The sequence below is a fragment of the Balaenoptera physalus genome (genome assembly GCF_965194825.1).
Source record: "Balaenoptera physalus genome assembly, chromosome: 3".
Taxonomy (NCBI): domain Eukaryota; kingdom Metazoa; phylum Chordata; class Mammalia; order Artiodactyla; family Balaenopteridae; genus Balaenoptera; species Balaenoptera physalus.
In genome coordinates this window covers 6,053,332-6,184,568 of record NC_138890.1, presented here as the reverse complement: position 1 = coordinate 6,184,568, position 131,237 = coordinate 6,053,332, and the positions used below count along the sequence as shown (strand labels likewise).

General features: G+C 50.3%; 2 protein-coding genes and 1 pseudogene across 4 annotated transcripts; 2 read left to right on the top strand and 1 right to left on the bottom strand.

Moving 5' to 3' along the window:
- Positions 1-8,714: 8,714 nt before the first annotated feature.
- LOC309658365 (large ribosomal subunit protein eL14 pseudogene) lies at positions 8,715-9,496 on the top strand (annotated as a pseudogene). The gene has a single exon. The product of its transcript is annotated as a large ribosomal subunit protein eL14 pseudogene (transcript).
- Positions 9,497-54,759: 45,263 nt separating this feature from the next.
- Positions 54,760-116,057, top strand: FBN3 (fibrillin 3). Its single transcript, XM_082456286.1, has 63 exons — positions 54,760-56,154; positions 56,289-56,371; positions 56,962-57,060; positions 57,414-57,851; positions 59,651-59,848; positions 59,959-60,084; positions 60,222-60,347; positions 63,048-63,200; positions 63,312-63,497; positions 63,885-64,028; positions 64,111-64,230; positions 64,351-64,476; positions 67,340-67,462; positions 67,584-67,859; positions 68,135-68,188; positions 69,729-69,854; positions 69,943-70,068; positions 71,255-71,374; positions 71,489-71,626; positions 71,736-71,786; positions 72,057-72,182; positions 73,986-74,210; positions 74,389-74,514; positions 74,869-74,997; positions 76,037-76,162; positions 77,120-77,245; positions 77,796-77,918; positions 78,088-78,213; positions 79,200-79,325; positions 80,677-80,799; positions 80,995-81,117; positions 81,593-81,718; positions 81,835-81,957; positions 82,696-82,818; positions 83,187-83,348; positions 84,319-84,387; positions 85,598-85,723; positions 89,595-89,720; positions 90,100-90,249; positions 92,609-92,680; positions 94,575-94,700; positions 94,986-95,111; positions 95,562-95,687; positions 96,041-96,157; positions 97,476-97,604; positions 98,103-98,222; positions 98,943-99,068; positions 99,736-99,888; positions 100,033-100,098; positions 100,317-100,442; positions 100,851-100,970; positions 101,093-101,215; positions 102,040-102,174; positions 102,338-102,463; positions 103,401-103,607; positions 104,452-104,577; positions 105,135-105,257; positions 105,434-105,550; positions 110,251-110,379; positions 110,468-110,587; positions 112,022-112,256; positions 113,019-113,169; positions 115,645-116,057. The coding sequence occupies exons 1-63, from the start codon at positions 55,958-55,960 to the stop codon at positions 115,975-115,977; spliced, it is 8,826 nt and encodes a 2,941-aa protein (XP_082312412.1). The 5' UTR covers positions 54,760-55,957; the 3' UTR covers positions 115,978-116,057.
- Positions 116,058-116,306: 249 nt separating this feature from the next.
- Positions 116,307-121,216, bottom strand: CCL25 (C-C motif chemokine ligand 25). 2 transcript variants are annotated; one of them, XM_082456284.1, is made up of 5 exons: positions 121,114-121,216; positions 119,396-119,513; positions 119,184-119,320; positions 118,731-118,850; positions 116,307-117,350 (listed from the first exon to the last, which is right to left on the bottom strand). In XM_082456284.1, the coding sequence occupies exons 1-5, from the start codon at positions 121,184-121,186 to the stop codon at positions 117,316-117,318; spliced, it is 483 nt and encodes a 160-aa protein (XP_082312410.1). In that variant the 5' UTR covers positions 121,187-121,216; the 3' UTR covers positions 116,307-117,315. The 2 variants fall into 2 exon arrangements, with proteins under 2 accessions (XP_082312410.1, XP_082312411.1); XM_082456285.1 differs by lacking the exon at positions 116,307-117,350 and having other exon boundaries at positions 118,044-118,850.
- Positions 121,217-131,237: the final 10,021 nt, after the last annotated feature.

The following is a 131,237-nucleotide window of genomic DNA, read 5'->3' as shown; positions in this document are numbered from 1 at the left end:
CTAGGTGTGTGTGTGTCCATCTGTGTGTCAGTCCATCTTTGGGGGTGTCTGTGTGTCCGTTGTCTGTCTAGGTTTCTGGGGGTGCCTGTGTACATGCATCTGAGCGAGGACAGACCGCAGCCTTAGCTTCCCCTGCCCAGCAGGTGCTGGATCTCACCCTCTTCCCCCGCCCCGTCCAGCTCCTCTCTAATCCTGCTGCTTCCCCTCTACCCCCACCGCAGTGCCCTCCTGGCTGCACGCCTGTGTCCTCACCTGCCCAGAGTAGGTGCTCAGAGCACCCAGCTTACCTCTGCCACCGGTCTGGCCCTCTCAGCTCCCGGAGCCCCAGGCTAAGCGGTTTGAGTTCCACGGCCAGCTTGATGCCAGGCGCTGTGCTGAGAGGTTTACAGAAATGAACCTATGCAGCCCTGTCTGTGAAACAAGTGCAGTGAATATTCCCATTTCACAGATGAGGACTCAAGCCCAGAGGGGTACAGGAAGCTGCCCAAGGCCACACAGCCGCGGGGAGGAGTTGTCTTGGAAGCCAGCTCCTTCAGATCTCTTATTCCCTATCAGCTTTCTTTCCCTTTGCTGGGTGGGTGAGGGCACAGAGGACCCTCATCTTCCTTCACTCAGACTCTCCACGCACCCATTCCTCCAGGGCTGGTTCTCTCCTTCCCCCTTCATCTCTGTCCCCGGGGAGGTCAGGGCTGGCCTGGCCCGCTGTCGGTGAGACAAGGGAAAGGACCCCCGTACCTACTGTGTGTGCACCACTCACCACTCACCCTTACCTTCCCGCTCACAGGAAGCCCTGGTTACTGACTCCTGCCTGGTCCTCCAACACCCTGAGAGCATCTGAGAAGCTTGCCATTTCCCCTCATCCTCACCTGCATGCCCGCAAGGTCTGTGCGATTCAGCAGATAAAAACCCCTGAGCCCTGAGGTACTGGGACCAACCACCTGGTGCCTGGACTCAAATCAGGATGGTCCCGAGCAAAACGTGATGGTTGATCATCTTCCTGCGAGGGGAGATGATTTGCCCGCGGTGACATAGCCAGGACGGGAGCCCTCATGCCGATACCCACCGATCGAAGACACCATCCCCTCTCTTGGATTTGATTAGGAGGAACTTGGGAGTCCTATTTTATTTCATTTCATTTATTTTTTGGCTGCGCCTCTCGGCTTGCGGGATCCCGAGCAGGGATCGAACTCGGGCCCTCGGCAGTCAGAGCATGGAGCGCTAACCACTGGACCGCCAGGGCATTCCCAGGAGTACTATTTTAAAAGCGTTTTTCAAATAGGAGATGACAATCTCTGATTAAAACGTTTTCCCTTTGGAACTGTAAGTATCTACCATTCAAAAGCTGCCCAAGGCTTTCCTATGACAGTCACATTTCTCCCACCATGTCTGTCTCCCAGGCCCCCAGCGGCTCAATTCATGGGTTCAGCTTCCTGAAAGAGTCTCTGTGTAGAAACGAACATCTTCTTTTCTTTTCTTTCTTTATTTTGAAAGAATAACTTGCACCTTATTCATTCTTTTGCATCTTGATATTTTAAAATGGAGGTTAAAATAGACGTAACATAAAATTTACCATTTTAACCACTTTGAGTGTCCAGTTCAGTGGCATTAAGCGCATTTACTTTGTTGTGCAACCATCCCCACCATCCATCTCCAGAACTTTCTCATCTTCCCAAACTGAAACTCTGTCCCCATTAAACACTCTCCCCCTCCCCCTCCCCCAGCCCCTGACACCCACCATGTACTTCCTGTCTCTGTGGATCTGACTCCTCTAGGGACCTCCTAGAGGTGGAATCAGACAGTATTTGTCCTTTGGTGTCTGGCTTACTTCACTGAGCATGATGTTGTCAAGGTTCTTCCGGGCTGTTCCATTGCATGGATGGACCACATTTTGTTTATCCATTCATCTGTTGATGGACACTGGGGTTGCTTCCACCTTTTGGCTGTTGTAAAGTATGCTGCTATGAACATGGGTGTACAACTATCTGACTGAGTTCCTGCTTTCAATTCCTTTGGGTATAGACCCAGAAGAGGAATTGCTGGCTCACATGGTAATTCTACGTGAACTTTTTGAGGCACCTGAATCTTGTTTTTTAATTTAATACTTTTAGGAGTTCTTTGATATCAATACATAAAGAAGTCTCTTTTTTGTTGTTGTTGTTTTTGTTTTTTGGAAAGGGGGAGTGAGTGTTTTGTTTTTATTATTATTATGGAACAGCTTTAGAGGTATAATTCACATGCTATCCAATTCCTCAATTTGCACTCTTCAAGTCGAGGGTTTTTACTGTAGCCACAGAGTTGGGCAGCTATCACCACCATCTTTTTTTTAAGGGAACAAGTCCCCTATCCATGGACAAGAGGTTTGCTTCTAATCGAAGTAACGGTGTAATGAGTAACCTGGCGCAGAGGTGATGATGAGTCAGGGTGAGTAGATCATCATAAGTTCCTAGAAGTAGAATTGCTAGTCAGGGCATGTGGGAGGGTAGAATTTTGACAGCTGTTGCAGCAAGGCTCCCACCCTCCACAATGGCAGCACTATCTGACTTTGCTAATCTGAGAGGTTAAAAATCTTGTAGTTCTAATTTGCATTTTTATTATTTGGGGTGAGGCTGAGCATCTTCTCAGTCTTTTTCTTTTTTATAACGTTTATTTATTTATTTTAATTTTATTTTTTTTTAATTTTGGCTGCATTGGGTCTTCGTTGCTGCACGCGGGCTTTCTCTAGTTGCAGCGAGCAGGGGCTACTCTTCCTTGCGGTGCGTGGGCTTCTCATTGCGGTGGCTCCTCTTGTTGCGGAGCACGGGCTCTAGGCACGCGGGCTTCAGTAGTTGTGGCTCGCGGGCTCAGTAGTTGTGGCTCGCGGGCTCTAGAGCGCAGACTCAGTAGTTGTGGCACATGGGCTTAGTTGCTCCGCGGCATGTGGGATCTTCCCGGACTAGGGCTCGAACCCGTGTCCCCTGCATCGGCAGGCGGATTCTTAACCATCGTGCCACCAGGGAAGTCCATCAGTCTTTAAAAGGTGGATCTCTATATTCTTTTCCTGGAAAAAATTTTTTTCTTTAGTTTTGTTTTGTTTTAGTTAGAGAGGCTTTAAAACTTATGATAAAATACACCTAGAAACTCTTTTTAATATTAAGGAAATTACTTATTCTCTGATATGAGCTGTAATATCCACACTCACCCCAGTTGCATTTTTTAAAATTTACTTTATTGAAATATAGTTGATTTACAATGTTGTATTAATTTCTGCTTTACAGCAAAGCGATTCAGTTATACGTATATGTACATTCTTTTTTATATTCTTTTCCATTATGGTGTATCACAGGATATTGAATATAGTTCCCTGTGCTATACAGTAGGACCTTGTTGTTTATCCAGTCTCTATGTATTAGTTTGCATCTGCTAATCCCAAACTCCCAATCCATCCCTCCCCACCGCCTTGGAAATCACAAGTCTATTCTCTATGTCTGTGAGTCTGTTTCTGCCTCTTAGGTAAGTTCATTTGAGTCATATTTTAGATTCCACATATAAGTGATATCATATAATATTTGTCTTTCTCTGTCTGACTTCCTTCACTTAGTATGAGAATCTCTAGGTCCATCCGTGTTGCGGCAAATGGCATTATTTCATTCTCTTTTATGGCTGAGTAGCATTCTGTTATAAATATATCTGTACCCCCCCAGTTGTATTTTTACCTTGTTTATAATGTTTTCTCCCCACAAGTCTATTTAGATTTTAGGAAGTTGGGCTTATCCACCTTTTTCTTTTGCGGTTTTTATGTTTAATTTATTTTTCTTAGAAAGGCCTTACAGGGAATTCCCTGCAGTCCAGTGGTTAGGACTCGGCACTTTTACTGCCAAGGACCCGGGTTCAATCCCTGGTCGGGGAACTAAGATCCCACATGCCTTGCAGCACAGCCAAAAAAAAAAAAAAAAGGCCTTACCTACTCTCAAATTATTATTTTTTAAAAAGTCCCCATGTGTTTTCATCGTAGTGCTTTTTTTTTTTCTTAATTAATTAATTTATTTATTTTTGGTGGTGTTGGGTCTTCGTTGCTGCGTGTGGGCTTTCTCTGGTTGCGGCGAGCGGGGGCTACTCTTCGTTGCGGTGTGCGGGCTTCTCATTGCGGTGGCTTCTCTTGTTGCAGAGCATGGGCTCTAGGCACGCAGGCTTCAGTAGTTGTGGCACGTGGGCTCAGTAGTTGTGGCTCGCCGGCTCTAGAGCGCAGGCTCAGTAGTTGTGGCACACGGGCTTAGTTGCTCCACGGCATGTGGGATCTTCCCAGACCAGGGCTCGAACCCGTGTCCCCTGCATTGGCAGGCGGATTCTTAACCACTGCGCCACCAGGGAAGCCCCGTAGTGCTTTTATGATCTGATTTTCCCCATGTTAAACTTTGATCCGTCAGGAATTTATGTTGAGGTGTGGTGTGAAGTAGGGATCCACGTTTGTGTTCCCAGTCGTCCCAAGAGCACTTGCATCATCCGTCTCTTTAGATGCAGTTTTGGGGAGATCCCTAGAGCTGTCACATCTTCAAGGAGGGTAGTTTTGAAATGTGGAGAGGCATTAGAATTGTCACAATATGGAAACTGTTTCCTACTCAATTGATGATTTAGGAAATTGGTCCCCACTCAAACCTCCAAGTTTTTTCCCAGAACTGAGCCACACCCATGGAACATGACTTTTTGGGGGGATGGGGTGGGAATCAGTCATTCTCTGGTTGTGGGATATTATAAACATTCCACAAAAACACAATGCAAGTCGATTGCAAAATGATATGACAAATCTTGCAGCCTGGTGAGATTGCAATCGGTAGACGGAAGAGGCCGTAGAGAGGGACCAAAAATGCTGATAAGTCATTGACAGAGAAAGACTTGGTGCTCAGTCCAAGACATAATTAAACACGGAGAAGGGGGCCATTGGCAAAGACAGGATTGGCTTGCTCCAGGGAGAATGACTCAAACGCCAAATGAATCAGACCCTGAGACCTGTGTGTGGTTTTCCTGGGGCTGCGGTAACACACTATCATGAACTGGTTGGCTTAAAGACAGAAACATATTCTCTCATCGTTCTGAAAGTTCAAAATCCAAAAATCAAGGGACTTCCCTGGCGGTCCAGTGGTTAGGACTCTGTGCTTCCACTGCGGGGGGCACGGGTTCAATCCCCGGTCAGGGAACTAAGATCCTGCAAGCCTCACAGTGCGGCCAAAACAAACAAACAGACAAACAAAATCAAGGTGTTGGCAGGGACACGCTACCTCCGAAGGCTCTAGGGAAGAATCTTTCCTGCCTCTGCCAGGTTTCTGGTGGCTGCCGGCACTCCTAGGCTTGCAGCAGTATCGCTCCAGTTTCTGCCTGTCTTCACTTCTCTGTGTGTGTGTTTTGCTGTATCCAAATTTCTCTTATAAGGACACCAGTCATTGGATTCAGGGCCCACTCTACCCCAGGATGACCTCATCGTACCTTGATTACATCTGCAAAGACTCTTATTTCCAGGGACTTCCCTGGTGGTGCAGTAGTCAGGACTCCGTGCTCCTGATGCGGGGGGCCCAGGTTTGATCCCTGGTCAGAGAACTAGACCTCACATGCATGCCACAACTAAGAGTTTGCATGCCACAACTAAGGAGCCCACAAGCTGCAACTAAGGAGCCCACGAGCCGCAACTAAGACCCGGAGCAACCAAATAAATAAATAAATATTTTTTTAAAAGACCCTATTTCCAAATCAGGTCACGTTCACAGGTACTGGAGGTTAGGATTTCAACCTATCTTTTGGGGGGGGGTGGACACAATTCAACTCACCATACCCTCCAAGTGTTTTTTTGTTTTGTTTTCTTTGTATGTGTGTGTGTGTCTGTTTCCCCCAAAATGACTCTTTCCATAATGCTATTGGAAGATTACATGTGAATTATTAAATACAAATTCATGGGGGGGAATGCCCCACCCTCCAAAAAAAAGCACCCAATGAATTTGTTTCAAGAATTAGCTGTAGTTTCAGTTATAACCCACATCTTGTTCACTATAAAGTGAATGAATTCCTTGTCATAATTTGGACTCTGTTTTGAAAGTTATGGTTCGTTCCAATCAACCCTTTTATTTCCTCGCTCTGGGGTTTTGGTGCCAGTGTTAATTGCAGGGGCTTTTCTCTGGGACCTGTGAGCTGAAGCTAATGAGGCCCCTTGGTAATTCCAGGTCAACGTGGTGTGTGTGTGTGTGGGGTGTGGGTGAGAACAGGATGTCCAGGACGTGGCTAGGAGGTCAGGATAAACTTCTCAAGGACTGAATGTCCCTCAGCTGAAGGGGCAGGTGGGCAGGGATGCAGAGGGCTGGGCAAGAGGGGGTTCCACTGAAAACAAAAGCCCAGTGTGACCCAAGGGGACAGCCTGGGGGAGGCTGTCCACTCAGACCCGGGGGCCCTGGGGCTCAGACGTCCTGGAACCACAGTCGGTTTTCACAGGAGGGCATCATGCTCTGATTAGCAATCTGGAGGGTCACGGGGCTCAGCATGGGCAGTGCACGGAGAGAACAGAGTGAAAGGGGCCTGTTTTCTGAGATGAGGGTATCTGGATGCTGGAGGGACTGGGGAAAGGAAAGAGAGAGGGGTGGGAGGGAGATTGCAGGACAGGCCTTGACGGTGCACCTAGCACGATGTCCCTCTGTGGCCTGGTAGCCAGCTGGGTGTCCCTGAGTGGGGAGCGCAGGGCACCAGCAGGTTGGGAGGGAAGCGGCTGGATTGGACAGGAGATGCCCAGGTGTCCGTGGGAGGCATGCACTGGAGATTCCTTGTGTCTGTCTGCGTGTCCCTGGTGTCAGCCCAGGGTAGAGGTGTGGGGTGGTAGGAGGCCCCGTGGCTGCCTGCCTCTGTGCGCGAGGGCAAGGGGAGGGGGGATGGGCCCCCAAACGGCAGGGACCACCCTCAGCACCCAGGCAAGGGAGGCCGCTGAGCACCTTTGCTGGACAGACGGGGCTGAAGGTCAGCAGGTGAAGGATCAATTCAGACCTTGAGCTTGGCCTCCAGAGCTTCCTGGGGCAGGAGCAGCGAGAGGAAAGAGAGGAGGACTGGGGAGGGGAAAATGGCATTTACTGATTACTTCTCAAATGCCGGGCTTGTCCTCCGTTTCTCGCTTATTCAAAATAATAACATTAGGGCTTCCCTGGTGGCGCAGTGGTTGAGAATCTGCCTGCCAATGCAGGGGACACGGGTTCGAGCCCTGGTCGGGGAAGATCCCACATGCCGCGGAGCGACTAGGCCCGTGAGCCACAACTACTGAGCCTGCGCGTCTGGAGCCTGTGCTCCGCAACAAGAGAGGCCGCGATAGTGAGAGGCCCGCGCACCGCGATGAAGAGTGGCCCCCGCTTGCCACAACTAGAGAAAGCCCTCGCACAGAAACGAAGACCCAACACAGCCATAAATAAATAAAAATTAAAAAAATAATAATAATAACATTAGCCAGAAACCATCACGGGGCATTTACATGCCAGACATTATTTTATTTTTTAAAATAAATTTATTTATTTATTTTTGGCTGTGTTGCGGTGCGCGGGCTTCTCATTGCGGTGGCTTCTCTTGTTGCGGAGCACGGGCTCTAGGCACACAGGCTCAGTAGTTGTGGCTCGCCGGCTCTAGAGCGCAGGCTCAGTAGTTGCGGTGCACGGGCTTAGTTGCTCTGCGGCATGTGGGATCTTCCCGGACCAGGGTTCGAACCCGTGTCCCCTGCATTGGCAGATGGATTCTTAACCACTGCGCCACCAGGGAAGCCCCAGTCATTATCTTAAATGAACTCATCTGATCCCTCAACAGCCCTGTCAGATGGGTACTCCTATGCTTTTGCAAGTGAGGAACCTGAGGCACAGAGAGGTTAGGGCACTTGCCCAAGGTCACACAGCCTGTGAATGGCTGAGCTGGGGCTGGAACCTGGGTGATGTGCTTCCGCTCTGCTGGCAGTGAGCCTGCCTGCTGTCTCTTCCGGTGAGGCTATGGGCTGAGAGGCAGGGGTAGCAGGAGACAGGCTGGGTTGAGTCTCCCAGGGGTCTGTGGGAGCACTGGTGGTGTGACCTGCTGGTGGGACTGACCTAAATTTACCTCCCTGGAAACTTCCCCACCCAACCCCACTTCCCCTTTTGCTGCGCTACAGAGTGGAAGTGGGGAATCCTCCGGAAATGGTGATGGGAGGAGGGAGCTGAGGGCTGGCCGGGCAGAGGAGGGGAGGGGACTGGGGCTGCAGGTAAAGAAGAGGGGCAGGGTTCAAGCTCAGGACCTTTGGGGTCCCTGCCTCACCCTCCCCCACTGGGGGAGGGGCAGTCTTTGTTCAAAGCCCAGGATTACTCAGTTCTTCCCAGTCCAGGAGTGCCCTGGGTTGTCCCAGAGGGTAGGGACCTCCCTGGAGAAAAAGGTCCTGGGGTGAGCGGCCAAGCTTTTGTGTAGTACTCAATGCCTTCTCTTGTATTTTACAAATCGTGTGTGTGTGTGTGTGTGTGTGTGTGTGTGTGTGTGTGTGTGTGTGTGTGTATGTGTGTGTGTGTGTGTGTGTGTGTGTGTGTGTGTGTGTGTGTTGACTAGAAGAAAATCATCTCTGGGGACTTCCCTGGTTGTCCAGTGGTTAGGATTCCGTGCTTACACTTCAGGAGGCACGGGTTCGATCCCTGGTCAGGGAAGTAGGATCCTGAAAACCTGGCAAAAAAGCGCGGCCAAAAAAAACAAAACAAACAAACAAACAAAACAAAAATATGGGGTGGTCCTTCCTTTTCGCCGTGTGCCGCCAGTATGGTGTTCAGGCGCTTCGTGGAGGTTGGCCGGGTGGCCTACGTCTCCTTTGGGCCTCATGCCGGGAGGCTGGTCGCGATTATAGATGTTATTGATCAGAACAGGGCTTTGGTGGATGGACCTTGCACTCAAGTAAGGAGACAGGCTATGCCTTTCAAATGCATGCAGCTCACTGACTTCATCCTCAAGTTCCCACACAGTGCCCGCCAGAAGTATGTCCGAGAAGCCTGGGAGAAGGCAGATATCAAGGCAAAGTGCGCAACCACAAGGTGGGCCAAGAAGATTGAAGCCGGAGAAAAGAAAGCCAAGATGACAGATTTTGATCGTTATAAAGTCATGAAGGCAAGGAAAATGAGGAACAGACTAATCAAGCTTGAAGTTAAGAAACTTCAAAAGGCAGCTCTCCTGAAGGCTTCTCCCAAGAAAGCACTTGCTGCTAAGGGGGCAGCTACGGCAGCTGCTGCAAAAGTTCCAGCAAAAATAGATGACCGCTACGGGTAAGAAGGCTCCAGCCCAGAAGGTTCCTGCCCAGAAAGCTGTAGGCCAGAAGGCAGCACCTCCTCCAAAATCTCAGAAGGGTCAGAAAGCTCCAGCCCATGGAGCTTCCCCGGTGGCGCAGTGGTTGGGAATCTGCCTGCCAATGCAGGGGACACGGGTTCGAGCCCTGGTCTGGGAGGATCCCACATGCCGCAGAGCAACTGGGCCCGTGAGCCACAACCACTGAGCCTGCGCATCTGGAGCCTGTGCTCCGCAACGGGAGAGGCCGCGACAGTGAGAGCCCCGCGCACCGCGATGAAGAGTGGTCCCCACTCGCCGGAAATGGAGAAAGCCCTTGCACAGAAACGAAGACCCAACACAGCCAAAAATAAATAAATTAAAAAAAAAAATCCTTTAAAAAAAAAAAAGAAAGCTCCAGCCCAGAAAGCACCTGCTCCAAAGGCATCTGGCAAGAAAGCATGAGAGCATAAGAGGCTGTTATAAAGAGAATAAAGGTTCTTTTTGAAGGAAAAAAAAAAAAATAGGGGTGGAATAGGGAGGGTGGGAGGGAGACGCAAGAGGAAGGAGATATGGGGACATATGTATATGTATAGCTGATTCACTTTGTTATAAAGCAGAAACTAACACACCATTGTAAAGCAATTATACTCCAATAAAGATGTTAAAAAAAAAAATCCGAAAATCATCTCTGATCCAAAAGCCTCCTGACCCCTAGTTATGAGCAGGGGGAGGCTTCTGGAGCAGCGGCATCAGAGCTGAACCTTGGAGGGCAAGAGTGTGTCGGGGCAGTCAGCCTGTCAGGCAGAGCACAGTGCGTGCAAACACCTGGAGGTTCGAAGCAGCATGCTCTGAGATGCTCGTTACTGGTGCAAGGAGCAGAGAGGGCAGGTAGATATGAGACTGCAAAAGAAGCAGAGCTGGTGCCAAGAAAGTCCTTAGAGGCTTGGATCTAGTCTTGTGAGCAATAGGGAGTCATGGAAGGGTTTAAAGCAGGGAGGGACATGGTCTTATAAGTGTGTCCTAGGAACTCCCCTGGCTGCTGTCTGGAGGACGGGCTGGGGAAGAGGGGAGAGGTAGGGGTAATCACCCAGGACAAAGTTGATAAGACCTGAATAGGGCAGAGGGGTGGAAGGAAAGAGGGGATTTTTAACTTTTAGAACCTTTTATTCAAATATAGCACACACGCCAAAAAGAAATGCGCAGGTCACAAATGTACGTTGCAAAGTTTTCACAACATGAACATGTTTGTATAGCACCCTGATCGAGGACAGAACATTACCAGCCTTCTGAAGTCTCTGCTGTGTCTTCTTCTGTCACTCCCTCTGCCCGCTGCCCTCCCCCCACCCCTAGGGGAACCCCTAACTTGACTTTGAATAGCATAGAATCACTTTGCTTGTCATTTGGACTTTTTTTTTTTTTTTTTGAGGTTGGGTGTTCAATTTTCTTTTATTTATTTATTTAAAAAATTTTTTACGGGAGTATAGTTGAATTACAATGTTGTGTTAGTTTCAGGTGTAAGGCAAAGTGAATCAGTTATACATACACATATATCCACTCTTTTTTTAGATTCTTTTCCCATAGAGGCTGGACTTTATGGCTTCTTTCAGGCAGCACTGGGTTGGTGAGTTTTCTCTCCCTTGTTCTGGGTGATAATTCTTGTGCATTGTTGTAGAGTTTCTCAACCACTACTAACATTTGAGTCTGACTGCTTCTTGTTGTGTCCCATGCATTGTAGGAGGTTGACCAGCATCCCTGGCCTCTACACACGAGATGACTGTAACACGTGCCCCTCCCCCCAAGTTCTGACTACCAAAAATGTCTCTAGATGTGGCCAAATGTCCCATGAGGGGTAAAAATCACCCCGGGTTGAGAATCACTGCGATAGAGTATTCCATTTTGTGAAATCATCACAATTAATTGACATATCCTTTTGTTGGGCATTTAGATGGTTTCCAGTTTGGGATTATTACAAGCAGAGGTGTTAGGAATATTCTCGTAGGTTTTTCAGTGAAAGTAAGTCCACATTTCCTTTGACTTTATCCCTAGAAGCCATAGAGTAGATGTTGATTCAGCTTTGTGGATCCTGTCAAACATTTTTCCAAAGTGGTTGTGTCGTTTTACTCTCCCACCAGCAGTGTAGAAGCGTCACTTGGTATGGTCTTTCTCTACTTAGCCATTCTAGTAGGTGTCATGACATTTTGGTTTTAACTTGCATTTCCCTGATGACTCATGATGTCAAGCATCTTTTTATTTATTGGCCATTTGGAGATTACCTTTTGTGAAAGGTCCATTTTTCCTATGACATTTCTGCCTTTTTCTTGTTGATTTGTAAGAGCTCTTTATATATGCTGGACATATAGTGGCATCAAGGCCATCTTCACTCTAGTCCCTCTGGTCCCTTTGGCCACCTCCATCACACTGATGTGCCTGGCTGCATTGATCATCAGGTTACATTCTACTCTGGATCTACAGTGACATGATCTCTCTGACCACTGTGGGGGAGACACACTTGAAAGACACAAGTACCTAGAATAAAAGCACTGCACTCCCAGCAGGGACAACCACTTCCATAATCTGTATTTACTTCCACAGACAGAGATGTATCCGGAAACAACACACGTGTGTGTTTAATTTATATAAATAGTATCACACTGTACTATCATCACACAACTTATATTTTGTTTTTCACTCAGGAGTATTTTCTTTTAATTTTAAATTAATTAATTAATTAATTAGGCTGTGTTGGGTCTTTGTTGCTGTATGCAGGCTTTCTCTAGTTGTGGCGAGCGAGGGTTACTCTTCGTTGCAGTGCGTGGGCTTCTCATTGCAGTGGCTTCTCTTGTTGCAGAGCATGGGCTCTAGGCATGTGGGCTTCAGTAGTTGTGGCACACAGGCTCAGTAGTTGTGGAGCATGGGCTTAGTTGCTCCGCAGCATGTGGGATCTTCCCGGACCAGGGCTCGAACCCATGTCCCCTGCATTGGCAGGTGGATTCTTAACCACTGTGCCACCAGGGAAGTCTCTCAGCAGTATCTTTTTGAGATCCATTTATGTAGAGACAGAGATGAGAGGAGATATTTTTCCCTTTTCACTTGTGCATAATATTCCATCACGGGACTATTTTCCTTTCCATTTCTCTACTCCCGCACAGACGGACATTCCAGTGGCTTCTAACTTTTCACTCTTATGAACTTCAACAAAGTTCTTATAGCTGGTTCCTTGGTACTTCTCAGAAAGTTATTTCCTTTTAAAACCCACTCTCCACTTTTCCTGCTACCTCCACAAGAAATGGTTCCATTGATTGGCCATTTGGAAATGACCTTTTGTGAGGGGCCCATTTCCCCCTTGGGGTTTCTGCCATTTTCTTGTTGATTTGTAGGAGCTCTTTATATACGCTGGACCATGGGTCCTTTGTCAGCTATATTTCTGGGGCAGATATTTTGGAAGAAGTTTTGGGAGGCATTCAGGAGGTAAGGTCAACAGATCTAGGTGACTGATTGGAGGAAGGGAGAGGAAGGAGTAGAGAAAGATGTGCCAATTTCTGGCTAAGTGTCAGGGTGACTGAGGGGGCCGTTGCTGAGGTGGAATCATGGGAAGAGCCACAGGTGAATAAGGTGCTGGTGGATCTGAAGAGTCACTAGATTTTGACCTGGGGTCCCATGGACAAAGTGGGGCTCCAAAAGGAAGGGCCCCTGGGTGGGCTGCAGACCTCAGAAATCATTTGCAAGATATGCAGCCTTGTGCATTTTTCTGAGAATCTCTAGCTTGGAGCAGGTCCAGACATAACACCTTGATTCAGAGCCCCAAACACAACAGGGTCTTATGGGCCAACTGAGGACAGCTGAGGATCTGGCAACAGGATTTTCTTTTTTTGCATTAAAAATTTTTTAATTATTGTAAAGCAGAATTGACTTTTTCCTTTGTTATGTAGCTCTGTGCATATTAACATGTGTATAACCATCACCACAGTCAGGATATAGAACAGTTCCATCACTTGACAAAATTCCCTTGCACTGCCCCCTTTTATAAAAAATTAATTAATTAATTAATTTTTGGCTGCATTGGGTCTTCGTTGCTGCACACGGGCTTTCTCTAGTTGTGGCAAGCCGGGGCCACTCTTCATTGCGGTGTGCAGGCTTCTCATTGCAGTGGCTTCTCTTGTTGTGGAGCATGGGCTCTAGGGGCGCAGGCTTCAGTAGTTGTGACTCAAGGGCTCTAGACGCAGACTCAGTAGTTGTGGCGCACAGGCTCAGTTGCTCTGTGGCACGCAAGATCTTTCCAGACCAGAGCTCGAACCCATGTCCCCTGCATTGGCAGGCAGATTCTTAACCACTGTGCCACCAGGGAAGTCCTGCACTGTCCCCTTTGTAACCTCACCCTTCCTCTCTCCCCTGTTTCCCTGGCAACCTCTAATCTGTTCTCTGGCACTAGAGCTTAGTCTTTCTGAGACTGTTGTATAAATGGAATCGCACAGTGTGTAGCTTTTCAAGACTGGTATAAGGGCGACAGGATTTTATTTTATTTTATTTATACATATTTTATTGAAGCATAATTGATTTACAGTGTCATGTTAGTTTCAGGTGTACAGCAAAGTGATTCAGTCATACATATATATACATATATATATTCTTTTTCAGGTTCTTTTCCCTTATAGTTTATTACAAGTTACTGAATATAGTTTCCAGGATTTTATTTATTTATTTATTTGTTTGTTTATTTTTGGCTGCGTTGGGTCTTCGTTGCTGCACGGGCTTTCTTTAGTTGCGGTGAGTGGGGGCTGCTCTTCGTTGTGGTGCGCAGGCTTCTCATTGTGGTGGCTTCTCTTGTTGCGGAGCACGGGCTCTAGGTGCATGGGCTTCAGTAGTTGTGGCATGCAGGCTCAGTAGTTGTGGCTCGTGGGCCTAGTTGCTCAGGGGCATGTGGGATCTTCCTGGACCAGGGCTCGAACCTGTGTCCCCTGCATTGGCAGGTGGATTCTTAACCACTGCGCCACCAGGGAAGCCCCCTAGGATTTTATTTTTTTTTAATAGACTTTATTTATTAGAGCAATCGTAGGTTCACAGCAAAACTGAGTAGGAAGTACAGGTAGTTCCCATATACTCCCTGTACCCAGCCCCACACGACCAGCCTCCCCCACTATCAACATGGCACTGAAGAAGTGCCTTTGCTACGATCAATGAACCTACATTGATACATCATAACCATCCCAAGTCCCTAGTTGACTTTAGGGTTCACTCTTGGCATTGTTCATTCTATGGGTACAAATGTATAATGACATGCACCCACCATTATAGCATCATACAGAATAGTTCCACTGCCCTAAAAATCCCCTGCACTCCGCTTATTCATCCCTCCTTACCCCTCAACCTCTGGTAACCACTGATCTTTTCACTCTTTCTATAGTTTTGCCTTTTCCATGTCATAGAGTTAGAATCGTGCAGAATGTAGCCTTTTCAGATTGGCTTCTTTTACTTTTAAGATTCCTCCATGTCTTGTCTTTTTTTTTTTTCCCATGGTATGTCTCTTCTTTAATTTTTTCAACAATATTTTGCAGTTTTCAGAATGTAAGTTTTGTACTTCTTTTGTTAAATTTACTCCTAAATATTTTATTTTTTCCATTATATTGTAAATAGAATTAGTTTAAAAATTTCTTTCTCCTATAAATATAATTAATCCTTCCATGTCTTTTCATAGCTTGGTAGTTCATTTCTTTTTCACGATGAACAATATTTCCTTGTCCGGATATACCACGGTTTATTTATCCACTCAACTACTGAAGGACATCTTGGTTGCTTCTACATTTTGGCAATTATGAATAAACCTGCAAACATCCGTGTGCAGGTTTTGTGTGGACAGAGCTTTCAACTCACTTGGGTAAATATCAAGGATGGTGACTGTTGGATCATATAGTAAGAGTATGTTTAGTTTTATAAAGACCTGCCAAACCATCTTCCAAAGTGGCTGGACCATTTTGCCTTCCCACCAGCACTGAGTGAGAATTCCTGGTGCTTCACAGGGATTGGGATTATTTTTTTTCTTTTTGGCCGTGCTGTTCGGCACGTGGGATCTTAGTTCCCCGACCAGGGATCCAACCCGTGCCGCCTTGCAGTGGAAGCACAGTCTTAACCACTGGACTGCCAGGAAAGTCCTGGCAAGGGGATTTTTAATCACAGAAAAATCTAGAAAAAAATATTGGGTTCCACCTGCATGCATCGTTTTTTCTTAGAATACTGTATGAAAACACTTTCCATATTGTTAAAAAAAATCTGTCATTAGAATAATCTTTCCGTATACTTAAAAGCATTAAACACATTTTTAATGACTGCCTAGCTGATTTGATCACGTTATTATACTGCAGTTTACTTAACTGTGCTCTGTAAGCTTTGTGCTAAGTGAATATTAAAATAATGCTACCAGGGGGTGGGGGAGGAATGAATTGGGAGTTTGGGATTAGCAGATGCAAGCTAATACATAGAGAATGGATAAACAACAAGATTGTACTGTATAGCACAGGGAACTACATTCAGTATCCTGTAATAAACCATAATGGAAAAGAATATGAAAAAGAATATATATTTTTATATATATATATATATATATATATATCTGAATCACTTTGCTGTATAGCACAAATTAACACAACATTGTAAATCAACTGTACTTCAATAAAATAAATTAAAAAAAAACGCTACCATGAGTATGGTTATGTGTAAATATTTGCCTACTTCTCGTATTTCTTCAGGATGAATTCTCAGAAGTGGAAACACTGGCTTGAAAAAGACAAACACTTTATGATTCTTGGTTCATGTTGCCAAATGCTCTCCAGAAGGCTGTCATTTATACTGAAAGCTGCAAGCCAAAGCAATATTCTGCAATTTTTTTTAAAAAGTCACAGTTTAAACAGACAAAAAGATGTTGCATTTTTAATCAACAATGAGTATCTTTGAGAATTCCCAAAGTTGACTGTCTTTTCCCTGGTGTATCAGCACTGCTGGTTGGCTTGTTTCACCAGGATACTTGTGATTTCTCTGTTCATCTTCTCCATCTCTTGGTTGGACGATTCATCAAAATCGATTCGTATAAGCTCTTTACATTTTATTTTATTTTATTTTTTAATATGTTTGGTTATATACTAAATATTTTTTTCTTTTATTTATTTATTTGGCTGTGTCGGGTCTTAGTTGCGGCATGTGGGATCTTTTGTTGTGGCGCGGGCTCTTCTTTGTGGCGTGTGGGCCTCTCTCTAGTTGTGGCGTGCAGGCTCAGTAGTTGTGGTGCGCAGGCTCTCTAGTTGTGGCACACAGGCTCCAGAGTGCGTGGGCTCAGTAGTTGCGGCGTGGGGGCTTAGTTGCCCTGTGGCATGTGGGATCTTAGTTCCCCGACCAGGGATCAAACCCGTGTCCCCTGCACTGGAAGGCAAATCCTCTCTTTTCTTTTTTTATAAATGTATTTATTTATTTAATTTTGGCTGCGTTGGGTCTTCGTTGCTGTGCACGGGCTTTCTCTAGTTGCAGTGAGCAGGGGCTAGTCTTTGTTGCGGTGTGTGGGCTTCTCATTGCAGTGGCTTCTCTTGCTGCGGAGCACAGGCTCTAGGCACATGGGCTTCAGTAGTTGTGGCATGCGGGCTCAGTAGTTGCGGCACACAGGCTTAGTTGCTCTGAGGCATGTGGGATCTTTCCGGACCAGGGATCGAACCCGTGTCCCCTGCATTGGCAGGCACATTCTTAACCACTGTACCACCAGGGAAGTCCCTGGAAGGCAAATTCTTAACCACTGGACCAGCAGGGAAGTCCCAAGCTCTTTACATTTTAAAGAGAGATAACCCAGTACATTCCTTTCCCATTTCTCGCACTACTCTGTTTCTGCCTTGCAAAACAGTTCATCTGTACCACTTTGCTAGATTCCACATATATGGGTCAATATATGATATTTGTTTTTCTCTTTCTGACTTACTTCACTCTGTATGACAGTCTCTAGGTCCATTCACGTCTCTACAAATGACCCAATTTCATTCTCTTTTTATGGCTGAGTAATATTCCGTTGTGTATATGTACCACATCTTCTTCATCCATTTTTCTGTCAGTGGGCATTTAGGTTGCTTCCATGACCTGGCTATTGTAAATAGTGCTGCAATGAACACTGGGGTGCATGTGTCTTTTGGAATTATAGTTTGCTCTGGGTATATACCCAGTAGTGGGATTGCTGGGTCATATGATAATTCTATTTTTAGTTTTTTAAGGAACCTCTATACTGTTCTCCATAGTGGCTGTATCAATTTACATTCCCACCAACAGTGCAAGAGGGTTCCCTTTCCTCCATACCCTCTCCAGCATTTGTTTTTGTAGATTTTCTGATGATGCCCATTCTAACTGGTATGAGGTGATACCTCATTGTAGTTTTGATTTGCATTTCTCTAATAATTAGTGATGTTGAGCAGCTTTTCATGTGTTTGTTGACCATCTGTTTGTCTTCTTTGGAGAAATGTCTATTTAGGTCTTCTGCCCATTTTTTGATTGGGTTGTTTGTTTTTTTAATATTGAGCTGCATGAGCTGTTTATATATTTTGGATATTAATCCTTTGTCCGTTGATTTGTTTGCAAATATTTTCTACCATTCTGTGGGTTTTCTTTTCATCTTGTTTATAGTTTCCTTTGCTGTACAAAAGCTTTTAAGTTTCATTAGGTCCATTTGTTTCTTTTTGTTTTTATTTCCATTACTCTAGTATGAGGTGGGTCAGAAAAGATCTTGCTGTGATTTATGTCAAAGAGTGTTCTTCCTATGTTTTCCTCTAAGAGTTTTTTTTAAAATAAATTTATTTATTTATCTATGTGTTTATTTATTTATTTATGTATTTTTGGCTGCATTGGGTCTCTGCTGCTGCATGTGGGCTTTCTTTAGTTGCGTGGAGCGATGGCTTCACTTGTTGTGGAGCATGGGCTCTAGGCATGTGGGCTTCAGTAGTTGTGGCACGCAGGTTCCATAGTTGTGGCTCACAGGCCCTAGAGCACAGGCTCAGTAGTCGTGGCACACGGGCTTAATTGCTCCACGGCATGTGGGATCTTCCTGGACCAGGGCTCAAACCCATGTCCCCTGCATTGGCAGGTGGTTTCTTAACCACTGTGCCACCAGGGAAGCCCTCCTCTAAGAGTTTTATAGGGTCTGGCCCTACATTTAGGTCATTAACCCATTTTGAGTTTATCTTTGTGTGGTGTTAGGGAGTGTTCTAATTTCATTCTTTTACATGTAGCTGTCCAGTTTTCCCAGCACCACTTATTGAAGAGGCTGTCTTTTCTCCATTGTATATTCTTGCCTCCTTTATAAAAAAAAGGTGACCATATGTGCGTGGGTTTATCTCTGGGCTTTCTATCCTGTTCCATTGATCTATATTTCTGTTTTTGTGCCAGTACCATACTGTCTTGATTACTGTAGCTTTGTAGTATAGTCTGAAGTCAGGGAGCCTGATTCCTCCAGCTCCGGTTTTCTTTCTCAAGATTGCTTTGGCTATTTGGGGTCTTTTGCGTTTCCATACAAATTGTGAAATTTTTTGTTCTAGTTCTGTGAAAAATGCCATTGGTAATTGGATAGGGATTGAATTGAATCTGTAGATTGCTTTGGGTAGTATAGTCATTTTCACAATATTGACTTCCAATCCAAGAACATGGTATATCTCTCCATCTGCTTGTGTCATCTTTGATTTCTTTCATCAGTGCCTTATAGTTTTCTGAGTACAGGTCTTCTACCTCCTTAGGTAGATTTATTCCTAGGTATTTTATTCTTTTTGTTGCACTGGTGAATGGGATTGTTTCCTTAATTTCTCTTTCTGATCTTTCATTGTTAGTGTATAGGAATGCAGGAGATTTCTGTGCATTAATTTTGTATCCTGCAACTCTACCAAATTCATTGATTAGCTCTCGTAGTTTTCTGGTGGCATCTTTAGGATTATCTACGTATAGTATCATGTCATCTGCAAACAGTGACAGTTTTATTTCTTCTTTTCCAATTTGTATTCCTTTTATTTCTTTTTCTTCTCTGATTGCCATGGCTAGGACTTCCAAAACTATGTTGAATAATAGTGGTGAGAGTGGACATCCTTGTCTTGTTCCTGATCTTAGAGGAAATGCTTTCAGTTTTTCACCATTGAGAATGATGTTTGCTGTAGGTTTCTCATATATGGCCTTTATCATGTTGAGGTAGTTTCCCTCTATGCCCACTTTCTGGAGAGTTTTTATCATAAATGGGTGTTGAATTTTGTCAAAAGCTTTTTCTGCATCTATTGAGATGATCATATGGTTTTTATTCTTCAATTTGTTAATATGGTGTATCACATTTATTGATTTGCATATATTGAAGAATCTTTGCATCCCTGGGATAAATCCCACTTGACCACGGTGTATGATCCTTTTAATGTGTTGTTGGATTCTGTTTGCTAGTATTTTGTTGGGGATCTTTACATCTATATTCATCAGTGATATTGGTCTGTAATTTTCTTTTTTGTAGTATCTTTGTCTGGTTTTGGTATCAGGGTGATGGTGGCCTCATAGAATGAGTTTGAGAGTGTTCCTTCCTCTGCAATTTTTTGGAAGAGTTTGAGAATGATGGGTGTTAGCTCTTCTCTAAATGTTTGATAGAATTCACCTGTGAAGCCATCTGGTCCTGGACTTTTGTTTGTTGGAAGATTTTTAATCACAGTTTCAATTTCATTACTTGTGATTGGTCTGCTCATATTTTCTATTTCTTCCTGGTTCAGTCTTGGAAGGGTATATCTTTCTAAGAATTTTTCCATTTCTTCCAGGTTGTCCATTTTATTGGCATAGAGTTGCTTGTAGTAGTCTCTTAGGATGCTTTGTATTTCTGTGGTATCCACTGTAACTTCTCCTTTATCATTTCTAATTTTATTGTTTTGAGTCCTCTCTCTCTTTTTCTTGATGAGTCTGGCTAAAGGTTTATCAATTTTGTTTATCTTCTCAAAGAACCAGCTTTTAGTTTTATTGATCTTTGCTATTGTTTTCTTTGTTTCTATTTCATTTATTTCTGCTCTGATATTTATGATTTCTTTCCTTCTACTAACTTCGGGTTTTGTTTGTTCTTCTTTCTCTAGTTCCTTTAGGTGTAAGGTTAGATTGTTTATTTGAGATTTTTCTTGTTTCTTGAGGTAGGCTCGTATTGCTATAAACTTCCCTCTTAGAACTGCTTTTGCTGCATCCCATAGGTTTTGGATCATCGTGTTTTCGTTGTCATTTGTCTCTAGGTATTTTTTGATTTCCTCTTTGATTTCTTCAGTGATCTCTTGGTTATTTAGTAATGTACTGTTTAGCCTCCATGTGTTTGGTTTTTTTAAACTTTTTTTCTCCTGTAATTGATTTCTAATTTCATAACGTTGTGGTCGGAACAGATGCTTGATATGATTTCACTTTTCTTAAATTTACTGAGGCTTGATTTGTGACCCAAGATGTGATCTATCCTGGAGAATGTTCCATGTGCACTTGAGAAGAAAGTGTAATCTGCTGTTTTTGGATGGAATGTCCTATAAATATCAGTTAAATCTACCTGGTCTATTGTGTCATTTAAAGCTCGTGTTTCCTTATTAATTTTCTGTCTGGATGATCTGTCCATTGGTGTAAGTGAGGTGTTAAAGTCCCCCACTATTATTGTGTTACTATCGAGTTCCTCTATTTTTAATAAATTTATTTATTTATTTAATTTTTGGCTGTGTTGAGTCTTTGTTGCTGTGCATGGGCTTTCTCCAGGTGCAGCGAGTGGGGCTACTCTTTGTTGTGGTGAATGGGCTTCTTATTGCAGTGGCTTCTCTTGTTGCAGAGCATGGGCTTTAGGTGTGCGAGCTTCAGTAGTTGTGGCATGTGGGCTCAGTAGTTGTGGCTCATAGGCTTAGTTGCTCTGTGGCATGTGGGATCTTCCTGGACCAGGGCTTGAACCCATGTCCCCTGCATTGGCAGGTGGATTCTTAACCACTGTGCCACCAGGGAAGCCCTCGATTTCCTCTTTTATAGCTGTTAGCATTTGCCTTATGTATTGAGGTGCTCCTATGTTGGGTGCACATATATTTATAATTGTTATATCTTCTTCTTGGACTGATCCCTTGATCATTATGTGGTGTCCTTCCTTGTCTCTTGTAACAGTCTTTGTTTTAAAGTCTATTTTATCTGATATGAGTATTGCTACTCCAGCTTTCTTTTGATTTCCATTTGCATGGAATATCTTTTTCCATCCCCTCACTTTCAGTCTCTATGCGTCCTTAGGTATGAAGTGGGTCTCTTGTAGACAGCATATATATGGGTCTTGTTTTTGTATCCATTCAGCCAGCCTGTGTCTTTTGGTTGGAGCATTTAATCCATTCACATTTAAGGTAATTATCGATATGTATGTTCCTATTATCATTTTCTTAATTGTTCTGGTTTGTTTTTGTAGGTCCTTTTCTTCTCTCGTGTTTCCCACTTAAGGATTTCCTTTATTATTTGTTGTAGAGCTGGTTTGGTGGTGCTGAATTCTCTTAGCTTTTGCTTGTCTGTAAAGCTTTTGATTTCTCCATCGAATCTGAATGAGATCCTTGCTGGGTAGAGTAATCTTGGTTGTAGGTTCTTCCCTTTCATCACTTTAAATATATCATGCCACTCCCTTCTGGCTTGTAGAGTTTCTGCTGAGAAATCAGCTGTTAACCTTATGGGAGTTCCCTTGTATGTTATTTGTCGTTTTTCCCTTGTTGCTTTTAATAATTTTTCTTTAATTTTTGTCAGTTTGATTACTATGTGTCTTGGCATGTTTCTCCTTGGGTTTATCCTGCCTGGGACTCTCTGAGCTTCCTGGACTTGGGTGGTTATTTCTTTTCCCACGTTAGGGAAGTTTCCAACTATAATCCCTTCAAATATTTTCTCAGGTCCTTTCTCTCTCTCTTCTCCTTCTGGGACCCCTATATTGTGAATGTTGGTGTGCTTAATGTTGTCCCAGAGGTCTCTTAAGCTGTCTTCATTTCTTTTCATTCTTTTTTCTTTATTCTGTTCCATGGCAGTGAATTCCACCATTCTGTCTTCCAGGTCACTTACCCGTTCTTCAGCCTCAGTTATTCTGCTATTGATTCCTTCTAGTGTATTTTTCATTTCAGTTATTGTATTGTTCATCTCTTTGTTTGTTCTTTAATTCTTCTAGGTGTTCGTTCTTTAATTCTTCTAGGTCATTGTTAAACATTTCTGTTATCTTCTCGATCTTTGCCTCCATTCTTTTTCCGAGGTGCTGGATTGTCTTCACTATCATTATTCTGAATTCTTTCTCTGGAAGGTTGCCTATCTCTACTTCATTTGGTTGTTTTTCTGTGGTTTTATCTTGTTCCTTCATCTGGTACATAGTCCTCTGCCTTTTTATTTTCTCTGTCTTTCTGTGAATGTGGTTTTCATTCCACAAGCTGCAGGATTGTAGTTCTTCTTCCTTCTGCTGTCTGCCCTCTGGTGGGTGAGGCTATCTAAGAGGCTTGTGGGAGTTTCCTGATGGGAGGGAATGGTGGTGGGTAGAGCTGGGTGTTGCTCTGGTGGGCAGAGCTCAGTAAAACTTTAATCCTCTTGTCTGCTGATGTGTGGAGTTTTTGTTTGGCCTGAGGCGACCCAGCACTGGCACCTACAGGCTCTTTGGTGGGACTAATGGCAGATTGCAGGAGGGATCACGCCAAGGAGTACTTTCCAGAACTTCTGCTGCCAGTGTCCCTGTTCCCATGGTGAGCGACAGCTGCCCCCCACCTCTGCAGGAGACCCTCCAACACTAGCAGGTAGGTCTGGTTCAGTCTCCTGTGGGGCCACTGCTCCTTCCCCCGTGTCCTGATGCACACACTACTTTGTGTGTGCCCTCTAAGAGTAGAGTCTCTGTTTCCCCCAGTCCTGTCGAAGTCCTGCAATCAAATCCCACTAGCCTTCAAAATCTGATTCCCTGGGAGTTCCTCCTCCCATTGCCGGACCCCCAGGTTGGGAAGCCTGACGTGGGGCTCAGAACCTTCACTCCAGTGGGTGGACTTCTGTGGTATAATTCTTCTCCAGTTTGTGAGTCACCCACCCAGCAGTTATGGGATTTGATTTTATTGTGATTGCGCCCCTCCTACCATCTCACTGTGGCTTCTCCTTTGTCTTTGGATGTGGGGTATCTTTTCTGGTGAGTTCCAGTGTCTTCCTGTCGATGATTGTTCAAGCCGGCTGGTTGTTGCTCAAGGTCTCTCAGTGGGTCACAGGCAGTCTGGGATTGGGGTCACTTCCAGGTTCCTGGCTCTCCTGTCTGGTGATTGATGCTGGCTGCTGGCTGGGAGCTCAGCTGGGGTTGTCAACTGCAACACCTACCCATGGCCTCTCCATGTGGCTTGGGCTTCCTCACATGATGGAGGCTGGTTCCAAAAGGGGGCGTCCCAGGAAGGAGCCGCGTTGCCATGTATGACCTAGCCTTGTGGTGTAGTGTCACTTCCACCATTCTCTATTGGTTAAGATGGACACAGAGTTCTGCCCAGGGTCAAGAGGAGGAGACCTGGACCCCACTTCTTGTCCAGGGGTGTCAAGTTTACACTAAAGAAGAGCAAGTGGCATGGGAGAGATTGTTACTTCTGTTTTTGGAGAATGCAATCTGTCCCATCCCCCTGGAGTGTCACATCCAGGAGGGCAGGGTCCTTGTGCCTAGAAAGTGCCTGACACACAGTAGGTTCTCACACATCAGGAATTTTTTTCTGAAAAATCCCATGTTCTGAAAAATCACACCTTCAAAATAACAGGGTATTATTTATATATTTAGGTATTAAAATATATAAATAATGTATTGTTTATCTTAGGATATTAATTATAATAATATATTAAGTATAAGTTAAATATTATATTTAATAATAAAATATTTGGGGAAAAATAGGGTTGAGGGCAGGACACCAAAACCTACAGCACTTTGTACCCAGAGTGCTAATAAAGCCAGTAGTCAGGACTTCCCTGGTGGCGCAGTGGTTGAGAATCCGCCTGCCAAAGCAGGGGACACAGGTTCGAGCCCTGGTCCAGGAAGATCCCACATGCCACGGAGCAACTTAGCCTGTGCGCCACAACTACCGAGCCTGTGCTCTAGAGCCGTGAGCCACAACTACTGCACCCGTGAGCCACAACTACTGAAGCCTGCATGCCTAGAGCCTGTGCTCCACTGCAATGAGAAGCCCGCGCACCGCAACAAAGAATAGCCCCCGCTCACCGCAACTAGAGAAAGCCCACGTGCAGCAACAAAGACCCAATGCAGCCAAATAAATTGATTAATTAATTAAAAAAAAAAAGCCAGTAGTCATCCTGGTCCAATCCCTACCCCAGGTAAACCTCTCCTGGCTTCTGTGTCCAGTCTCTGGCCTCAAACTCAGGGTACCTGCCTTCTCCTTTGAGATGAAAGCGTTTGCTCCTAAGAGAGGTCACTTTTAACCTAGTTCAAATCTGATTCAGCCTGTGGATGTCTTCATTAATTTATTTCTTCAAACTAGGGGAAAAACGTCTTTGCAGTGTCTTCACCTGAACTTGAAACTTTCCCAGGTAAGAGAGCAGAAGCTGTAGAGGTTCTTGAGGCCCTAAATCAGCCACAGAGCCCAGCAACAAAACACAACCATGAATAAAAATAAAAGAGGAGGGCTTCCCTGGTGGCACAGTGGTTGAGAATCTGCCTGCCAATGCAGGGGACACGGGTTCGAGCCCTGGTCTGGGAAGATCCCACATGCCGCGCAGCGACTAGGCCCGTGAGCCACAACTACTGAGCCTGCGCGTCTGGAGCCTGTGCCCCGCAACAAGAGAGGCCGCGATGGTGAGAGGCCTGCGCACCGCAATGAAGAGTGGCCCTCAATTGCCGCAACTAGAGAAAGCCCTCGCACAGAAACGAAGACCCAACACAGCCATAAATAAATAAATAAATAAATAAAATTTAAAGAAAATAAAAGAGGAATAAACAAATGTAAGATTAAAAAAAAAACCACACACACACCCACACAACACAACCATGAAATGCAATCATGGAACTCAACATAAAAGCCAGCCGTAAAACCTGGCTATAGAACCCAACACAAAACCCAGCCACGGAATCCAGCCACAAAGCTCAAACGTGGAACCCAGCCACAGAATCCAATACAAAACTCGGCCACAGAATTCAACCATGCCAGTCACAAACCCCACTATAGAATGAAGCCACAGAACCCAACATAAAACCAGCCACAGAACCCAGCCACAAACTCAACAATGGAACCCAGCCACAGAATCCAACAGAAAACTCAGTCACAGAATTCAACCGCAGAACCCAATCACAAACCCCCACTATAGAATGAAGCCACAGGACCCAGCCATGAAAACCAGCCACAGAACCCAACATGAAACCGAGCCACAAAACTCAGGCACGGAACCCAGCAACTACTCACCCTGAAGGGAGACATTTTTGTAGCTCTTCAGTTTTTTCTTTTTAAATAAGATTTTTCTTATTTATGTCGTTAAGACTTTCTCTTTACAAAAAGTGCTAGGAAAGAAACCACGCGTGAACAAACGCTTCTGGGTTACCCTAACATCCAGCGTCTCTTTATCAATTCCGACCAGGTGACTTACAAAAAAGAAGTCCAAGTTGTAGCACAGCAAGCTGTAATTATGGAATTTGTCAGTGGAGACCCGGATGCCCAGGACCAAACTGCAGAACCTCATTCAAGCCTCTACGATGCAGCCCAATTCTGTGTCGAGAGGGAGGTGTTGGTGATTCTGCTGCTTCCCAGCTGGGCACGCTCAAGCCAAATTGCTTCCTTGTTTTGCCGTGTGTAAAATACAGCTCCAAGACCAGCTCTGTCTGTGCAGTTGCCCAGAGACCCATGCTCAGAAGAAACTTGCACTTCATTTTATGCTCTGCAGCTGCCCTCTGGGAACTTTTTTCCTCCCCAGCTTTATTGAGATCCAACTGGCACGTAACCGTGTACATTTAAGGTATATGATATGTTGATTCAATACACTTGTAAACTGCAAAACCATTACCACCGTAGCCATCCTGTCACATAGTTACCATTTCTTTTTTGTGATGAGAACATTTAAGATCTACTCTCCTAGCAACTTTCAAGTATGTGATACGGTATTATTAGCTATAATCACCATGCCAGATGTTAGATCCCAAACCTGTTAATCTTATAACTAGAAGTTTGTACCCTTTGACCAACATCTTCCCATTCCCCTCCCCACCCCTCTTATTTTGGTTTCTAAGGGAAAGGCAAGGCAGAGCAAGGTAAGATTCAGGATTGACTTATCTGAATAATTTGAGCCAACTCTGTGGCGTAGGGGCTCTCCCTAGTCGCCTGGTACTAAGCCTCAGGGTGACTGGAGCAGGGGAATGCTGGCTCAGAGTGGAGAGCCCAGTAAGGAGGTGGCTGTGTTTGTGAGTTTTGCAGTGGCTGGTTTGCAAAGGAAAGAAAGGTGTGCTCTCCGAGGCAGCTGTTCTCTATCTCTAGGAATTAGCTAATCTTGGTAGGAGCCTGTCTCCAGGATCAGCAGGGCCCCCGGATGTCAAAGCATCAAAAAATACAGAACATGCAAACGCATGATTAATATACTCTTTCACATTGTGACTCTGCTCACCTTTACCCCTTTATCGCTACACCTGTTCCCTGGGTCCTGAGCTAGCACGTGTGTCCTGTACCTTCTGTTTCCCTCCTATCTCCATAGCAGCACAAGTCTCTCAGGGAGCCTGAGACCCACACGTCCATCGCCTTCCCAGATATGTCCCCAGAACTCATCTCAACGTTGCCCACCCACCCAGGTAAGGGCCCAAGCATCCTCCTGAATGGCAACTTCTCCCTCATCCCCTGCCGCCGGTTGACCATCCAGCTCTATTGGAGATGTCCCCTCTTCACTCCACCAGTGATGCATGCCTTCATTCCATCAACAGATGCGTATCAGCCCCTTCATGCAACAGGCCCTAGGTTCCTGGAGCCACTGCAATGGCCAGGACAGACAGGGTCCCTGCCCCAGGGAGCTCATTCATTGTCCCCAGGGATCCAGACACTTGACCTCTGTTTCTACTTTTGAACCAGCTTCCTGCCTGGTGCTCCTGACTCAGCCCAGCCCCATGCCCACCAGCCACCAGCAGCTCGAGAGATGGCTTTGAAAGAGACAGGATGGCATCCCTCATCCCCACTTAGAATCCCCCAGAGGTGTCCTAGAGCCCTGAAAAGAGCTCACGCTTCTTAGCTGGGGACATAGAGCGCTTTGCAAGCTGAACTCGCTGGCCTTCAGGGTGATTCACTCATTCCTTCCTTTTGGTCTTAGGCACCGATCACCACACACACACACACACACACACACACACACACACACACACACACACACACACGTGGCTCCTGCTCCCCCAGGACATCAGAGCCTCACTTGTCCCCAGGCCAGAGCCTCTTCCTCTGTGTTCCTCCCTCTTAGGCCTCTCTGGTATCAGATGGTCAAAGAGCAAAGTTTGAGATGACAGGGTGTGGGCTGAACTGTGGGGACCCAGCCCTGCCGTCATTGCAGGTGTGACCCAGCCCCGGGCACAGCCTCAGAGGAGGGCAATTAGAGGCCAGCTATAAAACTGTGAAAGGCACATGCCCTTCGGCTCAGCCATCCCATTTCTGGGAATGCATCCTGCAAATAAACTTGCGTGAGCAAGGAAATTCAAGAAGAGATTCCTTGCTACGTAATTTGTGGTAGGAAAACATGAATGTCTGCCCACTGTGGTCCAGTTAAATAAAAACAGGGGCGCCTCCACGATACGGGACCCTGTGTAGCTGCTACGTGGGAGGAAGCAGGTCAGGACACGCTAATAGAAGCGGCTTAGATGCATGCACTGTGATGGGTGCTTTACCTGTGTTTACGTCTTTTCTTTGCATCTACTGAAACACCACATTTAGATCTGGAAACCAGGTGTTGTAATTCTCCCCCATTTTACGGATGAGGAGGGAAGCTGAGGTGGCATTGAAGGGTTAAATGATCTGTCTGGAGTCACAGAAGAAGTGACAGAACCAGGAGCTGAATCCGGGCAGTCCACAATGCTAATCTCTGAGTTAGCACACCTCGGTGAATTTGTAAAGGTGTCCAACGTCCACCGTTCATTTCAAAAGCACGGAACGGTTTTGTAAAATGTTAGTATTTAGGAGAACAATTAAAAGGAAACACGCCTCCAAGAGATCTTTGTACACCCATGTTGATAGCAGCATTATCCACAGTAGCCGAAAAGGTGGAAGCAACCCAAGTGTCCATCGGCAGACAAATGGATCAACAGAATGTGGTCCGTCCATACAATGGAATATTATTCAAGCCTTTAAAAGGAGGAACATTCTGACACCTGCTGCAACATGGCTGAACCTTGAGGACATGACGCTCAGTGAAAGAAGCCAGACACAAAAGGACAAATTCTGTGTGGTTCCACTTACAGGAGGTCCCAAGAGGAGCCAGATTCATAGAGAGAGAAAGCAGAACGGTGGGTGCAGGGGCTGGGGGAGGGGATGAGGGAGTTAGCATTTCATGGGGACGGAGTTTCAGTTTTACAAGATGAAAACAGTTTGGACGATGGATGGTGACGGTTGCACAACAGTGTGAATGTACTTAATGCTGTTGAAATGTACACTTTAAAAGTGCCCTTGTTTATGTGTTAGTGCCAGCTCTGTCCACGGGAGCATCTGTTAGTATTTGCCAATGACAGTATGTAGCGAGGAATGAGTGTGGGCGTTGTTGCCTGAGGCTGCAGGGGGCTGGGCATGGCTGGGGCTGATTTCCAAGATACCTGAGTTTATGCAACTCGGCTGGCACCCAGATCGCAGAGGCTCTCCACGTCAGAGAAACCTCAGTATCTGGCCCGCTGGGAACAGAGTAAAGAGGAGGAAGAGAGTTTTTCCCAGAAGAGGGTGTAAGGTTACCTGGTCAGAGAACGGATTCAGGACAGGGGACCTGGGAAGGGAGGGAAGGGAGGAGTTTTGCCTGCAAGGGCCCCTCTCCCATCCTCGCCCTCCCCTCATCTTTTCCCAGGCAGATTAAAGAGCACTTAAAAACATTTTTTTTTTATTGAAGTACAGTTGATTTACAATATTGTGTTAATTTCTGCTGTACAGCAAAGTGATTCAGTTACACATATATGTATACATTCTTTTTAAATATTCTTTTCCATTATGGTTTATCACAGGATATTGAATATAGTTCCCTGTGCTGTACAGTAGGACCTTGTTTATCCATTCTATATATGAAAACTTACATCTGCTAACTCCAACCTCCCACTCCATCCCTCCCCCATCCCCTCCCCCTTGGCAACCACAAGTCTGTTCTCTATGTCTGTGGGTCTGTTTCTGTTTCATAGATAGGTTCATTTGTGTTGTATTTTACAGTCCACATGTTAGTAATACCATATGGTATTTGTCTTTCTCTTTCTGACTTACTTCACTTAGTATGATAATCTCTAGTTGCATCCACGCTGCTGCAAATGGCATTATTTCGTTCTTTTTAATGGCTGAGTAGTATTCCATTGTATATATGTACCACATCTTTAAACAGCACTTTTAGTGGGAAATCAATGCCGAACCACAAACTGCAGGCACAGGTGAGCAGGTGGGCAGGGCAGGGGCTTCAGTGTGGAAAGACCAACCTCCTAGAGGTTCCTAGATATCAGGAAAGGCATCAGCTTTGCACGACCACAAGCTGGATCTTCTCAGGGCCCACTGAAGTTTAGACATAGTAGCGGTTGATGATCATGATTATAATTAGTTACAATGTGTCTAAGCTTCCCCACCGAAGGGGCGGGAAGCCCCAGCCAGGGCACAGGCTGTCTCTGTGTAGATTGCAAAAAAAAAACTGTGCCCTCTAAGAGGCAAGAGCACACAGGAATCAGAGTGTGGGCTGTGGAGTTGCAGGACAGAGTTCAAATTCCAGCTCTGCCAGTGAATTATTCAACCTCTTTGAAACGCAAAGTTTACTCTTGTGCAAAATGGGCATGACAGCAACACCAGTTGTGCGGGGCTGTCGCGTGAGTTGGATAATATACATAAACAAGAAAGGCAGTGCCTGGCACAGGAAAAGTACATTCTGACTCTTAAGTATTACTTCATGATTGTTATTGTTGATGTATGATGTTCGACACTCAAATGTAACCTCGAATCCCCATGGGGACCCTAGAAGGCAGGGATTATTATTATTTGCATCTTCCAGATGGGAGATCAAGAGTCATGAAGATTGAACCTGAGAGCCTAGAGCTATAGAGTAATGAGTGGGGATTTCATCCAGCCTGCCCGTTGCCCCAGACTCAGAGGCCTTCTCCTTGTCCCGGATCAAAGCCCCAGACATGCAAGGGAAGCCAGGCATCCGGTCTGTGAATTGCACAAGAAGGGCAGAGTTCACCAGAGCGGATTCTCCGGCCATGGCTAAGCCCCCTAATTCCAGCTACAGTTCTTTTCTCTTTTACTGTGTTCTAGGAAGATGCTTTCTTGTGTCCCTTACCCGGCAGAGCACAAACGTTTTCCAATCCCACCAGCCCCATCCTTCCTGCCTGGAGCTGCAGACAGTGTCTCCAGGGCCTGGGCTGTTCTCATGGCCATTCTGGCCACTGCACATGAATTTTCCATTAATTTATCTCCCCAGAATGGTGCTTGTTTTCCAGGAATCTGGCGGGGGGGGGGTTCATTCACTGGAGCCCCTACTTTGCCCATTTGGCGGACGGACGTTTCTGGAAGGTGAGTGACCACACGTATCCAAAAGTTGAATAAATGGCCTTTGACCCAGAAATTCAACGTTTAGGATTCAATCTTAAGAAAATTATTACAGACTTAATAAAAGTTATATATATATAATATATGTATATTACATAAACATATAGTTATATATATAATATATATTATATACATATACAATTATATTTATACATTATATATTACATATAGTTATATAATATAGATGTATGTAATATATATCTATATATAATGTATACTTATGCAATATAGTTATATGTATATAAGTATATATGTTATCATAAGAGTAAGTAATTAGAAGCAACCTAAATGTCCAATAATATCGATAGAATATTGGTTAAGTATATAATGCTATGGCCACATAATAGAATACTATACGATCAATAAAAAAAAATTAGAAAAATTTAAAAATGAGGTCTAAATTTAGGGACATGGAAAAATGTCAATTATCATGAAACAAAACAGATGGTTAGAAAAATAACCAATTATAGATAAGGCTAGTTAATGAGAAATGGGAACCACAGGAAAAAATTTTAAGGGGCATGGAGGATAAACTCAGGTATTCCAATAGAGAAGGTTCCACAAGGAACTAGAACGGGCAAGCTCCAAGTGGTATAAATTGTCTGATTTGCTCAGTGTTATATTGCCAGGACCTAGAATGGTGCTCAACAAATAGCTGTTATCAATAAGAACAATATTTGAAGACATAATGGTAGGAATTTCCTGAGGGGTAGGAAATTGATTCTCTTGTGAAATTAGCTCCCAAATGGGAGGTACCAGGTGTGAGGAGGGAAGAAAAGGAACCATGTTTAAGCAAGGGATCGGGTGAAAGCTTTGTGAAAATTAATAATGGGAAACTTCACTAAAATAGAGGTGGGAGGCCAGAAGGGGGAGCTCCCATGCACATGTATCAATACAAATTCCAGCAGGAAGAGATACTTTGCATCTCTGGCAGGATGTGACACTACTTTACTACCCAACAGGGAGAAGAAAGATTTCTCCTTGCCTGACAACAGCTCAGCCTATGAAAAGCCGGTACACTTCTAATCCCAGTTTCCTCCAATGGCCTTTTTATTTACAACATCCCCTCCCAACTTCCCCTTCTCCTCTATAAAAGAGTGTCCTTTGTTTTACTGGATTTGCATGTGGTTCATCATAGTTGCATGTCCCGAATTGCAATTCTTTGCTGCTCTTGAATAAACCCATTTTGCTTGTAAAATAACTGGCTGTTTTATTGTTTTAGGTTAACAGCTTCCATACTGGAGAAGATCACCAGTGCTTCCCTGCTGGGCCCCAAGAAAGCCAAGGGTACTCCCTCCCACCTCCTACCCCCACACACAAGAGACTGGAAGTCTTCTCTGGAGAAACCAAATGGCTTCAGAGAAAAGACCTATAGCGACTGACGTTTGCGGGGGGACCTCTGGGAAAGTTTGCCTTCAATGAAGCTCCCCACTGACATGAACCCCCCACCATTTCAGCTGCTGGACCTCACGTTCAAATATAAGATTTAAGGAAACCTCCAAAATGAAAGGTAGAGACCAGAATAAACAGGAAAAATAAACAAACAAACTCAGGAAAATAAAACAATTGAAGGAGAAAAAAAAGCACAACATAACCCCACTGAATTATTATCTTCAGAGAAATAGCAGAAGATATACTGATTAGACCAATAACACAGCAGATTGCTGTTTTAAAAATAAAAAAGAGGACTAATCAAGTTCATCACATAATTGTTTTGCTTGGTAGAGATTTGAAGGGGTCTGGGGTCCATTGCTGGGGGAGTAGATGGATGGTGAAACTGGGAGATGTACAGCCAGAAGTCCCGAGGGTAGCTGGAGTTAACAGACACGCCTCACGTGAAGCAACGTGGATAAACCTTCCTAACAAAGTGCCTCATAATAGCCAAAAAGTGGGAACGACCCAAAAGTCTATCAAATATGAAAGGGTAATAAAACGTGATCCATCCTTCCATACAATGGCACATTAGCCAGCCATGAAGTGTTGATACACAGTACAATATGGACGAACCTGAGGACATTATGGTGAGTAAAAGAAGCCAGATACGAAATGCATATGTTGTGTGATTCCATTTATATGACATGTCCACACAGGCAAATCCACAGAGACAGAAGATAGATTCGTGGTTGCCCTAGGCAATGGGAAGAGGGGATGAGGGGTGACTGCCAAGGGGTATGAGGTTTCTTTTTGGGGTGATGAAAATGTTCTAGAGTTAGATTGTGGTGATGGTTGCACAACCTTGCAAATATAATAAAAAACCACTGAATTGTACACTTTAAAAGGGGTGAATTTTATGGTATGTGAAAGATATCTCAAGGAAAAAAAATGCAGATTCTGATTTAATCAGAAAATAAAATGCCAGTAGAGAAGGGAAGAAATGAGAGAGAGAGGGAGAAAGAGAGAGAGTGAGTGAGAGAGCACAGCGTCATTTGGGCAAATGTAAAACACAGGCACATAGCTCAGTATACATCTTGCAGAATCAGAAACAAAGAAAAAAACACACACTAAACTCTCTAGGATGGATAACATTCTAGAATGGAAGGGAAAAGGGAATAAAAGAAAGAAGTGGGCAAAGATCCCCCCATAACCTCTCTCATAAGCCCACCCTTCCACCCCATACCCTCCTGTCACCCTCCTTGCCCCAAACAGATCAGCAGTGACAAAGGGCAATGACTTGAATGACAAAGGAAGCCAAAAGGGAACTGGTAAACTATGCAGAAAACAGTGAAAGTAACATTTTATATCAAAATCCCTGAAACAGATAAAACTGATCTTGGAGAAATGCTCAGAGCCTTAATTATCCTATTGTTAAAGAAAACAAAGATGTGGGAATTCCCTGGCGGTCCAGTGGTTAGGACTCGGCGCTTTCACTACTTTGGCCCGGGGTTCGATCCCTGGTCGGGGAACTAAGATCAGCCAAAAAAAATAAAAAAAGAGAGAGAGAGGAAAAGAAAACAAAAATGACGGAACTGTGTTAACAAATTAGACTAAGAACAAAAAGAAACTAGGAAGATGGAATAAATAGAGAGGGAAAACAGAAATGAATCAAATGGGGAGGAAGGTCAAACAGGGTGAGAAAGGAAGTGGATTCTTTAAAAACCAATGAAATAGATAACCTTTCACAAGCCTGATTAATTTGTAAAAATCAGAGCTGGGGGTGGGGGGAGGTAATAAACACGATTAGGGACCTCTAAGGAGATAAGGTGTCAACATAGATGCAAACAGTTAAATAAGAGAATTCTATATGCCGCTCAGAGAACTTTCTGGAAAACCTAGAGGAAATCAATGATTTCTGAGAAAAATGCACATTCTGATCACTGACCCAAGTGGAACATGTGATTAGGTCAATGAACATAAGAGATATTAGAAAGGTGATTAAAGAACTATATTAAGAAAATTTCTCTAAACTAAATAATCATAATCATAATCCAAATTATTCAAACTATTCCATAGAAAAATACAGAAAACTCACCCAGTAAATCTATGACCTCATTTTATGAATTCATTTCACAGCTTCAGTGCCAAAACAATAATGACAGGATGGAAAAATACAGATCAATCTCACCTAAGAACATAGAAAAATTCTACATGTTATCAAACATTGTCATTTGTCCAAAAGAGAAGCTACAGTCTGATATAGTCAGCTTTATCTCCAGAATTCCAGAGAGTTCCAATAAAAAGCACTCTATCAAATTAAACAAGAAAAACCACAAGATCCTATTAATATGTACTAAGAAACATTTGATAAAATTCAGCAGTCTTTTTTAGTGAAAGTGACGTAAAATTTTTAAAAAAGAAATTGCTTAAATATAATAAAAGCAATTACCCTAAAATCAACCGTACATATTGTACTATATTTAGTGTATATGATACTGTATAAAAAAAATCATAAAATCTCATTAAAGGAGATAAAGCAAGATCTGAAGTAATGGAAAGACATAGCATTTCTTTGATGGGTCAATATCGATAAAATATGTTATCCAAAAATTATAAATTTAATGCGATTACATTCAGCATCCCAGTGTGGAAAGCATAGTTATTTTTCCTGAATTGGATAAAAATAATACGGAAGACCAGCCAACACAAATGTAAATAAGAATAGGGGGATACTTCAATTGAAATAGTTAAAATGGAACTAATTAAATAGATGAGTAGGAAAAAAATCACAAAAATCCAGGAAGATGTCCCAACATACATGAAAAAGGTGGCATTTTAATTCCCAGGGAATAGCGTGATTTATTTTTTAAATGGTATTGGTCCAATCTTGAATACACTTTGGTACACTGCTATCAAACCATCTGAAAAAAACAGGTAGACCCTCAGCTGATACAATAAACAAAAATATGTTCCAGACAGATTCAGTACTCAAATACAAAAAATAAGAACATGGTTAGGAAATCTAAGTAGCTATATATACAATCTGAGGACAAAAGAGACTTCCCTAGGCAAGACTGGAAACTCTGGATGACAAAAGATACCACAAAATTTTGAAATCAATAATTCAGCTGACAAAGAGCATGTACAGGCTTCCCTAGTGGTGCAGTGGTTGAGAATCTGCCTGCCAATGCAGGGGACACGGGTTCGAGCCCTGGTCTGGGAGGATCCCACATGCCGCGGAGCAACTGGGCCCGTGAGCCACAACTACTGAGCCTGCGCGTCTGGAGCCGGTGCTCCGCAACAAGAGAGGCCGCGATAGTGAGAGGCCGCGATAGTGAGAGGCCCACGCACCGTGATGAAGAGTGGCCCCCACTTGCCGCAACTAGAGAAAGCCCTCGCACAGAAACGAAGACCCAACACAGCCAAAAATAAATTAATAAATTAAAAAAAAAAAGAGCATGTACAAATTGAGAAGAAGACAATCCAAAAGGAAATAAAGGTTAAACAATATGAATAAGCAGTACACAAAAAAGCAAATCCAGGTCACCAAAATCAGATGAAAAGATGCTCAGATGGGCCGGGGGTCAGGACATGCAAATTGAGACAATGGTGAGATGTTACTTTCTCAAACTGGCAAAAATTTTAAAAAGTGATAACACTCATTTCTGGTGAGGCTGTGGCGAAAAGTGTTCTCGGGCATGGCTGGCAGGAATGTGCTCTCCAAAAGGGTTTAAACACTTTGCCCTGGCAACAGCTATTTTGGATACAAATCCTTTTTCAGATGTGTTTTGTAATATTTTCTTCTAGTCTACGACTTGTCTTTTCATTCTCTTAATAGCATCTTTTGCAGAGCAAAAGTTTTTAATTTTACTAAAGTTCAACATTAATTTTTTTCCCCATGGATTATGCTTTTGATGTTGTATCTAAAAACCCATTGCCAAACCCAAGATCACCTAGATTTTTTCCTATGTTTCCTTCTAGAAGTTTTATAGTTTTGTGTTTTACATCCAGGTCTATGATTCTATGTGTGTGGGCCGGGGGTAAAATATACATAATACACAGTGTACCATTTTAACCATTTTTAAGTGTACGATTTGGTGGCATTAACTACAGTCGCAATGTTGTGCAGTCATACCACTATCTATTTCAGGAACTTTTCATCATCCCAAATGGAAATGGTACCCATTAAATGATAACTTCCTATACCACATTCCCCAAGCTTCTAGTAACCACTATTCGACTTTTTGTCTCTGTGAATTTGTCTATTCATTGTAACTCACTACGATGCATTTTGAGTTCATTTTTGTGAAAGGTGTAAGGTCTGTGTCTAGATTCTCTCTCTCTTTTTTTTTTTTGGCATATGGACATCCAATTATTCCAGCACCATCTATTGAAGACTGTCCTTTCTCCATTAGATTGCCTGTGTTCCCTTGTCAAAGATCTATTGACTATATTTGTGTGGGTCTATTTCTGGGCTCTCTATTCTGTTTTATTGATCTATGTGTTTATTCTTTTGCCAATTCCATGCTGTCTTGATTACTGTAGCTTTATAGAAAGTCCTGACATTGGGTAATGTCAGTCCTCCAACTTTGTTCTTCAGTATTGTGTTGGCTCTTCTAGGTCTTTGCCTTTCCATAGAAATTTTAGAATCAGTTCATTGATATCTACAGCCCGACAAAATCTATTAAAATTAAAAATACATAAGCCTGGGACTTCCCTGGTGGTGCAGTGGTTAAGAATCCGCCTGCCAATGCAGGGGACACGGGTTTGAGCCCTGGTCCGGGAAGATCCCACATGCCGCAGAGTTACTAAGCCCATGTGCCACAACTACTGAGCCTGCGCTCTAGAGGCTGTGCTCTGCAACAAGAGAAGCCACCACAATGAAAAGCCCACACACCACAACAAAGAGTAGCCCACTCTCGCCACAACTAGAGAAAGCCCGCGTGCAACAATGAAGACCCAATGCAGCCAAAAATAAATAAATAAATTTATAAAAAAAAAAAATAATCCGCCTGCCAATGCAGGGGACACAGTTTCGAGCCCTGGTCTGGGAAGATCCCACATGCCACGGAGCAACTAAGCCTGTGAGCCACAACTACTGAGCCTGCGAGCCACAACTACTGAAGTCTGCATGTCTAGAGCCCGTGCTCTGCAACAAAGAGAAACCACTGCAATGAGAAGCCCGCACATCGCAACGAAGAGTACCCCTGCTCTTGCAACTAGTGAAAGCCCATGCGCAGCAACAAAGACCCAACGCAGCCAAAAATAAATAAATAAATAAATTTACTAAAAAAAAAATACATAAGCCTTTCACCCAGCAATCTCATTCCTAGAACTCTTTCCTTTAGAAATAAAATAATCAGCACATATGGACATAGGTATAAAAATATTTATTGCAGTGCTTTTTTTTTTTTCTTTCAGGTAGCAGAGGGAATAAAACCTATAAAGCAAGTGAAAACCAGTTAATGGGAATGTGGTTGAACACATTATGGTTCATCCACACCATGGGAGATTATCAAACAATTACAAAGAGTGAATTAGCACCTTAGCAGGTGGTCTGAGCAGTTTCCATAAGATACCCTGGGTAAAAAAATAGTGTATCCAATATGATTCCAATTTATAAAACAATAACACTCACTCTCTATTTTTGGTCTATTTATTATGTACTATTATATTATTATTTTATTATTATTATTATTATTTTGTGGTCATGCCATGCAGCATGTGGGATCTTAGCTCCCCAGCCAGGGATGGAACTCATGCCCCCTGCAGTGGAAGCAAAGAGTCTTAACCACTGGACCGCCAGGGAAGTCCCTGTATTATGTACTTTTAGTCAATGAGCAAGAAGAATAACCTGGTAGAAAACACTGTAGGATGGTTACCTTGAAAGATGACCAATATAAGAGAAAATAAGAGAAAAAGAGAGGGTAGTTTGCCCCCTGGCAACTGTTGAAAACAGTAACTGTTTTCTCTAAACCAGTTCCGTTCAATAGAAATATAAATGCGACCCATGTGCACAATCTTAACCACATTACAAAAAAGTAAAAAAGAAACAGATGAAATTTAATAATTTTTTTAGCCCAATGTGCCCCAAATATCACCAACATCATTGATATTTTTAAAAGCATCAGTGAGGCATGTGACATTCTTTTTCTCTTACGAAGTCTTCAGAATCCTGTGTGTATTTTAAACTTAAATCTCCATACGGACTGGCCATGTTTCAAGTACACAACCACTCCCTGTGGCCAGTGGCCACCATCTGGACAGTACAGCTCTGAAGACAATCTATAGGAAGACTTGACTGCCCCCTAGTGGCAGGCTCCATTAACTCCACCCTTCTTGGCAATCTGGTCCAACTCAAACATCAATCAGATTGTGTGGCTCCCTGCCTAGAACCCTCTAAGGCTCCCTGCTGCCACCAGGTCACGTCCACACTCCCAGGTTTAGCTTTCAAGGCCCCTCTCAATCTGAGTCCAACTCACCTCTCTCCAAAGGAGAGGATGTTTTCCACTCCTTCCCCCCAGCCACAGTGGACTTGCCCACCATTCATTCATTCACTCATCCATTGATTGATTCAGTGAATGTTCACTGAGGACCTAGGGGCTACCCTGGATCATGGGTGTCTTCCGAGAGTGAGTGGTGCTTGAGCCTCTGGGACCAACAGTCTGCACTTAACCAACTGCCTCCTTGGGCCTCGGTCTTCGCGTTTGATCTTGGACTTCACACCTTCCTGGTAGGATTATTGGTGGAACTCAATGTGATAACAAATGTAAACACACACCTGGCACACAGTGGGTGTTTAATAGATGTTGACTGAACCAGTGGTATCCTTGAGGCTTGGGGGCAGGGCAGGAAGCTGCAAGTAGAGACTCTGACAGCAGCTGGGGGATGGATGGGTCCATCGGGAGACAGGCTAGGCTGGAGCCCCAGAGAGATGGGTGCAGATGGCGGGCCTGGGGGTGGGTACCCAGGTCCTCCCTCTCCCAGCAGGACTAATCCACACCTGGCCCAGTGGCCCCAATCTTTGCAGAACCCACTTGTAATCACCTCCCTGCATGAAAGCCCTCGATGGCTCCCTGTTGATTTTAAAATAGCAAGAAAATCCCCGTAGATTGTCCCAGCCTCACCTCTCATTCCCCTCTCCCTTAGTTCCTGGTGCTCCAGCCACGCAATTCACACAGGGCCTTTGCACATGCCGTTCCCTCTCCTTGGGATGCTCTTCCCTTCCTTTCCCTCAGTATTTTTTCAAAATTTATTTTATTTTTATTTATTTTTGGCTGCATTGGGTCCTTGTTGCTGTGCACGTGGGTTTTTTCTAGTTGAGGCCAGCAGGGGCTATTCTTCGTTGAAGTGCGTTGGCTTCTCACTGCGGTGGCTTCTCTTGTTACAGAGCACAGGCTCTAGGCACATGGGATTCAGTAGCTGTGGCGCATAGGCTCAGTAGCTGTGGCGCATTGGCTTAGTTATTCCGTGGCATGTGGGATCTTCCCGGAGCAGGGCTCGAACCCATGTCCCCTGCATTGGCAGGTGGATTCTTAACCACTGTGCCACCAGGGAAGCCCTCCCTGACTTTTAACTCCTCCTTACCTGGCCAATCTCAGAGCAAGTGTTACCACCTTGGAGAAGCCTCCCCTGATCCTTGGCCAAAGTCAGGCCCTGGGGCACCAGTACCTCCCTTCCATGGCACTTACTACCACTAGAATGTGAGTTCCAGGGATCTTTGCTTTGTTTGCTACTATGTCCCCCCAGCACCTAGAACAATGCCTGGTATACAGCAGGCACTCAATAAATGGTTGAGTGAACATTCCCCAGCCTCTGATAAACTGCAGGACGGCAGGGCCTGAAGCTGTTTCTGCTTCCTTCCTGTCCCCCGTGCCTGGTATGCAGTAGGTGATCAATAAATGGTTGTTACAGACATGGAGGATGCCCTCAGGCCTAGGTCACTGGGCGCCTGGGTCTTGGGCCACCACGTGGCCACTGCACATTTCTATCAGCTTGATCCCACTTGATTTTCCCCAGAAAATCACCGAAAGAGAGATTTTCTTTCCTATTTGGAAGATGAAGAAAACAAGATCTGGAGGTTGAGAGCTCAGACTCCATATCTTGTTTATTCCTCTGGAGCTGATGAGGTTTCTTCTCCATCAGGAAAACTCTCTGTGGCAGGCTACATAGAGCATCCCAAAGATGTCCACATCCTAATCCCCAAGACCTGTGAAAGATGATACCCAACATGGAAACATATTTGCAGACAGGGTTAAGTTATGGATATGCAGATGGGGAGATGCTCCTGGGTTACATGGGTACGCCCACTGGAATCACAGGGGTCCTTAAAAGAGGGAGGCAGGAGGGTCAGAGAGAGATAAGGGGATGCTACACTGTTGCCTTTGAAGATGGAGGAAGGGGCCACGGTCCAAGGAATGCAGGTGGCTCCCAGGAGCTGGAAAAGGCCAGGAAACAGACTCTCCCCAGAGCCTCTGGAAGGACTGCAGCCCTGAGGGCACCTTGATGTTAGCCCAGTGAAAGCCATTTCAGATTCTGACCTCCAGAACTGTAGAAAGATAGAAGATAGGAAATTGGCATTTAAAAAAATATGTATTTATTTATTTATTTTTGGCTGCATGGGTCTTTGTTGCTGAGCGAGCTTTCTCTAGTTGCAGCAAGCAGGGGCTACTGTTCGTTGCAATGCACAGGCTTCTCACTGTGTGGCTTCTGTTTTTGCAGAGCACGGGTTCTAGGCTTGTGGGCTTCAGTAGTTGTGGTGCACGGGCTTAGTTGCTCCGGGGCATGTGGGATCCTCTCAGCCTAGGGCTCGAACCCGAGTCCTCTGCATTGGCAGGCAGATTCTTAACCACTGCGCCACCAGGGAGGTCCAAAAATTGGCGCTTTTTAAACCACCAAGTTTGTGGTAATTTGTTACAGCAGCCATAGGAAGCTCATACACCCTCCAACCTGGGAGGAAGTTTCCAGCCGATCAGAGGGCAGAAGGCATCTGACAGATGCCGCATGACCATTACCTCAAGTTCAAAGCCCCGTGTTTTGGACACAACCAGCACATCTGCCCTAATTGTCTCCCAGAAACCAGTGGCCAGGTCTGCCCTCCCTAGTGACAGAGAGAGGATTGTGACTTTAGAAATGTGACAGAACCGTCAGAGGTACAGGAAATGCATGACTTGTGAAATGAAATGGCCGCCAGCAATTGTTCATCCTACAGCTGCTTAAACATCCAGACTTCTCTCCAGCAAGAGAGAAAACAAAAACCAAGAAAAACTCTGAGCTCTCAATGAAACTAACATGATATCATGTTTCTGGAGCTGCCCTGGGGAACAATGATGGCAGAGGAATCAGACTCACCCAGCCTCATCCCTTCAGAGACAGAGGGCGAAGGTAGAGAAGGAATTCTGCCAAAAGGCCGGGCTTGGATGAGCTCAGCAGTGAGACTGTGGCCTCCATATTTTTTTCAAAAATTGTGTAAAATACACATAACATAAAAGTTACCATCCTATTAGCAGATGCAAACTATCATATATAGAACAATAAACAACAAGGTCCTACTGTACAGCACAGGGAACTCTACTCAATATCCTGTGATAAATCACAATGGAAAAGAAAATGAAAAAGAATATATATATATGCATAACTGGGTCACTTTGTTGTACAGCATAAATTAACACAACATTGTAAATCAACTATACTTCAATAAAATAAATTTAATATATTTTACCATCCTAATCACTATTTAAATTATTTAAAAAAATTTTCCCACTTTATTGAGGAATAATTGACAAATATAATTGTATTGATTATAAGTGGACTGTGTGATGATTTGATATACATATACATTGTGGAATGATTTTTAAGTGTGCAGTTTAGGGCTATTAAGTACATTCACATTGTTGGGCAACCATCCTCACCATCCATTTCCAGAACTTTCTCATCTTCCCAAACTGAAACTCTGTCGCCATGAAACACTGACTCCCCAGCCCCTCCCCCAGCCCCTGGCCCCCACCATCTACTTCCTGTCTCTACGGATTTGACTCCTCTAGGGACCTCCTGTGAGTGGGACCATACAGTATTTGTCCTTCTGTGTCTGGCTTATTTCACTGCGCATCATGTCCTCGTGGTTCATCATGGTGCAGCAGGTGTCAGAATTCCCTCCCTTTTTTTTAAAAAAATTATTTATTTTATTTATTTATTTTTGCTTGCATTGGGTCTTTGTTGCTGCACGTGGGCTTTCTCTAGTTGTGGCAAGCGGGGGCTACTCTTCGTTGTGGTGCGCGGGCTTCTCAATGCAGTGGCTTCTCTGTTGTGGAGCACAGGCTCTAGGCACGCAGGCTCAGTAGTTGTGGCGCACGGGCTTAGCTGCTCCGCGGCATGTGGGATCTTCCCGGAGCAGGGCTTGAACCTGTGTCCCCTGCACTGGCAGGCGGATTCTTAACCACTGTGCCACCAGGGAAGCCCTCCCTTCCTTTTTAAGGCTGAATAATATTCCATCATATGGAGCTGGAGTGGGTGGGAGAAAAAGGAACCCTCCTACACTGTGGGTGGGAATGTAAATTGGTACAGCCACTATGGAGAACAGTGTGGAGGTTCCTTAAAAAACTAAAAATAGGGACTTCCCTGGTGGTCCAGTGGTTAAGACTCCATGCTTCCACAGCAGGGGGTGCAGGTTCCACCCATGGTTGGGCAACTAAGATCCTGCATGCCCCATGGTGCTGCCAAAAAACAAAACAAAACAAAACAAACCTAAAAATAGAGCTACCATATGATCCAGCCATCCCATTCCTGGGCATATATCGAGGGAAAACTCTAATTCAAAAAGATACATGCACCCCAATGTTCATTGCAGCACTATTTACAATAGCCAAGACATGGAAGCAACCTAAATGTCCATTGACAGATGATTGGATAAAGAAGATGTGGCACATATGTATGTACAATGAAATACTACTCAGCCATCAAAAAGAATGAAATAAAGCCATCAGCAGCAACATGGATGGACCTAGAGATTATCATACTAAGTGAAGTAAGTCAGACAGAGAAAGACAAATATCATATGATATCATTTATATGCAGAATCTAAAAAAAAAAATAAGATACAGATGAACTTATTTACAAACCAGAAATAGACTCACAGACTTAGAAAACAGACTTATGGTTACCAAAGGGGAAAGGGGGGGAAGGAGTTTGGGATTAGCATATACACACTACTATATGTAAGGACCTACTGTATAGCACAGAGAACTATACTCAATATTTTGTAATAACCTATAAGGGAAAAGAATCTGAAAAAGACTATATCTATATATGTATATACATACATATATAGATATATATATGATTCACTTTGCTGTACACCTGAAACTAACACAACATTGTAAATCAACTATAGTTCAATTAAAAAATTTTAAAAATATTCCATCATATGGATACCACATTTAGTTTATCCATTCATCTGTCAATGGACACTGGTGTTGCTTCTACATCTTAGCTGTTGTGAATCATGCTGTTTTCAACATGGGTGTGCAAATATCTCTTCAAATGTGGCCTCCACACTTTGACCTGGAATGGTTGACCCACCTCCCCCACTGGACTTCCCTGAGCCCATGCCTTGTGTCTGACTCTGTCCTCAGGTGAGGTCCCTGAGAGTGTGGTCCTAGGGTCCCCTGAGAAGGGGGTCACCTTCTCAGCCTCCTCCAGATGAAATGAAACAGGTCCTCAGCAGGCACAAGCTGCTTATACACTTTGGTGACCTCAACTCTGCAAGCCCACGTGGGCTCTGCTGGTGTGCGGCCCCAGATTGGAATCTAGAGGGTTCAGGACACACTGGATGCAGAGGGATTGAAAACACTCTTGGGCTTCCCTGGTGGCGCAGTGGTTGAGAATCTGCCTGCCAATGCAGGGGACACGGGTTCGAGCCCTGGTCTGGGAAGATCCCACATGCCATGGAGCAACTAGGCCCGTTAGCCACAATTACTGAGCCTGCGCGTCTGGAGCCTGTGCTCTGCAACAAGAGAGGCCGCGACAGTGAAGGCCCGCGCACCGCAATGAAGAGTGGCCCCCGCTTGCTGCAACTAGAGAAAGCCCTCGCACAGAAATGAAGACCCAACACAGCCAAAAATAAATTAATTAATTAATTAAAAAAAAAAAAGAAAACACTCTTGTGTCACACCTGGTGTCAGTCAACAGGCAAACAGTTTCTCTCAGGGGCTCGGGTGAGTGTTAACTGATAGAACCAACTATGGTTTGAATTGCATCCCCTCCTCCAAAAAAGACATATTGAAGTCCTAACCCCCAAACGAAGTCCTAACCCCCAAAGGAAGTCCTAACCCTAACAAAGAATGTGACTTTGTTTGGAAATAGCGTCTTTACAGAGGCAATCAAGTTAAAATGAGGTCATTAGAGTACGCCTTAAACCAACATGACTGGTGTCTTTTTAAGAAGAGAGAAATTAGGATGCAGAGACTGTTTTAAAGTGCAGGTCTTAATCTGCAGGTATGACAAAGCCAACAGATCAGGAGACAACTGCCATTGAAAAGGTACGTTGTTACTCACAGTTCCTAAAAGGAGGGGGCACAGTACACCATGCAGGGCCACACGGAGAAGCACCAGGGTTGGTCAGGAGGCCTACGGAGCAAGCGGGAAAGATGGGAAAAAGGCTTTTATTGTGGTTTCCCGGGGAAAGGCCAGGCAATGCAGGGTAAGTACACTTGGGATTGGCCAATTTGAATAATTTCAGCAAGCTCTGGGCATAGGGACTGGCTCTAGCTGTGTGGCACCTGGCCCTGGGTGATTATGGTGGGGGAGAACTTGATAAAGGAGGTGGTTGAGGGTGTGGGCTCTGGATTGGTTGGTTTGCATTTGAAAGGCACACTGGCAGGTGAGCCTAGGAATTAGTCCTGGGAGGGGCAGTCCCTGAGTCAGCAAGGCCTCGGGTATCAAAGCATGAAAAATACAGATAACAAAGAGACATGCTTAATACGGAGACAGACACACACAGAGGGAAGGTAATATGGAGATACACAGGAAGAAGACAGCCATCTACAAGTCAAGGGAAGCCGGAGGCTACCAAAAGCTAGAGAGAGACCTGGAACAGATCCTTCTCTCTCATCCCTCAGAAGGAACCAACTCTATTGATACCTTGATTTCACACTTCTGGCCTCCAGAACTGGGAGACAATAAATTTCCATTGTTCTAAGTCACAAAGTTTATGGTACTTTGTTACAGCGGTCCTAGGAAACTAATATAAAATCTTTCTAGAGGGTAGTTGTGTAATAATCACATAAATATTTCTCTGTTCTTGAATAAAAATAAGGCTGAATACTATTCCATTGTATGCATCAACCACATTTTGTGTATCCATTCATCCTTTGATAGACACTTGGGTTGTTTCCACCTTTTGGCTAGTGTGAATCATGCTTCTATGAACATAAGTGTGCAAATATCTTTTCCAGACCCTGATTTCACTTCTTTTGGGTAGATCCCCAGAAGTGGAATTACAGGATCATATGGTAGTTCTTGGTTTAACTTTTCATGGAAGCACCATGCTGTTTTCCACAGCAGTTGCACCATTTTGCATTCCCACCAGCAATGCACAAGGGTTCCAATTTCTCCTCATCCTCACCAACACTAGTTATTGTCTGTTTTTAATTTAACTTAATTTATTTTTTATAATAGTCATCCTAGTGGATACGAGGCAGCATCTCACTGGCATCACAGTTAAAAAGCCTCTCAAAAGTACAGAGTGGTTTTCTGTTGTCTTCTGGCTCTGGTGGTTCTAGATGAGAACGCTCTCCTTGGATTCCTTCTTGGTTTTCCAATTCATGACATTCCAGATGTGGCAGGCATGTGTCTCTTCTCGGGGGTGCGTAATGGGGGGAGTCTGAGAGTCAGGACCCCTTGTCCTGAGAGACACAAGCCTGTCTTCAGCTCAGGAAATGTTTGCCCATTGTGGTTCTGTGGCTCTGTCCCCTCTGTCACTTCCAATTTCTCTTTCTAGAGTGTCAGGAAGCCCTCCCATTTGGGAGCTCCTGCCTTGGACGTCCAAGTGCCTTTTTGTTAAATTTATTTTTTAATTGAAGTATAGTTGATTTAAAATGTTGTGTTAATTTCTGCAGTATATCAAAGTGATTCAGTTATACATATATAAACATTCTTTTTTAAAAAATATTCTTTTCCATTATGGTTTATCACAGGAAATTGAATATAGTTCCCTGTGCTATAAGTGGGACCTTGTTGTTTATCCATTCTATATATAATAGCTTGCTTCTGCTAACCCCAAGTTCCCACTCCATCCCTCCCCCCACCACCTTGGAAACCACAGGTCTGTTCTCTATGTCTATGAGTCTGTTTCTGTTTTGTGGATAAGTTCATTTGTGTCATATTTTAGATTCCACATGTAAGTGATATCATATGGTATTTGTCTTTCTCTTTCTGACTTACTTCGCTTAGTATGATAATCTCTAGGTTCATCCAAATAGGATTATTTCATTCTTTTTTGTGGCTGAGTAGTATTCCATATACGTACCACATCTTCTTTATCCATTCATCTGTTGATGGACATTTAGGTTGTTTCCATGTCTTGGCTATTGTGAATAGTGCTGCTATGAACATAGGGTGCATGCATCTTTTTGAACTACAGTTTTGTCTGGATATACACCCAGGAGTGGGTTGCTGGATCATATGGCAACTCTATTTTTGGCTTTTTGAGGAACCTCCATACTGTTTTCCATAGTGGCTGCATCAACTTACATTCCCACCAACAGTGTAGGAGGGCTCCCTTTTCTCCACATCCTCTCTAGCGTTTGTTATTTGTAGACTATTTTTATTTTTGGCTGTGCCATGCGAACATGCTTGCAGGTTCTTAGTTCTTAGTTCCCCAACCAGGGATCAAACTTGGGCCCCCTGCAGTGGAAGCACGGAGTCCTAACCACTGGACCGCCAGGGAATTCCCTGTAGATTTTTTAATGATGGCCATTCTGACCGGTGTGAGGTGGTACCTCATTGTAATTTTGATTTGCATTTCTCTAATATTTAGCGATGTTGAGCATCTTTTCATGTGCCTGTTGGCCATCTCCAAGTGTTTTTTTGACCAGCGTTTCTTCCATCTCTCCTCCAGGCCAGCACTTTTGTTGTCAGCAATGGCCATCCTTCCTTGCCCTGGGCTGAGTGACCACTCGACCACATGATGGCTAAGTCACATCTGCCACCCCCAGAGGATTCTTAGCGCTCCCCCAGAGCTCCCTGCATGCTCTTGTGGATGTGCTGTTCCCATCCTCCCCATCACTCTGGCTTCAGAGGGATCACGGGGGACAAGTGGTCCCCTGTGCATCTCAGGCTCCTGCTCTCCAGTGACTGATCCTGTCGAGGGTTGTCATTACCCATGCTTCTCCACTCTGTCCCTTGTTCCTTCATGAGACAGGCTGGTTGGGTGGGAGGGGACAAGGGTGACCATATATTGGTAAGTATTGAAGCTGAATGATGGCGCCATGGAGGCTCATCACACTGTCTATATATTCACTCTACTTTTGTATATGCTTGACATTGTCCATAACAAAAAGATTTCTAGAAACCCTGCATGATGTCTAGTGTAGGATGACCCCTGTACCAGGCTATTTCCTGAAGCACTGTCTGAAATGACTGAAGGTCTAGCCCCTGTAAGTCCACCAGCAGGCGACTAGGTAAATAAATCGCAGTTCAGCCCACCAAAGAGTCCTCTGTAGACATAAAAAAGAAGGAGCGAGTTATCTCGGAACTGACACAGAAGCAGTACCGAGATGTCTTAATAAGTGAAAAGAGCAAGTACATTCATAGCAGATTATTCACAAGAGCCAAAAGGTGGAAACAACCCAAATGTGTGTCAGCTGGTGAATGGATACACAAACTATGGTCCATCTATACAATGGAATATTATTCAGCCATAAAAAGGAAGGAAATTCCTATACATGCCACAGCATGGATGAACCTCGAAATCATTATTAATAGTAAAAAAAAAGCTAGATTGAAAGGTTACATATTGTGTGATTCCATTGATATGAAAAGTCCAGAATAGGCAGAGCCATAGAGACAGAAAGTAGATTATTGGTTGACAGGGGCTGGGGGGAGGGGATAATGGGTACTTGATTTCACTTTGGGGTGATGAAAATATCTTGGAACTAGATAGAGGTGATGGTTGCACAACACTAATTGTGGACTTTGGTTAATTTGATGTTATGTAAATTTGTATCTTAATTTTAAAAACAATAGGAAAGATACATGCACCCCAATATTCATTGCAACACTATTTAAAATAGCCAAGACATAGAAGCAACCTAAATGTCCATCAACAGATGAATGGATAAAGAAGATGTGGTACATATATACAATGGAATACTACTCAGCCATGAAAAAGAGTGAAATAATGCCATTTGCAGCAACATGGATGGACCTAGAGATTATCATACTAAGTGAAGTAAGCCAAAGACAAATATCATGATATCGCTTATATGTGGAATCTAAAAAATGATACAAATGAACTTACAAAACAGAAATAGACTCACAGACATAGAAAACAGATTTATGATTACCAAAAGGGAAGGGGGGGAGGGATAAATTAGGAATGTGGGATTAAAATATACACACTACTATATATAAAATAGATAACCAACAAGGACCTACTGTATACCACAGGGAACTATACTTAATATCTTGTAATAACCTATAATGGAAGAGAATGTAAAAAAAAAGAATATGTATGTGTGTGTGTATATATATATATATATATATATATATATATATATATATATATATATGAATCACTTTGCTGTACACCTGAAATTGTAAATCAACGATATTTCAACAAAAATTTTTTTAAAAAGAATATATATATGTATAACTGAACCACTGTGCTATACACCTGAAACTAACACTATCATGTAAATCAACTATACTTCAATTAAAAAAAATAAATTCAAGGTAAGTTAAAAAAATAAAAAATAAATTTTATCCCGGTCCCTAAAATAAATAAATAAATAGATAGGGACTTCCTTGGCGGTCCAGTGGTTGAGACTTCACCTTCCAGTACAGGGGGTGCGGGTTCGATTCCTGGTTGGGGAGCTAAGATCCCACATGCCTCATGGCCAAAACACCAAAAAACATAAAACTGAAGCAATACTGTAACAAATTCAATAAAGACTTTTAAAATGGTCCACATCAAAAAAAATTAAAAAAAATTAAAATATATATACATACATATATAATTTAAAAAACAATAAAAATGATAATCATTAAGAGGCACTTATTTGGTTGACAAGTAAAATAAATGTTTACACAAAGAAAAAAAGGAAGGATGGAACAATGCATATGGGGGTTAACATTTGTGTTCATTGTTAAAGAGAAAAGAATATATATGTTTCTGTATCAAAGAGACACAGGATTCTGCTGTCTCCCTCTGCCCAGGAGATTGAGGTTTGGGGCTTTGTGACCTGGATTCAGTTCTGCCTGTGATCTTTACTGGCTCTGGGGACAGGGTGAGTGCCTTGGGGCTCTGTGCCTCCGTTTTCCCATCCGTGTAATGGGGATAGCAGAGTCTGCCTTGGGGGTCTATTGTGAGAATGGTTGGGGGGGAGCTGTCATTCCTGGAGAACCAGATGGGGAAGCCCTGGGCGTCCAGCTGCTGTCTCTGCCCCTCCCAGCCTGCTCCTGACCTTCCCGGGAACTCCAGGACCGGCCACCTCCCCAGCCTCATTCCCAGGCATCCGGCCAAAATCCCCGGCCAATGTGCTCCATCCTCCCTGAGCCCAGCTGCTTCCCGTGCTCAGACAAAGAGAACTCTGTCCCCAGACCACCAGGCCTGGGCAGGATCAGTGCACCCCACACAGCACACACTGCACTCCCATCCCCCCCACCGTGTCTCTGTCCCCAGCCCTGGCCCTGTGCCCCTGGACACGCTCTGCCAGCCCTGGCTCTGTCCTTCCCTCAGGCCCACGTTAATGGGGCATTTCGGAATCTTCTGCTCCTGGACGCACACAGTTGAGTTCTGTCTGCAAGAGGCAACTCCAGGACAGCACAGAAAGTTGGGGTGGGGGGATGTGGGGAGAAACAATAGAGCTGGAATGACTTAGACGTCCCATACTGACCCTACAGGATGACAACAGTGTGGAGGTCCTCAGGGTAGCATGAATGGTGTGGCAATGTGACAGGGACAAGTGACGATGAACAAGAACAGGGGGTGATGGAGACAGTGTGACAGCAACAGGTGACAAGGAGGAGACAGCAGGACAGCAACAGGTGACATGGTAATAAGAAAATACCCTAGGGATTGGTGTAATGTTGGTAGGGCAGCCATATGACGGTGACAAGGGACAGTAAGGAGAGCGCTGCAGTGAGAGATGACAATATTAAGACACTGCCGTGGTAATGGGTGACAGTAGGGAGATGGTGGGGCAGGAAGAGTGACTGATGACAAGACGGGGACAACACAATATATAGGACCTTTGCCATCTCCTTGGCCATCAGGTGACTCAGATGATCTTTCCCCGGATCTGGAAAGTGCCCCCTTCACGAGGCGGATCCCATGACAAAACAAGACACCAGACCCCATTCTCCCAGTTCCCTTGAAGCAAGATGGGGACATACACCCCCCACAGTCCTCCAGCCAGGTAACTCCGCCCCAAACTTTGATGGACGCTGGCGTCAGAAGCCGGGCCCCCTGGACTCCGTTTTGCTGAGGGTGGCACTGGTTTCCAGTGTCCAGGATCATTAAGCACCATTTGAGCCCTGGGAGCAGAGAGGGGACGGATGGTGTCTTGGTGGGACCCGATCTGTGGGCGATTTGGTGGTGACTCTGCTGGCTGCAGAACCCCCAGGCTTGGGTCTCCAGCCTCCCAGGGATTCTGCACCTGACCAAGGGTTCTTTCTGCCGTGACCGATTTCTGCTGCTTGCAGTTTAAGAATCCTGACACCCTGGGTGACGGTACAACTGTTAATGGGTGACAATGTCACAGCAATAAGGTAAGGGTATAACAGTGACAGGAGACAACATGAATGTCCCAGGCAGTGGAGCAAACCAGAAAACAGCAAGGTGTCCCATGGATGGGTGACAGTGAGAGGGCGACAGCAGTGGGTGACACTGACAGGTGACCCTGTAATAGGAATTTGGTGGTCATGCAATATTGACAGGGAGACTGTGTGAATGCTCTACCCTTATGACAGTGTTGGGGTGCACAAGGATCCTGGAGGAGGAGTGAGAGCCTAAATGTCTCTTCATGACAGTGTGATGTAACAGAGTCATATCGGTAATGGACACCAGTGTAGCAGACTCAGGCAGTGGAAGGCAAGGTGGTGTGACAGTAGTGAGGAGGGTGCAGTGGCAAAAAACACTCACTCCCTGCTGTCATTAAGAACTTCCACGTGTCACTGAGACTTCCAACAGCTCCACACCGCCTCTGTCTCGCCACACTTGATGGATTCCTTCTACCCTGGCTTCCGGAGAGCGGGTAGGGAGAATTCTAGAAGGAATCACTGCCTGATCTACCAGCCTACCTCTGGGTTTAGCCATCGAAGTATTGGTCATGCCGTGTCCCTGGCGTGGGACTGTACCTCCCCACATTCCACACGTATGCTGAGCTGCTTCTGGGGCAGCCGGAACCTATCCCAGTGCCCGTGTAAGGCACACTTGGTGGCTGAAGAGCAGACCAGGGTGGACCTTGGCAAAGGAGCCTAAGAAGCGGTGACACAGGCGTCCCCGAAAGCTGGCTCATCCACGACAGCCCCCGGGCCTTCCCACGCTGGAATTCCACACCTCTGTCAACTTGATCCTGGGGTTCCTTTCCTAGCTCACTCTCCCCACACCTCACCTTCCCTCCTGACCGTCCTCACTGGCCCCGGAAACCCCTCTCCCTCAGCCAGGATGCCCTGAACCTTGTCCCCAAAGTTTCGCTCTGCCTCATGCCCCCCTAGCCCAGCCCTGGAGCCCTCACTGCTCCCCAGACCCAGTTCTAGACCCCACAGAGCAGCCTTCAGAGTGACTCCTCTTCCTAGAAGCCCACCATGGCTCCCCTCAGAGGTGGGGAGACACTACTGAGGGCTCCTGGCCTCTGCTTACCCCTCCAGCTTCCCTCTTGCCCTCCTTCCCTTTTCTCCCCTCCCCAAAAGCTCCAGTTTTGCTCAATTTGCGCATGTTCCATACTCTCCTGTCTCTAGGCATTAGCCTGTCTTTCCCCCAACTTTTCGTATTTGCTCTTTTCCACTGAGCCTTCAAGGCTCCCATTCCCAGGCAGAATGCTCCTTTCTGGGCTTCCCTGATGACGTAGTGGTTAAGAATCGGCCTGCCAAGGCAGGGGAAACGGGTTTGAGCCCTGGTCCGGGAAGATCCCACACGCTGCAGAGCAACTAAGCCCGTGCGCCACAGCTACTGAGCCTGCGCTCTAGAGCCCGCGAGCCACAACTACTGAGCCCGCGTGCCTAGAGCCCATGCTCCACAACAAGAGAAGCCACCACAATGAGAAGCCCATGCACCGCAACAAAGAGTAGCCTCCGCTTGCCGCAGCTAGAGAAAGCCCGCCCGCAGCAACGAAGACCCAACGCCGCCAAAAATAAATAAGTAAAAAAAAAAAAAAAAAATAGAACGCTCCTTTCTTTCCCCCCTCCTGGGGTCCTTCTCTCTGGCCCAGGAGTGTCATAGAGTCCAGGTCTGTCTCTTGGGACCCATACTGGGAGATTATAAAAGTTATCTCTCTCGTAGAGTTTTTTTGGTGATTAAATGAGATAATGTGTATGAAACTCTTCACACCAAGTCTGGAACATAAGCACCTGCTAAATATCACCTCAAATTGTTATTTGCTATTTATTTATTACATTCCAGAAGTACTTTGATGGAGGCATGATCAGCACAATCAGCTTTGGGAATTCAATAGGGTAAACTAACAATTTCAGTGTGGGGAATGGATTTTTGAACTGGGCTTTGCCAGATGCATAGGAGTTTGCTGAGTGGAATAACAGCCTCAGGTTCAACAAACAGCTTCTGACTAATCTTCAGATTCAGGCTCACTGGTCTGGTGGTGTCTGTTCTCAGAGGTGGGAAAGTAGTGGGGAAAGCTAGAAAGTTTTGTTTGGATATAAGCTCCAGCTAGGGAGCAGAAATTCTGAAATTCAGCCCCTGTGACAGGTGGAGAAACTGAGGCTCAGAAAGTCTAGAACTTCTGGATTCTTAAACTCTTCATTTTGAGAATCCGATGAAAAATGTGGACCTCCTCTCTAGAAAATGCATCTTTGGCCAACGTTTTGCCTACATTTTTAGGGGCTTCCGGATCTCAGTCTAGTTAAGAATCCAGGCCCCAGGCGCCAGGTAAGTTTCCCAAGTCACCCTTGGAATTCTCCTTGCCCGAGCGAGGAGGCGGCGGCTCGGGAGGACGTAGGAGTGGGCCTCCAGGTGAGTCCCGGGACCATTCAAGCCTGGTTCTCTTCCAGGCCACCCCAAATCGCAGCCCCATCTGAGGGCACCGCCACTCAATTTCTATCCGAATACGTGGTCCCCCCAGCCTCCCCACGCCGCGTCTCAGCCCACGCCTACGGCTCTATACCCCCCATCCCATTTCTTCAGCCCCTCGGAGTTTCTCCCGGAGCCCCAGGCCCTCCCCCAGCTCCAGCCCCTCCCTCCGCCCGGCATCGGAGCCCCCGGCCCCCGCCCCGGGAGCTTCAGAGGTGCAAACGCGCCCTCCCCCAACTCCTCCCGTCCCCGACTCCCCCCGTGTGGCAGCTCTGGGCTGGGAACTCGGCGGGGTCGGCCTCTCGGTTTCGCGTTCCCGCCCCGCGCCCCCGGCGCCGCGCCGAACCGGCCCTCCAACGCCGAGCCCCGCGCGTCCGCTCGCCGCGCCTGCCTCTACACGCGCCGGCTGGCAGGTAGGGGAAGCGCGGGACCATCGGCGGGCGGAGGAACCGGAGAGCAGCGGGTGAGGGGCAGGCAGGGGCGGGAGGAGGGGGCCGCGGCGACGGAGGGGGAGGGGATTCCTTTGTTTGCAGCCGGCAGCCCCGGACCCAGCCCCTTCCCCTCCCCGCGCTCCGCTCGGCGCCGGCGTGGGGCGCGGGGACCTGGCGCGGGCGGGAGGGGCTCGGCCCGGGTGCGGGTGCGGGCGCGGGCGGCGGGCACAGCCGGGCTCTGACCCGCAGGTGAGGGCGGAGCCGAGCATGGTCGCGGCTCCCGGGCCTGCGTACCCGGCCCTGCCCGGTGGAGAACGCGGCTGGCGGACTCTGAGGACGCGTGCCCCCTCCTCGTCGGCGGTGCCCGGGATTCCTCGCTTCCCGCCCCCCGCCCTCCCCTGGTTACCCCGTGCAGTGCGCGCCGTCCCCCCGCTCATTCATTCCACAAACTCCCGGGCGCGGTTCTCAGAGGCAAAGTGGGGGGTGAGGGAGGAGTTGGATCAAGCCAGGCCGGAGATGGAGGCCCCGTGGGCCCTGAGTCCGCCTAGAGAAGGCGTCCTCGGAGTGCAAACCAGCCGGGACAGCCTGGGAGCAAGAAAGGGGTGCCCCTCACCAGCCGGGCCGATTCTTTCTCTCTTCCCCGTCAAAGGTGACAAAGGTCTTTTCTTTCTCCAAGGACCTTGGGACCACCAGGTCAGACTCTCATGTTACCCCAAGGCCCAGAGAGGGGCAGCCACTGGCCCAAGGGCACACAGCAGACTCCCCGTCTGTTCTGCACCCAGGCCCAATTCTTCTCCCTGGTGCGGAAAGTGGGACTTGAAAGGGGCCCCCCATGAAGGCCACTTGGTCTGCCTTTTGTTCCCTGAGGGTTCATCTTCCATCCTCCTAACCTTTGCCTGGTTATCTCCTCTGCCAGGAGTGGCTGTGTCCCCATCGCCTCCCTCCCATCCTTCCAGGTCCTGGAGAGAGCCAGCCACCTCCTCTCCTGGAGGGTAAGGTACCCTTGATCTTCTTCCCCTCCCTCCCCTCTGCCTGGGCTTCAGCTCCCACTCAGCCCCTCACTAAATGTGTGATGGCCTTTGTTTGCTCCTCTGTGAAGTGGGCACAAAAGCTGCCCCTTCCCTGCTGGGCAGAGGGGTGTTCTGTCCTTTGGGAAGTTCCAGCCTGTGCCCCCTGCTCCTGGAATCCTTTCCTCTCATCTGGATGCCTGCCCCAGCCTCTTCAACTGCGTGCTTCCTCTGGGGCTCCTGCAAGTCCTTCCACACTCCATCAAACACCCATTTCTGCCCTTGTTCCTCCCACTTAGAGCCCTTCAAGGGCTCTCCATTGCCCTTGACGTACAAGTAGAAGCTCCATTACACAGGTATGCACTCCTGAAACACCTTGGCTGCCTGCCACCCCCTCCCCTCCACTCAACGGTCCACGATCTTCTTGCCTCTGCTCTCAGTGTGCTGTGTCTGCCCCGACACCCTTCTCTTGGATGACTCCATCGCTGAGACATCACACCTCCTCCGAGAAGCCTCCCCTGACTGTTCACCTGCTTGCGGGTCGGGGTTGGATGCCTCCCTGGGCTCCCACAAGCCCCCAGTTTCTCCATCCCGGCAGCCGTCCCACTGCTTCCGGTTCTCCTGGGTGCCCCGTGGCCAAGGGCTTCTTGCTGAGGTTGACTCTGCTTCCTCTCCGCAGCCTCCAAGGGACACGTCATGGTTCTGGAGGGTCTGTGCTCGACAAGGAGAAGCGCCGGCACCCACACCATGGCCCGGGACCCCTTGGCTCGGCTCCTGCTGGCCTGGACAGCCCTGTCGTGCGTGGCGGGTGTCCAAGGCCGTTGGGATGGGGCCGTGGAGCCTGCAGGTCTCGGACGTGTGCGCAGGCGTGGCAGCCCAGGCTTCTTGCAGGGGTGTGTGGTACCCGGGATGCTGAGAAGCCCCTGGGGTGTGGGCTGGGCTGGGCTGTCCTGCTAGGTGGGGGAGATGAGGCCTAGGGGATGTCCAGCTGGGCAGGGGCTCACCAGCCATGCCTGCTCTCCTGAAGGCCGAATGTGTGTGGCTCCCGATTTCATGCCTACTGCTGCCCCGGCTGGAGGACGCTGCCCGGTGGGAACCAGTGTGTTGTGCGTGAGTGTCGCTCCCTTCCGGAGGTGGGGGGCGCAGGCAGGGGACACTGGGGCAGTTCTCTTACTTACTGCCAGCAAGTCCAGCCTTGTTTAAAAGTGGACTTGGCCTGGGACGTCTGGCTAAGCCACAGGAATGGCCCTTGCTTCTGTCTGCAGGCTCCCAGGGCACCCGTCCGTGTTTCTTTGTCGTACAACTTCCCTTTGTCTGTCTGCTTGTTGGTCCGTCTGTCTGTCTCAGTCTCTGTCTCTTTCTGTCTTGGTCTGTCTCTGAGTCTCTGTCTCTCTGTGTCTGTCTTTTTCTCTGTGTGTGTGTGTCTCTCTCTCAGTCTCTCTGTTTCCCCACTCCCACCCCATTCTAATGTGTCTAGAATCCAACTCTGCTCCCAGGAGATGCCCCCTCGCCTCCTCCCCAACAGTACAGCCAGTGCCCCAGCACCTCCAGCTTCTGTCCTTACTCCTCAGTGTTTCTGGCCCAAAGAGCACCTCTGTCTCCCAATGGATCCAGCAGAGCTTCAGCCCCCGGGGCACCCATGGGGTGGGGATGGCGGAGGATTCGGGTCCTGGCATTGACCGTAGCCTGCTACCCTCCAGCGGTCTGTAGGCACGCCTGCGGCGAGGGCTTCTGCTCCCGACCCAACCTGTGTGCCTGTGCTGATGGGAAGCTGGCCCCCAGCTGCGGGGTAAGCCGAGGTGAGCAGGAAGTGACCCCCCCAGGACTTCCCTGGCGGTCCAGTGGGTAAGACTCTGCGCTCCCAACGCAGGGGACCTGGGTTCGATCCCTGGTCGGGGAAGATCCCGCATGCCATGTGGCGAGGTCAAAAAAAAAAAGTAAAAAATGAAAAAAAAATTATATGCTTAAAAAAAAAGAAAGAAAGAAAGTGATCCCCCCAGGGGTGGGAAGAGAAGGTGAGAGGCTTCCCGAAGCTTCTGGGAGCCCAGGCTGGTTTTGCTGAAGGACCAGAACCAGGCTGGGCGCACCTGGTCCCGGCGCCTTGTACGTGCATCTCGGGGCCTTCCTGTGTGTCCCTCTTCCCCACCCACAGGGTCGGGGTGCAGTGTGAGCTGCATGAATGGGGGCAGCTGTCGAGGGGAGTCCTGCCTATGCCAGAGGGGCTACACGGGCACCGTGTGTGGGCAACGTGAGTACCCACCACGCACACCTGGGCTTGGGACCCCAGAGGTCAGGTCTCTGCCGCCACCTGCCCACCGCCCACGGGTCACTCCTCTGGGACCAGGATTGGAGGGGACACACTCATTGTCACAATCTTATCTCTTGGTCTGGGCTGGATTGTGGGGATTCCTGCGTGAAGGAGGGCTTGCTCGGGCCCCAGCTCCCTCTGCTGCGGGGGGACCTCAGGCCACACACATCCCCACTTCCTTCACAGCCGTCTGTGACCACGGCTGCCGCAATGGGGGCCGCTGCATCGGGCCGAACCGCTGCGCCTGTGTGTACGGCTTCATGGGGCCTCAGTGTGAGAAAGGTACCAAGCTGAGCGCGGGGCAGGGGTTTGGGAGGAGGAGGGCTTCCTGGCAGCCCCTGAGACGTGGCCAGGCCCTGGGAGGGTCCAGCTGACCTCCTTCCTGCTGTCCCTGCTGCTGTGAAGGGCAGAGAAACTGTGCTCCAGGGAAGGGAGTCACGGAGGGCTTCCTGTAGGAGGGATAAGTCGGAGTTCATGAGATGGACACGCCCCCTCATGTTGCGTCCTTACTGTTGAAATGATCCCACGGGCTGAGGTGGGTGGCGGTCACCTGTTGGGAGGCTGTTACCAAGACAAACACGGTGGAAACAACAATGTTTTGTGAGAAGTTGGATGTTGGGGGGTGGGGTGGGCAAGGGGAGGGATGGAAGCAGGGACAAATCCCAGGTCCGCTCTGAAAACTGGAGGGAAGGTGGTGCAGCCGGGGGTAGGGAGGGGGAAGACCCTGAGGCTCAGTGTTGGCCGAGGAGCCTGTGGGTCACCCAGGAGGCAGCTGGACACCCAGGCCTGGGGCTGCCACGTCCATGGGGCTGAAGCCCAGAGGGTGGTTGAGGTTCTTGGGGAAGAAAAGGGAGGGCGATTTAAGGGTCCACCAGAGAAATGGAGGCCATGGGCGGCTGAGAATGAGAAAGTGAACAAGAGCAGGTGGCGTTGGGGATGCCCAGGCTGGCGAGCTTTTCAGCTGTAGGAGCCATCAGAGTGCCGTGTGTGTCCCAGGAGCCCGGGAAGGCAAAAATGGGCAGAACCCTGGGACTCACCCCAGTGTGAAGGGTGCTGCTGGGGACGGAGGCCCATCTGTGGCCGAAGCCGGGTTGGACAGGGTATAGCCATGAGTCAGAAGCTGGAGGGGCTGGGGGTTACCTGGGTTTGAGAGTGAGCATTTGGAAACTGGATTTGGCAAGAAAACAGAGTTGGAATTCAGGCTGACATGGGGAGCAGTCGGGATGGCTGGGGGAAAATGAAGGTTAGTGGAGAGGGTGGGAGAGGAGAGGCCTGGAGTGGGGCGTGGGGGCCCCAGAGAGAGGCAGGGTTGGGCGCCTAGGCAGGAGTGAGTGGGGTTCCAGGGTCCCGGATGACTGAGGTGAGATTCTGGGGGCCGTGTTTTGCTTTAGGAAGTCAGGACTGTCGCGGGTCTCCCCTCCTTCATACAGGCCTGGGGGCTGGCTTTGGCGGCTCCTTCTGGAAGGGGCTTCCCTTGGTCCAGTGCCAGCCCCTTGATTGGAGCCATCTGGAGGATGGAGCCAGGAAGTCACATCTGGGCCCGTGCACGGCGGTGGGCGGACCAATGAGACCACCTTCAGCTGGGTGGGGAGGGGGTGTCAGGGATGCAGAGTTGTGGGTTCAGAGCATTTGGGCGGATGCTGGGTCTGGGAGATTTGGCAGAGCCAGATGTGTGCTCAAGGATGAGAGAGGCTCTCCAGCGGGGCATCCATGGGTCCCTGCCCGGGCTTGAAGGGAGGGTGAGCCTGGGGGAGTGGTGGGGGTCTCCAGACATGCCCTGGGCTTTGTAGGCTTGGAGGTCCTGGCCTCTGTTGGAGGTTGGTTGGAGAATGCTTTGGAGAGAAAGGGTTTTGAAGGGTGAATAGGAGTTCATCAGGTAAGGAAGGGGAACAGTATGAGTAAAGGCTTGTGGTCAGGAAAAAAACCTGGTGTGTTGGTATAGGGAGGCTGGGAAGGTGGCTACCACCGTGGTCCAGGCGAGAGAGGTAGAGGCCTGAGTTGAGCTTGCCGGGATGGAAATGCAGAAGACTATGGGGTGGGGGCAGCCTGAGGCCAGCTGCCCACATCCATCTGCCCTGCAGACTACCGGACAGGGCCCTGCTTTGGTCGAGTGGGCCTGGAGGGGTGCCAGCACCAGCTGACAGGCCTCGTCTGCACCAAGGCGCTCTGCTGTGCCACTGTGGGCCGGGCCTGGGGCTTCCCATGTGAGCTCTGCTCTGCTCAGCCACACCCCTGCCGCCGGGGCTTCATCCCCAATATACACACGGGGGCCTGCCAAGGTGAGTGGGGGGCCCAGTGCGTGAGGACCGATGTCCTGGGAGCCAGGGCTGAGTGGGAGCCCTCAGCAGCCTTGGTTTCTCCCTCTGACGTGCCTCTTATTACCTTGCAGACGTGGATGAGTGCCAGGCTATCCCAGGCCTGTGCCAGGGGGGCAGCTGTGTCAACTCTGTGGGTTCCTTTGAGTGCCGCTGCCCAGCTGGACACCAGCTCAGTGAGAAGAGCGCCAAGTGTGAAGGTGGGCGACAGGGAGAGGTTCAAGCTGGGACCTCCTCTCCGCTCTGGGCAGCTCAGGCTCCCCTGCAGGGAGGAGGAGGTGGAGGTGGGATAAGGCTGGTGGGGGGCTGGACCCTAACCGGACATCTATCTACATAGACGTGGACGAGTGTCTCAGCGTGCCAGGCCTCTGCTCCGGGGGCGACTGCACCAACACGGTCGGGAGCTACGTGTGCACCTGTCCCCGTGGTTATGCCAGCAGCCTGGACGGTACCCGTTGCCTGGGTGAGTCAGGGCCCAGGGGGGCTGGAGGGGCAGAGGGCAGGTAGGAGACAGACCCTCTGCTCATCTATCTCTTTAACCCTCTGGCCCTCAGGCTCCTCTAGCTCTTCGATTTCTATGTCCTTCTGTCTTTTTTGGACCCCGGTTTCCATCCCTTCGTTAATTCTGGTTCCCTACCCATTGGCCTTTGTGCTCTCTGGACCCCAGTCTGAGAGGCCCTCTAGCCCCCATCTCTATGCCCTTTAGCTCTCTGGTCCCCTGTCTCGGTGTCTTGGCTTCACGGGCCTCCTGTGCCCCTCTGCCCCTCGGACTCTATGCCCTTCTGGCTCACTGGTTGCCTTTCTTCCCTTTCTGGCTCCCGCCTTTATGCCCCTCCGCCCCTCTAGCCCCCATCTCGATGCCCCTCTAGCCCCCACCTCTATGCTCCTCTGCCCCTCTAGCCCCCATCTCGAGGCCCCTCTAGCCCCCATCTTGATGCCCCTCTAGCCCCCACCTCTATGCCCCCTCTGCCCCTCTAGCCCCCATCTCGATGCCCCTCTAGCCCCCACCTCTATGCTCCTCTGCCCCTCTAGCCCCCATCTCGATGCCCCTCTAGCCCCCATCTTGATGCCCCTCTAGCCCCCACCTCTATGCCCCTCTGCCCCTCTAGCCCCCATCTCGATGCCCATCTGGTTATCTGGCCTCCGTCTTCACGCTCTTCTGCCCATTACCCTCTCTGGCCCCGTCTCTGTATCCCTCTTTCCGCTCCCGAAGACTTTTTTAAAGTACCCCATCTTACCCCACACTGTGTTTGAGGTAAACTGAGGCCCAGAGAGGGGGAGGTTTGCTTAAGCCAAATCCACAAGTCCAGAAGAGAGAGCTACCCACACCCCAACTCCCCAGACCACCCCGCTCCCTACCCCCAGCCAGGGTGGGGTCGTCTGGGCTGTGCCTCCCCCTGGGCTCACCCTCCTGGCTGGTGGGGGGGATCTTTGGGCTCTCACTCCCTGTCCTGCTGTCTTGATGAGCTGGTCATTAGACTTCAGAGGTTGCCAGTGGCCAACAGGGCCGGCCAGGAACACTTGTGGTAGGGCATGGGCAGCGTCTTGGTTTGGGGAGGTGGGGTGGGCTTGGCAGGTCTCCAGCACCACTCGGACCTCTCAGGCTGGGTCTCTACCAGCCAGGACAGGGAATATTGTGTCTGGAGTTCTGCCAGTGTGCCATGGCCAGCGCCAGACCTATTTATTCCTCTACCTCTGGGGGCCATCTTGGCTGGCATGGAAGCTACCTCTGGGCACGTCCCCTGGACTGTGGGGCATTTCCCAACTACTAAATAGCAGAGCCTAGATTTGAACCAAGGTCAGGTGTCCTCTGAACATGGGCTTGGAATTCAGTCCTGGGTTCCAACTGCTACTTAAGCTGCTTGCATACTCTGTGACCTTGGGCGAGTGACTTAACTTCTCTGGGCCTCAGCTGCCTCATCTGTGAAATGGAGATAATAGCAGTACTAAACCACATGGGGAGGATTAAATAACAATTTATGAAGAGATTTGCCCAGGGCTGGATGTAGAGGGCACTTAATACACATTCACAAAGACAGGGGAGCAGGGAAGTTGGGGTTGTGACTGCTTAGCAGGACCTGATCACAGTAGGCGCTTAATAAGCAAAGGCAGCATCATTTTCGTCAAAATTCTTACATTTTGTCTCGTCTTCCCTACTTGAGAAGCAGCTGCTTGGTCAGGTCCCCTGGGGTTCAGGGATTTGGGTTTCCATCCCGCCTCACTCTCCAGCAGCTGTGTGACCTTGAACAAGTCTGTTGACCTCTTCTCTCCTGGGCAGGCCCAGTCCTGTTCGTGGGCCAGGGGTGGTGCTGGGAGTGCAGAGCTTCGACTCCCACACATGCACCTGGGGACCCCCCCCAACCCTCCCGCCAGGTGCATGGGGTATGGCTGGGGAGGTGGAAATGCTTGATGTTTTCTCCGCCTCGGGCAGCTCAGGGACAGCTGCAAGGGCCCTCCCGGCTGGTGGGAGGGGTTTTTCCGCTGTGGGCCACTGGCCAACATTTGTGGGTTTTCAAACCTAAAAATATGCTCTTCTGGAGTCGGAGCTTGAGAAATATGATCACCGTGTAACGCTATCAGGCTCGAGGGCACAGTGGAAGCGTCTGTGGTTCTCGTACCTGGGGAGTCTCCGCCTCAGTCTCCCCAAGAGTTGCAGCCATCAGTCCACCAGTCTGCTCCCCCAGCCCCTCCTCAAATTCACAGCCTCTTAGGGTTCCCCAGAATGCCCAGGGCTGGTAGGCGGGGACACACAGATACAGATCCCAGCATCTCTGCTTGAGCACCCAGCATGACTTCTCACTGGGGCAACCCCCTGAACCAGGGGTCTTCCTCAGCGTGCTTGAATACCCACAGTGACAGGGAGCTTCCTAACAATGCCAGCTTTAGATGTTGGGACACTTTTGCTCAGCATGAGCCCAAGTCTCCCTCCCTGGGGTAATTTGGAAAGCTTGGTAATAAGATCCTCAGTGAGGATCGGCCACGTGCCAGATGCGGTGCGCTCTGCAACACTCTTCCGAGGTGAGGTGGTGCTCTGGGCATCTCCTATCCATGGATGGAGAAACTGAGGCACAGAGAGGCAAGGAGGTCTGTCCTGCAGATGGTGCTGGTAGAGCTGGGATTTGAAGTCTGTAACGGATCCTCCCGACCCCCCACCCCCCTGCAGACCACCGTGCTGGCACTTGCTTCTCGGCGCTGATCGTGGGCCGCTGTGCCGGAGACCTCGCTGGCCACTATACCCATAGGCAGTGCTGCTGTGATACGGGCAGGTGCTGGGCAGTTGGCCCGGCCCCTGAGCTGTGTCCTCCGCGGGGCTCTGGTGAGTGGCCTGGGGCCACCTCCCACCTTCCTCTGCCCCCAGAGCTTGGCCTGCGGGTTGGGATCCCGGGGCACAACCGAAGGCTTGGCTTCCAACCCCGCTTCCTTGCAGATGAGTTCCAGCGACTGTGTGCCCTGGGCCTCCCGCTGCTGCCCTCCTACCCAGGCCCCTTCCCCGGCCTCCCTGGCTTCGGATCCAGTGGCAGTGTGGGTCCTGGCCTGGGGCCGGCCCAGCACAGGCCCCACGGCTCCAGTGGGCGTGGGGTTCCCAGCCTGGGCCTTGGTGACGCCAACATTGGTGAGGACTTGGGATCCAAGGCTCCTCCCTTGGGGGAAGGGGGTCCAGGCCTCAGAGACAGAGAGTCAGGGCTTTGGAGTGTGGGTCCTGGCCTGGGCAGTAGGGATGAAAGTACTGACAGTGGTCTGGGGCTGGGGGTAGATTGGGGATCCAGGCCTCCAGCTCAGGGTTTGGGTTTTGGGTGAGGGTCTAGGGCTGGGGTGGGGGGCTGGGGGTCTCAGCCAGGGTGGAGGTGTGAATCTAGGGCAGGACTCTGGGCTGAAGTGGGAGAGCCTGGCCATAGGGGTAGGGTTCCAGCTTCTTGAGTGGGTGTCTGAACCCGGAGGTGAGGTCCAGACCCAGGGGGCCAGCCCGTGCTCAGGTGCCCCACGTCGGCCCTACTCACAGGCACAGCCACGCTGAACCAGACCATTGACATCTGCCGACACTTCACCAACCTGTGTCTCAATGGCCGCTGCCTGCCCACGTCTTCCAGCTACCGCTGCGAGTGTAACGTGGGCTACACCCAGGACGTTCGGGGGGAGTGCATCGGTGAGCAGCGGCTGGGGCAGGGGTGGGCTGGGGGCAGGAGGAACGCCCTGGCGGGCTGGGGCTCAGGGTCCTCTGCCTGCAGATGTGGACGAATGTGCCAGCAGCCCCTGCCACCACGGAGACTGCGTCAACACCCCCGGCTCCTACCACTGCCGGTGCTGGGAGGGCTTTCAGGCGACACTCACCAAGCAGGAGTGCGTGGGTATGGCCGTCCATCGGAGAGTGGGGGGTGACCGGGAGCCTGGCTGATGGAACCTGCATCTGAATTAGAGCCTGGGGGCTAGGAGGACGCCTGCTGACTGCCCGCCTGCCTCCCCACCAGACATGGACGAGTGCATCGCCAGCAGTGGCCTCTGCCACCACGGCCGCTGCGTCAACACAGCAGGCAGCTTCCAGTGTGTCTGCAATGCAGGCTTCGAGCTCGGCCCCGATGGCAGGAACTGTGTGGGTGAGTTGAGGGTGGGCGGGTGGGGAAGCGGCTTCTGGGCCCCAGTAGCTGCCTTTTGCATCTGGCCACTCCTGTTCCATCCCCCACCTCCCCCCTCACGGTGGGTCCTCTCCTCCCCTTTCTGAGCCCAACCAGCCCATCTGAGATCCTCCTGTGGTCTGTCCGCCCCCTACTCCTTCATTCTCTCCTTCCTGACTTCATTCCCTGAATCCCAGGAAGGGGCCTTTGGGGTAAGACCATGCCATCAGCTGTCTGCCCCTGCCCCTGCCCCTGACTCATGGCCCCTCACCTGTCCTCGAGAGAGTCTGGCCTCTGAGAGAGGTGGGTCAGGACCGTGGAGAGCGCCCCGATCTCAGGCTCCCTGCGGGGTATGGGGGTGCCACCCAAGCTCCCCACAGCTTGTAGGGGCCACCGGGGACTCCCTTTATTCTTTTCTGTCATGCTCTCTGAGGAGACCTGCCTTGCAGTCTTCCCTCATCAGGAAGGATTTTCTTCCTTTCATTCTTTTTTTTTTTTTTTTTTCAGAGCATTTACTTTCTATTGATTTTTAGATACATTTAGAAAGTTGATTATTAAATTAGCTATTTTCTTAGCATTAACTTTAGGTATAGTAATTTATGTCTGTGCATAAATCATTATTATTTTTATTTGCATTGTTTTTTATTAGTTAGATATCACCTACTGAAAGTAATTTTGATTAATTCATTGTTTTATAATTTTACCATCATGTCTTTTTTTTTTTTTTTTTAAATTTTTGGCCGCATTGGGTCTTCGTTGCTGCACATGGGCTTCTCATTGTGGTGGCTTCTCTTGTTGCGGAGCACAGGCTCTAGGCGCACAGGTTTCAGTAGCTGTGGCGTGTGGGCTCAGTAGTTGTGGCTTGTGGGCTCTAGAGCGCAGGCTCAGTAGTTGTGGCGCATGGGCTTAGTTGCTCTGAGGCGTGTGGGAACTTCCTGGACCAGGGCTCGAACCCGTGTCGCCTGCATTGATAGGCGGATTCTTAACCACTGCACCACCAGGGAAGCCCTACCGTCAAGTCTTTAATATTTCCTTCAGATCTCTGCATAGTCTGTAACCAGTAAGAGTTGAAATCCTTAATCCGTGTTTTTCTTGGTACATATAAATTTTATTTTTTTAATTTATTTTTTGTAGTTGAAGTGTAGTTGATTTACAATGTTGTGTTAGTTTCAGGTGTACAGCAAAGTGATTCAGTTATACATGTACATGTATCTCTTCTTTTTTGGATTCTTTTCCTTTATGGGTTATTACAAAGTACTGAGTATAGTCCCCTGTGCATTCTTTCATTTTTTAAAAACCTTTTTAGCATCTTTATTGATACATCATTCCATACCATAAAAGTGGCCATTTAAAGTGTACACTTCAACGGCTTGTAGTACAAGCATCACCACAATCTAAGTTTAGAACCTCTTTATCACCTCCTGTCCATTAGCAGTCATTCCAGAATCCTCTCTCTTCCCCCCCAGCCCTCGGCACTAGGCTGATTGACTTTCGGTCTCCATGGATTTGCCTGTTCGGGGCATATTTCGTGTAAATAGAATCACATACTCGTGGCCTTTCGTGACTGGCTTCTTTCACTGAGTATCATGTTTTCAAGGTCCATCCGTGTTGTAGCAGGTGTCAGAACGTCATTCCTCTTTATTGTCAAATGGCATTCCATTATACGAGTAGACCGCATTTTGTTTATACCGTCATCAGTTAATGGCTATTTGGTTTGTTCCCACTTTTTGCTGTTGTGGCTAATGCTGCTATGAATGTTCACGTACGAGTTTTGGTGTGGACCTTATATTCATTTATTCTTTTCTTTCCTTCCCTCCCTCCCTGCCTTCTTTCCTTCCTTCCTTTTGGTACAATCCTTTATTGTTCAAAACTGATACTTTGGTAAGCAAATCATTTCTGCGCCCACCGCCTTCCTTTAAATTAGACTGTTTTCTTCTCAGCTGACGGCTTTTGCCCTTTTCTTTTTAAATTCAAGTGAGATTCACACAAGATACATTTAATCATTTAAAAGTGAAAAATTCTGTGGCGTTTATTTAGTAGTTCCCAATGTTGTGCACCCACATTTACTCGATTTTTTTTCTGCAGGAGAGTAAACGTAGCATTTTTAAGTGAACAATTTGGTGGCACTTAGGATATTTCCAAGGTCGTGCAACGACCATCTCATTTATGCAATGCTTTTTTGCATTTTTAAAAATCGTGGCACAATATACATAGTGTACAATTTACCATTTAACCCTTTTTTTTTCTTTTCCATTATAGTTTATTACAAGATATTGAATATATAGTTCCCTGGGCTATACAGTAGGACCTCGTTGTTTATCTATTTTATGTACAGTAGTGTATATCAGCTCCATTCCTACCCTTTTTTAAGGGAACAGTTTGGTGGCATTTAGTACATTACATAAAGTCATGCAAACACTACCTCATTTTTTCCATTTTTTTTTGCATTTTTTATTGTGGTGAAATATACATAACGTATTTACCATTTTAACCATTTTTAAAGGAACAGTTGGTGGCATTTAGTGCAATGTTGTGTAACCACCACACCTCACTTATTCGACTTTGAACAACTATTTATGGAGCATCTACGGTGTGCCAGGATGGAAGATGCAGACTCGAGCTAGTGGCCCCAGTCTTGCCCCAGGGGAGTTCACACTCCAGCAGTTCACTATATCCAAGTCGACATAGTCCCCGACAGTCACATTTTGTCCTGTCAGGCTCGAACTGCCCTGGGAAGGGTCCCTGGAAAAGTGAGAGGGCGGGGCTGGTCTACCTGGCAGGGTTGGCCCAGAGAGGGGTGACTGCTGGGACCCTGCTGGGAACCAGCCTCTCCCGGTGTCCCCAGACCACAACGAGTGTGCCACCACCACCATGTGTGCCAACGGAGTGTGCCTGAACGAGGACGGCAGCTTCACGTGCCTCTGCAAACCTGGCTTCCTGCTGGCGCCCGGTGGCCGGCACTGCGTGGGTGAGGCTGGAGGCTGGACCACAGGGGAGTGATGGGGATGGGGAGGAAGAGGTGAGGGGAGGCGGCAAGGGCGGGTGGCGGGGGACTGGGACCTGTCGCAGTCGCCCACGGCCCCCCGCAGACATCGACGAGTGCCAGACACCGGGCATCTGTATGAACGGCCACTGTACCAACACCGAGGGCTCCTTCCGCTGCCACTGCCTGGGGGGGCTCGCGGTGGACGCGGATGGCCGCGTGTGCGTGGACACCCACGTGCGTAGCACGTGCTACGGGACCCTCGACAAGGGCTCCTGTGCCCGCCCCTTCCCCGGTGCCGTCACCAAATCCGAGTGCTGCTGTGCGAGCCCCGACCACGGGTTTGGGGAGCCCTGCCAGCTGTGTCCTGCCAAGAACTCCGGTGAGGGTTGGCTGCTCCACCTCCACCTGCTTTCCTTTAGTTCTTGCTTCTAGTTTATCACCCAGGGGGCAGGAGGGGACAGTGGTGGGGGGCTTGGTTCCTATGGGGTGGGGGGGGATTTCTCTCCCCAAGAAGACACGGAAGGAAGTTGCTCTTCCCATTGGGGGGGCATCTTAGTCCCAGACCCTCGCTCAGCTCCAAGGGGCCACGTCTTGGGCGTGGTTTGGGTTCGGCAATGGCCAGTGACCCCTCTCGCTCTGCTCCCGCCACCCCAGCCGAGTTCCAGGCCCTGTGCAGTAGCGGTCTTGGCATCACCACGGATGGCAGAGGTGAGCGGGGCAGCACTGGGACAGAGGGGTGGGGTCGTGGTTGGGCACTGGCAGGTCGCTGGGGCTGCAGTAACAAAGTACCACAGGCTGGGAGACTTCAACAACAGACGTTTATTCTCCCGCAGCTCTGGAGAGGCTAAAAGTCCGAGATCAGGGTGTGAGCAGGGATGGCTCTTTCTGAGGCTGTGAGGGAGAGTCTGTCCCATGCCTCTCCCGCAGCTTCTGGCACTTCACTGTTAAATCTTCAGCTGGTAGAAGCATCACCCTGATCTCTGCCTTCATCTTTTTTTTTTTTTAAGTTTACAATGTTGTGTTAGTTTCAGGTGTACAGCAAAGTGATTCAGTTATACATACATATCTATTCTTTTTCAGATTCTTTTCCCTTATAGGTTATTAAAAATATTGAGTTCCCTGTGCTATACCGTAGATCCTTGTTGGTTAACTGTTTTATATAGAGTATTGTGTATATGTTATTCCCAAACTCCTAATTCATCCCCAGGCCCTCTGCCTTCATCTTGTTTTTTCACGGCGTGCAGCTTGCAGGATCTTAGTTCCCTGACCAGGGATTGAACCCGTGCCCTCGGCAGTGAAAATGCAGAGGCCTAACCACTGGACCACCAGGGAATTCCCCCTCTGCCTTCCTCTTGACATGGGGTTCCCCTTGTGCGTCTGTGCCCAAATTTCCCCCTTTTATAAGGATACAGTCATATTGGAATGGATTGCGGGTCCACCCTAATGACCTCGTTTTAACTGGATCACCTCTGTAAAGTCCTTGTCTCCAAATAGAGTCACATGCTGAGATCCTGGGGGTTAGGACTCCAACCTATGACACCATCCCTTCCTGAAACAGCCTTTCTGCCTGAGCAAGAAATAAAAGGACTTAGAAGAGTCAGATTTCCCATCCACTGCTAGGCCATCAGGGCAGGACAGATGTCCACCCCTCCCCCACCCCCCTGTCAGTTAAAGGGACAGATTCTGCAGCCAGATGCCTGGGTTCGAACCCTGGCCCTACTATTTATTGATTGAATAACCTCAGGCAAGTTACCTACCATCTCTGTGCCTCCTTGTCTGTACAGTGGAGATAACGGTTAAGACCCATTTCAGGGATGTTGTGAGGATCAAATGAGTTAATATGCTTGGCACAAAATAGTAAACATCCTATAATGGTAGTGATTATGATTGCACTTTTTTAAAAAAATTATGTTGCTGCCATATAAACATCTGTTCCATGAGTTCCAAACTGGGGACAGTTTTGCCCCCCCTCCCGAGGGGCCATTTGGCAATGTCTGGACAAATATTGGGGAGGGTGCTACTGGCATCTCCTGGGTAAGGCTGGGAATGCTGCTCAACATCCTACAATGCACAGGACGCCCCCCGTCACAGCAAAGGATGATCTGGCCCCAAATATCCACAGTGCTGAGAAACCCTGGTTTCAAGGGGAAGGAGGCAGGGTCTAGGCTGGAGCTCTGGCCCCGGGGGACATGGCTTCTGGAGCCTCCAGGGAGCCAGGGCAGCTGCTGACGCCCTCCTCCTGGTGCAGACATCAACGAGTGTGCCCTCGACCCTGATGTCTGTGCCAACGGTATGTGTGAGAACCTGCGGGGCAGCTACCGCTGCATCTGCAACCTGGGCTACGAGGCAGGCGCAGCCGGCAAGGAGTGCATGGGTGAGTGTGCCCGGCAAGTGGAAGGGCAGGTGGGTGGGCCGCCCCCACTGCACACCCCTCACCCCGCTCTCCCCCCCTCACCCTGCAGATGTGGATGAGTGTGCACTCAACAGCCTCCTGTGTGACAACGGGCGGTGCCGGAACAGCCCTGGCAGCTACAGCTGCTCCTGCCCCCAGGGCTTCAGCTTCCGGCAAGACACGGAGACCTGCGAAGGTACAGGGTCCCGGGGTACACAGCCACGCACACATACATGCAGATACTTATGCACGCTGCATGCTGTGGGTACACACATGCTCAAAGACACATGTATCCCTGCATTCACACACACAGACACGCTCAAAGGCATACATGTATTCAGTCTCACAGTTACACACACTTGTAGGTACACACACAATACCCACGTTCACACACTTATTCTCACACTTTACATACATGCTCACAGCCACAGTTACACCCTCAAAGGCACACCCTTATGCACTCAGACCCTCTGACATTCACACATGTGTGCATATGATCACTCAGTTACATACACCGGTACTCACACAAAACACACTCACATACCTGTATTCACACTCACAGACATTCCCAGTCACACACCCTCACGTGCACACTCTCAAAGACATGTGTGTGCCGACATTCTTTCACTCACCCTTTCACACACTTAGGCTCACAGCCACACACACTTATGTATGCAGTCACACACACCCTCACATACCTGCACAGTTGTGCACTCACATGCTCGTACACACTCACGCTTATACACAGGAATACGTGCCCATCCTCCCTCTCACACACGTGCACTCACTGACACATACACATGTTCAAGTGTGCATGCTCGCCATTGCCCACACACACTTTGTTGTGATGACCTTGCCCATCGCATAGATCCCTTGGCACTCACAGACACCTGCACGCGCGCGCGCGCGCGCGCACACACACACACACACACACACACAGTCACGCACAAGCTTTCCGTCTGGCCCCACCCCTCCCCTGGTCCTTTGTCTTCTTTCCAGCTGACACCCCTCCCCCACCCTGGCCACACCCAGGCCTCCATCCCCTCTGGGTTTTCCTCCTGCCTCTCACCTGTCGTGTGCCATGACCGACCCTTTGAGGGCCACGGTTCCCCACCGTGCCTATCCCTCTGCACTTTTACGTGTGTGCGCTCCCAGGACCCTGCACGTCAGTGTGCTTGTGCAGGTGCACAAGACGATTCAGTGCAAACTCACGTGCGTCTGAGCCTGCGCAGTCCGTTCCCTTGTATTCTGACCGCTTGCGCCCCCTGCCTCTGGACTTTGGCAGCCGTGGGGAGGAGGGGCCCCTGGTCAGGTGGGGTGTCCCCTCCCGCAGCTCAGGACTCACTGGGGGGTGGGGCGGCTGGGGGCCGCTGTCCCTGCAGACATCGACGAGTGCCTGTCCAATCCGTGTGTGAACGGCGTGTGCCGCAACCTGGCCGGCTCCTACGCCTGCGAGTGCGCCCCCGGCAGCCGCCTGGGACCCTCCGGCACCGTGTGCTTAGGTGAGAGGCCCTACGGAGCAGCGGGGACCCCGACGCCCCTGAGTAGGCTGGGTCTCTGCGGGTCGGCGTGCAGGTGTGGGCCCGCCAGGTGAGACAGCAAGCCCCTCCCCGCAGACAGCACCAAAGGCACCTGCTGGCTAAAGGTCCAGGATGGCCGCTGCGAGGCGAACCTGCACGGAGCCACCCTGCGGTCCGAGTGCTGCGCCACGCTCGGGGCTGCCTGGGGGAGCCCCTGCGAACGCTGTGACATGGGTAATGCCCTGGGGGGGGGCTCCGGGGGCTCCCACGCCATCGGGACAACTGGGGTGGGACAGATCCCCTGTGTTTGAGTGGAGAGAGTGACTCCTCTCCCCAACCACAGACCCCGCCTGTGCCCGTGGCTTCGCCCGCGTGAAGGGGCTCAGCTGCGAAGGTAACCCCCATCCCCACCCTCTGCGGTTCGCCCTCCAAGCCACACGTGGGCGAGTGTCATGGGGGCTGCCTGGGGCCCCTCCCTGAAGCCATTTGAGATCGAGACATTCTCCCTCCTTGGTACCTGGGTCTTCCCCGCGATCCGCCAGCCCCTGAGGCTGGCACTGCCCCTTCCCCCTCCCCAAGGACCACGTGGTGTCCTGAGGCCCCAGGGGAACAGCTCCTGGGAGCCTCCAGCCCTTGCCTCTCCTCCTTGCCTGCCGCTGCCCAGATGTGAACGAGTGTGAGGTCTTCCCGGGGGTCTGTCCCAATGGGCGCTGCCTCAACACCGCTGGCTCCTTCCACTGCGAGTGTCTTGAGGGCCTGACGCTGGATGCAACGGGCCGGCTGTGCGTGGGTGAGTGCGGGCTGGGTCCCCATGCAGGGCCCCCTGCCCTTCATTGCCTCCAGTCCCAGCGGCTGGAGACCCCTCCTAGGGACAAGCGGGATCTCGGGGGTCCTCCGGGACCCTCTGCTCACTGCCCACCTCCTGCCCACGTGTCTCCAAAGACATTTGTTTTGGGGGATGCATCTTCTTAACTGCCCTTCTAACGAAGGTCATTGCAGATGGCAAAATCTCGTGGAATAATACTTGCAACCTTTGTTTATTCCTTCTTGTTACCGAGTAAGGTTTACACAGGGGGATTTGAGTGGGAGGCACCTCTAGCATGAGTGCTAAGTGATGCCGGTGAACCTTCCTCAGCATCCAGGGCTCAAACCCTCACTCTGAATGGCTTACCCTCAGTCTCAAAGGCTCTGAGATATTTTCCCCCTTGATGAGGGCTTCTTGCTTTGTCCCTATCAGCAACTTGAACAGGACATTTCTTGGCCAAAAGCATGTGCCAGCCAGCAGGTAGCACTCCGAGTTCTATCAGCTTTTCCTCCTGTAGTCCCATCAATCCATTGGTGGCCTCCTCGGGGTCACCTTGGAGCCTGGTCAACATAAGGCAGATGGGCCCTGATGACCCTTCTCAACTTTGATTTCCTTCTAAACTGAGCTTCAGGTGTGCAGCGGGTCTTCTTGCTGATTCCAAAAAGTGAGCAAGGAAAGAAAGTAACTGAGTAAAGAGAAAAAAGCCATTGCTGAATTCACAGCCAGGTGAAATGGCTCAGTCTGGTCCGCCCTGGACCAAGGCACTGGGTACACGGGAACTTAAGACAGATCCCTGTGTGTCATGGCACTTCTGCTTATCTTTATTTTTTCCTAAAGATTCTGTAACGGGGTCTTGTCCTCAAATAGACCCACTTAAACGTATGTTCCTTTTGTAAAGAGTGAGAAGTTGTCTTAGACCAGGGATTAGCCAACTGTTTCTGCAAAGGGCCAGAGAGTAAATATTTTCAGCTTTGGGGGCCTCACAGTCTGTTGCAGCTACTCAGCTCTGCTGTGTAGTGTAAGAACAGCCACAGACAGTACAGAAACAAATGGATGTGGCTGTGTGTCAATAAAACTTTATTTACAAAAACAGGAGGCTGGCACCCCAGGCCGTAGTTAACCAGCCCCATTCTTAGACCCTCATGTCTGGTGCTGAGGAAGGCTTATCCACTCCCAAATTATTCTAAGGGAGTTTTACAGGTTAAACACACACACTCTGGAGCCAGATGGCCTGGTTTGAACCCCGCTCTACCTCTAACTAACTGTTTGGCCTCAGGTCAGCTACCTAATCCTTCTCTGCCTCAGTTTTCTTGCCTGTAAAATGGGCATGATGATAATATTTTCCTCTTGGTGTTATTTTGAGGATTCAATGGATTGATGAGCTTAGAACAGTGCCCATCACATAGCAAGCACCTAGCAGTGCAAGTTATTATTATAGTGTAACTTTTGGATTATACCATTATTCAAATGTAACTGTTGGATTATATCATTTTAAAAATGTAACTGTTGGGAATTCCCTGGTGGTCCAGTGGTTAGGACTCGGTGCTCTTACTGCTGGGGGCCCCAGGTTTGATCCCTGGTCAGGGAACTAAGATCCCACCAGCCGCGCAGTGCTGCCAAAAAAAAAAAAAAAAAAGAAGTATTGGATGATATCGAATCTCAGCATGAGGAAGTCACTCTTCCCGTTGGGGAGGAAGTTTCACAAGAAGCTGCTGAAGGAGACTCTAATGCCTGTCCTGGCAGGCACAGTGTGGCAGGGGCAGGACTGGTGACGGCCCCTCCTTGCAGATGTGCGCCTGGAGCTTTGTTTCCTGCATTGGGATGAGGATGAATGTGGGGCTGCTCTGCCCGGCAAGTACCGGATGGACGTCTGCTGCTGCTCCTTGGGGGCCGCGTGGGGGGCCGCGTGCGAGGCGTGCCCTGAGCCTGAGTCCCCAGCGTTTGCCAGCCTGTGTCCCCGGGGGCTGGGCTTTGCCAGCCGGGACTTCCTATCAGGCCAGCCCTTCTATAAAGGTGTGTTTGGGCTCAGGGAGCCTGGTGGATGGGGAGAGGACACAGCGTGGGCAGAGGCCTGGAGATGGGAAGTGTGTTTGGGAGAGAGCAAACATCTGTGGCCAGAGGGGTGAACGCTCAGGAGGTGGGGACCCAGAGACATCGGGGCAGCGTGATGTTTTGTGCTCCCATGCTGCAGATGTGAACGAGTGCAAAGCCTTCCCCGGGCTGTGTGCGCACGGCACCTGCCGCAACACCGTGGGCAGCTTTCGTTGCTCCTGTGCTGGGGGCTTTGCCCTGGACGCCCAGGAAAGGAACTGCACAGGTACGTACCCGCATCTGCTTCCTGGGCGGTGGGGGGCGCCTACAGGGATGGGGGCCACGAACTAGAGACACCTAAAAGACAAGAACCGGCCTTTTCCTGCCTGTCTACCTGCCTGCCCTGTGACCGAGGACAGCTCAACACCCTCTCTGAGCCTTCGGGATCCCAGCTATAAAAGGAGGGGCTGGCAGAGGTGGCCTCCAGGGGCCTCCAGGCTGAAAGGAAATTCCCTACCCTCGTCTGGGGTGCAGTCACGGCACCTCTGTTAACCTGGCTCAGTTCAGCGGTTTGGGGCTCCCATGCACCCCTGGGTGTTTGCAGATGTGGAGGCCCAGCCCGTGCCCACTCTCTCCACAGACATTGACGAGTGCCGCATCTCCCCTGACCTCTGTGGCCAGGGTACCTGCGTCAACACCCCGGGCAGCTTCGAGTGTGAGTGTTTCCATGGCTACGAGAGTGGCTTCATGATGATGAAGAACTGCATGGGTAGGCAGCCACCCCGGGAAGGGTGGTGCTCGGGGGTCTCGGGGCCGAGCCAAGGGATGGGGGTGACGTTGCTGTGATGGATGTAGGTGGAGGGGGCCGGAGTGGGGAGAAGCCATGATCCAGCTGGGACACGGCAAGTGTGGGCGTCATCCCTGTAGGCTGCTGGACATTGGGTGTGCCATTCAGATGAGAAGCCTGGGAACCAAGATTCGGGCAGGTCTCCCAGGGGGTCGTAGCATGAGAAGAGGAGGGGGCCCGGGACAGAGGAGCCTCTTCCCCTTTCATTCACTTTTTCATTCAGTGAACATTTCATGTGCATCTACTCAGGGGAACCACAGAGAGCTCGGCAGCAGAGGGCCATTTTCTCGGAGCTCATGACCTAATGGGGAGACAGATGTTTAATAAAATAAATCCCCAGACAAATGCAAAATAAATAGCCACTGTCATAAGCACTTGAAAGGGCCATATGGTGCAGTGGGAGCATAGACCCCTAGGATGTATCCCATTCTGTGGGGCTGAGAGAGTGGGAGTAATTGGGGTGAAGAGGGACTGAAGAGTGGCTTGAAGAAAGAACAGTGCGTGCAAAGGCCCCGGGGTGGACGTGAAGGATAGAAGGAGCTGCTGTGTGGAGGGCTGGGTGGGAGGGGGAACAGCACCTGAGGGGTGGAAGGAGGCCCATGAGGCTGGAGTGGGAGGAGAGTGGGGGTGGGTGGTGAGGTCCCCCACTCCCTGTGCTGATGCCTGGAGGGGCTGGGCCTTGCCTTCCCTCTGTGTCCTCCGGGGGGGGGGGGGTTGCTTCTCAGGGCCTCCTTCAGCTCCAGGAGTGTCAGCCTGTTTCCCTGATAATTCTGAGAATTCCAGCTTCCCTCCCAGTCTGACTCCCATGGGTCACCCAAGTCCCAAAACTCCAGGCACTTTCAGCTTCAGCCAGGGTGACAGGGTTGGGGGAGAGGGGCACAGGGAGAAGCTTCCACAGGCCACATCACACCCTGCCAGGTCAGCGTCCTCACACCTCCTCTCTCTCTCTCCACATGCCCAGACGTGGATGAGTGTGCCCGGGACCCACTGCTGTGCCGGGGAGGCACCTGTACCAACACGGATGGGAGCTATGAGTGCCAGTGCCCTGCTGGACATGCGCTGGTGTCCAAGGGCACTGCTTGTGAGGGTGAGTGTGGGTTGCATGAGGGAGATGATGGGAGTGTGTGTTTGTGCATCTCCCTGAGTACATACTTATGTATATGTGTGCACACGTGTGTCAGTCTCTATGCATGTGAGCGGTCGCATGCATGAGGTAGCATGGGTGCAGGTCATTGTGTGTCCGTGTGATATGACTGTGCGTGGGTGTGAGGCAGGGGGAGTGTGTATTTGTGTGTCTGTGTGAGCATGCAGGTGTGTATCTGGGAATGTGTCTGTACAGGAGTGTGTGCATGGGTGTTTATGTGTGAGTCTGTGAGTGTGTAAGTGTCTGCACAAGGATGTGTGTTCTTATGTGAGGGGATGTGGTGTTTGTGCATCTACATGAGCTTGTGAGAGAATGTGTGTCTAGGTGTGGATGTGTGTTTGCACACGGGTGGGTGTGTTTGTGGCTGGGGATGTGTGCATGTGGGTGTGGGTGTGTGTGTCTGTCGAGGGTGAGTGTGTTTGCATATGAGTAGGTGTGAGGTGTATTTGTGAGTCTTATGAGTGTGCATGTGGCTGTGAAGGTGTGTCTACTGAGGGTGATTGTGTTTGCATGTGAGTGGGTGTGAGGGTGTGTTTGTGTGTGAGCTGTGTGCACGTAGGTGCATGGATCAGGGTGTGGGTGTTATCTGTTGAGCGTGAGTGTGTATTCAAGAGTGTGTTTTGGGTGAGTCTTGTGGGTGTGCACGTGTGTGGGCACGTGGTCTTGTGGGTGTGCACGTGGGTGGACACGTGGATCTGGGTGTGGGTGCGTGTTTGTACAAGGGTGAGGTGTGGACTCACACCTGTGGTGGCGCGTGGATGCCAGGAGCGTGAATGCATCGGAGTGCACACGTGTCCGAGTGCCTCGGGGTCCTGCAGATGGCGGCTGAACACAGGCCGGGCCTTCCCTGGGGCCCCTCCCCTACCTGCTGTCCCCACCAGCCATGTGCTCCCCCTGCAGACGTTGATGAGTGCTCCCTGAGTGACGGCCTGTGTCCCCACGGCCAGTGCGTCAACGTCATCGGTGCCTTTCAGTGCTCCTGCCACGCCGGCTTCCAGAGCACACCTGACCGCCAGGGCTGCGTGGGTGAGACCGCGCCCGCCCCCAGCCCCAGCCGAGGCCCCCACTAGCACAGCAATCTCTCCAAGTCCCTGCCTCTGCTGGCCCCGCCCCCTAGTCAGACCCCTGCTTGACCCGCCCCCGGCCCCCCATCTCGCTCCCACCTCCCTCTGCCTCCCGTCCCACCACGCCCCCACCTCGCTCCCGCCACGCCCCACCTCGCCCAGCCTCCCGCCCTGCCACGCCCACCCACCTCACTCCCGCCACGCCCCCACCTCGCCCTGCCTCCTGCCCTGCCACGCCCACCCACCTCACTCCCGCCACGCCCCACCTCGCCCAGCCTCCCGCCACGCCACGCCCACCCACCTCACTCCCGCCACGCCCCCACCTCGCCCTGCCTCCCGCCACGCCACGCCCCCCACCTCGCTCCCGTCATGCCCTCACCTCACCCTGCCTCCCGCCCTGCCACGCTCACCCACCTCGCTCCCACCACACCCCCACCTCGCCCTGCCTCCCACCCCGCCACGACCCCCACCTCACTCCCGCTACGCCCCCTACCTCGCTCTGCCTCCCGCAGACGTGGACGAATGCCGCTCTGGGAACGGTGGGTGCCACGTGCACTGCGTTAACACCGAGGGCAGCTACCGGTGTGGCTGCAGACACGGCTACTCGCTGATGCCCGATGGGAGGGCGTGTGCAGGTGGGTGGGCGCGGCCCCCTCCCTCCGCCTGGGATGGGGAACACACCTTTCCTGACCCAGATGCAGCCGGCCAGACCCGGGACAGGCCGCTGACCCTGCAGCAGGGTCCCTGGGGCTCCCCCTCCATCCCTGCCTGCCTGCAGCCCAGCCCCCCACCCTGCTCCCCCAGACGTGGACGAGTGTGAGGAGAACCCGGACATCTGTGACGGGGGCCAGTGCATCAACGTTCCGGGGGGTCACCGCTGCCTCTGCTACGACGGCTTTGTGGCCACGCTGGACATGAGGACGTGTGTCGGTGAGGAGCTGGGACTACATACAGGTGGAGGAGGCAGCTTCACAATTCACCCACCAGACCTTCCACAAGGAGGCCACGTGGGCAAGACAGACGCCAGTCCCGTCCCCATCACACGCGGGCAGGGGAGATGAGGCTTTGCACTTGGCGGTCTGCTCCTGGCCACCTGTGCCTAAAGCCCCTGCACCAAGACCCGTGGGATCTCATTCACAGCAGCAGAGGCCCTTGAACCTTGTTATTTTATGAACAGTTATTGAACACTTACCGTGTACCCAGTGCATACAGAGGCGTGTGCCCTGTTCTGAAAGCAATGTATAAGATCACTGCAGACCAAGGGGTTTTCTGCAGAGGAAGGTGAGCTAGATGGAAAGACACTGTATTCTCTGAGCTTTGCTTGGGGACCCAGGCTGTTTGGGCCATGATCACCGTCCTGTCCTGGCTGCAGGTCATCACGGGGCCCAGGGAGCAGATGTCTACTGGGTGCCCCATCAGGGCAGAGCTGGGGCCAGCGTGAGGAAGTACCAGGAAGTAAAAAACATAACCCTCCCAGGGAGATGTGTCCAGCCCAGGGCAGCTTAAAGCATTCCTGATCACAGGTGTCTTAGGAAACACTGAAGAAAAGGGGGCTTAGGACCAAGTTAAATAGGAAATGCTGCTTCCTCCATCCCTTCTTGCAGATCCACGTTGGCATAAAGGCTCTGAAAAGGCCTGCAGGAGAAAAAAATCCAGTTAGCTTTGTTTAACTCAGCGTTGTCTAAATGTATTGGTATAAAATCCTTTTGGGAATGCATGTCCGGTGTGTTCCACGGAATATGTGCTGTAGACTGTTAACTGAATATTCGCGGCTGCCCTGTGGTGGAATTGGGGGAGTTCCCCACCCCTGAAGATGGGCAAGGAGAACCCCGATGCAGGGGACCCATGTGGCAGGGCACGTAGCAAATGCTGCTGCATCCCCACCCTCACCTGCTTCCTCTCTTGTCATCCCACAGACGTAGACGAGTGTGACCTGAACCCCTACATCTGCCTCCATGGGGTCTGCGAGAACACAAGGGGTTCCTTTGTCTGCCACTGCCAGCTGGGTTACGTCGTCAGGAAGGGGGCCACGGGCTGCTCCGGTGAGCTGGCGGTCAGTGGAGCAGGCGAGGGGGACCCTGAGGGGCCAGCTCAGGGTTCATGGGGTCTGCCCCATCCCTTGGAGCAGAGCACAGCCAGACCTCATTCTTAACACACTTCCACTGGTGGGGCCTCATGTTAAAGCAAAAAAATAGGATCCGATCACGTGCCCCCGGGGCTCCCTTAACAGCTCTGCGGGGGGAGCTCTGGATCCCTTAGTATCCACATCAGTTCCCAAAGCATACAAGCCTGATGCTTTTAAGTGGTATAGGGATGAACATTTAAACACTTCCGTAGTTCCTGTTTTAGCTTCCTAGGGTTGCTGAAACCCCTGACCACAAACCTGGTGCCTCAGAACCACAGAAATCTACTCTCTATAGAATTAACAGTTCTGGAGGCCAGAGTCTGAAATCATAGTGTCGGCAGGGTTGGTTCCTTCTTGGGAGCCCAGAGGGAGAATCTCCCATCCCTCTCTCTTCACTTCTGGTGGTGGCCGTTGGTCCTTGGCATCCTTGAACACACCATTCCAATCTCCACGTCCATCATCACAGTGTGTTCTCCTCTCTGTGTCCAAATTTCCCTCTTCTTATGAGGACACCAGTCATTGGTTTCGAACCCACTGTAATCCAGGATGACCTCATCTGATTCTGGTTACACCTACAAAGACCCTATTTCTAAAAAAGGGCACATTCAGAGGTTCTGGGAGTTAGGATTGGAACACACTTTTTTTGGAGAACATAATTCTACTTGCCATAATTACATAGTTATTTTAATGCATACTAGAAACAAACCTTGGAAAACAGCATCAAACACATGATTTCTCAGAGATCGTTGTTATTTTTCTTTTAAAAATATATTCACGTGAGTAAAAATGGGAGGCAGTGTAAAGAAACTTCCAGTGAACAACAGCTCATTTAGGTGGTGTATGAACATTGCCGAGATAAGGGTGATGCAAAATTGGCTGAGGATTAGACACAGTGGTTTAGAAGGAAATCCTGCTTTAGAGAGGGAGTGTGTGCATTAGGACAGTTACTCTTAGTGTCTACCCTAAGTCTCTCATGCTGCCATTTCAGACCATTGCTGGGGGCTGCTGGGAGTCATGCCCTGTTGGGTTTGGGGGTTTTCCTCTTGGGCTCTGGGTGAAGGTGGAAGCTCCCGCAGTGGTGTGGGGACATGTCTGGGCCAGCCCTGCCCTAGGGAGGATCCTTGCTCTTTCCCTTGCTCCTGCACTGAGTCTTGCCACTCTGTACCTGAAGCCCTATTTCTACTGGGCCCAGGTTTCCTGGGGGTGTTGCATCCTCCACCCCCTCCCCTGGTCCTGCCCCTCCTATGCCTGGTTCCCTCTCCTCTCAGATGTGGACGAATGTGAGCTTGGAGGACACAGCTGTGATGGTCACGCCTCCTGCCACAACATCCCTGGGAGTTTCAGCTGCAGGTGCCAGCCAGGCTGGGTGGGGGATGGCTTCGAATGCCACGGTGAGTGCCTGAGGGCAGGAGGTCCGGGCAGAGCTGTAGAGGTAGGTGGGGCAGTGGGGGGGAGGCAGGCGGCAGGGAGGGGTGGCTGGGCTCAGGCATGTCCGGGGGGCCGGTCAGGGCTGGGATTGGAGGGTCTGCCTCCCTGCAGCCCCTCAGTGCACACACCCGGGGGACTCCGGGTTCCATCTCCTGCAGACCTGGATGAATGCGCCTTCCAGGAGCATGGGTGCAGCCCGAAAGCTGACTGCCTCAACACCCCCGGCTCCTACCGCTGTGCCTGCCCCCCAGGATTTGCTGGGGATGGCTACTTCTGTGAAGGTGAGGTCAGGGGTTGGGATGGGAGGGCTGGAGGGGCCCGAGAGGGACAGCCATGGGGGCTGGATTCCGAGGTGGCCACAGTGGTCAGTTGGCTTCCCGACTTGCACTGATCCACCCACCCACGCCATGGGTGCCGGAGAGGACGTGCCTTCAGCATTTGGGGCCACAGGCCAGACCCTGAGTCCCTGGGGGCAGTCTTCTCCCCTGGACTCAGAATGCATGGAGCCTTCTGGATGTGGGGAGCAGGAACACTTGCTTACTTCCTGGCAGCCCTCCACCCCAGATCCTGAGTGACCAGGTCCCCTGTCTGCTCCCTGGCCCTGACTTGGTCACCTGCCCTCCAAGTTTCCCGGGCTACTTGCCAGCTCCCTGGAACCCTGGGTGACTGAAGGATTTGAGTGACAGGGGCCACCTGCCCACCCTGAGTGGGTCCTGGCCAGCCGACCCCCAGCCCTCCGTCTCTGGCTCCCCTTAGACAGGGACGAGTGTGCGGAGAACGTGGACCTTTGCGAGAACGGGCAGTGTCTCAATGCCCCCGGGGGGTACCGCTGTGAATGCGAGATGGGCTTCAACCCCACAGAGGACCAGCACGCCTGCCAGGGTGAGGTCTGGGGCTGCCGGGGTGTGGGCGGGTCCCTGGAGCCGCTGGCACTGTGGGTGGCAGGAGCAGGATGCCAGGTGGGCTGGGCTGCACTGAGCTGGGGTCCGCCCCCCCAGATGTGGACGAGTGTGTTCTCGGGAACCTCTGTGTGTTCGGGAGCTGTGAGAACCTGCCAGGCATGTTCCGCTGCGTCTGCGATGAGGGCTATGAGCTGGACCGCGGAGGCGGCAACTGCACAGGTGTGGGGTCCATGGGGCTGGGGAGGGGCGGTGCGGCTCACTCCCTCACTGCCCACGGATCTCTTCTCACATGTCCTCTCATGGAGGGGGCCTTGTGTGACCGCCGTCTCCAGCAGTGCTCCTGCCCCGTTAACCTTCATCATCCTCATTTATCATCCCCTGAATAAATGCAGTGGATCAACAAAGTCGAGCTCCCTCCACCACAGCCATCAAAATGGTCTCCCACCTGTGTGTCCCAAACAGGGTTCAGCAGACGTTTTCAATGAAGGGCCGGACAGTAAATATTTTCAGTTTCGGCCATACAGTCTCTGCCCTGTTGCTCAGAAACAGACACAGGCGATAAGTGAATGAATGAGCGTGCCTGTGTGCCAATAAAACTTTATTCACACAAACAGATAGGGGGCCGGATTTGGCCCACAGGTTGTAGTCTGCCAGACCCTGGCTCAAAACATGTCCTGAATGTTGCTTTTTGTAGGTTAGCTCGTGGAATCTGGGGCAGGGAGAGCTGTCAAGGGCAAACCTCCAGGCCAAGTAGAACAGAGCAGGGGAGGGCGTGGGGTCGCCTGGGACAGGGCAGACCCCAGAGGCTGCTGTCCCATCAGGCTTTCTTCCCGGGGGAGGATGTGACCTTGCCCCTAAGCCTGGCCCCCAACAGCCAGGGCTTGACTCCCTGGGAAGAAGGCAGGAGGGAAGTGGGTCAAGGGAGGGCTCCCTGCTGATGGTGCCCCCACCCCACAGATGTGAATGAGTGTGCAGACCCCGTGAACTGCATCAACGGCCTGTGTGTCAACACCCCCGGCAGCTACCTCTGCAACTGCCCCCAGGATTTTGAGCTGAACCCCAGCGGGGTGGGCTGCGTGGGTGAGCACGCACTCCACTCCGGGTGGGGTTTTGGGGTCAGTGGGCTGGATGGGACCATAGCCTGGGTCACCCAGATCAACCTGCTCCTGACAAACAGGCCCTTGGCCAGAGTGATCATCTCAATCGTCTGTTGAGATACAACCTTCTGCTCTAGACAGACAGACAGACACATGCATAGAGTCACACATATACACAGAAATATGCACACACAGAATTCCACAGTCACACACAGAGACACCCATGCACACACAGACACACATAGAGTAACACACAGTTACACATACACAGAAGTGCAAACACACACACACACACACACACACCCCATTTCTCCCCCACCACTTGCTAACCATCCCTTTCTGCCTGTTCAGACACCCGGGTCGGGAACTGTTTCCTGGACACACAGGACCGAGGGGACGGTGGCATTTCCTGCAGTGTGGAGATCGGGGTTGGCGTCACCCGAGCATCCTGCTGTTGCTCCCTGGGACGGGCCTGGGGCAACCCCTGTGAGCTGTGCCCGCTGGCCAATACCAGTGAGTCCCTGGGGGAGTGGGGGCGGGGGAAGGCAGAGACCTAGCTCTGGTCCAGGCTCCCGCAGGGCTTAGGGGGTCATCTCTGCTAAGGGAGGGACACTGGGAACCAGAGAGGGAGGAGGGCTCGCCCTGGGTCACACAGCATATTCTCAGCAGTTCATCGTCTAGGTCTCTCCCCAAAGTCTCCTTCTGCCATCTCTTCCTGCAAATTCTTTGTGTGTTTATATTCACTTGCTCACTCAGTCAATCAACAAACATTGAGCATTCCTCTGTGTCCTTTCCTAGGGGTGGGGACCTAGAGAAGGATGAACCACAACCGCTGCACACTGCCCCTTACCCGTAAACCAACAGTCCCTGGACTGTTGAGAGTGGAACTATCCTAAGGGTCTGTTTGAGGCATAGTGATGGGTCAGGAGGAAGCCATGGAGAGGAAGGGGGTAAGGGAAGCCTTCCCAACCTAGGGACTTGAATGAGGTTTTGAAGGATGAGTAGGAGTTTTCCAGGCAGAGTAGGGGAAAGGATGTGGGGTGCAGTGGGAAGAGCATGTGCAAAGTCGTCAGGTGTGAAGTAAGGAGGCAGCTGTCCACCTATTCAGGTGTGTGTGTGTGTACATCCAGGGTCTTCCTTTCATGGGGGAAACTTGTGGTCACACTAGGGTCTGGTTTTGGATCACAAAGAATCCCTCCCTACCCCCAGCTACTACCACAAGATCGATCTGCTCACATATTGAATTGTGAGCTCATGTTTACACACACACACACACACACGCACACACTGGATACCCCAGGATTGGATCAATGTCTCTTGGCCCCAAGAAGCTGAGGAGGTAAGGGGATGTAGTTTCTGTGGTAAAGGGATGCAAGGCCCACTCTTGAGCCCTTTCTAGGGGACCTCCCCTCCCCTGCTTCCCCTGAGCTTTGCCCAAATGCCCCATCCCACAGCCCCTCACAAGCACCTCTTTCCCTTGCAGCTGAGTACAGAACCCTGTGCCCGGGGGGTGAGGGCTTCCGGCCCAATCCCATCACCGTCATTCTGGAAGGTGAGTTCCTGGTAGACCGTCCACTGATTGACCTTCCTCTCATTCCCCCCTCAGCAGGGAGCAGAGTTGGGCAGCTTTGGGGTTGAGGGCAGATCCTCTCAGCCATCTCCTCTTCCACCTATTGGTTTATTGATTCATCCTTCTATCCAACCCCCATCCACCCATCGATCCATTCGTCTCTCATCTACCCACCCATACATCCATTCCCTATTTATCCATTCTTCCTTCCTTCTTTCCTTCCATCCATTCTTCCTTCCTTCTTTCCTTCCATCCATTCATCCATCCGTTCATCCATATATATAAGTACATTCATCCATCTACTCACCTACCCACCCACCCATCCATCCACTCATTTATCTTTTCGTCCATTGACCCATTTGCTTATTCACCCATCTAGCACTTTTCATATCCACCCATCTACCCATCCACACATCCATCCTCCCATATCCATTCATCCATCCATCCATCCATCATTCTATCCATTCATCCTTTATTCCATCCATCCTTTATTCCATCCATCCATCATTCCATGCATCCACCCACCCATCCATCCATCATTCCATCCATCCATCCATCCATCCATCCATCCATCCATCCATCCATCCTTCTATCCATGGGGGTAATGAGATTGGAGAATTCCATCAAGACGGAACTTGGATGGATGGATGGATGAAAGGATGTTCTATCCTATGAAGGGAAAGAGGATGAATTCAGGGTGACATTGACCCAGGAGAGTCTGGGTGCAGCCTCCAAATATCCAACAGCTCTTGGGTATTCTTTTTTTTTAATTTATTTATTTTATTTTTGGCTGCATTGGGTCTTCATTGCTGCACGTGGGCTTTCTCTAGTTGCGGCGAGAGGGGGCTACTCTTCACTGCGGTGTGCTTGCTTCTCATTGTGGTGGCTTCTCTTGTTGTGGAGCATGGGCTTGCAGCGCATGGGCTCAGTGGTTGTGGCTCGCGTGCTCTAGAACGCAGGCTCAGTAGTTGTGGTGCGCGGGCTTAGTTGCTCCATGGCATGTGGGATCTTCCCGGCCCTGCATTGGCAGATGGATTCTTAACAACTGCGCCACTAGGGAAGTCCCTGAGTATTCTTAAAGAAGCAGGACTGACTCTCCAGGACCCTGGAGAGCCCAGGGCAAGGCATGGGTGTCCCCCAAGTCCTCTGCTTGGATTTACCTTCCAATCACAGCTTCCTCACTTCCTGACAGACATTGACGAATGCCAGGAGCTGCCAGGGCTGTGCCAGGGGGGCAACTGTGTCAACACCTTCGGCAGCTTCCAGTGCGAGTGTCCACCTGGCTACCACCTCAATGAGGACACCCGCATCTGTGAGGGTGAGCTTGAACCCACCCCATCCTCCCTGCCTTCCTGCCCAGCCTCACCTCCTTTTCCGGTACTGGGGCCTCACATGCCCCTTGGAGTCTGCTCACCTGCTTTGCTGCCTGGGGCCCATAGGAAGGGTTGGGAAGGCTTCCTCGGAATGTCCCAATCTACCCTCTGCTCCGCTGCCCCCTCCCTGTCTCCCCATTGCCTGACCTCCAGCCTCCTTCCTACTCAGAAATGACCTGGCTTTATCTCAGCAGACATGCCCTTCTTCCTTTGAGCAAAAGCTGAACAAGGCCCAGAGCTAAGAGGGGGAAGGGAAAGACACCAAAGGAATAGCCATACCTTTCCTTTTTCACTTGTCTCCTTACTGTCCTCTTCTGCATCTTAGTAACAATCAACAGTTAACTGGTGTCTGTGATTGCATGTCACCACGGTGCTGAGCATCTGCATTTGTCATTTGTTCATTCACCAAAACAGCCTCATGAGAAAGATGTTCCTATTATGACCCCATTTTTCAGATGCAGAAACTAAGGCTCAAGGGGGTTAAGTCACTTGAGATACCAGCTAGTAAGTGATTGAAACTGGCTTTGAGCCCAACCATTCTTATCCTTGAGTCTGAGCTCTTTTGATGCAATATATGAAATTCCTTCCTTCCTTCATTCATCCATCCATCCATCCATCCATCCATCTGTCCACCAATCCATTCTTTTTCTTCTTTTCAACAATATTAACTGAGCACCTGCATGCAACCAGACACTGACATCAGCACACAAGGACAGTAGATCTTTCACTCTGATCAGCACTCTTTAGAAACTCAAGGAAATGGTGAAAGAAGGGAGAGATCTAAGATTGAAAGCCCAATTTCCTTTCTACATGGAGGTGGGAGCTGTCAAACCAGAGTCAGAACTCAAAATGCTTGAAAAATATCTCATCCCTCCCTGCCTCCCCTATTCCGTAGACTCTCAAGGGAAAAAGGGAAAAGTCCTGTCATCAGATATGGCCCTGTGCTGCATTTCTTGACTGTCCCAGGGCAGGTAGACTTCAACCTGAATGTTAACCTTGGCCGTGGAGCCTCGCAGGGCCAGTTTGTGCCCTTGAGGGCTGCAGGCTTGCAGCATTTCCCAGCTTTCAGACTCAAGGGCCCTGTACTCCAAAGGGTGCCATTCCCCCATCCCCCCACCCCCGCTTAGTTTAATGCTCTGCTGTCGCCATCTTGAAATTCTTCATATACTTTGCACTGGACAAATTCTGTAGCCAGTCCTTGTCAAACATTTTGTCTAACTCCTAGAATCACTAAGTCATATGGTAATTCTATGTTTGACTTTTTGAGGAACTGCCAAACTGTTTTCCACAGCAGCTGCACCATTTTGCATTTTCACCAGCAACATAAGAGGGTTCTAGTTTCTCCACATCGTTATCAACACTTGTTATTTTCCATTGTTTAAAATATTATCCTAGTGGGTGTGAAATGGTATCTCATTGTGGTTTTGATTTGTATTTTCCTAATGACTAATGAGGTTGAGTACCTTTGGAGAAATGTCTATTTAGGTCTTTTTCCCATTTTAAAATTGGATTGTTTGCCTTTCTGTTGTTGAGTTGTGAGAGTTCTTTATGTATACTGGATATAAGACTCCCATCAGATATGTGATTTGCAAAGAGTTTCTCCAATTCTGTGAGTTGTCTTTTCACTTTCTCGATAGTGCCTGCTGATGCACAACAGGTTTAAATTTTGATGAAATCCAGTTTATCTGGGTTTTTTTTCCTTTTGTGGTTTGTGCTTTTGGTGTCATATCTAAGAATCCATTGCTAAACACAAGGTCATTAAGATTTACCCCAATGTTTTCTTCCAAGAGTTTTATAGTTTTATATATTTATTTTTTTTTGGTAGATCTTTTTTTTTTAAATTTATTTATTTTATTTATCTTTGGCTTCGTTGGGTCTTCATTGCTGCATGCGGGCTTTCTCTAGTTGCGGCGAGCAGGGGCTACTCTTCATTGCAGTGCGCAGGCTTCTCACTGTGGTGGCTTCTCATTGCGGAGCACGGGCTCTAGGCGCACGGGCTTCGGTAGGTGTGCCACGCAGGCTCAGTAGTTGTGGCTCGCAGGCTCTAGAGCGCAGGCTCAGTAGTTGTGGCGCACAGGCTTCGTTGCTTCGCGGCATGTGGGATCTTCCCGGACCAGGGCTTGAACGCGTGTCCCCTGAATTGGCAGGCGGGTTCTTAACCACTGCGCCACCATGGAAGCCCGAGTTTTATAGTTTCAGCTCTCATGTTTAAGTCTTCTATTTTGAGTTAATTTTTGTATATGATGTGAGGTAGGGATCCAACTTCATTCTTTCGCCTGTTGGTATCTAATTGTCCCAGCACCATTTGCTGAAGAGACTTTTCTTTCTGCACTGAGTGGTCTTGTTGAAAATCAGTTGACTGTAGATGTCTTGGTTTGTTTCTGGTCTCTAAATTCTATTCCACTGATTTATAGTTCTATCCTTATGCCAGTACCACTCTGTTTTGATTACTATAGCATTGTAAGTAGGTTTTGAAATGGGGAAGTGTGACTCCTCCACTTTTTTTTCTTTTCTCAAGATTGTTTTGGCTCTTTGAGGTCCCTTACAATTTCATATGAATGTTAGGATCAGCTTTTCCATTTCTGCCAAGAAAAGAGAAGTCACTGGGATTTTGATGGGAATTACATTGAATCTATAGATCACTTTAGGGAATATTGCCATTTTAACAATAATGAGTCTTTTAATCCATGTACACAGGATGTCTTTCCATTTATTTAGGTCTTCTCTAATTTTCTTCAGAAATGTTTTATAGTTTTCTGTGTACAAGTCTTTCACCTCTTGGGTTGAATTTATTCTTAAGTATTTAATCTTTTGGATTCTATTATAATTGGAATTATTTTCTTAATTTCCTTTTCAATTGCTTTTTGGTAGTTTGTAGAAATACAACTGAAATTTCTATGTCAGTGTGTTGATCTTGCATTCTGCAGTTGTGCCCGCTTCATTTATTAGCTCTAATAGTTTTCATTCTGTGGATTCTCTAGGATATTTTATATATCAGATCCCCTGGTTTTGTAAGTTTTTGACTGGATTCCTGAGTTCCTCAAAAGTTAATTTTGTCAGTTTTTGCTCAGCTCAATAGTTGTTTTTGTGGAGAAATAAAGCTCTGACATTCCCTATTCTGCCATTTTTCTAAATGTGACTCCTAGCTTGCTAATATTCCACCACCTGTTTTTGTATAGCCCACTAAGAATGCTTTTCACATTTTTAGGTTATTGGAAAAAATCAAAAGGAGAATAATACTTTGTGCCACATGAAAATGACATGAAATTCACATTTCAGTGGCCATAAGTCAAGTTTTATTGGGGCACAGCATGCTAGTTTGTTTACCCATTGTCTATGGCTGGCTGCCTTCACGCTACCATGACAAAGTGAATAGCTCATCAGAGACCATTGTTTGGCTCGCAAAACTGAAAAAAACATTTACTGCCGGCCCTTTACAGAAAATGTGTGCTGCCTCTGGACTAAGGGATCGATCAGGTTGAGAATCAACTTTTTTCTTTCAAGAATATTTTATTCATAGGGCTCTTGCTTCCTATTGCATCACACTGGGAAGCACATGATTGCCCCACTCTTGGTGATAATATCATTAATTCATGAGCTCAGGTCATGTTTTCTCTTAATAGAAGTGGGATCGTAGTAAACTTTTTTCCCCACCTAACACTGTGCCATGTCTTTACACATCACTAAGATGTCTGTGCATTTTAACCTCATCTCGAAACTAAACTCAACCGCGTAGCGAAGTGGCTCTGGCAGACCTGGGGTGGGGAGTTATCCAGACAAGTCCTGGATGCAGACAATTCCTCCCTCCCCCTGCAGACATCGATGAATGCTCTGCACACTCGGGCATCTGTGGCCCTGGTACCTGCTACAACACTCTGGGGAACTACACTTGTGTCTGCCCAGCGGAATACCTGCAAGTCAACGGTGGCAACAACTGCATGGGTACGAAGTGTGATGATGGGGGAGTCCAGCAGTTGTGGAAAAAGCACTTGGGTGTGGGAGGGGCTTCTGGGAGTCTCCAAGCCTTGGAAGAGTGTGGAGAGGTGTGTTTGTAGGAGGAGAGAGGGAGGGTGAGTGTATTTGAGGTGCTGGTTTGCAGCAGTGAACAAGGCTGCAGGGCTCAGGGACCCAGGGCTGCCATGTATGGTTGTGCAGGTTGTGCACTGCCCGAGAAAGGCTAAAATGTGAAGCGCACCCTCATGTGTGTTGGGGAGAAGTCAAGCCAGTAATTTCCAAATAGATTTGTGAATGAGTTCCTATCTCTCTGGCTCTCTTCCTCTGGTGTCTCTTGCCTGCATCCTTCACCCCAACCCAAATGCAGACATGAGGAAGAGTGTCTGCTTCCGGCACTATAACGGTACATGTCGGAATGAGCTGACCTTTAACGTGACCCGGAAGACGTGCTGCTGTTCTTACAACATTGGCCAGGCCTGGAATAGACCCTGCGAGGCCTGCCCAACCCCTGCCAGCCGTAAGTGCCCCTCCCTGGCCTTCATTCCAGCTTGGCCCTTTTTAATGCAGTGTTTAATGAGGCACACTGCACTTAGGACTCCCAGATGAGTCTGTGTTGTTTTGATGAGAGCTGAAGAGTTGAAGTTCCATCCCAATCAACGTATGGAAAAATCAATACTTTTAAGGAGGGCAAGGCATCCTTCTATTTCACAGACTCGAGGAATTCAGGATGGATCAGTGAGGCTTTCATTTGTGCTAAAGAACCTTGAACACTCACAGATTACTTGGGGGGGTCAGTGAGTGAGTGCCTAGGGCCAGAGAGAAAAGTACAGCTGGTTAGAGGTACCAGGGCCCCATGAGCTGCAGGCGGAGCAAGCTTGCAGAAGCTCTGGGGAGGATTACAGAAATGTCGGTCAGGATGAAGAAGGGTATTCCAGGCAAAGAACAGCAGGAGCAAAGTCCTGAAAGAAGGACTGAGCAGAAGACCTTTTTGGCAGTTGGGATGAGACCTATTAGGATGATCTAGCAACCAGCCCAGGCATCAGAAAGAGCTGCAGGAATGGAGCGGTGAGTAGAGGGGATAACTAGGGGGTTACAAGTGTATTAGTGCTATGGACTGAATGTTTGAGTTCCCCCAAAATTCATATGTTGGAGCCCTAACCCCCAGTGTGATGGCATTTGGAGGTGGAGCCTTTGGGAGTTAATTAGGTCATGTGGATGGAACCCTGTAAATGGGATTAGTGCCCTTATAAGAAGAGACACAAGAAAGGTTCTCTCTTTGCCATGTGAAGACACAGCAAGAAGACAGACAGGAAGAGTTCTCAGCAGACACCAGATCTGCCGGCACCTTGATCTTGGACTTCCCAGCCTGCAGAACTGTGAGAAGTAAACCTTTGTTATTGGAGCCATCCAGTTCATGGTATTTCCTTATAGCAGCCTGAACTAAGACAATTAGTTTCCTAGGGTTGTGGCAACAAATACCACAAACTTGATGGCTTAAAAAAAAAAAAACACCAGAAACATATTTTCTCACAGTCTTGGAGGCTAGACGTCATAAATCAAGGTGTGGGCAGGGTCACGCTTCCTTCAGAGGCTCTAGGGATGAATTCTTACTTGCTTTGTCCGGTTCCTGGTGGCTCCAGGCATTCTTTGGTGTTGCTTGGCTTGTACCTGCATCTCCTCCATCTCTGCCTTCAACTCATATGGCTTCTCCCTGTGTCTCCACATGTCTCTTCATTTCTTATAAGGACACCAATCATTGCATTCGGGCTACTCTGATCCAGGATGACTTTAACTTGATTGTATCTGCAAAGACCCTATTTCCCAAAAAGGTCACATTCAGAGGGTCTGGGTGGACATGAACTTTGGGAGTGGAGGGTCATTGTTCAACCCAGTGCAGTGGTATGAGAAGGGGTCATTACTGGCTGTCTCTGAGTGCCGGGCCCTGTTCTGGGTTCTAGGAAATAAGAATAAGGTAGACCCAAGCTGTGCAGTCTGGGAGGAAACTGCAGACAGCCAAGTACGGTTATGAGATTGTGAAGACAGATCAAATGTCACTCACAAATTATGTGCTGGGAGTTAGGTACCTACCTGAATCTTATGCACCTGAATCTGAGGTGCAGGTTGCATATGATGAGACAGAAGTCCACACTAGGCATAGGGGCCACTGAGATTGGTCTGTTCTCATCACGATACAGGCAGAAGAGCAAGTGAGGAGCAGGGCAGGGATGTGGGGAAAGGTGGCACTGCCTGCTCATGTCTGTCAGGTGGGTCCAGGGACACCCACCCACCTGGGGATCAAGGTCAGGCAAGCAGCATCTTGGTGTCAGCAGTGGGATACAGTCAGAGAGTGAATTGCCCTGGAAGAGCCAAAGGATGGCGTCATCAGCTGTGCAGGGCCAGAGTGGTGGGCTGCCCTGAGTCCTCAAGGTTGAAGTGGACTATGCTAGGGAACAGCATATGCAAAGTTCCGGAAGCATGACAGAGCAGGACACATCCAGACATGGAATGAAATCATATAACAGGAGGGCAGGAGATGCTGTTGGAGGAAAGGTGGGGCTGAGGGTGAAGGTTCTTGAGGTCCAGACTGAAGAGTCTGCATTTTATGGTGAGGACAGTGGGGTGTGACTGGTGGCACTGATGCAGGGAAGAGATGAGGGAGGTCATGTCTATGTGTTAGAAGATCACACCGCACAGGTGTATGGCACCCGTAACCCTCCCAGTGCTGGTCAGAGTGGTGGGAGGGAGAGGGACTAGTTATCAGAGGCCAGGTGAGCACTGGGCTACAGGGATGGACAAGCTGATCAGAGGAGGAGGAGGTGTCCACCCGGGGAGGCTGCAGCCCCAGCGCCCTGCCTTCCCCATTCTCCTTTGCCCAGTGGATTACCAGATCCTGTGTGGAAACCAGGTTCCCGGGTTCGTCGTTGACATCCACACAGGGAAGCCCCTCGGTGAGTGACCACCACCCTCCTGCCTGTAGCCCCAGGTCACTCTGTGCCTAGAGCCCTGCCCCCTCTCTTCCCCTCCCCCCACAGCTCTTTCCCTTCCACCCTCCCCCACCCCACACCCTCACTCTTCCAACTCCCCAGGCCTGGAATCATGCCCCTTTTTTTAAAAAAAGCAATGAGAGTATTTTTATTAAATTGTTATTCGTTTTTTAAAATTCTGTAAAAATACCCATAACATAACATTTACCATTTTAACCATTTTTATGTGTCCAGTTCAGTGGCATTAAGTACATTCACACTGTTGTGCAACCATCCCCAACATCCATCTCCAGAACTTTTCATCTTCCCAGACTGGAACTCTGTCCCCATTAAATACTAACTCCGATCCCCCTCCCCCAGGTCCTGGGAACCGCCATTCTACTTTCTGTCTATAAATCTGACCTCATAGAAACAGATTCATATAGTATTTGTCCTTTTGTGTCTGTCTTATTTCACTCAGCATAAGGCCCCCAAGGTTCATCCGTGTTGCAGCGTGGAGCAGAACACTCCCTTTTTAAGTTAAATGAGGTTTTGTACAATTTGATACCCGAATGCCAAATTTCAGCTGTGCGGTGTTTAATTGATGAACCTATTTTCAGTTGTTTTCATTCTACGGTTGTATTCTCCTTATTTTCAACAATAGGAACAGAGCAGATAAGAGCAACTCCCCCTCCAGTCACCCCCTCAAATCTAAGTCTCCTTCATACTCTCCCAAGGTCATAAGTCAGTCCCCCATGGGTGGACACATAGGCAGATTCCAGGTTCTTTTATATAAACAACAGGTTTATTGATATATAATTCATGCTTTACGCCTGGAGTATTTCTTTCTAGTTCTTTCTTCATGCATTTAAACACACATAGAGATCCGCCTTTGAAAATGCATGGCATTGTTTTCTGGGGAGTTGGACATAAATTCTGTGCTTTCTTATGTCTCGTCTGCAACTTATTTTTTTCACCCAGCAAAGAGTCGTGAAGAACCAGCCAGGTTCCTACACTCAGCACTGCCTCCCTCTTTGCCCTGCTTTGTAGTATTCCATATATGGACACATCCCAGGTCATAAGTCAGTCCCCCATGGGTGGACACATAGGCAGATTCCAGGTTCTTTTATATAAACAACAGCTTTATTGAGATATAATTCACTTCACCCATCAAAAGTGCACAATTCAGTGGGTTTTCGTATATTCACAGAGCTGTGCCCCATCACTTCAATTTAAGTTTGAACAATTCCATCACACAAAAAGAAACCCTGTCCCCATGAACAGTCATTCCCCGTTCTGCCTTCCCCCAGCCCCTGGCAATCACTATTCCACTTTCGATCTCTGTGGATTTGCCTGTTCTGGACGTTTCGTATAAATGGAATCGTACGGTATTTGTCCTCTGGGGACTGGCTTCTCTCACTGAGCATCAGGTTTTCAAGGTTCGTCCACGCTGTAGTGCGTGTCAGTGCTTCACCCCTTTTTCAGGAGGAATCGTATTCCCTTGTAGGGAGGGACCACATTTTGTCATCCACTCCTCTGGTGATGTTTCCAGTTTCTTGCTAAACGTCACCACAGGTCCTCCCCTGCAGCTTCCTGCTCACACACAGGGCTGCTTCATTCCTGGAGACCCCACAAAGCAGGCTTGCTGGGTCACAGCACATGTGCATTTTTGTTGAGAAAGAGGCTCTCTCCCCCTGCCTTCCCTCCCACATCCTGATTTCTTTCCGGTGTGAACAGATATAGTTTGGCCGCTGCAGAATTTTTCAAGTGTGTGCTGGTTGGGGGACACATCTTCTCCTAGACTGCATGATCTCTTAGGTCAGGGTCCCCAGACGTTGCCGGGGGCTGGGCTGCTCCTGACGGCTGGCGCCCTCCCCAGACATCGACGAGTGTGGGGAGATCCCTGCCATCTGTGCCAATGGCGTCTGCATCAACCAGATCGGGAGCTTCCGCTGCGAGTGCCCCACGGGCTTCAGCTACAACAGGGTGCTGCTGGTCTGCGAAGGTGCCGCCCCCCTGCCTCCCCAGCCCCGGGTGGGATGCTGGTCCCCCCTCCCAGCCTGTGCTCTCTGGGCAAGTCTTTTAAACCCCGTGAACCTCAGTTTCCCCCCTCTGCGTATGGGGCTAACGCCTTTCCGAGGGGCTCCATCCCACATCACCCCGCTCAATGTCGTTCTGGCTGCTTCTGGAGGGACCACCTGCCCTGAAGTGGGGGGTGGGGCTGGGTTTAGGGTTTGATTCTGCAGGGAAGAGTCTCTTTCAACCCCACCCCGCTGGCTGTACTCCCCAGACGTGGACGAGTGTGCCAGCGGGGAGAGCCCCTGCCAGCAGAATGCCAACTGCATCAACATCCCCGGCAGCTACCGCTGCAAGTGCGCCCGAGGGTACAAGCTGTCGCCAGGGGGGGCTTGCGTGGGTAAGTGGGGACCCCAGTCGGGAGGTGAGGGAGTGGGGTGTAGGACAAAGCCAGACTCTGCCTCCCTCTGTGACTTGGGTAGGGCACGGCTCTGTCCGGGCTTTGTTCCTTGGCTGTACTTTCTTTTGGGGGGGGGAGCTGTGCCACGCGGCTTGCAGGATCTTGGTTCCCTGACCAGGGATCGAACCCGTGCCCCCCTGCAGTGGAAGCGTGGAGTTATAACCTCTGGACTGCCTGGGAATTCCCTCCTTGGCTGTACTTTGGGGTGGGGGTGCTGAGAGCATCTGTTAACAGGGGAGTCGTGAGGGTGAAATGGGAGGTGAAGCATTTCCCCTGGGACAGCAGCTAGAATGGGTAGGCGGTCGGGCTTGCCCACTGCCACGTGTGATGGCTCGGGACACACTGTGGGGTGGGGACTCCGGGGGCACCACACTCCCTGCCCTCCCTCAGGACGGAATGAGTGTCGGGAGATCCCAAACGTCTGTAGCCATGGCGACTGCGTGGACACAGCTGATAGCTTCATGTGCCTGTGTCACCGTGGCTTCCGGACCTCAGCAGACCAGACCCTGTGCATGGGTGAGAGCCCCCTCTGCTCCTTCCTCTTAGGCCAGGCTGCCAAGAGCGAGGGGCCATGGGTCTACACCTCCCCTGGGGTGGGGATGATGCTTCTGCCCATCCTGATTCACAGACAGCTGTGAGCCCTGGCACCTGAGACCTTAGGTAAATGACTTATTCACCTCCCTGCACCTCAGTTTTCCCATCTGTAGAATGCAAGTGATAAATAGGGGTATTTCCCAGCCATCACTTCCCATCCACCTGGGCAGGGTGAAGTGCAGGAGAGGGGGGCTGGGTCCAGCCAGGCCCTCACTGCCCAAGCTGCCCGATGCCCTGGGTGAGCTGGGCGGGGATCAGGGGCTTTGCTCTGGCAGACGTCGACGAGTGTGACCAGCAGCCATGCGGAAATGGGACCTGCAAGAATATCGTCGGCTCCTACAGCTGCCTCTGCTTCCCTGGCTTTGTGGCGACACACAACGGACATTGCGTGGGTGAGCTGCCTGGGCTGGTGGGCAAGCCTCAGTGCACCCCCACTGAAAAGTGGGTTCTTGGCTTGAGGGCACCCCTCTGAAATTAAGGATCTCGCCCCAGGGATGCCTTCAGAAAAACAACCTCAGGGGATTGAAAACTAGTTAACCATAAAGTTCTCCAAACCCCTTCAATTGTCAAGTACCGAGGGTCCCTCACTAGAGCTTACACTCAGGTTGATAAGAAGGAGCTGGTCAGTACAGAGAGAAAGGTGAACAGTGAAGACAAGACCTGGGTGGTGGGATGCTGGCAGTTGAGTGCAGTGGTTGAAAGTGGATTCCGAGGTCAGGTGGTGTGAATTCAAATCCCAGCTTTGCCATCTGCCAGCTGTGTGACCCTAGGCAAGTCATTTACCTCTCTGTGCTTCAGTTTCCTTCTCTGTAAAAAGAAGATTAATAGTAGTACCTACCTACCTTAATATCAGACCAAATTGACTTCTGAACAAGGAATATTACCAGAAATAAAGAGAGTCAATATATATTGATTAAGGGGTCATTTCTCTGAGAAGACATAACAATCATAAATGCATATGCAGCTAGCAATAGAGCTTCAAAACACATGAAGTAAAAATTGATAGAACTGAAAAAGAAATAGACAAATCCATAATTACAGTTAGAAGATTTAACACTCCTCTCTCAGTAATAGAGGGATCAAGTAGAAGATCAGTAAGAATATAGAACACCTGAACAATCATGTGAACCACCTAGACCTGAGTGATATTTATAGAACATCCCAGAACATACATTCTTCTCAGGTGCACATGGACATTCACCAGGAAAGACCATATTCTGGGCCATATGATAAACAACAAAATTTTAAAAATTGAGGTTACACAAGGTAGGTCCTTGGAATGTAAGTGAATTAAACTAGAAATCAGTCACAGAAAGATATCCAGAAAATCCCCAAATGTTTGGAAGTTAAACAATATACTCCTAAAGAATCCATAGAAAAAAGAACAAATCATAAAGAAAATTAGAAAACATTTTGAATTAAATGAAAACAAAAACACAACATAACAAAATTTGTGGGACGCAGCTAAGGTAGTATGTGCAGGCAAATTCATAGCCTTAAATGCTCATATCAGAAAATATTGGTGTCTGCTTTATAGGATAGTTATAGGATAGTTTATAGGATAGTTGGAGGGTTAATATACAGCTGGTATATAAGTGCTCAATAAATTGAAGTCACTGCCATCAACTCAACTTTGTGAACAGAAGAGCAAGGGAGGCTCAGAGCCCTAGGCTATGCGGGTGACCCCGCTGGCCCATCTTCCATCTGCAGACATGGATGAATGCAGCACCATCGTGGGGCAGGTGTGCCGATTTGGCCAGTGCCTCAACACAGCAGGCTCCTTCCACTGCCTCTGCCAGGATGGCTTTGAGCTCACGAGTGATGGGAAGAACTGCATAGGTGAGTCTCACCATGGTGCTGGAAGCCATCTCAGCCAGCCCCTACTCCAAGTTTACCTGCAGTTGGTACTTCCGAGTGAGCATGGTTCCATTTCATAACCATGCATTTATTTTAAGGTATAAAACCAGCACATCACACCTATGTTTTCACAGGGTTTGTGGTTTAGGGTGAGGCTGTCTTGAAGCTCTAAGTTTTATGAAGTATGGTATAATAGAGGTGTTGAGTGGATGCCATGGAAACCATGAAAGGGGTGTGCAAGTGGCTTGAGATTAGGAACTTTGCTTCCCCTTCCCCTGGCTCCACCTATAACCCCCATGAAGACCGAGAATATTCTTCTCCAGATGTCCCTGTTTTCCTGAGTATCAGCCCTTCCTCTGGATCCAGAAAGGCTGGTCTGGGGGCCTTGGCCATCGTGCAGTGACCATAGGTGCCGGCCCTAGCCCCTGGCAAGCCCCTGCCACCAGCTGGTGCTGGGACCCCTCCTCCTCCTCTCCCCAGACGCCAACGAGTGTCTCAGCCTCGCGGGAACCTGCCTGCCAGGCACTTGCCAGAACCTTGAGGGCTCCTTCCGCTGCATCTGTCCCCCCGGCTTCCAGGTTCAGAGTGACCACTGTGTCGGTGAGTGTCTGGCCTCACCTCCCAGCTCTGGGGCCAGGGAGGTACCTCCGGGCCTCTGTTCTTCCCCCATCTGTAAAATGGGAATGCCAGCTGGGGTGGTGGTGAGTGAAGAGATGCAGTTAGCACAGCGCCCAATACAGCTCCGTATACTGTTATTGTTATTAGGATGCTCTCTTGGCTCAGGGCTCTCTCTCTCTGGGGCCCCCAGGCTTTCTCGTGAATCCTATCAAATGGGCATGGGTATGGGTCTCACTGCACCAAACATGGAACTTCTCACCTGATGAGTGGTGGTCAAGGACCAGTCTGGCCTGAACACCTCTGGTCCATTCATCCACTTGGACTAGCCTTGTACAGCCTGGGCTAATGTGGGCCAATCTGGCCTGAGCAGATGGGCTAGCCTAGTACAATGCAAGCTAACTTGTACCACTGTAGGCTAATTTTATCTAGTCTTAGTTAGCTCTGTATAAATTTACTCTGTAAAGATGAACTTTTCCAGACCATGACCCCTAACCTGGAGACACCTTCTAGGAAAGACCCCCACACACACTGCCCACCTGGTGCTCCAGCTAATCCTGAGCCCTGGGGACCCCACCCTGCGTCAGTCCCTGGACCCTCCCTGGCTGGGCCCCCCACTCCATCTGCCCCTCCCAGCAGCTGAGGCCACCCACCCCAGTGGAGGGCCTGCTGCACCCCACCCACCTCATGTCCCTGCCCCTCCAGACATCAACGAATGCTTGGAAGAGCCCAACCTATGCCTCTTTGGCACCTGTACCAACAGCCCCGGGAGCTTCCAGTGCCTCTGCCCGCCTGGCTTTGTCCTGTCTGACAACGGGCACCGTTGCTTTGGTGAGTCTGGGGCCAGGGAGCACACAGGGTTAGGGAAGAGGTGGGAGGTGGGGTGGGGAAGAGCTGGATCACCCAGAAAGGGGGCTGCAGTTTCTTGTATGGATCTCCAGGAGCCTTGTCCAGTGTGGGCTAGCCTCACCCAGGCTGAGCTGGCCTTTCCTCTCCCAGGTTAGGGCAACAAGGCAGAGGGCAGGGCAACTCAACAAGTATTTGTTGTTATGGGGGCCAGTGGTGAACCAAACCCCAACCTATCTGTAAGGACATCTCAGGCCGGTGGTGGTCCAGGGCTGACTGGGAGTCAGTAACGAGGATTTGGAGTCTGAAATCTTGGGTCCTCTGGCTCTCTGGAATGAGTCACTTTGCCTCTCCAGGGAAGGAATTCTGATCCAAGAATAACGTGGCTAGGTTTGACAATTCTCCCAGCCTGGGATGACCCCCACAGATGTGAATGTGGGGTGTTGCTGGAAGGGATTCTCAGATTTTCAGCAAAAAACCCCGGGGCTGACCCTCATTGGCCCGGTGTGGGTCACATGTCCGTCCCTGAACCAATCACCATGGAGTGATTCTGGAGCGTTCTGATTGGTTGCTGGTAGGGTCAGGACCACCCTATTCATGAGGACTGGGGTGGCTAGCCCTCCTAGCGTTTCTCTGGGGAATCACCCCACAGACACACGGCAGAGTTTCTGCTTCACCCATTTCGAGGCTGGAAAGTGCTCGGTACCCAAAGCTTTCAACACCACGAAGACCCGGTGCTGTTGCAGCCAGAGGCCCGGCGAGGGCTGGAATGACCCCTGCGAGCTGTGTCCTCAGGAGGGCAGTGGTGAGCACCCAGCCCCGTCCGGTCTCCCCTGACCCTGCCTGCCTGCCCCCACCTGCTCTCCTTCAGCCTTCCCTGCACACAGGGGCCTCCTGGGGGCTGCACGCGGCCCCAGACCCTCACCTCCCTTCCCCTCTCGGTGTCCAGCCGCCTTTCAGGAGCTGTGCCCCTTTGGCCACGGGGCAGTCCCAGGCCCGGATGATTCTCGGGAAGGTGAGCCCCTCGCCCACATGCTAAGAGCCCCCCTGGGCCACCGCAGTCTCCTCCTTTCCCGCCCAGCCCTGTCTGGGCTCTACCCTGGTTCCCAAGTCTCAGGCTCCCTCCTCGACCCGTGGGTAGCCCTGGGCCCCACGCCCCTGGAGGGAAGGAAGAGACCCTGAGTGTGGCCAGGGCATGACAGGTGCCGTGCCTGCAACCTCCGCTACCTGCAGACGTGAACGAGTGTGCGGAGAACCCTGGCGTCTGTGCTAACGGCCTTTGTGTCAACACTGATGGCTCTTTCCGCTGCGAGTGTCCTTTTGGCTACAGCCTGGACTTCACAGGTGTCAGCTGCGTGGGTGAGTGACCAGCCCGCCCCAGCCTGCTTCCCAGGGAAGGAAGGAGCCGGGGAGGGCAGACACCACCCAAGGCAGCACCCCGCTGCTCAGCCACTGTCACTCTCCCCCACCCACTCGTCCTTCTTGCTGATGTTTATTCACTCATTCATTTATTCATTTACTTACTCATTCATTCACGCATTCGCACACTTTTCATTCATTTACTTGCTCTTCACTCATTCATTCACTCACTCATTTACTTACTCATTTATTCATTGAACACACACTGCATGCCCGCCCTGCGTCCAGCCTAAAGGTGCAGCAGATCTGGCCCTATCCAGTCTGTAGGCAGTCAGCAGGAGGCAGACAGGATCATGTCAAGGGTGGGAGCCCTCTGCAGGCTCTGACCACCCCCTTACCCCCACCCAGACACAGACGAGTGCTCCGTCGGACACCCCTGCGGGGAAGGCACCTGCACCAATATCATTGGAGGCTTCGAATGTGCCTGTGCTGATGGCTTTGAGCCTGGTCCCATGATGACCTGTGAGGGTACGACCCTGCCTGCCCAGACCTGGGCTGTGTGATGGGGGTGAGGGGGGCTGGCCTGAGAGAGGGACAGGGGGTCCCGCAGGCAGACCCCGACCAGCCGGCACCTCCACTGGCCTCCCCAGACGTTGACGAGTGCTCCCTGAATCCCCTGCTCTGCGCCTTCCGCTGCCACAACACTGAGGGCTCCTACGTGTGCACCTGCCCGGCTGGCTATGCCCTGCGAGAGGATGGGGCCATGTGCCGAGGTAGGAGCCGTCTGGGCAGGCGGGCTATGGATAGGGCCCTGGGGCTCCCCATGCCTCAGTCCCGAGAGAAAATGAAGAAATAAGACCTCTGCCTCCAAGGGTGGGAGTGAGCAATAAGTGATAAAGTGAGGGGAGAGCTGAGGCAAGTGAGGGTGCAACGGGTGCTCTTTTGTGAGTAGTGGTTCTGTTTTTATAGTTATGAAAGGGGGTGCTAGCATCTCCTTGGCTCCCCAATCTAACAGAACAGTGAGTGTGGCTTTGGGGGCCTCTCCAGTTGTGGCTGGACATGCTCTGAGTGGGCTAGCACAGTGGGGACAGCGATTGTGCCCCCAACCCAGGGACATGTGGCAATGCCTGGAGACATTTTTTATTGTCACGGGTGGGTGGGTGGGTGGGTGCTACAGGCATCGAGTGGCCAGGGATGCTATTCAATATCCTACAGTGTGCAGAAGAGCCTCCCACCACAAAGAATTTTCTAGTCCCAAATGTCCACAGTGTCGAGGGTAGAAACCCTGGCCTGCGACTTGGTCCCTCAAGGGCTATTTCAGAGTCAGTGTTCCAGGGACCACAGTGAAGGCCAGACAGATTCACAGACCCTGATGTAGGCAGGGGATGTGAGTGTTTGGGGCAGTTGTGACCCCCCCCTCCCTTGGCTTCCCAGGAGGTCTGGGACGGTCAGGGGAGGAACGGGCACCTGGCAGTGCTTCAAGGACCTCACTCTGGCCCACCGAGGCCACCGAGGGGTGGGGTCCAGGTCCTCACATCCTGGAGCTGGTCCATGGTGTGTCTGGCCTTGAGCCCCATTGGTCTGGGGTTGCCCGCAGATGTGGACGAGTGTGCAGACAGCAAGCAGGACTGCCACGCCCGGGGCATGATGTGCGAGAACCTCATTGGCACCTTCACCTGCATCTGCCCCCCGGGCATGCGGCCCCAGCTGGGCTCTGGGGAGGGCTGCACAGGTACAGGAGGGCTTCAGGCATGCAGGGCCTCCCTGCCCCCGACGGACGGGAGAGTTCAAAGCCAGAGGGTGTGGGCGGGCAGGCATCGACCCTGGAGGTGGAGGCCAGCTCAAGGGACTCTGGCCTCCCCCAACCCCGGCCTGCCGCATCCCTCCCGCCTCAGATGACGATGAGTGCCGTGCCCAGCCCAGCCTCTGTGCCAATGGCCGCTGCATCAACACCGCAGGCAGCTTCCGCTGTGACTGTGACGAGGGATTCCAGCCCAGCCCTGGCTTCACTGAGTGCCACGGTGAGTGTGGCCAGGCCCAGGTATGGGGGACATAGCCACCCAGCATGTGGCACCACCACCTGGGAGCTCCCCAAGGCGGGGACGGGGCCAGGGGCACCGAGGGGGTCACTGAGCCAATCCAGACACACGTGTCCACCGCACGCCCCCAGCTTCCCTTTGTCCCTTCAGTCAAACCCCCTGGAAGATTAGAGCATCTTCCCCCTGCCCTGTCCATCATCACACCCAGGAACCGGCCCTCCCCAGGTTCACCACTTCCTAGGGGCTAAACCTGGAGGGCGACCCAGTGGTACCGTGTGTCCTGGCGACTTGTCTGTCCCTGTCCCCACAGTCCTTGCCACTCTTCTCCCTTTTTACTCTCCCCCTACCCCGAGCGCAGTCTCCACCCCGCAGCTTCAGACCAAGCGTGTGTATCCAGCTGCCTCCTGGACACCCCCATCCCCCATGCACCCCAGATTCAGCTCAGCATCTTTGCTCCCCAAGCCTCGTCTCAGCGATGCCCTACCTCCCACCCGGACCCCCAAGCCAGCCTCCTGGGGTAACCCAATGGCCTCCTCCCCACTTCCCTGGACGTCACCCCTCGCTCTATCCCTACTGTCTGTCCTGGACGCCACCACCTTTTGCCTCCACGCTGTCCCTTGTTCTCTCTGCGGCCAGAGAGATGCTGCCCTCTGACCTCAGGAAGCCATCCTCTGCAGCCCAGGGGTACCTCTCTGATTTGGGGTCTGCAGCTTCTGCCACAGCCCGGCCCCAGCCCCGAGAGGGCGTTTAACAGCACTAGGCAACCACAGCTTGCAAGATGTCACCCCACGCACTGGCACAGATGCGTCGGAGATGCTGGGAGCCCACGTGTAGACTCTCAACGCCACTGGACGCCACGGGGAAGGGGCACCCAGACAGCTCGTTCCTCCCACCCACCATCCCCACCCGTTCTCTCCAGACACCCGGCAAGGGCCCTGCTTCTCCGAGGTGCTGCAGGCCACGTGCCAGGCTCAGTCCAGTGGCGGCGAGGCGGTCACCAGGGCCGAGTGCTGTTGCGGGGGTGGCCGCGGCTGGGGCCCCCACTGCGAGCTCTGTCCCCTGCCCGGCACTGCCGCCCACAAGAAGCTGTGCCCCCATGGCTCGGGCTACACCGCCGACGGCCGAGGTGGGTGGGGATCTGTTCACGGTTGTGTGTCTGTGCTCCAGCCGGTGTTAGAGTACGTGAGCCAGTGTGTGCACCTCTGTGCTGGCAGGTGTGTGGACCAGCGTGAACCAGAGCCTGTTCGTCGCTCTGCGTGTGTGCATGAACTTGGGTGGGATGGGGGAGCAGGTGTGTGAGCCAGCGTGTGTGCGTGTGTGTCCTTTGTTCTGTGTGTGCGGGCTCATTAGTGAGCGTGTGAGCTGGTGTGCATCCCCCTGTGCAAGCTGGTTAAAGAGCAGGTGAGCTGGTGTGCATTCTGTGTGTGAGCTTGTCCTTGCGTGTGTGCACGTGCGTGTGTGCATGTGCTAGTGCGGGTGGGAGCCGAGTGAGGAGTACACGCCAGAAAGTGGGTGAGAAGGAGTGAGCTGGTTCAGTGATAAGGTCTGTGAGGGTGGGTACGTGTGTGAGCGAGTGTGAGTGTATTTCTGTGTGAGCGTGTCTCATTCAGAGGAGCCCATGAGCGTGTGTCCTTGTGATTCTGCAGAAGCGTCTGAGCGTGTGACTGGTGTGCAATGCTTGTGCGTGCATCTCTGCTTCCATGTATGTGGACGGGGTGCCCTGAGAAGGTGTCGCTGATGAGGCTATGGTGTGGGTGTGTCCCCACCACGGGGATCCTCAGCGTCCCGTGGAAGGAGTTTCATTCGCCTCAGGGTGGGGTTCACAGGGGCCAGGCCGCCAGCTCTGGGGTGCCGGGAGGGGAAGCAGAGGCTGGCCTTGCCTCCCGGGGGAGGGCTGGTGGGCCCGAGGGAGGCGGCATGCCCTGGTGACCCAGGGGGGATGGCCCCAGCCAAGCCCTGCTTGTCCTCAGACGTGGATGAGTGCCGTGTGCTCGCTCACCTGTGCCCCCACGGCGAGTGCATCAATAGCCTTGGCTCCTTCCGCTGCCACTGCTGGGCTGGGTACGCGCCTGACACCACTGCCACAGCCTGCGTGGGTGAGCCCCCTGCCCCACCCCCCGAGCCTCTCCATGCAGCGCCTGGCACACACCCCCGTGAAAAAACTGAGACCAGAAGCAAAGCATCCTTGTTTCTTCCCTCCACCCCCAGCCCATATGGACCACTTTCCTCCTGTTATCTGCTGCATCCTAAGATTTTTCAGTCACATTGTGTAGCAGGTGTTCATCTAAGTCAGGGTCGGCAAATTCCTGCCCGAGGGCTGAGTCCAGCCCTCCGCTTATTTTTGTTAATAAAGTTTTATTGGCACATGGCCACGCCTATTTATTTCCTTACCCTCTGTGGCTGTTTTCCTGCCACAGAGGCAGGGTTGAGTAGCTGGGATTGAGACTGTCTGGTCTGCAAAACCAAATATATTTACTCTCTGGCTTTATACAGAAAAAAAAAAAAAAAAAAAGCCAGTTCCTTGTGTAAGCCCACAGATTCTGGGTAGCTGGGGTCCGGGAAGGAGGCCTCAGCAGGGTGGGGGTAGGGACCCCAGCCCCTGAGCCCCCCAGGAATGTCTGACTGACCCTCCTGAGTGCTGCGTCCCCTCTAGATGTGGACGAGTGCAGCCAGGCCCCCACGCCATGTCCCTTCCTCTGCAAAAACACCGAGGGCAGCTTCCTGTGCGCCTGCCCCCGAGGCTACCTGCTGGAGGAGAACGGCAGGATCTGCAGAGGTGACGTCCCTCTCTCCCCACCCACGCGCCATGGGGCTCTGTCCCTGTCCCCCCCAGGGGCATCTCACACGCTCCCACTGCATGGGGTAGGGTGCCGTCTCCAGGGTGTCTCCCTTGGGAACCCCGCAGTCCCGGCGGGCCCTGCCCTGAGCCCCCTGGGACCCTCTGTGCTGCAGACGTGGACGAGTGCTCCTCCAGGCAGCACAACTGCCAGTTCTTCTGCGTCAACACCATCGGTGCCTTCACCTGCCGCTGTCCCCCTGGCTTCACCCAGCGCCACCAGGCCTGCTTCGGTGAGTCCCCTCGGCCCTCGCGGCTGGTGCTTGGCCCCAGCCTTCACCAAGTAAGTGGCAAATGCACCGTGTGTGCCACACATCGAGGACACAGGGTGATTAGAACAAAGCCCTTGCTCTGTCGCTGCTTACGTCCTGGTGGCAACTGGGACCTCGGTCTCCTTCCTTGCCCTAGGGACCTGGGCGGCCACCCTCAGGAGTCTCTCTGACCTTGGCCCAGGATACCTACCCTCGCCCTTGACCTGCCAGGTCTCTCCCAGAGGGCCTCCCCAGGGTGCCCCCAAAAGCCAAGGGGCTCACGCAATCCAACCGTCACTTCTTAGTGTCTTGTGACCTGGGAGAACCAGACCTCCCTCAAGGGCTGAACCTAGAAGCGGGTGGCTTCATTCAGGCTCCCACGAATCCACTCAGCCAATACCTACTGAACACCTGTGTACCAGGCAGTGCTCTAGACCAGAGCTCAGCAGACTCCAGCCCGCAGGTCAAGCCCGGCCCCCTGCTTGCTTTTGTCAATAAAGTTTTATTGGCACACAGCCATGCCCATTCATTTACGTATTGTCTGTGGCTGCTTTTCCTACAACAGCAGAGCCAAGTAGTTGCAACAGAGTAAAAAATATTTCCTACCTGGCCCTTTACGGAAGCAGTTTGCCTCGTCCTGTTCTAGACCCTGAGGGCACAGCAATTGAACACAAGGGTCAAGCTTGCTGCCTCATGAACCATCCCGTCTGTCAGGGAATGACTAGAAACAAACATAACAAATTACCACTGTAGCGTGTTAGAAGGTGATGTGGGACATGAAAGAAAGAAAAAGTAGAAAGCAGGGGAAGGCAATCAGGAGGGCTGCAATATAATTCTATTTTTTAAGTGAGATATAATTGACATGTAACATTATATTAGTTTTAGGTGTACAACATAATGACTCGATATTTATGTATATTGCGAAGTGATCACAATAAGGCTAGTTAACAGCCGTCATCACATAATCACAAAATTTTTTTCTTGTGATGAGAACTCAATATATACTCTCTTAGCAACTTTCAAACATACAGTACAGTATTATTTTTTTTTCTTAACAGATTTTTTAATTTAATTTTTATTTTATATTGGGGTATAGTTGATTTACCATGTTGTGTTAGTTTCAGGTGTACAGCAAAGTGAATCAGTAATACATACACACATATTTATTCTTTTTCAGATTCTTTTCCCATATAGGGTTATTACAGAATATTGAGTGGAGTTCCCTGTGCTATACAGTAGGTCTTCGTTGATTATCTATTTTTTTGTGTGTATATGTTAATCCCAAACTCCTAATTCATCCCTCTCCCTCACCTTTCCCCTTTGGTAACCATAAATTAGTTTTCTAAGTCTGTGAGTCTGTTTCTGTTTTGTAAATAAGTTCATTTGTATCATCTTTTTAGATTCCACATATAAGTGATATCATATAATATCTGTCATTCTCTGACTTACTTTGCTTAGTATGATAATCTCTAGGTCCATCCTTGTTGCTTCAAATGGCATTATCTCATTCAATGCAGTATTATTATTTTATTTTTATTTTATTTTTGGCTGCGTTGGGTCTTCATTGGTCTGCACAGGCTTTCCCTAGTTGCGGCGAGCGGGGGCTACTCTTTGTTGCAGTGTGCGGGCTTCTCACTGTGGTGGCTTCTCTTGTTGTGGAGCATGGGCTCTAGGCGCACGGGCTTCAGTAGTTGTGGCATGCGGGCTCAGTAGTTGTGGCTCCTGGGCTCTAGAGCTCAGGCTCAGTAGTTGTGGCACACGGGCTTAGTTGCTCCGTGGCATGTGGGATCTTCCCAGACCAGGGCTCGAACCCGTGTCCCCTGCATTGGCAGGCGGATTTTTAACCACTGTGCCACCAGGGACGCCCTCAATGCAGTATTATTAACCACAGTCACCATGCTGTACATTACATCCCATGACTTATTTATTTTATAACTAGAAGTTTGTACCTTTGACCACCTTCACCCCTTTCAATCACCCCCCAAACCCTCCTCTGGCAACCACAAGTCTGTTCTCTGTATCTGTGAGCTTGGCTTTCTTGTCTTGTTTTTAGATTCCACATATAAGTGGGATCACACGGCATTTGTCTTTCTCTGTCTGACTGATTTCATCTTAGCAAAATACCCACAAGGTCCAACCATGTTATCACAAATGGCAGGATCGCCTTCTTTTTTATAGCTGAATAATATTCCATTGTACGTATATAACACATTTTCTTTTTTTTTTTTAATTAATTTATTTATTTATTTATTTTTGGCAGTGTTGCGTCTTCGTTTCTGTGCAAGGGCTTTCTCTAGTTGCGGCAAGTGGGGGCCACTCTTCATCGCGGTGCGCGGGCCTCTCACTATCGCGGCCTCTCTTGTTGCGGAGCACGGGCTCCAGACACGCAGGCTCAGCAGCTGTGGCTCACGGGCCTAGTTGCTCCACGGCATGTGGGATCTTCCCAGACCAGGGCTCGAACCCGTGTCCCTTGCATTGGCAGGCAGATTCTCAACCACTGCGCCACCTGGGAAGCCCAACACGTTTTCTTTATTCATCCATCTTTGGATACTTAGATTGTTCCCAGGTCTTGGCTGTTCTGAATAATGCTGCAGTGAACGTAGGGGTGCAGATATCTTTTCGAGTTAGTGTTTTCATTTTCTTTGGATAAATACGCCCAGAAGTGGAATTGCTAGGTGGGCTGCAGGAATAATGGCAAGCCTCACTGAAAGGGGAAAGATTTGAAGGAGGTGAAGGAGTGAGCCGTGTGCATATCTGTGGGAGGAGTGAGCATTCCTAGCCACGAAATGACTGGCATTTCTCCTTTTTCTGTACAGTCAAGTTATTTTCCCTCCTTCCTAAGGTGAGCACACTTACTGTGGCATTTGTGTGTGTGCAGCTGTATGCGTGTGCACACAGAGGCTTAGAAGCCCCATGCCCCAATGCCTCTTGTACCCAAGAGAGATTCCAGGGTTCCCACAGGGATGTGCCTGGTGTCAAGAATCTCCATGCTCAGTAAAGAAGATGTGGTGTGTATATATACAGTGGAATACTACTCAGCCATAAAAAAGTATGAAATAATGCCATTTGCAGCAACATGGATGGGCCAAGAGATTATCATACTAAGTGAAGTTAGTCAAAGACAAATACCATATGATATCACTTACATGTGGACTCTAAAATATAACACAAATGAACTTATTTACAAAACAGAAACGAACTCACAGACATAGAGAACAGACCTGTGGTTGCCAAGGGGGAGGGGAGGGATGGAGTGGGAGTTTGGGACTAGCAGATACAAACTATTATATATAGAATGGATAAACAACAAGGTCCTACTGTATAGCACAGTGAAGTATTGATATATTCAGTATCACTCAATAAACCATAATGGAAAAGAATATATTTATGCATAACTGAATCACTTTGCTGTACGCCAGAAACTAATACAACATTGTAAATCAACTATACTTCAATAAAATAAATTTTTAAAACTTAAAAAAAAAAATCTCTATAGTCAAGGAATCCTAAATTAGGGTTCCCCCTAGAAATGTATGGTTCATTCTCTATGACCCCAATCCCAATGCAATTTACCACCATGTGCCATGACCACCATAGCAATGTTGCCTGGTAACCAGGCCTGTCTTAGCTCGGGCTGCCATGACAAAATATCATAGACTGGGTGGCTTAAAAAACAGACATTGCTCACAGTCTGGAGGCTCTAAGTCCAAGATTAACATGCTAACAGGGTCAGGTTCTGATGAGGGCCTCTTCCTGGCTTGCAGACGGCCACCTTCCTCCTGTGTCCTCACGTGGTAGGGAGAGAACAAGAGTAAAGCTCTTTGGTGTCTCTTATAAGGGCACCAATCCTATCAGGAGGGCCCCACCCTCATGACCTCTTCTAACCCTAATCACCTCCCAAAGGTCTCGCCTCCTAATACCATCACTCTGGGGGTTAGGGTTTCAACGTGGGAATTTGGCAGTGGTGGCATTGGTGGGGGGGGGACACACACATTCAATCCATAACTCTGGCTGACATCCCACAATTGTCAGGTTTCCATAAGGACAGAGTGCAACAGTTACCCCAGGTCATTTTCCCACAGAGAAGGAAAAGGGGTTTTGTTAAATCTTTTACTCTTAGGGTGAGCACTGTCCCAGTGCTTCATGTGATTAGGTTAATTTAATTCTCACAAAACACAATGAGGTAGATATTATCATCTCCATGCTACAGCTGACGAAACTGAGGCACAGAGAGGGTAAGTCGGTTGCCCTACGTCACACAGCACTGCGGTGGTAGAGATGAGATTCAAAGTCCTATATGTGCGTGATCTCAAGTGTTTGTGACAGTTCTGTGAAGTGGGAACTGTTATGGATCTCCTTTCACAGAGAGGGAAACTGAGGCCCAGAGAAGTTAAGATTTGCCTGGGGGACTTCCCTGGCTGTCCAGTGGTTGAGACTCTGCGCTTCCAATGCAGGGGCTGTGTGTTCGATCCCTGGTCTGGGAACTAAGATCCTGCAAGCTGCATGGTGCAGCCAAAAAATATGTGTGTGTGTGTGTGTATATATATATATATATATATATATATATATATATATAAGAGATTTGCCTGGAACAGTTGATCAGGTGGTAGGCCTGGTATCGTGGTGCCCGACATGAACCCCCTAACCAGCAGGTGGCCCTGCCCGTTCTCTGTCCTCTGCAGACAATGACGAGTGCTTGGCCCAGCCTGGCCCATGTGGCACCCGTGGACACTGCCACAATGCCCCAGGCAGCTTCAGCTGTGAGTGCTATCAAGGCTTCACCCTGGACAGCTCAGGCCATGGCTGCAAAGGTAGAACCGGGCTTTGGGTGGGGTCTAGGCCCTGGGGGTGGTGCTGAGGGCCGCCTGGCAAGCCTTCTCTCCTCTCGGCGTCTCACAGATGTGGATGAATGTGACGGGCCTCATCGCTGCCAGCACGGCTGCCAGAACGAGCTGGGGGGTTACCGCTGTGGCTGCCCCCAGGGCTTCACCCCACACTCCCAGTGGGGCCAGTGTGTGGGTGAGCGGTGGGGGCTGGGAGGAAGCCGACCCCCAAGCAGAATCTGTCCAAAGCGGGCGACTGGGAACTACCCCCATGGCAGGATGTTGTGATAAGCACAACTACCTCAAGGTCCGATGGGCTGGTCTGGAAGGTAGTTAGTTCCCTGCTGCTGGGCAGGCTGGGGAGTCAAGGGTCTGCAGAGTCAGCCTGGCAAAGTGGTGGCCGTTTCTTAGGGAGTGATGGTCTGGAGGGCTCAGTGGAGAAAGATTCTGAGATGGTATCTGTGATCACTGGGAAAGGGGTGCTGGGATTGATTAGTGACGTCTGCCATGGATGTGGCAACGGAAATGGGTGCATGCATGCTGCATCTTTTGTCATAGCTGTTGCAGACGCCCTTGGTTTGGGGGACTAGCCTTCTGCCTTCCCTCCAACCTTCCCCACTGCACCCTTCTGTTTGCTGCTTCGAGGCCTCCCAGTGACAGCCTCGTCCTCACCACCTCTCTTTGTTCCTCCTCTGCAGTCTGGTCTTCACTCTGTACCCATGTAGGGACCACTCTCCTGCATCCTCTCCATCACCTCTCCTCAGATTTCACCTTCCACCTCCTCTGCTCTGGGCACCACTGCCTGCCCCTCCTGGACTCTCCACCCACGGCCTCTGTGACTCGGCTTTCCCCTCCCTCCCACTGCCTTGGCACTGCCTTCTCTCCAGCTCCTCCTCCTGCCCTTCCTGGTGGGTCCTCAGCTAAGTCCTCTGTCTTTTCCTCTGTCCCATGGCATTCGTCCCTTGGGGACCCTGCAGACCATTGCCTCTGCTGCCAATCCCTCTTTCTCAGCCTACTCCACAGTTACTCATTCATTCCTTCGGCGACAGTTTGCCCAGGACCCGTGGATACAGAAGTGAGCCGAGATCAGACTCCATCCCTGCCCTCCCATTGTCCAGTCTTTCGGGGGAGACAGGGATTAATTAGGCCAGTGGTTCTCAGCTGGGCACCGTTTTGAAGTGTCTTGGAGACACTTTTGATGGTCACAACTGGGCGCTGGGTGCTCCTGGCATCTAGTGGGTGGGCACCAGGGGCGCTGCTCAACACCCTGCAGGGTGCAGGACGGCCGCCATCACAGAGACTGAAACGGCCCCTAATGAGAACAGTGCCGAGGTGGGGAAACCTTGTTCTAGACCATCCACCGTTGAACATTCCTGGGAAGTTCTGAGAAATGCTTCAAAGGAGAATTACAGGATGGGGGGGCGGGGATGCGGGGGGCGGATAAAGGAGTGTAGGGGACAGCAGACCTGGTCCAGAGGCTCACCGGGAGCTTGATGGAGGTATTGACATTGGCCTTGGGCTCTGAAGGAGGAACCAGAGTTGCCACGTGAGGACGGGAGGGATGCAGGTGGAGGGATCTGGAGATGCGAAGGCTGTCCCCTGCCCCTCCCCCCGTCCTCCCCCTCCACAGACAAGAATGAGTGTGTCCTGTCACCCGCGGCCTGTGGCAGCGCCTCCTGCCACAACATGCTGGGCGGCTTCCGCTGCGTCTGCCCCTCCGGCTTTGACTTCAACCAGGCCCTCGGGGGCTGCCAGGACGTGGATGAGTGTGCGGTGCGGGGCGGCCCCTGTAGCTACAGCTGTGCCAACACCCCCGGCGGCTTCCTGTGCGGCTGCCCCCGAGGCTACTTCCGGGCTGGGCAAGGGTGAGGGGCTTGAGCGGGGTGGACACAGACACCCGAACCCTGGGCGTGCACACGTGCACGCACACACACACGGGCCTGTGCACACGTTCACGTACATACGTGTGCATGGAGAAATGGGTGCAGTGGACTTCCCCGGTGGTCCAGTGGTTAAGACTCTGCGCTTCCACTGCAGGGGGCGTGGGTTTGATCCTGGTCGGGGAGATCCTAAGATCCCACATGCTACACACGCCGCGTGGCCAAAACAAAACCAAAACCAAAACAAAACAGAGAAATGGGTGCAGAGACCCAGTGGCACCTGTACCTGTGGATGCACAAGCTCACACCCCACGTGGAGTAATTCTCCTGTATGTGCTTAGTGCAGGATGCACGCCTCCCTGTAATACACGTGAGTGTGTGTGAGGCTCACACCTGTGCCAACATGCCCGGGCACCCTCATTCATATATCCCAATGTGCACATGCGTGCAAGCGCATGTCAGCATCCAGGGTGCACGCAGGCTCATACACGCATATGCCCCTGGGTACACTCAGATACATCCTACACTCCTGCATGCATGCAGGTTCACACGTACACCCAGGAAAGCCAAGGGATGCACACACACACACACGTGTAGGCACATGCAAATCCGCACTGGCACCTTGGTACACTCGTAGTTGCCCCCACGGGCAGAGTGGCTCCTAATGGAGTGTAGGGGGTGGGAGGGTGGGAGGGGAGGTCCCGTCAGCCTGCCCCTGAAGACTTGCCCACCCCTGTCCTGGCCCAGGCACTGTGTCTCTGGCCTGGGCTTCAGCCCTGGACCTCAGGATGCCCCAGATGAGGAGGAGCCGCTCTCACCCGAAGCCTGCTATGAATGCAAGATCAACGGCCAGCCCCCTCGTGACCGGCCACGGCGCAGCCCCCATGGGGACTATCAGGTGCCATGGGGGATGCACTGGGCATGGGGCACAGTGAGTGGCAGGGACAGCCAGGGAACCGGCCAGGGGTAAGAGGACCAGGCTCCATGTCACAGCTTGTCCCCTAAATCATGGTGCCTTTCTGGGTCTTCCTGTAGTTTCTCAGCCTGAGGATTCCCCTTGGGAGCTCTCTGGGGGACACAGGCCCCCAAGCACCCCACCTTGCTCCAGATGAGAAGTCAGGCACCTCCCACACAGGCCCTGGGTGTGATGCCTCCCGTGGATCCCTTCCATGGAGCTTCAATGCAGGAAAAATGCCTTGGGCCCCCCAACCCTGCCTGCACCCTGGAACTTGTCACCTGTCACCTCCTGGCTGGCACAGCCCTCCCTCAGAGCCCCTCTGGATTTAGCACCAATAGCGCTCAGAGCAGCTAGCTTAACCCCTTCCATCATCTCCTTTCTTCAGACCCTCTGCACCTCTTTCCTGCACCCACAATGCTCCTGGAGCTATGCTCAGGCCTCCTGAACGCTCCTTGTCTCTCCCCCACCCCACCCGCCGTGCTCTCAAGAACAGTAGAGCAGTCCTGTGATTTAGTCCCTCTGTCCCCTGGGGCCACTCCAGCTATGACCCTGACCCCACCAGGTTGTGCAGGGAGGGCAGTTTTGTCACAAATTCAGCTTGCTTGTCCTTCAGCTGAAAAGTCCTTGAGGCCACTGCTGGCTGGTCTTGCCACTATCCCCCAAAGAATCTGAAAGCTAAACATTTATTAAGCACCTGCTGGATACACGTGCTGCTCCAAGCATTCTGCATTCATTCACAACCTCTCAATGTTTACAACAGCCCTGGGAGGTGTAGGTACCACTATCATCCTCATTTTACAGATGGGGAAACTGAGGCTCAGAGAGGTTAGGTCACATGCCCAAGTTACAGAACTAAAAACTGGCAGCAGGATGGCAGTCATCCCGGGCCCCTCTGCACCCACCACCTTCTGAGGTCATTACTTTCTGTTATTTCAAAAAAAAAAATCACTGAGCACAGAAGCCATTACGCACATCTGGAACCAAACTCCTTCACTCCACAGATTTTACTGAACACCTACTGTGTGCTGGACTCATAGTGAACAACCAAAAAAATGGAGCAACAGTGAACAACACATAAAACACACACACACACAAAAAGTCCCTGTCCCCATAGGACTGATATTCTAATAGAGAGACAGACAAGAAATATGTAAAACACATCTTATTTTGTAACATGTGATAAATATGATACATGATAAATGCTATGGGGAAAAAAATGAAGGCAGAAGTGGGACAGGAATGCTGGGTCTGAGGGGCTCTCAATAGTAGATTATCTAAATATGAATGTTCCTTTGCTTTCCTTTTCCTTCTAGTTGTTTCCCCTTTCTGGGGAAAAGAGTGTGTGTACGTATTATTCCCATTGTTAACTGTTATTTTTGTAAGCATCACAGGTATAGGGCCCAGTGTCTTTCAGGTTTGCCACTGTGTCACCAGCCCTTGGTACTCAGTAAGAGTGAGTGGAGAGGTTGTCAGGGCTCCTGGCATGGACACAAGCAGATCTGGGCAGAGGCAGGCTGGGTCCTGTGGCTTTGCCTGCAATACCCACGGATTGCCAGCAGGTGTCAGTAAGAGCACATGTCTGAGCAGCAGTCCTGGTGAAGGTCTGGCAAACAAGAATAGTTTTCACTTTCATGCAACAGCAAAACACTCCATCAGCATGTAAATTAGGCAGAACAGACAGCTCTGCCCAGAGCAAAGAATAAGAAAGCACAGATAACCTCCTGTGGGATTGGATACATCACCCAGCCCCCATCAGCCTGCCTTTGAGGTTTGCTGGCTTATTCAGGGCCCTGTCCGGCTGCCAGGACCAGGAAGCATTCCGAGGAGCTCAGATAAAGAGGGGTTTGTCATCTGCACACAGGGGGGCTCTCAGAGAGCCCAGATGCAGGAAGTGCAGCCGGCCTCCAGGAACCGGATAGCTACTGAGCAGCTCCTCTGTATGGCCCAGCAGGGTCTTGTGTTTCTCTTGCTGTGTCTGGGGCTGGCTCGTGCTGCAAGGCCCTTGGTCATAATTCCAGCCACCCCAGACCACCTTTGAGTGACCTTGGGTGCTTTGGGGCCAGATGCCATCTGACTGCCTCCCAGTCTGGGTATCTGAGAGAAAATTCTCCATTTCCTCCACCAGGCTGGCAGGGATCTAACTAAGGCCCCTCAGTTGAAACAAGGGGTCTGGAGTCAGCCTGTGAAAAAGTTTGCTTGCCACCTGGGAACTAGCCTCCACCTCCATCCTCTACTATAGCCCAAGCTGACCATTGGCCTTGTGGGTGGGGAGGGCTAGACAGGAGTCAAGGGCAGGGAGTGGTCCGTGTTTTCCTCCATTTTAGAGATTGCCTAAAATTCTCCTCTTGGCCCCCTACCCACCGCATTCTGATTTCTCCCAGCCCCTGCCATCATCCACCTGGTCTTTCTCCCCAGGCGAGCCTGGCCAGCCTTGATTCGGAGGCTCCGCTGACCTTGGGCCTGAACCTCTCCGGCCTGGGCCGGGCCGAGCACATCCTGGAGCTGCGGCCGGCGCTGGAGGGTCTGGGGGGCCGCGTCCGCTACATCATTGCCCGTGGCAACGAGCAAGGTTTCTTCCGCATGCATCACCTCCGCGGCCTCAGCTCCCTGCAGCTGGGGCGTCGGAGGCCGGGGCCTGGAACCTACCAGCTGGAGGTGGTGAGCGTGGCTGGGGCCTGGGGCACCCAGCCAGAGTTGGGGCCGGCAGGCCGGGCCTTGCGGCTAAAGGTGCAGCTGCAGCTCATGTAGTCCAGAGGCACCCATGCCTCCCACCTGGCCCCAGGCCCCTCCCGCAGCCCACTTTCCAGACTCACCACCTGGGCGCCGCCCCGCCCCTGCCTCCTTCCACAGGATGTCACTCTGTTTGCTATACCCCTTCCCCACCCCCCCGCCCCCAGGAGACCCTTGACAAGCCCTGGCGTCGATGGGCCCCAGGGTCCCTATGTGGTCCTCCTCTCCAGAGGCGGGAGATTCTAGAGCTGGGAGGGATCAATCCCTGGCGGCAGTGGCCGACCAGGTGGAACCCCAAAACTCAGGAAGAGCGAAATGCTATCCTATGACCTCAAGCTAGCCCAGCCTCTATCCGAGGGACCCCACCATTCGGTGTTTCCTAGAGACAGCTGGCAGCTGCTGTGGCCTGCCCCCTCCACTTCAACGGCCAGGGTCAAGGAGGGCCCTGGGTTTCACTGTATCTGGTCAGTCTCAGGCTTAAACTTCTGCACTGCACGGGGGCTCAGCCCTGGGGGTTGGCGGGACATGGGAACAGCTGGCTAGGGTGGGCCTAGGGCTCGTCCCTCCCAGCAGAAGGGCCCACGGGGCCCCAGCCAGAGTTGCTGACACGCAGCCATGTTCGTCTCCACGGGGAGCTGGGCTAGGGTTCTGAGGATGCTTTTCTATCAGAAGTAGAGACAACAATAAAGTTATTTTGGGTTAAGTCTGTCCCTTGGCAAGTTCTGGCAGTAAGTAGACGCTGCCCTTGGCAGGGCCGGGCAAGGCTCACGTGGCGGGGGAGCAGGAGGCCCCAGGAGGGCAGCAGCTTTGGAAAGGATGTACTTCTGCCTAGGGTTCCGAAGAGAAAGTGTGTACGGGAGAGGTGGGTGAAGACCATCCTGCACCTGGGGGTGGGGGACACCATCCCAGGGTGCAGGTAGGTTCTGCCAACTTCAGACCTGGGAGTTTGGCACGAAGCCAGGCTGCGAGTGGCAACCGTTGGATCCCTTGTGGGTTCACCATTACGGATAATAATGGCTTATGATCCCTGACCCCATACTATGTACCAGGCACCATTCTAAGTACTGTACAATTACTGACCCATTCAGTCCTTGTGACTGAGTCCAAGCTCATACCACTCGCCACAGGACAGGCCAGTAAATCGAGAGACGAGTTGTTGGGACAAGGAATAGCGACTTTATTCGGAAAGCCAGCAAACCGAGAAGGTGCTGGATTCGTGCCCCAAAGAACCGTCTTGCCTGAGTTAGAATTCAGGCTTCTTCTATACAAAAAGGGGAGGGAGTAAAGTCACACCAATTTCCTTGTTCTGGTCGGCTTCTGGAGGGGATGTGTTCATTTCTTCCTTCCTGCAGACATTCACAGGTGGGCCTGGCCTGGATGTTTCCTGTGAGCTAAACAAAGGTATTTTAGCTTAGTGCTCCTTACCTGGGAGGCAGGGTTCCTGGCCCAAGGTGGGCCATTATGTATAATTTAAGCTTATAGGCAATATCCCTTTAGTGATTAACTTGTAATAGAATATAAAAAGTTCTTCCCTATTACATCATCACTATGACCCCATGGAATCAATACTGTTATTCTCATCCCCATTTTACAGATAGGAAAACTGAGGCTCAGAGAGGTTAAGTGACTTGGCCGAGGTGACACCAGATTACAGGTAGAAGAACCAGATTCAAAGGTGGGCAGCCATGCCAGTGTCCTGGCTCCAGGTTGGACTGGATCTATTGAATTTGATGGCTGAGCTCAGTGGATGGGATACTCACTGTGTTAACATGTAGCTTGTGCGTGTGCTGTATGTCACAAACGGCAGTGTATTTAGTCCCCACAAACTTGTATGAGGCAGGCAGTGTTATCATCTCTGCTTTACAGCGGGGAGACCGAGGCTCAGAAAGTTTATGGCATCTGCTCTGGGTACCCGCACAGTGTAGTGGGGCCTGGAAGTTCCTTTGAGTCTGCACCCTGGCCCCAGGCCCCAGTGCTCAGCACCCCAGGCTGAGAGCACAGATCCTGGGGTGGGAGGGGATCACGTGGGTTTCAACACAGGCTGGGGACTCGCACCCCACAATGAAAGGTGACAGAGACAGGAATGATGTCCCACCAATGGTTTATTTAAAAGTTACAGAGAAGCACATCCTGGGAGAGAACTGAAGCTTTGCAAAGACCCAGAGGGACACAGGCAGGTGTGTCCCTACAGGTAGGCAACTATAGTGATGGTTCTTTCCAAGAATCGTTGCCCAGGCAGGTATGACTCTGGTGCCTGGAGCAGGCACGGGGCTTGAAATAACAGAGCTCCCTTGTTCCAGCTATCTGAGGAGCAGGAGGTAGCAGGGTGACAGGGAGGGAACTGATGCAGCCTCAGGTGCGGGGATTGAGATTTGCCCTGAAGCACAGAGGGGCTGGGGCAGTCGAGGCTGCAGGGTGATAACTGTGGCATACAGAGGTCCAGCCCATCTCATGCTGGCTGATCCTAGAGAAGTGCGGGCTCATGGTCCTGCAGGAGGGACGGGAGAGGGGCTGGAGTGGAGTCAGGGGCCCTGAAGTTTTCGGTCCACACACTTGGCGTTTCATTTCAGCACTTGCCGGAGCCCCCTGGGCCGGAGCAGGGTAATGAACAGTCCTCTAGGACCCTCCCGTGTGAATCTGTGGGGCTGACCACAGAGCCAGCCCTCCGTGGTCCTGGAGGTGAGTCCTCTGACCCAGTCTGGACTGATCAGGAGCCCTCATTCCTCAGGAGTGATGAGGGGAGGAATGGTCACATGCTCAAGCGTCCTGACCAGGATTAGCTGTTGTCAGGAGGGAGGTTTTCCTCTTGCTGCTTCTAGTGGGACCACTAAACTTCGACAATGGTAGCGTGGAGGTTCCAGAGCTCAACTTCCTCACCCCAGAATGAGGGACTGTCAGAGAGAAGGCAAGAGAAATAGATAAGAGCTCCACCAATACCTTTGGAACACCTGGATCCAGCCCAGCCTGATGCCGCCCGTTGGGTGGTTATTTGAGCCAATGAGTTTCCCATTTGCTTGTATTTTCCATCTATAGCAATTGCAGGTGTCTCGACTAAAAGAGCTGCACGTTCACTCAGCCTCCCACTCACAAGCCACTGACTCTTCTTGGGGTGCAGGCAGCTGTCAGATGCTGGCCTGCCATCCCCTCCTTTGGGGGTTGAGAAGCTCAGAGGCCCGCAGCAGGGAGGGTGGGCCCCTTAGATTTTGGGCCGGGGTCTCACCCACCTTGGAAGTTTCTCCGGGTGCCGTGGTGGGGCTTTAACTGGGTCTTCCTCCGAGCATCCAGGATCTTCATCCCAATCTGCACCCACCTGGTCCCTGGCTTCCCACACACCATCTTGTTTTTGTGGGGGAAGAAGAATCTGCAGGGATGGGGGTGTAAGCGGGGAGCAAAGTTGCGTGAGAGTCCCCACCCCCTCCCCCATGGGCCCACTCACATCACCGCGGGCAGGTTGCAGCTCCCGCTCACGTCCTGGCGATGGTAACTCTGGGCGTACCGGAGCATGGACCGTCTTGCTGGGCCGTGGTAGGCCAGGCAGCAGTCCTCAAAAGCACCTGTGACCACACAGCCGCCCACAGGCTCGCGTCTCTACGCGTGCGTGTGCGGCTGCGCATGCGCTCTTCAGGAACGCCCACAGCCTTGGGCACCCGCGAGCCCGCACGCACGCCACAATCGTCCCACGCCCTGTGGAGGCCCGGGGACAGCCCAGACGGTAAGGAGGCCGTTCGGCTCACCTTTGGTCCTTGATAAGGGGACAGGAAGCGGGAGTTGGAGAGGGCCCCGCAGGCCCCCGCTGGGTAGGGCCCAGGACCACGAAATAAATGGGGGACCAAGGCCATTTCCATTCCTGCTCTGGGTCGGAGGGCAAGGAGGGGCTGCAGCGCCCTGAGAAGGGGAGGGGGGCGTGGTTGGAGGAGGAGGAGGTGCTGGTGCCAGAAGGTTCTGGAAGAATGAGCAGGTGGAATGAGCAGAGGATGAATTAATGTGGAGACGGTGCTGGGCCTTCAGGGTCCTCTGGGATCCGTCCCTCTGCCCACCCGTGCCTCCAGGGGCCACATCTCAGTTCTGGGAGGGCCGTGGGGAGGGCTTGGAGGCTCCCTCCATCCCCCACCTTGACCCCGAGAGCAAGGGGCAGTGGAGTCAGATGGACCCTGTGTTGCAGTGCCAGGCAGGCAGTTCCCCGGGGCTGGGGGCCCCGCTGACCTCAGGATCAAAGGGCACAGGCTGGGCCTGGCGCCTGAAATGGGCCTCTAATATCAGGACAATGGGAACGAAGCCCAGCCCCCTCCTGGGCAAAGGGTAAGGTCTGCTGGGGGCAGGGCTAGGGCCTCTCAGACCTAATGAGGGGCAGGTGGGTAGGGCCATGGGGCTTCCCCCTGGCCAGGGGCCCTGCTTGGCCGGCTGCTGGGGCTCAGCTGCCTCCTCGGGCCCACCGGGATGCAGAACACAGCGGCAGAGCTGGGGGACACTGGGGGCATCCAGAATAACCTTTGGTCACCAATATCCTCAAATGCCTACGCTACGGAGAGGAGGAGAGGAATTCCCCATTGATAACAGTAATGGTTATCAATGTTGCTTCCAGGCACTGGGCCAAGAGTTTTGCAGGAATCAGCCCATCGGATCCTCATGTCCCGTCTCTGCAACAGGAGTTTGGAGCCCCACTTTGTCGATGAAGAAACTGGGGCTCATAAACGCTGAGTAGCAACTCTCAGCCGGACCGCACAGATAGCCGGAGTAGGGGAAGCTGAGATGGAGACCCATGTTTGTTGGTCTCCCAGGTTCTGATCTCAACCCCTACCCCTGGCTCTGCAGGTTCAGGTCACTGCAGTGTGTCCCTGGGGGTAAGTGGCCCCGCTCCGCACAGTCCCTGGGCTGGCTGGAGTCCAGAGGGAGGCCTTGGGTCATGGACTGTGGAGGAGCCACCCAGGGGCTCTGAAAGGAGGGGCTGAGGACCATGCAGCCCTAAGGAGCTGCACAAATGCTGGGAGTTTTCGCATGCCTGCTGGGGGGAGCTGGCCACCCGAGAATGAATTCAATGGTGATGGGATGGGGGAGGCTTCTGGAGGAGGAGACAGGCACATGCTAGGGGAGGCACGAGAAGGATGGGGAGAGGGGCACTCCAGGGGGGAGGGTAGGTATTGTCTGAGACAGTACCTTGAGCGTGGACAGTGGGAGCCCAGGCACCCACGAAGCAGGCCACCAGGCAGACCAGGAGCCACGGATTCATAGTGCAGGCTGGTCCTCCTCCTCCGGCGCCTTGGGGTTAACTAGGAAGGGGGGGTAGGTGGTTGATGAGGACCCAGCATGGGCAGTGGCAGGCATGGGAGCACCCCGCATCTCAAGCCAGGGCCCTCTGCAAGGGAGGCAGGTGGCGTAGGATGGGGACACGTGCGCTGGAGGGACCTGCTGCTGGTCGGGGCGGGGAGGACTCACCAAAGCCAGTGGGGTCCCTGGAGCCGGTGCCTGCTGAAGTGGACCCAAGCTCTCCTGCCTGCCAGGCCAGCAGGCTTCACCCTTTATAGATGGAGCCCCGCCCTGCCGCTCCCTCCCCACCTCCTCTCCCACTCCACCCCCTGGCTTCTCCCTCCCGCCCTGCCCTCCTCTGTTCTCCCCATTTCTTTCTAGCTCCTCCCTCCAGTGTCAGGATGCACCTGTTGGAAGTTGGGTGCGAGGGGGCAAAAGGACCCAAATCAAAGAGCTGGGCAGGAAACAATGACACCTTCAACTAAGTACTCGGACGGGGGGGGGGGCGGAGGACGGACAGGGATTTGGCTCCTTCAGTGATGAGGGGTGGACGGGTGCAGGTGGACAGACGCAGCCTTGACCTCAACCAGCCCCCTTGAAGGCTCACGTGCCCCCTATCCCAGGCCCCTCAGCCAGCTTTCTCCCTGAAGGGTCCTTTCTCCTCCTTGTCCTGGCCCCTCTTTTGCTGCACCTCTAGGTGGATACTGGCTTCCCAGGGGCAGGACCCAGGCAGCCTAGAGCGGGGGGGACAGCCTCCGCCTTTGCTCCCCACTCCCAAGCCGCCTGTTGCCATGGGGCCTGGACTTCACTGCATTTTTCTCTCCTTCCACACAATGGGATGACTTATCGTGTCACAGAAAAGCCCTGTTTTTGAGAACAGGCAAACCCATAGAAATAGAAAGTAAAATCAGTTGTTGCCATGGGCTGGGAGGAGGGGAGAATGGGGGAGGGGGTGAGGGCGAAAGGGAAGGTATGGGTTTCTTTTTGCTCTGAAATTAGATGGTGGTGATGGTCAAGGGACTCTGTGAATATAGTAAACACCACGGAATGGTACACTTTCAATGGGTGATGTCGGCGAAGATAATCAATATTAAGATTAGAAAGGAGTTTGGGGACTTCCCTGGTGGCGCAGTGGTTAAGAGTCCACCTGCCAATGCAGGGGACGTGGGTTCAATCCCTGGTCTGGGAAGATCCCACATGCCACGGAGCAACTGAGCCCATGCACCACAACTACTGCTCTCTAGAGTCCGCGAGCCACAACTACTGAGGCCTGCGTGCCCTAGAGCCCGTGCTCTGCAGCAAGAGAAGCCACCACAATGAGAACCCCGTGCACCACAATGAAGAGTAGCCCCCACTCACCGCAACTAGAAAAAGCCCGCGCGGAGCAACGAAGACCCAACAAAAAACAAATTAATTAATTTAAAAAAAAAGAAAAGAATAGAAAGGAGTTTTATTTGAGCCAAACTGAGGACTAGACCAGAAGCCCGCTTCCCAGAGTACTCTGAGAAACTGCTCCGGAGAAGCAGGGTTTTCAGGGCAGTTTTATATCTTGTCAGAACAAAGAATATTAAACAAGTCGGGGAGACATTTCTTCAAGGTTTCAGAAAAACAGACCAGCATGTACACAGCAAGTCAGTATGACCTTGGCACCTGGAAGGGAGTCTTATCATCAAAGGAGGACCAGTCGTGGCATCCCAGGAAGAGGGGTTTTAATCTTTATTTTTAACATGGACATTCTTTACTTCTGGTCAATGTGCCCTTTTCTTTAATAATTAAAGCAGACTGCAGTGTATGTTTGATAGGCCACAAACAGGCTATTTTAGTTAGCATAAAATGCAAGTTAACTCATGTATAAGCCAGAATGGCTTCCCTATATCTCAATATGTAAAAATTTCTTTTATCAGTGCAATGTATGGAACATGAATTTTCCCTAATATTACATTGAGAATAATCTCAATAAAACTGTCATTAACGACCACAACAATAAAGCAATGCTCCGGTTTTGGAAGAAAAGCGGGAGCCCCAGGTAACCACGCAGGCAGGAAGCAAAGCAAAACCCATCTGGAAGTAGTTCCTTTTTCTCCTGGGTTAGCGTGGCCCACCCGGAACAGGAGTGTGGGGATCTGGGTGGCGGGGTGGGGAGCGTCGGGGAAGGGGAAGGGGGTTCTGCAGAGAACTCGCAGCTGATTGCTTTTAACTTTTTATTGTCCGCATCCTTAGCTATGGACCACCCTGAGTATTTATGACACTCTGTACCGCTTTCTCATCTCTCGCGCTCCACCAGGAGGCCCTGGCAGGGGGTGGGGCACGCCACCCACTCCCTGGGGTCTGGCCGGGTGGGTGGGGCTTAGCACAGCGGGCGGGGCCTGATGAAAGGCACTGGGCGCCGGGGCGGGGCTTTCTCTGTGGGGCTTAGGCCAGGCCGGGGCTTACGGGGCCCCGCCCCGCCCCTCCAGAGCCGCGGAGACTCGCGGCCAGGCTAGCGGTCCTGTGCCGGTGGCAGTGGCTGCTCCCGGGGTGGGTGAGGCTGGGCCAGGACGCGGCTCCGCGTGGCTGAGGGCGTGGGGACGCGGCGTGGCGGGCCGGGGCCAGCCTCCCCGCTGCGGCCCACTGCCCCTGCCTGCCCCGCCAGCGGTCAGCGGCCAAGATGTGGCGTTACGAAACCTTGGCTGAGGACCCCCGTGAGCGAGCCCACCTCCCTGCACCTCACAGTTTGTCCCACCAGCAGACTTAACGGGGAGGAAGGGGTGAGAGGAACCAGCACGCGCGCGGGGCAGACAGGGATTGTGCGCTCTTGGACCCGGCTCAGAACCCATGTGTCCCGGCAGTGGACGGGATGCTTAGGGACTAAAGGCTCTGGGTTGAAACCCAGAGTTCGGAGGACCGCAGTTGCTTCACGGTCAGGGCTAAATTGGGAGAGGGGAAGCCTCCATTCCTACAGCTGCTGGAGGCATTAAGGGTAAACTGCTTCCAGCAAGGGGACTCTCTTCTCCGCACGTGTGAACCGGGCACAGAGGACAGAAGCTTCCTCCTGGTCACCAGCTCAGAGCATGGGGCCGTTGTGCGTGGCCTCCAGCCTGCAGCTGAGCCAGACGCAGGCGCTGACCACACCCCAAGGACTGCAGGGCAGGCTGCAGTGCCCCCGGGGTGGGGGAGGGGTGGGCAAGGGCACAGCTCGGCTCAGGGCGCCTCTAGTGGGTGCACACAGATGGCTGTACTGCAGAGTGGGGCAGCCAGTGGGCTTGGTGAGGGGAAATTCCAACCACTGCCTTTGGAGTGAGCTCCTCTGGGGAGGACTGAATACCGGCTCCCTCTCATTTCTCTGCTAGAGGAACTTCCCAGGTGCTCAACGGTTGACCCACTTTTACAGAGAAGGAGACCGAGGGTCAGAGAGGCCAAGTCGGACTTCCCTGGCGGTCCAGTGGTTAAGACTCCACACTTCCAATGCAGGGGTTGCGGGTTCGATTCCTGGTCAGGGAACTAAGATCCCACATGCCGTGCGGCACATCCAAAATGAAAAAAAAATGGAGAGGCCAAGTCATTCCCCCTTCTAACTTTTTATTCTTGGCCAGGAAAATCCGACTTTTATTTCTTAAATATTGTGAAGGAAAGGGGGACAGCCCCCTAATGGGGGAAGGCCATTGAGCAGAGCTCATCAGAAAGGATGCTGAGGAAGCACCACCAGCTGAAGTAGGGGTCCTCCTGCAGTTGCTTTTGCATCAGACCCCCACCCCCCCACCCCAGTGCTGCCTACCACCCTCCTGAACCTACGGTGCCTTCAGGGCCCAGCTCGGGTGGCCTCTGAGAGAAGCAGCTGGGAACCCACCCCCCAACAACTCCACATAGTCGTGCATCTCATGGGGAGCATACCAGACCCTGGGTGCCCTGTCTGCCAGGCCTGGACTCCTGTTGTACCCAGCTGCCTTTCACTCTGGTCCTGATGCAGAGTGGTTACCAGGCAACTGGAGGAAGGAGGGAAAATTGGTGGGTTTTTTTTTTAAGGATGCCTTGCAAGCCTCTGGCCTGACTTTCAGGGACTTGGTTTCTAGACTGGCCCTGTGGGACCCATTTCACTGTGTTCCCGAGGTGGATGGCCCTGCTGCCTCCCGAAAGGCCGGCCTTGAGGGGCTTCCCTCCCCAGACTTACCAGCTGCCTCTGGGTTCCAGGGGACCTGGGTGGGGAACTTGGGCTACCAGCACTGGTCGTGGCCTTGGCCTCGGCCCTTGTGCTTCTCCTGCTCCTACTGGACACGTGGGGGCTGAGCCAGCTGGGGCTGGGGCAGGGGCAAGGGTGACATGGGGAGCGAGGGTGGTGAGCCCTGAGGAGAGGGTCCCATAGGGTTGTGAGTCCCTCTTTGAAGCTACTGAGCTCCACTCACAGCCTCCACACAGGTATTCTGGGCACCTCTTACATACCAGCCACGTGCTAAGTCCTGGGGTGACCGCAGTGAGCAAGGAGATGTGTCCCAGGCATGGAAGTTGACGGTGATGTCACTGATCCTCACCAGACACCTGTTTGGGGCCATTTGTTATCTCGTTCATTCAACAGACATGTAGCGCGTGCCTGCTGTATGCCAGGCACTGGGCTGGGTACCAGGGTAAGCAGTGCAGAACAGACAGGTAGCAAATAGTGAAGCAAGGCGTGACAGGGAAACACTGGGGATGGGTTGGGCTCCTCTAAAGAGAGTGACTTGAGGTGACAGCAAACCCTGTGGGATTAATATTTATCCCCACTTGACAGGGAAAGAAACAATCAGCTGAGGTCCAGAGAGGTTAAGTTACCTGACCAAGTAAGCAGGGGGTCAGATTCCAAGTCCAGGTCTGACTCCATTCCACATATACTGCTTGGGTGCTGTATTAAGTGTGTCTTTTTTTTTTTTTTTTTTTTTTCAATGATGTATTTTATTTAACCCTATCCAAGATAATATCATTTTAACATATAATCAAAATGATTTATGAGATATTTTCCCTTTTAAGTCTTCAAAACATGGCTTACTGTACATTTCCAGTACATTTCAAGTGCTAAATAGCCACATGTGGCTGGTGTCTACATTACTGGAGAATGCATTTCCAGCCACAGGTAACAGTCAATTCGAAATTTTACATTGTTTCTTTTTCCTTTTATTTATTTATTTTTCTGTGAAAATTTTTATCAATAAGGATAATTAACAATACCAAAACGATACAAATCACCTCAAAATATAAATTGGTGAAACAATGGTAATACACACAATGTAACATTATATAGCTATCCAAAAGTTGTCAAAAACTAAGATGGAAAAATGCTCATTAAACATTAACACAGATCATTAACAAATAGGTACAACAGAATCTCATATTTATTTCTTAAAGTCTAAATGCATAAAAATATGAAAATGTTTGCAGTAGTTATTACCACTAAGTGTTAAGATGAATGCTCCGAAATATTCTTGGTGTTTTCCTGTATTTTCCTAGTTTTTCCTTACAATAAACATGCGTTACTTTTGCAATCAGAAAAAAAGGGAGGGGGAGGTTTGGGAGTAAATTTGACAAATCATTTTTTGCTGTACTGAGTCTCTAGCAAAGTATTCTCCCCCAGGACTGCCACCCTCAAACCTTAGTAACTCAGCTACTAATTCAAATCACTATAGAAGTGGTGCTGTTATGAAGACTGATATTTTTGATGAGTTTTTTTCTACTTTAGCATTAAATTCTTTAGCAGATGACACATTAGACTTACCTCATTTTGATGAGTATCTGTTTGAGAATTGTTGAATACTTGTTAACTCTTTTTAGTTTAATATTTATTATTACTCTTGGGAAAGTTTACTATGTTTTTAGGTAGTGTTTACAAACTGGCCTCGTCATGAACAAAATGTAAGCTACTGAAGGTTTTACCTTTGGTTATGCCCACAAAGCATGTGATCTGTTTCACAAATTTAAATGATGAAGAATTTGTTCTCCTTGTTGGCTTCATTTTGTGTTTGTAGGAGAATGAGGATTTCAAAATGTTAAAAATGAAAAGTAGTTTATAGTTTCTGGCAGTTTGTACAGTTGGGTACATTAAATTTCTACATTTAAAATTTTAGTTACGTTGGTTCAGGAAAAACACTAGTTGATACAAACTTAAGTCATTGTATATGATACATGAACACGTGACTGTTTTGCTAATGGTTCTGTGGTCTTCCATAAGAGCCTAAGCGTGTCTCTTCTACCAGTAGAGTGGTGTAGAATGTAAGCTCCCCCTCATACAACTTGTCTCCTCTTTCTCTCTTTACAAAAGATGGCAGGAAGCTTGTTACTACAACTTTATATAATGTTAAGTGATCAAAAAAATGATCTGTAAGAGGAAAAAGTAACCTATTTTTGTGTTGATGTGCTTAGAGTTTACCTTATAAGTATCATCTTTCTCCCCCAAGACATTTATTTCTGTAACCAAAGTGGGACACCATCTAACAGTAATATTTTGGGAGAAATAGCCAGTGCATGTAAGGCTTGCATATGTTGGATTCTACTATAAATGAAACATTAATTCATTTAAACCTCAACGTTCCTATGAGCAAGGTACTCTTATCACTTTTAACAGATAAGGAAACAGCACAGAACGAGTAAGTTGTAGAGCTGGGATTGAGTAAAGTGGTTACTACAGTGCTTGAACTTAATATATGTTCTACCTCTAGCTTCATTTCCTTTTATTTTTTATTAAGACACTTTTGTTTAAAGCAGTTTTATTTTCCCAGCAAAATTGAGGGGAAGGTGCAGAGATTTACCATATACCCCCTGCTCCCACACATGCATTGCCTTCCCCATTATCGACATGCCGCATCTCATAGGTATGTTTGTTACCATTAATGAACTGACACATCATTATCATCCAAAGCCCATAGTCTGCATTTGGGTTCACTCCTGCTGTTGTATAGTCTATGGGTTTGGACAAATGTATAATGACATGTACCCACCATTATTGTGCCATACAGAGTATTTCACTGCTTGAAAAATCCTCTGTGCTCCCAGCATGTGTTTTTTATTCTGATGTTTTGACAGCCTGGGCCTTGCTGATCGTGGAAGTACTACCCCTCCCAGGGCTAGCAGATTCCAAAAGATAGTAAATGACTTTCTAATAAGGGCACCTTTCATATGCAAACCAGACAATCCAGAGCCCATACCTTAACCCCCTCGTCTATCAGGCTCTCACACTCAGGGCCACTATCCTCCAGCCCTGATCACCCCAGGGCCAGGTGCCAGACAACTAGGGACAGTCTCTGTACCCCAGAGCCTGCTGGAATTATTCAAACTAGCCAGTCCTAAGCCTGCTTACCCTGCCTCACCCAATCCTTCCCACAGAAATCACAATAAAGCCTCTTGCCCACATTTCCCCCTCGCTCCCTCTGCCTCCTGACTGGCCCTGGTGCTTCCCTGTGTGGCCCTGCACGGCACAGTGTGTGCCCCTTCTTCCTGGGCTCTGTGAGTAACAAAGTGCCTTTTCAGTGGCAATCGTCTCCTGATCTGTTGGCCTCACCATACCTGAATAATTATAAAACCTACAGTTTAAAACAGGTGTCAAGGGGGACTTCCCTGGCGGTCCAGTGGTTAAGACTCTGTGCTTCCAATGCAGGGGGCGTGGGTTCGATCCCTGATTGGGAACTAAGATCCCACATGCTGTGCGGCACAGCCAAAAACTAAAATAAATAAAAATAAATAAAACAGGTGTCAAGTGATATGCAGAGAGTTGGAGACAGAGGGCAGGTAACAGATGCATCACTCCCCACATGGGGCTCACAGCTGGTGGAGGAGATGTTCGTGGGATGCTGCAAGGCTACATGGTCAGCATTCTAGAGAAACATTCACAGGCAGGCTGTAGGGGTTCAGAGGGCACCCTATCAGGTCTCCAGAGGGAATAACTTGAATGGAGACCTGAAGACAAGCAGGTGTTAGAGGCCAGATGGAGCAGGACACCAGAGAGACCTGCCAAGTTCAGGATGGCTGGGGACCGGAGGTGTGGGGGTTGGATAGTGGAAGATGAGGTGGGAGGGGACAGGCTATTCAGGGCCTCACGTGCTGAGCTAAGAAGGGCCACCTTCATCCAGAGGGCGCTGGGGCGCTGCTGAGGGATTTAGCCAGAGGGAGGGTTGTGGTCAGGCCTGTGTCACAGCTCTGCCAAGGTCATGTGGAAGATGCACTGGCGGGGCATCAGCTCAGGCACAAGAAGACTCAACAGTCACCAGGCTGTCTTCCCAGGAGGGCTGTGGGGAAGCCTCTTTCCCAATGCTTCTCATGCCCTACCTTAGCAAGAAGTAACTCAGGAAATATTTACCGAGGTCTACTATGTGCCAGGTTGGGTAGTTAGAGCGGTGACAAGACAGACTGGTGCCTACTGTCGTGGAGAGTTTTCATTTTTGTTTTTCTAACAAAGGGGTTGCAATAGCACGTGAGGAATGCTAACATGATGCAAAACAGGGACCCAGAAGAGAGAAAAAAAAACCAAATAAAGTCAAACAAAAGTGGGGACATAACTACTGAGCTTTAGAAATAAATAAAAAAGGATTATAAGAGAATAGTATGAACAACTGTACACCAACAAATTAGATAGCCTCAGTGAAACTGGCAAACTGCTAAAAACAAACTACCAAAACGGACTCAAGAAGAAATAGAAAATCTGAAAAGACCTATAACAAGTAAGAAGATTGAGTCAGTAATCAAAAACCTCCCAACAAAGAAAAGTCCAGGACCAGATGGCTTCACTGGTTCATTCTACCAAGCATTTAAAGAAGAATTAACACCAATCCTTCTCAAACTCTTCCCAGGAAAAAGAGGAGGGAACATTTCCTAACTCATTCATTCTCTGAGGTCAGCATTACCCTAACACGAAAGCCAGACAAAGTCATCACAAGAAAACTACAGACCAATAACCCTAATGAACATAGATGCAAAAATCCTCAACAAAATACTAGCAAACCAAATCCAGGAGAATATTAAAAGGATTATACACTTGACTAAGTAGATTTATCACAGGAACGCAAGGGTGGTTCAATAAATGAAAACCCATCAATTAATACACCACATTAATAAAATGAAGGAAAAATGATCCTCTCAATTGTTGTAGAAAAAGTATTTGACAAAATCTAACAACCTTTTATGGTAAAAAAAAAATTCAACAAACTAGGAATAGAAGGAGATTCGATGCAATCCCTATGAGAATATCAATGACCATTTTGGTTTTTCACAAAAATGGAAAAGCGGATCCTAAAATTCATATGAAATTGCAGGGGACCCTCAATAGCCAAGAAAATGGAAGCCTAGAACCACCAGTGCTACTGACCTGTGGGTCTGGATACTCTTGTGTTATGTTTTGCGTTGTGCTGTCAAGGGCCGCCCTGTGCATTATAGGATATTGAACAGCATCCCTGGCCACCACCCACTAGATGCCGCTAAGCATTGTTTCCTGGTTGTGACAACCCAAAATGCCCCTAGACAGAAGTCCCTGTCTCCCCCGCCCCCTGCTGAGAACAACTGCTCTAGTGAGAAATCGGGGGACCCAAGTTTCACTTCTGTCTCACGTGCCGTGTTGCTGAGTGCGTATGTGTGTTTTAAGTGCCACGCTGTTTGGCCGTGATCCCTCAGCTGTTAATAGTGAATACTGCAACCACAACTGTAAATCTGCCTGCTGCATGTCAAGTCCTATGCTGATGAATTCTATATCCACTGCCAGGTCCTGTACCGATGAATTTTATGTACAACCCATTTTGTGTCCGTCATCTCTGTGACAAGAGCATTTTCCCAAGGTTCTGTCCCTGGTCCTTTTTTGGGAGGGCTGAGGCTGCACAAACCCTGCTTTGGTATTTTAGCTGTTGATGAAAGAGTTTGAGATGCCTCGTAGACTATATGTCTGTTTGGCTGTGAACTTCTGCCAACTCAAGACGTATGGCTATAAAAATGAGATGTTTTCTCTCAGGGAGGAGGGGAAAAGAATTGGTCCAGGACATGTTGGAGAATGTGGGAAGCCTTTCAAAGTCAACTACGTGAAGCAAGGATTAGGGCTTTTTGGTCTTTACGTG

What these genes read in the sequence shown, in the direction of transcription:
- FBN3 (XM_082456286.1), top strand. Translation starts at nt 55,958, where the DNA reads ATGGTTCTGGAGGGTCTGTGCTCGACAAGGAGAAGCGCCGGCACCCAC. An exon ending in CGATGGGAGGGCGTGTGCAG is followed by an intron (nt 77,919 to 78,087) that starts GTGGGTGGGCGC and finishes CTGCTCCCCCAG; the next exon opens with ACGTGGACGAGTGTGAGGAG. An exon ending in TGGCTTCACTGAGTGCCACG is followed by an intron (nt 102,464 to 103,400) that starts GTGAGTGTGGCC and finishes CGTTCTCTCCAG; the next exon opens with ACACCCGGCAAGGGCCCTGC.
- CCL25 (XM_082456284.1), bottom strand. Translation starts at nt 121,186, where the DNA reads ATGAATCCGTGGCTCCTGGTCTGCCTGGTGGCCTGCTTCGTGGGTGCC. An exon ending in TCCCACTGTCCACGCTCAAG is followed by an intron (nt 119,514 to 121,113) that starts GTACTGTCTCAG and finishes GTGTGGTCACAG; the next exon opens with GTGCTTTTGAGGACTGCTGC. An exon ending in CCTGACAACAGCTAATCCTG is followed by an intron (nt 117,351 to 118,730) that starts GTCAGGACGCTT and finishes ACCTTTGTTTAG; the next exon opens with CTCACAGGAAACATCCAGGC.